The sequence below is a fragment of the Lemur catta genome, chromosome 2, assembly GCF_020740605.2.
Source record: "Lemur catta isolate mLemCat1 chromosome 2, mLemCat1.pri, whole genome shotgun sequence".
Lineage (NCBI taxonomy): Eukaryota > Metazoa > Chordata > Mammalia > Primates > Lemuridae > Lemur > Lemur catta.
Window position 1 is genome coordinate 136,207,085 of NC_059129.1, and position 144,179 is coordinate 136,351,263.

The following is a 144,179-nucleotide window of genomic DNA, read 5'->3' on the forward strand; positions in this document are numbered from 1 at the left end:
ACTAAGGTACAAAGAAAATACTTCTGAAAAGATTTTCTCTGACCACATTTATTGCAAAGCCCCCAAAGCATTCCAAATCCTTACTTAAGTATATTCTATGCTTGAAAGCTAAAAATAAGATCTTTTTGGTAATTCTTGCATGAAATATTTCATTTAAAATGTGTGAAAATTATGTGCACTACATCTCTCATATAATAAAGATAATTAGTTTATATAGACATATTCTCTGTCTACTGGCAATTACCAAGATGAGATGGCCCACTAGAGATTTTTCCAGCTTCAGCCAAGAATACTGCAGAAGCTGACACTATCCCTTCTGAATAGTTCTAGCCAAAGCAACCCAACGTTAGGACACAGTAGCCTCTCACCGAGCCACACCTGCCCTAGCTATGGTTGTGCAATTCTTGAGGTCAGTCGTAACCTAAGAACTGTTGCTGGCAGAAATACAATCCTCTTCAAAGAAATATCCACCAACAGAAAATGAGTTTCTTGAGGACTTCTGACTGTCATTGTAGAAACATAAAGATTCTTGCCAACGTTCTCAGCATAATTCTTTTCTCATGGGCTGTATTGCTTGGGCTTGGGGGAAGAGTGAGAACAACCATGAAACTTCATGAATGCTGGGCCACTGCACCCCTAAACACTGTGTTTTTTTCAGTTTGAGATGGTTCAGGATCCACAGTCATAGGTACCCAGATTGTATCTAAGACCACTCTCATTAGGGTTGAAAGCGAAAGTCAATTAAAATGTCCAACTCTGGGACATTCATCCAGGAGCCAGTTGAATTTAATTAGAAATAATTTGAACTCAGAGTCGTTGTTTTCCATTGTCATAAAAAATATGAAAAGTGCAAGGAATTATGTGTGTTACCAACTGTTCAAGAAGTAAGCAAAACCAAATGCCAACAGCTTCCTGCACTACAGTGCGTAGCAAATGTTCAAGCTCCTATCATGTAATACCATGGCATTTCCTAAAGGAGTAGGCAGATGGGTCAAATTCAATTTAATTTAAATGATATTATTGTGTCCTAGGTACTTGAGTTACAAATGTAAGGACTGTTGACACTGAGATTTCAGGATATGAAAAGAAGGTTGAGGGTGGATTGGAATTGCTTTTGTAACAAGGTACTTTTCAAATAACATTGAATAAATGCTGTGTATGCATTTTAAAGGAATTTTAAGAGCTCAGACATCATTAAAATTAAATATATCAATCTTTGAAAGCACCTCCTGACTCAAATATGTGAAAAGATGATTCTAGATTCTGGGCAGATAGTCAGAGAAAGATCGATTTTCTGGGGGTTCTTCCCATCACACATTTAATACAAATTTAATAATACACTTTTTCAACCTACTTTGCATTTTCTATAAGCTTGAACTAAATGAGAACATCATTAAAATCTGAACTCAAAATTGCACTTAAACTTTACAAAATTACAGAGGAAATTGGGAAAGTTACTTCTTCCTCTGCACTTTGAGGAAAGTTTGCATTTCACAGCCAACTCACCTGGAAAGTAATGTTTAGAACTCTAATATTCCAAGTTCCAGAGCCCATACCTAGGAAAAACAGTCTTATGATATCCTGCGGCACAAGGGTGAGCTTCTCCTTTTTCTCTCAACTTTCAGAGACTTAGTAAGTCTCTGATCCATTTGCATGCAAACGAACTTCATATACTTTCAACTAAAATAAAACTATTGCAATTGATTAAGATGCTCCTCAAATATACCACTAGGTCTGAGACGATGCAGAAGGTTGATTATTTATTTGGGGAAAACAAGTTAAGAGCCAGGTAGAACCAATAAAAGGGAAGGAAAGAAGGCAAGAGCTTACTCATTTTGATCATCCTATCATTGGAATTATTTGGCAACATACCTCACTGCCATTCAGAGAAAAGTAGTTTGCCTTACTACTCTTTACCCAAAGAAATTATCTCTAAAAGGTACTTAGACACTTCGTAGAGTAGATAGCAATCTATTCAAAGTTGTAAAGATTCTATAGAATCTATCAAATCAGAAACAGAACCTACCAAAGGCCACAGCTGAGCACAAGCAGCTACACTAGATAGTTTTAGAGCTCTGGGTTTCAGGAAAACTTCTGTCCTTATGGGAACAGCACAAAACTATACCAGTTCTTTGTTAGCGTAAAAATTGCCCAACATTAATCAGAACATCCCCATGTTTCAAGGTAAGCACAGATTTATTCATATTTTTCAAATGCTATGTCTTCATTTTTGGTGCTGAAAGAATGGTAATATTAGTTGTTTCTCATGTACGAGGATACTCAACTTTTGTAGTAACTGAATTCGCCTCTATCTGTACCTCTCAATGATTTATTGTTACTCAAAGCTATTTCATGAATCAAATAGTTTGCTTCTCACCCTAAGCCATATGCATGAAATCTAAACCTGTGCAATTGAAAAAGTTTTATTGCTTAAATCCCAATGAATAACATTCCTAGCATAAGCATATTCAAAGACAAAAATAAGTATTTGTTTTAGGCTTTAGAGAAATAGCCCAGTGGGGAAAATTCACCTTGATATTGTCTCATGTACCATATAGGAATGTTCAACAACAAAACACTTTCCAGAAAAAGGTTGTTTTAAATATTGCCGAGAACTTCCTTCTCCTTACCTTGCAGTTCAATTTTTGAAAGAACCCAAATCTTGAAAACAGGCTATCTCATTCCTTCACTTTCAAATCTCTTAAAAGAAACTTCTGCTATTTTGCCTCAGATGCATAAATGTTGTATTTAATTTGCACTACCCACTAAGGTTAGAAAATTTTCAATATTTATTACACAGAGTTACAAAATACCAAGTGGAAATTAGAGAAGCGGTATAAACTGAGGAAGATATAGGAAAAGAGAAAATGAGATGAAACAATCATTTTCCTATAAGTCTGGGTAAAATTGAACATAGCCCTATACACTGCACAACATGAGTGAGCTTCGTTACTTTAACCTTAGTAAAACTGCTTTAATTAACTAATATCAGGGAGAAGGGAGAGGAGATTACATTTTCATGACCTAGTGGCTGTGATTTCATTGTCCAGGAGGACAAAAAAGAACCTCTGAGAAGGAGAATAGCAATCATTTTCCCCCATTTCCAGGAGGGCAGAAGTGCCCCAACACTACCTGACATTGGCAAAATTTGGGTGCTTCAGAGGCTGTCCTTCTCCTGGCTCCCCTGGGAGCTGGGCTTCTGGGTTGCAGAGATGCTTTCCATATTCCGTATCACGTCACGGTGGCAAGGCCACCACCCTGCCCTGCTGTGACACCAAAACAACCAAGCCTGGAAATCAGCTGGTGCCTTGCGTAGATTTAGCTTCCACAGTTCCTCACAGCTCTGAGTCAGGAAGACTTAGATACAGGTGTACGGCGTTCAGCAAGCCCTCGAAGGATCCCTAGGCAGAGGTGAACCTGTGGATCCTGCTGAGTTTTGAGGGACATATTAGAGTTCTGACTTTCCCCAAATAAAAAAGTGCCATGTGCATGAAGTGTCCTTTATTCAGCAGGTCCTTGAGATGCAGTATTAAATTCTATACTTTTCCTGCTGTAGTGACATGTGTGGCTTTTCTTTTGCTGTGGTCCAAGACATCCTGCTTTGAGATCAGCAGACATTATTGTATAAGAACTCTGACTGCCAGAGACTTTCAAAAGAGAAGAGGTCCCATTTACAAAGTGACTTTGGATAAAGTGTCCCCCTAGGTGTTTCTGAATGCTATTCTTCATTTGTCTACACTTTGACAGTTTGGGGTTTAGGGTGTTTTTGGTTTTGTTTTTGTTTTTTTTAGGTTTTTTGGTTTGGCTTTTTTATTGTTTTTTGTTTATTTGTTCTTTTGTTCAAGATTTTTTACTTCTCCCTGAAATGTCTGTCATCACACAGAGGCATTCTCCTCAGAATAAGAACGACCAGACCAGTGTAGGAGGTCAGCAAGGCCAACTGAGACACATTTGTACTCATGGCTTGACATCGGGTGGGCCACCTACATGCCCCGTTTCACCAAATAACAGCTCTCTTCTCTCCATCATCTTGACTTAGACCCAGTCAGAACTCAATCTCCAATATCCTGACTAGCTGAGGAAACCCAGGGCTGATTCTCTGCAGGTGGTAAACCCGATTCCTAATGCCTGTTCCTGCCTCTGCAGGGGTCCATTCAGAAAACAGGAAAATGACAAAGCTTTCTGTTACTCTCTTACTCTCTTTGGCTGGTAGACAACTTGTTCCCATCTGCCCCCAGGCTCACCCAGTGCTCTGACTCGGTAGGGAGTTGTTACTGATCGCTGCTGTATTAACTTAAAACTCATTTGCTTTGTGGAAATTCACGGCCCTTATTTCTCAAAGGAATAGAGAAAACCAATACGCCTCCTACCCAGCTGGGTACTTTCCATGCATGCTACTGCATCTGTATAAATTAGGTTCAAAAAACAGATTATTTTTAGGATTTATAAACTCAGTATTGCAAGTAGTAATCTGATAGATGTTCTCAGGATCCCCTTGCTACCTGGGAATCAGTCACGTAACTTCTACATGGGTTGCAGAAAAATACCAAGAAGAAAAACTTGTGTTTACCTGGCAAACTGCCCAGTGATTTGTTTTGTTAACGAACTTCATCCATTTATTGGAGGAACAAAATGAAGGTGGAGTTCATCCTGATTACATGATTCCTTTTCTCTTTCATGATTAACTGCTTCCTTCTAACTAAATCTTATCATAACTTAAGCCATGAACCAAATATAATACAATTCCTAAAAATGGTTGATGGTCCATTTATTTTAAGCAATATTCACTACAACAAAATCCCAATGAACTCTAAAAATTGGGATATTGCTTGGCTCATGAACATGGATATGCATGTATCATAAAAATATGGGAATCTCTTTTAAAGTCTCATCTTTCTCATAAAAAGGCTGAAATATCCAGTAGGAAATTAGGAGATCAGTTTGGTTACTGTTTTCTTACTGATCCTGAGGATAGTTGAAGCGATCATGCTGATCGTTCTCTAGCTGATTTCTCACTTAGAGACAGCTGGAAACCGAGTGAATAAAGACAACAGGAGGAAAAAGGCTACCTTATACCTCACTCAGCGATGAGGGAGAGGAGAGGGGAATCCGTAAATGGTAATTGACAGGTAATAGCTATGCTATTTCTGACATAAATTTAAAATCTAGAAGTGTTTCTTCTAGCTCTGTTTTTGCATAGTGCACACAGACCTTTGTGAAAAACAGGAAATAAATGTTAGGTTAGATCTATAAACACAAGTCAATTTGACTCTATTATGTCCAAAGAGATTAGGAATTTTGACCATTATCTGTATTTTATAGTATTTTGAAATATAAGAACTTCATGTCAATGTTACATAATATTGAAGACTTCCACATACAAATATAATTTGAGTTTTAGTGCTCACTGTTAGAAAAAAATCTATAATGTAAAAACTAAAATGTCAATAATACTTTTGGATGTGTATTTTATTTCTCATAAGAACATCTACATTCACTCAGAAAATAGTTCTGTATATATTCTTGAAACACGTCTATTTAGTTCGAGGTCTGATAAACATATGAATTCCCAGGCTGTTGGGAATAGCTCTGCAGCCTCTCAAGATTCAGAAGACCTTGCCACATCCCAGCCATGATTTGAGATGGGCCCTTTCCTGGCCTACAACGCTCACCTCACCCGTTAAATTTCCTGAAAAAAAAAAAAAAAGATTCAGAAGACCCCTGCAATTTTTTTAAATGCCTGGTTAGGTTGAATTTTCTCTTCTCAGTCAGGTGCTTTGAATTTTAAGCATACTTCAAAAGAACCACCACTGGCCCCCAAAACACACACACACACACACACACACACACACACACACACACACACGCACACCCCATAATGAAATGGACCCTTGGGAATTATCTGGAACTGTGATCAAAATAGGAGGCAATCAATAAAATAAAATTTACCAAAGGCTTACCTCCTTAATCACAAGTACAGAATCAATAAATTATTTGCATTTGTACTCTAGAAGTAAACTTAAAATAAAAACTAGAATATACTTTCAACTATACCTTCTCTATTACATTAAAATCACTACATTATCATTACATTATCTCTGCTCAAACCATCAATTTTACTGTAAAGTTTGAATTGTCATAAATCCTAAATCAATAAAATTCAATACTACCATTTGTAATTTAATACTTATACCATAATAATTTCGCTACATGAATATTGGAATAGAAATTTTCATTAATTTAATGGGAATTAAGTTAAACATTTGTGTATATGTATATATTCCCCTTATATGCCAATTAAATATCTATATAATAAAATTAATATCATGATATGAAAATAGATATGCCATTATGTAGAAATATTTCTACTAGTATAAATGGAATATATAAAGGGAATTTATATTGACCTATAAAGTCCCATTAGTTTAATGGGAATTAAAGAAGACATGCCAGGCTCCACTAAGTCATCCTTCCCTTGGCAATATATTCCTGAACTTTTCACCTACTTAAATTAAAATTCCGAAAACTTAAAACAATGAGTGATCTTACTGTTTTCATTTTGTTATATGAAAAAAATGAAACCATTTGCAAGGGGAGCTTTATAAAAAGAAATTTAAAAATCTACTCTATCAAATGTAGCAAATAGACAAGTTTAAAAAAAAGTGTCTAAACATTAGGTGCTCTGTCACTTGTCATTAAATTTTTTGTAACATTAATGACACATTTTTGCTATCCAAAGATAATTTCCACTAGAAAAGAAAAGATGTGCCGCACATTTTAAATTGCATTTGAAATTCGGGTAACTAATAACACTTAGTTTTAAAAGATATTTATAATGTTTCTGTGGGGGAAAAATCAAAATATTGTAAAGAATCTGTTTGATTAAATGAGATTATTTTATGGTTGATTAAGTTCAAATATTTTAAAACTCATTCCTGCCCACAAACTACTTTTCTCCCCCACAATAGGAATGGCAGCTGAATTGTTTCTTCTTTATTCTACAGCTTCAAGTCAAACCTAACATAAGCAATCCGCACTTCCACCTGGTGGTCTCTTTCTAGTGGCTTGTACTGCTTGGTCTGAGAGGAGCAGAATTGATCCGTTTCCTTGGAAGTGTTGGGTGTGAAATAAAAGCTAGAGTCCTGCTTCTGTTCACATGCATTCAGCTTCTATGACAGAGTAACATTTTAATTTACATAGTCTAAGTTGCTAAAGAGCACAGAGAAATGCCAACTGGTAGCATTAAAACACACACACACACACACACACACACACACACACACATCTAGAATAGTTCCTGTTTTACAGATTTTGTATCCAAGTGAATGAAAACTAGTATATTTCATAACATATTATGAAATCTATAGATTTAACAATGTGCACAACATGCTTCCTGAGTGTGTTTTTAAGATCTTTCTCCACATCTGCCTTTCAAAAATATTTGCCTGGGAATCTGTATTTCACCTCTGTGCCCCTGCCATCAGAAAAATAGAGACAAATTCAAGTATTGTTTGCTGTGGTGATGCACAAAAGGGAAGGTTTGAAAATACACAACATTGTTTTCATTTTGATGGTCTGGGAGTTTTCTTGTGTATCACGTGCAGATCAAAATGTTGACTTGTGCAGCAAACAGCATATCACTAAATTATTTTTACATTATTACTGTTTGACTGTTTAATACAGTTGTATGTAAAAATTACAAACTTTTGCATTGTATTACTCTTGATGTGCCGGAATACATAAACATCTTGGGCTGTATTGTGATTTTCTTGCATGTAATACATGATTATATATATGACGAATAAAAAAAACTCTAATAGTGATACAAATCCAGATTTTTCTGTTGTCTTTCTCATTCCCACATAATAAATGACATATTTTAAAAGAGTATTCTCCAAGTAAATATTGCAATGTAGGAAAATACCCTAAAAATTAGACTAACAGATGAGTTTGATACTGAATAAACACTTAAAAATGAGTAAAAGAAGTGGGCTTTTTTTCTTCATGAATTATTTCTATTTTTAGAACCAAAGTGTCTCTAAACCCTTAACAACCGTGACTACTTAAGCTAGAATTCCAACCAATCCATACAGAGGGAAAAAAAACCACTGTAGATTACACAGTTGAAAATATAGGTAGCTAAATTCACTGCTAGTCTACTTTTTAGTAATAAAATGTGCTATTGCTATTTCAAGCAGTGAAATTCGTTGCAAGAAACAAAGAGTTCAATAAGGCAAAATTTAGAACATACTCATAAGTTGTTAGGTATGATTTTTTTGAATGTGGAAACAGTTTCAACATGAAAACACTTTAAGGAAAAACTATTTCATAATAACATTGGATACCTTTAGATTGCCTATTAAAAAGAGAGCTATTAACATGGATCTTTTGAAAAGAAAAACCTATGTCCCAATATGTAAAAATCTACTCTCTGCATAGCATTACCAGATGCAGTTTCCTGATACACAGTTTTGATCTTCTTCTTCTGCTCAAATGGACAATTAAGGTCCAATCCCTTCCCATGCCATCCAAGGGCCTTTATACTTTGTGGGAACACACCACAATTTATTAACTTATTCTGCTATTAATAAACAAAAACCTGGTTGTTTCCAGTCTTAGGTAATCATAAATGATGCCACTATGTACACACACCTTCTGGTGCACATATACTTAGGAATAGAATTGGGTATATACTTAGGAATAGAATTGTTTGCAAATAATACCAAATGGTTTTCTAAATTGACTTTACCAGTTTACCCTCCCTCCGGCAGTATGTGAGAAAGTTCTAGTACTATTCTCCAGGTCAATATTTGATACTGTCAGTTTTTAACAGTTTTAGGCATCTTGGTTGTATGTAGTGATATCTAATTATGGGTATAATTGGCATTTTTCTGGTAGTAATTATGCTGAGTGTTTTATCATATACTAATTAACATTTAGGAATTCTCTTTTATAAAGTGTTTGTATAGACTTTTTACCTATTTGTTATTGAGTTGTATGTTATATTCTATTGACTGTAGTTCTTCATATTTTCTGAATAGATGTACTTCATTGGATATACAATCATGTGGCACTTAACAATGGATATGTTCTGAGAAATGTGTCCTTATGCGATTTTGTGTGAACATCATAGAATGTACTCACACAAACCTAGCCCTAGAGCCTACTCTATACCTAGGCTATATGGTATAGCTTATTGCTCCCAGGCTACAAATCTGTCCAGCGTGGTACTATACTGAAGGCAACACCATGGTAAGTATTTCTGTATCTGAACATATCTCAACATAGAAAAGGTACACTAAAAATACGGTATTATAATTTTATATGACCACTGTCCTATATATGGTCCGTCATTGACGGAAATGTTGTGTGGTGCATGATTGTGTATATTGGAAGTATCTTTTCCCACTCTATCACTTGTTTTTACTCTTTTAAAGGTGTATTTGGATTAATGAATGTTATGGGTTTTCATATAGTCTAATTTTCAATGACAGTGTTTTTTATGTCCTGTTCAACAGACATCTTTGCCTACTACAAAGAAAGATATTCTTCTGTTTTCTTCTAGAAGCTTTTACCTTTCACAGTCTATAATCCCTGTGAAAATTGTTCCCACATATGATATGAAGTAGGCACAATGTTCACTGTAATTTCCATATGGACGTTCAATTGACCTAGTACCTTTTTCACTTCATTGTCATGGAGCTATACTATAATTCAGGTAACCCTATGTGTGTGGGTCTGTTCTGTTTAATCTGTTTCATTGATCTATCAATTCTGTCTTAGATAATGTAACTTTACAATGAGTCTTAACTATCCAATAGCACAATTCCTCTAGGTTCTTTGTCCTCAAGGTTGACTTTGCTATTCTCAACCCTTTAGATTTTCATACAAATTTTAGAATTAGCTTGTTACTTTCTACAGAAATGGCCAAAGGGATTTTGATTAAGATTAAAGTACTGCCTGCTAGGAATGGCCTATAGTTTGGTTAACTGAGGCACAGGGTTTGAAAGCTGCACCATGGAAGAAGCTTTAAGTTTGGCTGAAGCCAAATTTTAAAGAACTTTGAATGTCACCCAAGGAGTATGTGTTTTATTCAGCGTACAATGGGGAGCCATGCGTGAGCTTAAAGCAGGGAAGCCAGATGATCAGATCTGTGTTTCTGCAAGATCACCAGGGGGCAGCATCCCTGCCCTACTCCAGCCTCCTAAATTCCCATCCACCTTCCCTAAATTTAGAGTTATGTTCATACCTAGGTGCTGGGAAATGAGTTATTCCTCCTGGAACCCCAAAGCAGAGGAGGAGTATTTTCATACCTAGTGTTGAGGGGAGAGACCTCCCCGTGTGACACAGTAAATATAGCCAACAAGGTACTTCTTTCTGATGCACCAATGTTGAATGCAAGCCTTGGTTTGAGAGGCAGGAGAGTGCTACCCTCTCTGAATTGGTTTTTGTCCACAGGGAAGACATGATTCTTTGGGATGTAACAGCAGATACAACGGCTGTGGGGCTGTGCCTGAATCACCCACCCTGCACCCCACATCACCCCTCCCCTCTTCTCCAGTCCCCAGGCTGAGACAGGGAACACACTTGGCACTGAAAGTGCTGGAGACATAATACACCCAGAAGCCACACTGTGTACAATAAAACACACACAAAACAACAACTTGTTAAAAGATATTCAATCATGACTCAGACTCCTTGCCCTCAAACTTCTGACCCAGATAGCAGGAGCGATCAGGCCAACCTGCAAAAGTACGGAGAGTTCTCTGTCAGAAACTGGCTAGCTGAGCAGCTTAGTTTAAAATTTGTATGCATTTTTAGGACAAGATTCAAAGAAAACCAGTATTTGTGAAGGGAAAATGAGAATAGTAGTTAACTCAATTATCAAAAAATAGGTGACAAGAACTATCTATTTAAATCAGATTTCATGTTGGGAAGAGAAGATCTCAGAGTCCTTCTTTAATTCCCACCCAGCTCTTATGGGTCGTAGGACTCCCAGGGGCAGCCTTGTGGCCAACTGAGACTTGGACCATTTCTCTAGGTCAAGCCTATAGTCCATACCCTGACAAAGCTTTTTTTTTTTCTTCTATATGTATCCTGGAGTTCATTGGAGATGTGTTTTGCAAAAGCAAAATAGGTCAGAATAACTAGAAGCATTGAGAACAGATATCTTGCCTCTTTCCCTTTTAAGTCTATATACCCATCCGAAAGAATACTGATGGGCTTAACCTCTGTCTAGATCTGGGGGAAACAGTTCTTTGTTTAATTTTGCCTTTTTCCTAGTGACAGGATCCATGGCCAGCTTGAAAAGGCTGTAAAAGGCTTGGACCAGCCACAGTGTCTGACTCCGCTGAGCTTTATACCCAGGTGTACAGAATCTCTCAGCTTTGGCAGGAGGACGCAGAGGCCCCCAGGGGATGGGGGCAGTAGATGTGAGGTCCATCCAACGCTTTCCTAGCATAGCCTGGTACTTGCAGCACCAGTTGCCTGTTGAAACTAGACATGTGTTTTCTGGAAGTAAAACCAAAGCAAGTACACTAAAAACATCAAGACAGGGAGAGAAAGTTGAAAGCATTTGATATTTAATATTCCCTAAACAAACGTCATTAAAAAACTCAAAACTTCACTGGGATTGTCCTTTTTTGTGCTGTGCATTTTCACTACTTTGATTTACACATAGAAGGGTAGGAAAGGGCAGGGGGTCGTTATCTTTTGACTGTTTAGGATCCACAGAGACAGTTCAGCTCTGCTCATCTGGAAAGCCAGAGATGTCACATCCCAGAGAGGTCTGCTTGGTCATGTGGAAACAAACGGCTGAATGAACGTGTTGGGTGCTGGCTGTCCCAGAGGTGTGAGAAGCCACAGCTCACAGATCACACGCGAGCCTCTGCCTGTGCCACAGCCTGTCCCTAGAGCTGCTTTCCTGGGCCACCGCGTCTCCATCTCTCCATCACCGTTCTGCCCCTCCCCTTCCTGACTGCACCAGCTTCACTCTGAGGCCAAATGTTTAATATGAAGAACACTCTGCTGAGACAGAAGGAGAGAAAGAGAAATAAGAGAAACCTCTATGGGAATTTGTGATATTGGGCTATCCTTGACTTTTGTAGTAAAATGATGGTATCAAATTTCCACTGAATAATCTAGACAAAGATGTCAGATATAGCCAAGTGATTCTGCAAGCTGAGCTCATCTGAATCTCTCCTATCCACCTTATACTCCCTCTCTAGGATGGCCAGGGGACCTCATGTCCCACCTTGTTCCTCAGCCCCTCAGCCCTGTCCCTGAGCCCTCTTTCCCCAGTGGCCCAGCATCCCCACACACAGTGCCTGAGACATTCTAAAACTCGGGCACAGCAGGAGTGTACAGCTCCTTAATTCACATCCACAGGGAGCACGGCGGAAGCTGGCAGCTGCTCTCTGTGGTGCACCCATAGGATGCGGATGGAGCCTAGAAGGGATTCCAATCTGTGACTTACAGTGGAGGGGTGAAACAGTGAGGCAAGCAGAGTAGTAGGCAGCTGCTCAGAAAAGTGCCCTGTACTACTTGGGGATAGAAAGTGCCTTTGAAGGGCACTCACTTTTTAATACTTTTAATGACCATAAAACTATTTATAATGATATTATGAATATTTGTCAAGTACAAACACATTCTTTCCACCAACTTCTTCATAATTAATTATTATCTCATTTAATCTTCTCCACAACCTTATCAGGAAGTACTACCAGTAGTATCCCATTTTACAGATGAGGAAACCAAGACTGAGATGGTATATGGATAATGAGCTGTCCACAGTAACCCAGCGAATGTATCAAAACTATGGTCTTAACCTCCACGTTATACTACTGCCTTCAGATATTGTTCCCCAAGCATATAGGTGACATGCTGATGAAATATAAATAAAAGTCCATGATTAGAAAAATAAAGCTAGAGGTGGGCTTGTCAGAATATTACAGCTATCCACAATGATAAAGAGAAAGGATAAGATAGCGATATATTTACTATTTTAAAACATATTTGTTACCTCCAAATATGCTTGCTTTCTGTGGAATGCATTGTATGAGATTAACAAATTATTTTATGGTTATATAAAGAGATAAACATTTATGTACTCAGCTATAAATATTTTTCTATCATTTAGACAGAATAAACCAGAATCAATTAGCAAGTACTCCATACCAGCAGCCACATTGGGGGCTCTCAGAAATTTAAAACAGAAGATTCTGGAGATATTTACAATCTTACTCCAATTATCCTACAGGACAAAATGAAAGTGTATGGTCTTTATACGTAGAACAAGGGAATGGTACAGATTCAGTCATAAGTCAAATACTGTAAGTTCTATGTGCCATGAGAGCTCAGAAGGAAAAACCATTTCAGCCACAATTAGCCTGGAAAAATTAACAGTCAAGATAAAAGAGGTAAGTATGAAATGAGGATCAGGAGATAAGATAAGAAGGGCACTAGAGGAACAGGGACGCCATGAGCCAGACACGGGAGAATGAATGACTGTGAAGACCTGGAACTCAGGGCTGAGACACATCTCTCCCTTGTAGGGTCCTCACATTCCTGAAGAATATTCAGTATTCATTCATTTCCAGCTGCCATCAGACATAATGCTAAGCACTAAAAATAGGCAAAAAGACTTAGTCTTCTCCTTGACAGAGTTCTGAGCCCAGCAGAAAACAAAGACAATTAATCTAGCAGTAATTAAAATTCTGAGCTTTGTGCGTCACACTGACCAGGTGTAACCCCTCACCTAGTCTACTTGCCAACAAGCTACTTCCTGAGCCTATTTCTGCTACTACAAAATCACTAATAATTGATATGAGGATTAAATTAGACAGCATATAGAAAGATTTTAGGAAAACAGCAGTTATAAGTTTTTTGATAATGCTAGTATTGTGTAATGCCTTCACAGAGAAGTGATTCTCATCCCAGCTATTCATTAGAATCACCTGATTGCTTTAAATAAAAAATGCAATGCCTGGGCCCTGCTCCAGATGAACTATATCGGCTAAGTGTCTGGAGGTGGGGTCTAGTCATCGGGACATTTTAAAAATTCCCCAGGTGAGTGTCAATTGCATGCTGTCTGGGTTGCGTGTGTGGAAGGAACGAGGAGGGCTGCCTGTGTGTTTGGAGGGAGGGAGGCAGTCAAGTGGGTCCTCCTGGAATTGATGACTCCTGACTGATGTGGCTGGTTTGAGACTCCGGCAGGAAAGATGGGAAGGGGATGAGATGTGTACCAAGCACTGGAGAGACTGGAGCGAGCGGTCAGCAGCAGGGTTATAGTCCTCCCTTTTGCGATTTATAAATGGTTCCCCTTTATGGTGCATCTCAAACCCTTTGACTTCTCCCCTTAGAACCTCTTGCCTTTAAAATTTCTTTGAACAGAGAGCACATTACAAACCAGAAAATACACTAAGACGAACAGCTACAGTGCCCCAAAGATGGAGCAATCAATAGTAGTGGCGCTTTGGGGGTCCCATGTCACTGGCATGTCAGAAAGGGCCCCCTGACCTGTGGGCTCTGGGAGCAACACTCCTCTTAGTTTACAACCATCCTTAAGGACAGAAAGGGTGTGACTGCCGCTGCAGCTGAGTCTAACACACAGCCGTGACTTGGTGGCTGGCTAATAATACTTCCAGAGAAGCAATCAGAGTGAAAGACACTCACAGCCCAAGCAAGTATGGGCAGCCACCTAAATCAACCCTTAATATCTAGCTTGCTGGAAATTTGATCAAATGCTTTTCGTCTTCTCCACGGCATATGAAAAGGAAGACATGATCTGCAGACCAAAATGCCCAGAAAACAAGGGCCATTAATCCCACTGCCCACAGTTTAAATTTCCCAGTGATGTTTATCTCTTGGCAAAAATCAAGCTTGGATCCCTCTAACCCGAAAACCATTGAGGAAGCAACTGGGCTGACTCCAATAACGTGTTCCCTGCCCTCAAAGTAAAACTAGCACGGAGGGCCTGAAACATTGACATGCAAGTCACTCTCAGACCGTGAGTCAGTTCTCTTCTCAAGGCAATTAGCAATTACCAGCATTTATGCTGTGAGCGAGTCAGGCAAACAGACAGACCCTGACAGTCTGTCATTATCACAACAAAAGAACCACAGGTTTTATCCTCCCCAGAGGAAGTAAGACTTCAAGAACTCTTCAACTTCCAAGCTTGCATACTTCCCAGGCCCAGGGTGTATTTCATCATCAACCTTAAAAATAATATAAGATTTAGCCATTTATTTTTGAGAAGCTGCTTGCGGATGGGGCTCTCAGGAATCCCGTGCAGCCCCAGAAAGCCCCAGGGAGGCCACCGAGCAGGCATGCACCAGGTTGGCCCACAGGGGGCGCCACGTCCACACGCACCGCCGCGCTGACCACCTTCCAGGAGAGGGCGCCCTTTCCCCGGACGTCCTGCAGACTGCGACCCTGTGCCACACCCTAACTACTCGGATCCTGCTTGTATATAGTCAAATTAACTCAATAATTACTTGTCACATGGCAATTTAGGGCCAGTGCTAGATGCTGCAGAAGCCAGAATGAACAAATGACCTACGCGTGGTCCCCGCTCTTGCTAGACTTACAGTTTGGTGGGAGCCTCAGTGACAGAGCCAAAGCCAGACTGGACGCACACCCCCTGGGGATCCATTCATAGCTAAGGTGTGGCGCTCTCAAACTGGAATCCCATCCACCCCTAATTCTAACTGGATGCGCGATTCGAGGCACGGCATGTAACTACTCTGAGCCTTAATTTAGTTTTCTCATTTATCAGAAGGGGGAAGCCTACCTCACATGAAAGAGATGAGGTATATAAAGCACACTCCCTCACACGCAGTACATGGGCAACAAGCATTAACGCTGTAAATCCCCTTCTTAGCCTAGTCTTTACCTGCTGGTAAGTAAAAATGTTCTATTGGTTAGTCCTATTCCTAAGTGTCAGTGATATATCCCCCAGATCTGTCATGTCCAAAAGTCCAGATCTTTCTGTTAATTCCTTCTCCAATTATTCCCTTTTGGAGGCCTCTATTGGAGGGTGGGGGGCGGAATTCTCAGCATCCTTGTGGTCTGAAGTTTGAAGGCTTACAAAGCTTTCCCAGCCCACGAGCCTCAGTTGCTGCCTCATCTTGTGTCTCTCATGACCAAGATTTATACAAGGATTCCTGTGTAGACCTGTGGCACCTGGAACACTCTAGATTTCTCCTTCCCAGGGTGCTCAGGAACATGAAATGCGGAAAAGAAGCAAATAGCCCAACTCTCGCTCTGGAGCTGTGATCTGTCCCTTCCAACCTGTGGCCCTGTCTGCAGGACTTGGACTGCCACCTTTACTGTCCATGGGCTCTGCTACTCCTCACTCTTGAGTCCAGCCTCATGTGAGCTTCCCCCAATTTCATCAAATAGCTGTGACCTATCTGAACCCCAAGTGTGCCAGTTCTATCTCACAGTTCTCCTAGGTTCTGTACCAATCAGGGATTGTGTTGAGCTTCCTGAACATTCTCTGCCCAAAGTAGAGGAATTCCAGCCAAACTAATAGAGTCTCATTGCTAACATATCAAAAAGACATGGTCTCTCATATAGACATACATGTATGCACATAAATGCACAGGTATAATACAGGTTCAATAAAAGGTGGTTAATATTATTTTTGAGCACTTTTCTGCAAGAAGCAAAACTGCTTATGTTTCTGTCAATACACTTTGTATTTTTCTGAGTTCACACCTCTGTCCCATTGTATCCCAGACTGGCATACCTTATCCCTCTCTCACACTTGCTCCATCTATATCAATACCTCAAAATCCAGTTCAAAACACACCTCCTCCATGAAGCCCTCCTTGACCACTCCAACACACAGTCCTCCCTTCTTCATCTGCATTTATTAAAATTATTATCCATAACAAAATTTGATAATAAATATATCCTTTTTCAGGACAGGAGAGATAGATAGGAAGTAAAGATTAACAAGACCATAAAGTGAATGTAACAATATAAATTGCCTTCTCTTGTACAAACTATTGGGAAGAGGAGTTTGGAGACAAATAGATAGCTGCTATGGATTGAATGTCCCCTCCAAAAATCGTGTTACAATTTAGTTGCTATCGTAATAGTGTTAAGAGGTGGGACTTTGAAGAGGTGATTGGGCCATGAAGGCTCCACCCTCAAGGGCAGGATTAATGCTGTTTTAAAAGGATGAGTTTAGACCTCCTCTGTCTCATGGCCCTTCTGCCTTCTGCCCTAGGATGACGCAGCAAGAAGGCCCTCAGCAGGCCTGTTGGCCTTCCTAGCCTCCAGAGCTGAGAGCCAATAAATCTCTGTTCATCATAAAGTACCCAGTCTGTGGTATTCTCTTATAGCAGCACAAAACAGACTAAGACAATGGGATTTTCTTTTAAGAGGTAAATGAATTGCAGTTGAGTCTGGGAGGGCCTGATAACCCACTAGTCAGCACCCATCAGCTGTTACTTTTCCTAGCAGAAGCAAAGCACTGATAGAATCTGGGTGTCTGGAAAAGATAAAGTTAAGTCTTTCCCACAAAAATAAGCATGTCACATCAATGCTTGTGTCAGTTAGCTATTTCCACAATAACGCTGTATAACAAACACCACGAAAATTTCAATACTATGCATGTACTCACAAATCTGCACATAGACTGGGATTCTGTCCACCCAGTTTGGGCTGGGTTGGGCAGCTCTGTTTCTTGCTGTAGGTGACTCAGCTGCAGCAGCTCTGCTTCATGGTCTCTGATCCTACTTGGAGCTGCAGGGTAGCCAGTAAGAGGAAGGAAGTACATGAGTTCAAGCCTAAGCTCTGAACTAGCATAGTCTCACTGTCATAGGTCAAAGCAAGTCACTTGACCAAGCCCAAAATCAAGGTGCTGAGAATTACACTCCACTTATAGTGCGGCCATACAACAGGGTGGATGCAAGAAAGGGGAAAGAATTGGGACTTACGATTCAGTCCACCACATGTAAAGAAGGCACATGCCATGAGAGTAGAGAACAGTGTAATGTGGGGACAAGTAAAAGTTGGGCATCCAGGGTTTTACTAAGCTCTGCCACAGTCTGACTTTGGGGGAGTCATTTCAATACGTATCTCTAAAATAAAGGTGTTGGACTGAATAAACCCTATGGTGCCTTTCAATTCTCACAACTAATATTTAATCTCAGATATGTCTTATTTATCTAATATTCCTACTTGAATAGCCCATGGGCCATTCAAAATAATCATGCTAATAGCAATTATTTATTAAGCACTTACTATGTCTATGTGTATGTGATTATTTACTTTTTTTCAGCAATCCAATAGGCATCTTGATGAAGAAAAATCTTAGGCACAGAGAGGTTAAGTGATTTCTCAAGATCACACAGCATTAAAGTGGTAGAGCCAGGATTTGAAGTTAGGCAGGCTGACTTCACAGCCTGTTACCCTAATAATGACATGTGCTACGTCTCTAGTGAACAGCAAGATGCCCTAAACCAAACTTTTTACTTTCCTGAAAATTTTCTTTTTCTCCTCTGTTTACTGTCTCAATGAATCAGGTGACTCCACTTCCCCTGTGTATAGACCAGAATACTAGCAGTGATCTTGACTTCTCGTTCTTTCCACATCCTAACTGCCCCAGGTTTTATGGCTTTCTTGTCTTTGAGGTCTTTTAAATCTGTTCTCTTCTGTCCACCACACTGCCTCTGCTATATGTCAGGTCACCATCATCTCTATGAGATGACTGCAAAGACCTCATAACTACATTCTCTGCCTCTGGCCTTGTGCCCATCCGATCTGTTCATTCAGCAGCCAAATCTTTTTAACATGTTAATGTGAAGATGCCAGCTCCTCGCTTCAAACCTTTCAGTGGCTCCCTGGATGAATCCAAACTCCTTCACATGCTCGATCACAGTTTTTGTAATTTGGTCCCTGATTAATGTCACAATCTCATCCCTTATTATCCCACCCAAATACAACACACTTATCCAGCGACAGACTGGGGAGGATGAGCTCAGCCTCCTTGCCCAGGTGGCTCTCCTTTAGCTGAGGGCAATTTTCTGGCAAAGGGACTATTAACTGTGAAAACTCACAGCAACTGGGGAATGAAAGCTCCGGCCAGGAGAAGGGATGTGAGCAGGGCATCGACGGTATCTGCAACGGTAACTTTTGGCACCAGGGTAATAACTTGCTATATGTCCAGGCACCCTGTTTGCCTGGGAATTTTGTCCATTCCCTACACCCCTGACTCTGGATAGAACTGCCGAGACAGGCTCAGAGGAGACTCCAGGCGTGGCCCAGTGTTTCTGACTTCCCAAATGCATGACTGGCAAAACTAGCAGCCTAGCTTCAAGGAATTACCTACAAACACAAGTTTGTTTGTGTTTACACAGGTCAGGACCTATGGAAATTCTGTACTTAACAGTACATTTCAACATCAACACTCAGAAAAGCCCCCTCCACTTTCACGGGGAAGGAAGCTGCGGTCTTGGCCAAGTCCATCTGTGAGCCTGACACGGCCCCAAGCCTACGATTCTGAGGCCTACGTTACCCTGTGCTTTATGATGCTTGATTCTCAAAAGTGACATTTTAATGCTTTGTCTTTAAATGCAAGCATTGTGAAAACTTGCTCCAGTTACTAAAATACTGTCCCTGTTGCACCTGTGTACACATGGTTTTTTAAAAGCCAGGAATGGCATGTTTTTCTCCTCATAAAGACGGAATGATCTTTCCTATGGCGAGCATCAAATTCAAGTCACATAGTATGAAAAAGGATTTTCATGCTTGTAGTTATACTTGGAAATCCTGGAATTTCTAGGAGATATCGATGGTTCATGGGAAATGAGCCGGATATTTAAAATGAAGATTTGTGGCAAGCAGGATGATGCCCACGTCTTAATCACTGGAACCTGTGTATAGGTGCCAAGGGGCATTAAGGCTGCAAGTCAGCTGCCCTGACAGTGGCGAGATGACGCTGGATTGTCCAGGTGGGCCCACTATAATCACAACGGTTCTTAAAGGAGTCAGCCCAGGGGACTTCCACCAGAGAAGGAAGACACTGCTGACTGGGAGATGGAGGGAGGGCCCGAAGGCAAGCAGAGTGCGTGAGCTCTTGAAGCCGGAGGGAGAAGAGAAACGGATGTTCCTCCACAGTAATGCGTTCTTCCAGAACTGTAAGACAAATTGTTTTAAGATGCTAAATTCGTGGCAATTTGTTACAGGAGCAACAGGAAATTAATACAAGATTGTTCTAGAAATCAGGAACACCCTGGACCTATGCTTTTTGCTAATCCCTTTGGTCTAAAATAATTTTTACCACGTTCACGTGGGAGCCTAGAAATATTTGGTGGTGGCAAGAGGGAGAACACAGAGGGTGGGGCTCAGCATGAGAAGTGAGAACCGGGAGAAGACGGGAAAGAAATGAAAACTGTGTGTGTACAACAATCAGGCAGGTGTGAGTCAAGTTCGAACCCAGGCTAACTCCTCTGATCAGTGCATTCAGAAGCAAGGCGATTTATTAGGGTATTTCAGTATATTCTTTGTTCATTTTCACATAAATATTTTATGTATTTTGAGGAACTTGTGTGTCACAGGTTGTAACTCTTATAATCTGCAATTTTTTAAATTTCTCTGAACCAAATATGGGTGCCTCGTAATGGTAAGACAGGTCAAATTTTGTGGTCCAATGGCAATTTCCGAAAACTCTAAATATCATTGTAGCAGTAAGCCTGTAAACTGTGAACCGCTTGGAGAAGGCCACGTCAGTTATTGCTGAAATACGTTCCCCAACATAGTTAGATTTTTTATTTAAAAATAAAAACGGGTCTAGTCGTGACTGCCACCAGAGGGCACTGTAACCTTTGCTGAAGATCAAAAAGCAGCCATTAAACACTTTCCCAGGCAGAGGTTTTTTTTTTTTCTTTGAGGAAGCAACACTGCAAGGCAGAAAATGAACACCGGTAGTATATTTCAATTTTTTTCCATGTCATTTTACTAGATATATTTTTTATTTTTATTTTTATCTTATAAGTCAACCTCAAAAACACAAAGCAGGAGGGATGAGCCATGCCTCTTTTTTCAGTTTAGCCTAAGGGGTAGTTGACAAAGAACGAAAGCACAGCAAAAGTTAAAGTACCATTTCCACATTGACATCTTGCCCCAGAACACCATGCAGCGCGAAACGTCACAGCCCCGTCATGCAAGAACATTAAAATATACGGTGATTGGAAATCCCGTGTTTATTACAGGGTGTTTAATGTCTCTATGGGGCATGCTTCCCCTTTGGACTAAAAGTAAAGAAATACGAACGCAGAGCAGTTAAGTCTCCTCACAGCAAGAGAAATGTGCAAACATTGTTTTACTTAGAATCCATTTTTAATGTTTTCTGTGGGGTACCAAGGTCGAATGGGAAAGAGTAAAGATGTGCAGAAAAAGGCAGGGAGATTGCTTCCTGTCTCAGACGACCACGTGGCTACCCCTCATCTCAGACGGCAGCTCCCCGTGAGGGGTGGAGTTACCCCCCCCCCAGTCCATTTCAAGCAGGCTGCAAAAATCTAGTTTCAGGGCCTTTTATTGTTAATTATGTATTATAAAAGCCCAGGCAGTGCAGTCACACCTCCCGGTTCTAGGACTTGGTTTCTCTTGTGAGATAAATGTGCTAAAAATTGGAAGACCTCAGTGGAACATCATAGTCTATTAGACTGAAGGAGAAATGTCCTAAAACTTCACTTGGATATGGCAGATTTCAACATAAACTGACTTTTGGATAGGCATCTTCTATACCTAAATTACTCATCGAATCGTCTGTGAGGCTATATCAAAATATTGGTATAGCGTCTTTCTTACGAAGAGATATGTGCCCGTGAATTTAAATATGGCTTGAAGTTGTATAGCACCTCTCCTCAAAAGACTTAAAAAATATGTTTTCTTTGCATCTATTTCATCTCTGTGACATGGTTTGTGATTTGAAGGCTACCTGATAAAGTTATCATAATTACATGGGAAGAAATTGGGGGAATAAAGTCAAGGGACTAACCCTAATCACTAAGTTGGGTCTTTGACATCTGACATCACACACCTTAAAAGGAAAACAAAATAAACACTCTCCATTTCTTTACATATACCTCTTTCATCCAAGGGGCTCACAACACCTAACAAATAGTATAATTTACGGAACGAAATAGAGGAAGCACGGAGCGATTAGGTTAAACTCCAATTCACAGACAGCCCACCGGCAGGTCGCTGCGGGACCTTTAGTAAGAGAATGTTCTCAAAGAATAGAGGCCCCCTCAGCGCTCAGATGGATGACGTAGCAAAAAAGCCACCAGGGCCAGCTGTGTGCTGAGGCCTGTGCCCTGGGGCACACACTCCAAGTCAACCTGCGTGTTTCCCTAACAGGCTCCGCTCTGACAGGAACATCCCAAGGTAGCAGGCGAGGCTGGGGCTGAGTCCGGAGACTCAGGCTTCAGTTCAAGCTTCACCACTCGGAGTTCTGGGCCAGGCACTTCACTGTACTGAAAATCCACCATCGCCCCAGGAAGACCACGGGGCAGCAGGAGGGGCAGAGGGGGAGCCCTGAAATGCAACAACTTGCAAACTACAAAGTGCTGTGTAAAATATAAGGCATGGGTTTCACATGGAAATCTGACTCCAAACACAATCTCTTTCTTAGGCTTTCTGGAGACTTTGCAATCCTAGACTTTGGAATTCTTTCTAGGCCTTTGCTCCTACTCTGAGATTTGAGCTGCTGTGGAAAAACTAAGGATTCTTAAAAGCAACAGATGCCCTTCAAATGCAGAACTGACCATCAGCCTCGGTGTGTATTTGCAACATATCAACTGGTGAGGGTCTCGTAGCAGGCTTCAGTTTGGGTCTGCAGGCTAAGGACAGAGAGAAAAGGTCCTCTCCACAGCCCCAAAAAGGAATCTTCTCTAGACCCTAATCCTTAACAGGTTCCACAGCTTTGGACCTACTTATGCTCAGAGATTCTCCACTTCCTTCCTGAGTAGCTACGGTTCTGTGTCATTGCACAGACCCTAGGGCTATACAACTGGGTAGAGGAGTCTTCCCTTAGACCCCTTGAAACTATCCTAAATCCGCTTCAGAGATGAGTAGCAAGCAATAAACTGGAAGTAACTCAGTTCTCCCAACATCCTTTAGACCAGAAAAGTAACTTGAGGTCAAGAGAGGCCAGCCCATGCCCTCCTCCACTGGTGTCACTCTTCCTCTCTCTCCTCTCTGTTCCCCTTCCCTCCTCTTATGGCCACGGCTGAGGTCGAGAACTCCCAGATGCAGCCCCCTACTTCCTAGCCCAGCCTGGTCTGGAGCAGAGGCATTTACGAGGGGAAAACCCAAATGAGCAAGCAGCTTGGGTCCAGAAGGGCAGGGTGCAAAACTGTGCAGTTTAACATTCATTTTGGGAGACTGCAAAGTAACCTTTAACAATCAAAGCAGGAACTTCTAGACTAGCTTTCTTGAAGTATCTTTGAAAAATAACTTAAAGGCTTGGGTAAGCAGTCTCATGGTTCTTTTTTTGCCTTTAAGTTTGAAGGGTACTAAAGGAGTTTATGCCAAAAGGTCCGTTAAAATAGGTATTCATGAAAAGCCAAAGGAAAGCAGTCAAACGTATTCACATGCCCGGGTCAAAAGTTTTTGGAGCTCTTCAGTGCAGGAAAAACTGTTTGGAAGTCTACAGGTTGATGTCGCAAACCAAAGAAAAATGGGTGGAAGAGCACTCTGTGTCATACTGTTATTTCTACTGTTACCATTTCTCCTTCCCTCAGCACTGTTGCACACTGTGAATCCTAAACGACCAACCTTCTCATAGTGGCTAATCACGGAAAGGAGCAACGATAATCTCCAGAGTAAGGAGGTTGAAGCACTGTCCTCTCAAATCAAAGCATCAGGGACCAATCTGCAGACGGGAACGTGACTATCTCAGGTGCTTCCAAGCTTCCCTTGGTGTAGTCCCTAAGTGTCTGCTGGGCCAAACAGACTGATACGGCCTTTTATCTTAGAGAAGCTTCTAGTACTACAACTTGCTTCCTGGTTTTTTTTTTTTTTTTTGCTTTCATAATTCTAAGGTTGTTTTTTGTTTACAGAGTAGTAAGACTTCTTAGTAAAGCTTGGGGAAATATTCAACAACTATTTCCACTTAGTTTGCAGATACAATTCAGCAGTTATTTCCATTTGAATGTCAAGCCACACTTTGAAGCTATAAAACAAAATGTGTCACATCAACGATTTGCTGGGGGCAGGTAGGGTCAAAACAGGTTCTTAGTGGGCTGTGGTTATTCTCATGGTGAGAAATATTCATGGTGATTAAGTGAAACTTTCATATCTTTCCACTATAGGCTTTCTTTAACAACACCCCCAAATTGCTATTAGTCTTTAGTCAAAGATGACATTAGTTATATTTCATTTGGTCTAAGGTTTATAGGCATAAATGGCATAAAGCTTAGTTTATTTAACAGAAGGTACAACCTAAGATAAAATTCCTTTTCTGGTTAAGAGAGTAACTTACCAATGATAGAGAAATCTAAGAACTCTGGGAGAGTTGGGTGTGGGTGAGATGGAAGAAGAAAATGAAAAATTATAAATACATGCCCCAATATTTTCCCCACAAGATTTCCTGAGCATTCTTCATACATTATAGTGCAACATAAGAGCTCCAGTGAACCAACGGTATTTCTATTTTTCTCAAGCAAAAAGTATATACTTCAAGTATATACTGAGCAAAACATATAATAGTATATCATCTTTTAAAAGACTAGTAATTTGAACATCTATAAATATATTTAAATAACAAACATTATAGATAGCTATTTACATAGCACACAAAGTGACACATAAACATACAAAAATAAAACAATCATGTTTTAACTCTTTTGTTGTTTTTGTTTTTTAAGGTTTTTGTTTTGTGGTTTTGGGGTTTGTTTATTTTTCAGTAAAGATATTAAAACAACTCGGATGCCAAAATCATCTTGTCAATATTGATCCCAGGGAAGCCTGGATGTAAATTGTGCTGTAATTAGGCACCACACTCAAGGACAGAAGCAGCAAACATTCCTTGACGGACTTACTATCTCCTATAGCTGTGTAGGGAAGCTAGGAGGGAGCAGAGGTCTCCACCTGTGAGAAACAACAGCTAGTTTCTGTAGCTGTTGTGAGGAAAAAAAAAACTTTAATCAGATCTCCCAGCCTGGGTAAAGTGTGAAAATACCAAGCTGTCCTCTGAGTAAGTGGAATATAGAACACGCTTCCTCCTTCGGCTCCCAAGCACCACTGTCTATGAAGTATTTCTCCACAAGTGGAAATGGCACCACCCTTCTGTACCAAAGGCAAGAAATATTTGTTCCACGATACCACATTGTCCTGCTCCAGTTGCTGCCACAGAAAACATTCCTCCACTCAAAAAATGATTTGGGGTGCTCAGCTACCCAACCAGGTCGAATATGTACATTCTTCTTTCGGGAAAACAGAATGTTTCTGCAAATAATTATTCCTGGTAAAATTTGCTTTTTGTCCACAGATGATTGTAATTCTCATGAGAGCGAGGAACAGGAGATATATTTCTCACATCCCACCTAGAGCCCAGCTTCACTATGCGCTCCCAGTAGGAACACAGAAAATGTCTGTTTAATTAAACTCAATCATTCCAATGTCAACAGATGTGTTACAATTGGAATGGGGAGTCCTGCTGTATTTGGTGATTGTCTTCATCTAAGTTTCATCTTTAGAGGTGGAGTTGATGCTCGAGGGACTGGGTTTCAGTTTTCCTTTTAAGGAAAAAATGTAAGTTCTTGCAATATCCTGAAGAGCTGCTTGTGGTAAAATGTAAGAGGAGAGAATCCTGGATTTTTCTCAAATAGAATGTTCAACACAGGCTGAAGACGGTGGTTTCTTGAGTTCCTGGGGGGTGTCTTCGGGGGCAGGCGTAGCCCGCTGCTGCTGATAGATGTCCTGGATCAGCAGGGTGTTCATGACCTTCCACTCTCTGTACTTCCTGGCTGTCAGCTTCGGATCATCCAGCAACTGGTTAATCATGGCCAGATCATGTTCTTTACACTGTCCAAGGAGAAAAAGATGAGGGGAAGGGGGACGTTGTGAGTATCTTAATTTCAATAAACCCTCTTCAACCACCATTTTATGAATACACATACACATTGATCATAAAATTATCAAAGTGTTTTTGCACATTAATATTCTAATCCCTATACCAAGCCTAACAGATATGGCAGGACGTCCATTTATATATACTAGCCACCAAAATGTTTCATATCCTACCCGAGAGTTAGTGGAAGAACTAAGCACATAGCTAGGGTCTTGTACATTGCTCTTCTGTGATCAATCCATTATTCCAGCATTCTTCCTCTTACAGCTTATAATTTTATATATAAGCATTTCTTTAACCATCAAAAATTCACTGAGTAAAATTGGGACATAATGCTTTACCTAAGACATAAAACAACATGAAGTATATATTTTTACTTATTAAATTATCTTTATGTTTTAATAAATCAAATTTATGCAACACATGTATAGAGAATAAATATACACGCTATCTCTTTATTCAAAGAAGAGACTTCTAAACTTCCATCAAAACAGTACGCATTCCAATAATGTTAACAGAGTAAACAATCTATTTCACCCTGCCTCCCCTGTAACCAATGACACATATTTACAATGTTGACTGTTCCACCTTCTTGAATACTTCCATCATGCTGCCTCTGTGACATATTCTCCTGACAGTTCTCATCCCACAAGGGCCACTTATTCTCAGTCTCTTTTGCTGGTCCCTTCCCATCATTCCACCTCTTCATGTTGGCGTGTCCCAGAGCTCCAGTCTTTATCCTTGTCTCTACTCTATCTATATTCATGCTCTTGGTAATCTCATGTAATCTTTCCTATTCTCCCTACATGCTGATGGTCCCAAATTTATATCTCCCCTTACCTGTCCCCTGGCCCCCATGCTTGTTTATCTAAACTTCCTCTTTAGCAGCTCCATATGGACACTTAATGAGCATCTCAAATATAACATGTCCAAAACTAAGTTCCTCTTATTCTCTGCACTTCCCTTTCACTCCCAATACCCACCAAACCCTGCTCCAACCACAATCTTCAACAAAGCACCTAATGACAACTCCATCTTTCCAGTTGCTCAAGACAGACATTGGAATCATCCTTGACTCTTTCTCTCACACTCAATCCACCCGCAAATCCTGATGGTTTTACGTTCAAAACATGTCAAACCATGCCACACCTCTGTTCAGAACTTTCAAAAGTTCCCTATCTCATTGCAAGTAAAGCCAATGTTTACAACGGCAACAAGGCCCTATATAACATGACCCCTAGATGCTCCTCTGGCCCAGTGATGCTCTCACCGCCTCCATCCCCTCTACACCCCAGCCACATTGACCTCATTGTTCTTCCTTAAACACGTTAGGCACATTCCCACCCCAAGGTGCTTGCATTTTTGTTCCTTTTGCTTGAAATATTCTGCCTTAGATGACCTCAAGACTCATTTCTAGTTGGGTACAGTGGCTCAGGCCTGTAACCCTAGCACTGTGGGAGGATCACTTGAGGCCAGCCAGAAGTTCAAGACCAGTCTGAGCAACATAGTGAGACCTTGTCTCTCCAAAAAAAAAAAAAAAAAGATGGGTGTGGAGGCATGCACCTGTAGTCCCAGTTACTCAGGAGGCTGAGTCAGGAGGATCACTTGAGACCAGGAGTTTGAGGTTGCAGTGAGCTATGATGATGCCACTGCACTCTAGCCTGGGCAATAGAGCAAGACTCTGTCTCAAGAGAAGAGGAAAGTACTCATTCCTTTACCTTTTTCAGATTTTACACAAATTCTATCTTTCAAAGAGGACTTTAATCTCTTTCCTAATTAAAAATCAATCCCTTAATATTCCCCATCCCACCTCTTTTCCATTCTCTGTCATCCATCTATCTACCTATCTATATTTATCATCTATAAATCTACCAACCCTTATCATACTATAAAATTTAATAATTAATTATGTTTGTTTATTCCCCTACTGAAGTATAAGCTTCATGAGGGCCATCCTTTTTGTTTGGTATGCCCACAATAGCCTGAAAGAATGACTGATGCATAGGAGACATTCACTAAATACCTGTTGACAAAATGAATATATGAAATAAGGAATGAGCGAATGAACTGATTACCCATTTGATTTTTAATCTCTTTTGCATTATGAACCCGATTTAGAGTCTGAGGAAGGCCCCTCTATAAACAAACGAAAACTATATAGACATAGAAAGATAAGAGAGGTAGATAGAAAGATAGAGAGGTAGAGAAATGGATGACAGATAAAGATAGGAGGACTTCCTTCCAGGCAGGAGAAAAAAATAGCACAGTAAGAAAGGAACTAAAGAGGGCTAACAAGCAGCTGGGCTAGGACCCAGAAGCAGAGGACAGGAAGGTTAAGTGGGTGAGGATAGAGATTATTTATAGCCAGGCAGGGCCAAATTTCTTTTCTCTGAGTTCTCAGTATCTGTGCTTCAAAAAAAAAAAAATCTTATCCCAAAAGTAAGCTTCCATCCTTTAATATCACCATAGTGCTATTAATATGAAGTTATTTAAGGAGTTTTATTTGGTTCTAAAGAAATCTAGACATCTGCTTCCGAGGGAGATCCTAATATTTTATTGAAAAAACTAAGATCTTTGAAGATTAACAAAAATTTGTGAAATAGATTTTAAAAGGTAAAAATGAATTAACCACTTCTTTAAATATAATAAAAGTTTTTAGAAAAGGGTCTCTTCAACTTTGAGCATTAGGCTAACACTTCTCTTATGGTTTTTGGCTCTAAACAATTCAAATTTCTTACCATTTGGCTCAAACCTGTGTTAGTTCTTTTATGGATATAAGTTAAAAAAAAAAAAAAAAAAACCATAGACAAGAATACAGAGGAAGGACATGAAATAAACAACAGAACCTTCCAAGCTCCTTCCTAGACCAGACACCCTGGGTCTCAGAGCCTCACACAGTAGCTCTGCTGCTCCTGGATGTCACAGGAGGCTTGTGGAAGGATTTGAACTACTTCCATGGCACCCGCCTTGCTTTCTGGCAGGCAAGCAAGGTTTGGCAGAGGTTCCAAAAATATTGTGAAAGAGAGAATGCTGTACTTTCCATTTTTACTCCAAATATTCAGTACATGGCTTGACTCAAGACCTAAGCATTGGATACATGTTCTACCAGAGCAGTTTACAGAAGAGGAGAGTTCATTCCTCTTTTGACTTAGGCCAGAGTAACTCTGAGTTTCTGCCAGACCCATTAATCATTTATTTTTAAATAAAAACAGGCTTAGCGAAAAGTTAGTGAATGCTGAGCTATCAGAAATTCCTAAAGATCTACATTTAGAATATGAGATAATAGTTTGCTTGACTTCCTAGAAGAATTTCCCTGAAGAGCATTCGTTCTAGCACAATCCCAGCATGGGCATTTTTCTTCATTTATGGAACACGGCTGTTGCTAATGTAAACATTATTGTTAAAACAGTTTCCTTGTTTCTGCATGAAACTCTGTTATCTCTGCTTGCCCACACTCAAGCTTTGAAGTTGTTTTTAAATAAATGTTTTTATTACAATATAATATACATAGAGAAAAGTACACTAGTAGAAAATTGCGTGCTTGAAGAATTATCGCAATTTGAATACATCCATGTAACCACCACTGAGGTCAAAAAAGAACCCACACCCAGGACTCAGAAGCTCCACTTGTGCCCCCTCCCTGTCACAATCTCTCCTCTTCCTCAAAGGCAACTACTCTCTTGACTGCTCTGAATTTTAAAAACAGTTTAAAATAATTATTATAGCCTTTCAACATGAATAAACATACATGTACCAAATTATCTGTTTCTATTAAATAGGTCAATGTGCTTTGTCTTTGTTTTGTTTCTTCAACAAAGCCAATTCCCCCACCAACATGTCCTCCTACCTCCTAAGGTTAATAGGACCACATGGCAGGGGTCCTGTTACATTTCATCAACCCCCACTACACCTGTGTGGGCCTAAGGTATCTACAGAAAGTGCTGCTTCCCACAAATGTCCAAAGAGAGCCGCTCTTCAGCTGGGAGTAGTAGGCAGTCCTGAGCTGACTCCCAACCTTCTCTGCTTGCTGGTATTCAAGCCCTTGTATGGTACCCTCCCTGAAAATAGGCTGACCTAACAACTTGCTCCTACTGAATAGAATATTGAAAAAGTAATGTGATGTCACTACTGAAACGGGTTGTCACCCACTTTGCTCACTCACTCCCAGTCTCACCTACTCAGAGGGGAGCCAGCTTCCAAGTTGTGAACCACCCTATGATGAAACCCATGAGTCCAGGAACTCAGGGTGGCCTCCAGCCAGCCGCAGAGAGCAACTGAGACCCTCAGTCCAACAACCTGCAAGGAACTGAATCCTGCCAAAAACACGTGCAAGAGTGTACATACAGATCCCCCTCAGTGGAGGAATGAATGCAGCCCCAGCTGATGCCTTGGCCACAGCCTTGTGAGAGACCTGGAGGCAGAAGCATTTCATGGAGCCATTCCCAGATTCCTGACCCACAAAAACTCTGAAATAATAAATGCTTCTTGTTTGAAGTTGCTAAGCTTCTGGGTCATTTGTTACCTAGCACTAGATAACTAATACACACTGGAAGAAGAGCAAAAGCTTCTGGATTCATCAAGTACATGGCCACAGTGCATGCAGGGCAAGAGGTCACAGAAAACCACATGGGATGGCAAAATCTTAGATTCTTTTCACAAACATGGGCTCCCTGGGGCCAGGTCAGGGTATGGTCCAGTGAAGGTCTAGCATCCTGAGTCTGTCACTCTGCAGAAAGCCTGAGGCCACAGTCTTTCTCCTACAAATGCTCCGAACTGCTCAGGCTCTCTTTGGTCTCTAACTTTCCGTTTCTTCCAACATGGATGGCAACATGTCATCCACTGATATCACCCACTGATATCATCCAACATAGTCCAATCCCTTGAATGTTATTCCCTTCCTAATAGTTGTCATCTCTTTCTTACTCATGGGCTCCATGACATTATCCCTAATGCCCCCAATCAGCCACTTCCCTCCTCTGGGCCACCAAAGCACCCTATACATGTATCACCTATAGTACTCATTGCATTGCATTTTAACCACATTTTTGTTTTCTGCTTCCCAGTGGAATCAATTCAGTGATCCTAGTGACCTAGAATAGTGCTTGGTACATAGTAAGATTCAAGAAATATTTACTCAGTGAAAACTTTAGTCACTCATATCAGCTATCACAGACAGATAAAGACAGTAAAATCCCAACACACCATGATGTATTACACTGAATGACCAAACATATTTATCAATTCTATACATACTATGGAATGAGGGCTAGGAATAGCTTTCATCATTAAATATGAGGGAATTTCTCTGCATTTGTATTTTCTTTGTATAATCAAAATACACTTTTCCTTTTTCTTTTTCTTTCCAGACTCATTTTTGCAGCCTTTTAGGGTGCTTGGGTCTTCCACTGACTAACTGGGATGTCTGAGTAAGAGCTTTTGACTGCTGACGCTTGTTTCTGGAAAGGGACTCAAATTCTTAATGTAAAAGTCCATGCACAGAATAGAATTAAATTGCAGGATCTACCAAGGCTTTTCAAAATCTATGAATCTTCTGCTAATTCAGGACTGTTTTACAAAGTATCCTGGCCTCCTGCTGTTCATGCTGTGATCTAAATGTGAAAGCAGGACGCTACTGTTATGAAGAACCATTTCAGTTATGGGAGGCCCTGAAAATAGCTTCAGTACGTCCCGTACACTGTCCCTATTCCCATTGTGAAAACATCTGCTGGTCTTTTACTGCAAAGTATATACTTCTTCCCCCTGCCAGGCTCTCATGGCATTCCTTAGCTGCAGGGCCTACAGCTGACAATAAGTAAGTCTTTGCTGTATCTGAAATTTAAAAATTTTCTTTTGGATGTAGTACAGAAGAATGGCACACTTGAATGAATCAGAAAAAAAAACAACCAAGATCTTATTTCTACTACTGTTTATTCTCACCAGTTGATGCTCTCTGTCTCTAATATTTATTGAGCCACGTCCTACACTAGGTACAAGGATTACAAAAACAAATTATACATAACCCTTGCCATCTAAGAGCTTAAAATTTGAAATTTTATGTCAGAGTGATTGTAAAAATCAAGGCCCATTGTAGAAAACTGCCTCCGGTACTACTGCATGAATGTCCTAGTGCTTTAAGAATGCCAAAGTTGGCTGGGCGAAGTGCCTCACACCTGTAATCCTAGCACTCTGGGAAGCCAAGGCTGGAGGATCGCTTGAGCTCAGGAGTTCCAGACCAGCCTGAGCAAGAGCAAGACCCTGTCTCTACTGAAAATATAAAAATTAGCCAGCTGTCATGGTGTGCACCTACAGTACCAGCTACTTGAGAGGCTGAGGTAGGAGAATCACTCCAGCCCAGGAGTTTGAGGTTGCAGTAAGCTATGAATGACGCATGCCACTGTACTCTACCCAGGGTAAAAGAGTAAGACTCTGTCTCAAAAAAAAAAAAACAAAAAAAAAAACGCCAAGGTCATCTCACTTATAAGATCTTTATAAGATTTTACTTACTTTACCCACACAAACATGCTGCGATTAGCATGTCCCTCTCTGCAAAACCCACCATTTTTTTTTTTAACCCACATCTACAGAGTTCATCTGATCTGAAATTTTGTTACCTTTAATGTGCTATTCAACGTTCGGATTTTGTGGAGTTTCTCATTTATGGATGGATTTTTGCATCGTTTAACAAAGGACTTTCTCAACTCCTTTTTGGTTGAAGGTCGTCGGTCCCCAAGAGGAGATAGACTAGCTTGCTCTAAGGATTTGTAGAGCTTCTCCATTTCATCATCTTCAGGTGCTTTTGTTTCTTCTATTAAAAAAAAATTAATAACAATAAACCTGGTTAAAATCAAGAAAAGAACATTCAATACTGTGGTCCTAAAGCATGACCCTGTGGACACCTTCAAGACTTCTAGGCTCCAGAACTGTGAGAAGTAAATTTTTGTTGTCTAAGCCATTCAATTTGTGGCACTTTGTTACTGCAGAGCCATGCTCCCTTTGAAGTCCCTAGGAAAGGAACTGTTCCAGACCTCTCTCCTAGTTTCTGGTGGCTCCTTGGTTTGTGGCTGCATAACTCCAATATTTGCACGGAGTTTTCCCTGTGTGCATGTCCCTGTATCCAAACTTCCCCTTTCTATAAGGACACTAGTCATATTGGAGTAGAGGCCCGGCATATCTTAGTTAAATCTGTAACAACTCCCTATCCCAATAAGGTCACATTATGAAGTATATGACCTCAACGTACGAATTTTGGAGAGACATAATTCAACCCGTAACAGTCCACTCTCTGGCCCCCCCAAATTTCAAGTGCAAAATACATTCACACCATTCTAACATCTGCAAAAGTCTTAACTCATTCCAACATCAGCTCTAAGACCACAATCTCATCCAGATATCATATATATCAGGTATTGGTGAGCCCGAGGCGAGACTCAGGGGATGATTCCTTCCAGGGCAAAATTCCTCTCCATCTTTTAACCTGTGAAACTAGACAAATATCTGCTTCTAAAATACAATGGTGGGACAGGCAAGCCGTAGTAAACTCATACACACCCTAAAGTTTGAGAACCATTGCCTTGGATGACTTCTTAATGTTCTTCCCAGAACTACCCTTTGAGAGGAGAAATCTGCCTGTGATCTCTCAGCTAATTTTTCTATTTTTAGTAGAGACGGGATCTCACTCTTGCTCAGGGTGGTCTTGAACTCCTGAGCTCAAGAAATCCTTCTGCCTTGGCTTCCCAAAGTGCTAAGATGACAGACATGAGCCACCACACCCAGGCCTCTCTTTTTCTCTTAAACTGAATGTTGTGATGATGTGAGCTGCTGGAAACTTCCAGGAATCATCCCAAGAATAATAATGATGGAGCCAATCAATCCTGAGACACAGATCTTGATGACACCAATGGACTCCTCTCAGCCTATGGGAGCCAGTCTGTCACCTTTGTTAAGTTACTGAGTTGTGGTGTTCAATCATAAGCCCCTGCAAGGGTCTCGGATGACACAAAGAGGGTACCCAAAGAAAACCTTGATCTCTTGATGTTGCTTTAATTTCTCACTAAGAACTTTAGTCCTTCATTCCTTCAAACCCTGAAAATAATCTTGGGAAAGATATACAAGGAAATTTCTTTTACCACCAGGTACTCCTTAATGTTTATATGTTTTGCTTCCTGTCCTGAAAGCAAGCTTCAGAAAGAACCCTATAAAAAGTATAGCATTAAAAGGAACTAAAAAAAAATTAGCTTCTCCAAAGGGGAGAGAAAAGCATACAATGGCTATCTAGGAGCACCAAAATCAAGCAAACTTCAATGACTTTATAGTTTACTCTTCTAAGATTAGAAATCTTTAAGTAAGAATTAGTTTTCCCCAATCGACCCCAGAAAGTCACCATAAGTATTCCCAATACTCTTTCATAAAATGGAAAGCAGAGATGTGGAACTAACTTTGTAACTGATTTAAACACTTATCAGTACAACCTCTTTTTTCTCTACCAAACAGTCTCAAAAAAAGGGAAAAAATATTCAAAACTGTATCTGAAGAAAATTAGTCTTTTTGTTTCAAGCTGTGCACAGACATCAAAAGTGGGCTTTCATCAATAATCACATGAAAAGATGTTCATCATCATTACTCATTAGGGAAATACAAGCCAAAACCACAAGAGATACCACTTCACACCCACCAGGGTGGCCAAAATTAAAAAGACAGATAGTAGTAAGTGTGAGTGAGGATGTGGAAAAATTGGAACTCTCAGACATTGCTGGTGGGAATGTAAAATGGAACCACTAATTTAGGAAATTAGTCTGGCAGTTCCTCAAAATGCTAAACATAGAGTTACCATGTGACCCAGCAATTCTACTCCTAGATATATACCCAAGAGAACTGAAAACATATGTTCACACAGGAGATAGGATCAAGATGGCCAACTAGACACAGGAAGTATGTGCCTCCTCCACAGAGAAGAACCAGAATAGTAAGCAGATTCTCCATTTCAAACAGATTGTCTAGGCCAGAACTCTAGGATTCACCAAGGAAGCAAAGGGAAGCACAAAAAGTGGGTAAAGAGAGGGTTCAGGGCAACTTGCCCAACTAGGGACTGGCTAAGAGCTAGGAGAAGCTCTTGGACATAGGAAAACAGTAAGAGAGAAGCCCCCAAGGCACATACTCCAAGATAAGCTTTTACCATCTCAGCTACAAGAGAACACCCGCCAGCCACCCACCCATGCAGGTCTTGGGCCTAACATAGGAAGCAGCCTAGAGATTGCACAGAGATGTTGCTCTCCAGAAAGGGAACCCACATGAAATCCCACAGGCATCTGAGCCTAGAGCAGCCCGAGCTAGATGTCATTTTGAGAGCCTACTTACCAGGGAACTGTGGCTGCACCTGAAGTCACTGTGCAGCTCTGAGCGTGGATAGAGGAGCAGGGACAGAGGAGCCCAGGTGCTCCCACATACCCCTGAGAAGGTCCCCACCACCATGCTGCAGGCCTTTATTTAGACTAAGATGTGAGCAGATGGCATTTTCCACAGTTTCTTGCCCATACTTCTTGCTTAGGTGGGGCCCAAGCCTCACTGGTCCCATGCCCAAGGCACCATTTTAAGAGTTTAACACTGGGCTACACCTTGCTCTTGAACCAAGTTCAAGCTGATATGGCTATAGTCCTTCCTACCCAAGGAGAGACACGGGAGCCAAATCTCTCCTACTTACACCTGGGACAATTCCCACTGCCCTTTCAGGAGCTGCTGTAAGACTGAGATATAAGTGAACCACACTCTCCACAGTTTGTTGCCTTCTGAGAGGGAAAAGATATCAAAAAGTTTAGAAAATCTGCTCAAGGAAATAATCAATGAATACTTCTCAGGACTAACAAGACAGTTAAACATTCAGATACAGGAGACCCAAAAATCCCCAGGCAAATACATTGAAAAAAGGACTTCACCATGGCATATTATAATCAGAATGACTAACATCAAAATGAGAGAAAGAATTTTAAGATGAGCAAGAGACAAGTATCTAGTCATCTATAAAGGAAACCTGATGAGACTACCAGAGGATTTCTCAACAGAAACCTTACAAGCCAAAAGAAAATAGGATAGCATTTTCAAAGTGCTGAAAGAAAAAAAAAATACTGTCAGCCATGACCTTATATCCTGCCACAACGAGCTTCATAAATGAAGGAGAAATAAAGTCTTTCCAGATAAACAAATGCTTAGAGAATTTGTCACTACTAGATCTACCCTACAGGAAATGCTCAAAGGGGTCTTAAACATGGAAACAAAAGGTCAATATTCACCATCACAAAAACACATGAAATTATAAAACTCAAAGGTCTAATAAGACAATCACACAAAAAGAGAAACAGAAAAGAGTTAAATGGCATCATGACAGGAGTTCAGCAAACCACAAAGACAAAAAGACAGAGAAAAAGAAACAAAGAATTTATAAAACAAATAGAAAATAATTAACAATATGATAAGAAAAAGGCCTCAAATATCAATAATAACCTTAAACATAAATGGATTAAATGTTCCATTTAAAAGCTATAGATTGGCAGAATGGGTCAAAAAAAAAAAAAAAACAAAAAACAAGACCCAACTATATCCTTCTTATAAGAAACTCACCTTCCCCATAATGATACATACAGACTGAAAGTAAAGGGATAGAAAAAGATATTCCACACAAACAAAAACCAAAAGTGAGGAGAAGTAGCTATACTTACATGAGATAAAACAGACTTTAATCAAAAACCATTAAAAAAAAGACACAGGCCATTATATAATGATAAAGGGATCAATTCAGCAAGAGCATACAACAATTCTAAATATATATGCACCCAACATCAGAACACCCATATTTACAAATATTACTAGATATTACTAGAACTAAAGAAACAGATAGACAGCAAAATAATAATAGTGAGTGACTTCACCACCCCGCTCACAGTACTAGACAGATCATCAAGACAGAAAATTAACAAAGAAATATTGGACTTAAATTGCACTTTAGACCAAATGGACTTAACAGGCATTTACAGAACATTCCACCCAATATAACTACAGAATATATATTCATTTCATTAGCAACTGGAACATTCACCAAGATAGACCACATTTTAGCCCACAAAATGAGTCTTAACAAATTTTAAAAGATCAAAGTCATTTTCACTAGATCATATCAAGAATCTTCTTAGACCACAGTAGAATAAAGCTAGAAATCAATACAAAGAGGAACTTCAGAAACTGCACAAACACATAGAAATTAAGCGACATGTTCCTGAATGATCACTGGGTCAATGAAAAAATAAAGGAGGAAATTTAAAAAATTTTTGAAACAAATGAAAATGAAAACACAATATACCAAAACCTGTGAGATACAGCAAAAACAGTGCTCAGAGGAAAGTTTATGGCATTAAATGCCTACATTAAAAAAGTAGAAAGATCACAAATTAACAATCTAACATTGTACCTCAAGGAAATGGAAAAACAAGAACAAACCAAACCCAAAGTTAGCAGAAGAAAAGAAATAACAGAGATCAAAGCAAAGTTAAACAAAATAGAAATAAAAAATGCAAAGAATCAACAAAACAAAAAGTTGGTCCTTCAAAAAGATAAACAAAATTGATAAACCACTAGCTAGACTAACCAAGGAAAGAAGAGACATCTAAATAAACATAATCAGAAATGAAAAAGGAGACATTACGACAATACCACAGAAATACAAAGGATCTCCAGAGACTATTATAAACAACCATACACTCACAAACTAGAAAATCTAGAGGAAATGGATAATTCCTGAAAGCATACAACCTCCCAAGATTGAACCAGGAAGAAACAGAACTCCTGAATACACCAATAATTAGTAGTGAGATAGCAAGATTGAATCAGTAATAAGAAAATCTCTCAACAAAAAAATTTGAGGACCAGATTGATTCACAGCCAAATTCTACCTAACATTTAAAGATGAGTTGCTGCCAATACCACAGAAACTGTTTCAAAAGATCAAGAAGGAGTGAATCCTCCCTAACTCATTCCATGAAGCCAATATCACCCTGATACCAAAGACAAGAAAGGTTGGAAAAAAAAAGAAAACTAAAGACCAACATCTCTGAAAAAAATCAGACACAAAAATTCTCAAGAAAATGCTAGCAAACTGAATCTAACATCAAATCAAAAAAATTCACTACAATCAACTGGGTTTTATTCTAGAGATGCAAGCATGGTTCAACATAACAAATCAATAAATGTGATTGACCACATAAACAGAATTTTTGAAAAAATATGATCACCTCAATAGACGTGGAAAAAGAATTCAATAAATCCCAGCATCCCTTCATGTCAAAAGTCCTTTAAAAATATCAGCATAGAAGAAACACAGTTCAAAATAATAAAAGCCATATACGATAAACCCACAGCCAATATCATCCTGAATGAGGAAAAGTTAAAAGAATTCCCCCAAGAACTGGAACAAGACAAGGATGCCCACTTTTACCACTTCTATTCAACATAGTACTAGAAGTCCTAGCCAGAACAATCAGGCAAGAGAAAGACATAAAGGGCATCTGAATTGAAAAGAGGAAGTCAAATTATGTTTGTTTGCTGATGATATGATCTTATACCTAGAAAACCCTAAAAACTTCTCTAAGAAACTCCTCGATTTGGTAAATAAATTCAGCAAAATCTCAGGTTATAAACTCAACATACAAAAATCAATAGTGTTTCTATACACTAGTAATGACCAAGCTGAGAACCAAGAACTCAATCCCATTAACAATAGCTACAAAAAAAAACAAACAAACAAAAAAAAAAACCTAGGAATAAATTTAACCAAAAGTGTGAAAGATCTCCGAGAACTACAAATCATTGATGAAAGAAATCACAGACAACACAAAAAAATGGGAACCTTCCACACACATGGATCTGAAGGATCAACATCATTAAAATGTCCATACTGCCCAAAGCAATCTACAGATTCAATGTAATTCCTATCAAAATACCAACATCATTTTTCACAGAATTAGAGAAAATAATTCTAAAATTCCTGTGGAACCAAAAAAAGAGCCAGAAAAGCCAAAGCAATCTTAAGCAAAAAGAACAAAACTAGAGGCATTACATTACCTGACTTCAAATTATACTACTAGTGTATAATAACCAAAACAGTATGATATTGGCATAAAAGTAGACACCTAGATCAATGGAACAGAATAGAGAACCTAGAAATAACACCATATACCTACAACCAACTGATCTTCAACAAAGTGGACAAAAACATACACTGGGGAATGGATACACTATTCAATAAATGGTGCTGGGAAAATTAAATAGCCACATGTAGAGGAAAGAAATTGGATCCCTATCTCTCAGCATACACAAAAATTAACTCAACGTGGATTAAAGACTTAAATGTAAGACCTGAATTCATAAAAACCCTAAATGAAAACCTAGGAAAAACTCTTCTGGACAGTGGCCTAGGCAAAAAATTTATGACTAAGACCCAAAAGCAAATGCAACAAAGCCAAAAATAGACAAATGAGACTTAATTAACTAAAAAGCTTCTTCACAGCAAAAGACATAATCAAAAGAGTAAATAGATAACCTACAGAATGGTAGAAAATATTTGCAAACTATACATCTGGCAAAGAACTAATTTCCAGATCCAGAATCTACAAGGAACTGAAAACAAGAAAAAAACCAAATGACCCCAGTAAGATGTGGGCAAATGATAGGACAGACATTTTTCAAAAGAAGATATGCAAATGGCCAACATATGAAAAAAAATGCTCAACATCACTAATCATCAGAGAAATGCAAATAAAAACCATAAAAAGATATCACCTTGCTTCAATTGGAATGGCTACTATTAAAAAGTCAAAAATAATAGATAATGGCACAGATGTAGTGAAAAGGGAACACCTATTCACTGTTGCTGGGAACGGAAATCAGTACAACCTCCATGGAGATCAGTATGGAGATTTTTCAAAGAAATAAAAGTAGGTCTTTGATCTTGCAATCCCACTACTGAGTATCTACCCAAATGAAAATAAATCTTTATATCAAAAAGATACAGCACTCATATGTTTATCACAGTACAATTCATAGTTGCAAAGATATGGAATCAACCTATGTGCCTATTAACTGATGAGTAGAAAGAAAATACACACACACACACACACCCCACGGATTACCACTCAACCATAGAAAGAATGAAATAATGTCTTTTGTAGCAACATGGATGGAACTGGAGGCCATTATCCTAAGAGAAGTAACTCAGGAACAGAAAAATACATGCCACATGTTCTTACTTATAAGTGGGAGCTAAACTATGGCTCCACAAGGACACACAGAGTGGTATAATGGGCATGGGATACTCAAAAGGGGGAGGCTGGGAGGAGGTGAGGGATGAAAAATTACCGATGGGGCACAACGTACATTTTTCAGGTGATGGGTATAAAAATCCAGACTTTACCACTGTATAATATATACATGTAATGGAATTCAATTTGCACCCGCTAATTCTATCAAATTTTTTTAAAAAGAAGAAAAAATTTAATTTAAACATATATTCACACAGAAATTGTACATGAATGTTCATAGCAGCATTATTCACAACAGACAAAAAAAGGTGGGAAGAGCCTCGATGTACATCAGCAGATGGATGGAATAAACAAAATGTGGCATATGCATACAAGGGAATATTATTCGGTAATGAAAAGAAATGAAATACTAAATTACCCACAATGCTACAATATGGATGAACTTTGAAAACATTCTGCTAAGTAAAAGGAGCCAGTTGCATGATTGATTCCATTTTCATAAAATGTCCAGATTAGGCAAATCCACAGAGACACAAAGTAGAATAATGATTGTCTGTGGTTGGGGAGGTGGGGGGACAAGTAGGAATGGGGAATGACAGCTAATGTGTAAGGGTTTCGTTTTGGGTGCCAAAAATGTTCTTGAATTGGACAATGGTGACAGTTGCATAACTCTGTGAATATACTAAAAACCATGAATTGTATATTTTTATGTGTGAATTTTATGGTATATAAAATATGTCTCAATAAAGTGGCCATTTATGAGATTGTCATAAAAGCTAATGATATACACCAGAGATACTAAGCATGGCAACAGTTCTGGAGTCAAGCTGGAGCCATCAGAAAGTTTTAAGAAAATAAAGTAGAAAGACAGTGACTCTTAGAGGACATGTTAGGACTGCAGACTCTGGGAGTTTCCAGACACACAAGGACACTAATGTCACATGTCCTTTTTTCTTTCTTTCTTTCTTTTTTTTTGACAGCTAGCCAGGTAGGCCTTACTTCAAATAAAGCCTAAATATGTATCTTTCAATACCACAATCATTTAAAATTAAGTAATACGTATTTAATAAACTTTAAGAAGCAAACCAGTGTCTAGCGAAGATAAATAGAATGATTTCTTTATATTTCTTTGTGTTCACCAACCAGCTCATTTGTGCTAGATGGAGATTGTGATAGAAAATAAAATTAGTTTTTATCAATGCCTTTAGTTTGTAGTTATGTCAGGATAAAAATTATTATAGTAATATCACATATCTGATGTAATAGTATGAAATCGGTGAAGATAGAAATAATTTTAGAATCTTGGAATAACATGGCATAGAGTGTATTTCCTAAATGAAAAATAAATAGGATTCCCCTTTTGGGTAATTTTATTATTATTTAATATATTTCTATGAAAATATATTCTCTTTATGTTAAAAAAATAAGAGAGGCTACCTTCCTCCCCCGCCCCATTTTCTTTCCCTAACTTAAACTTTGGGGGGTGTGAGTATGTGTGTATATAACTTGATCATCCACAAAATAATTAAACTGTAAAACTCTGTGGACTGTTGGACAAGGGAGACATGGATGGGCGGGCGGGGGGAGGGGAGCGGATGATGGGTGGGTACAATGTGTGTCGCCCCAGTGACGGAGGCTCTAAGGCCCTGACTTCACCACAATGCAATGTATCAATGGAGCAAAACAGCACTTATACCCCATAAATACATACAAATAAAAGATTTTTAAAAAATAACTAAAATTAACATACAGGTAAAGTGAACCTGTTGTGGTCACTGACAGTGAATCCAGGATTCACCTAAAAGTCACATATAATGTTCAAAAGACGAACATTTTCTATTTGAACTCACGCAGAAACAAGATAATAGTACGGAACCAGTATGTTCAGATAAGATTAAAGCTATTGGGAAAATGAGGGAGAAGAGAAAGGCACATCCCCACAGAGGTTCTTGCCTCTCACCGTCCACCTCTCCTCAGAGAAAACCTGAAACTGAAAGACTCTCTCTCTGACCTCTAATAACCTGATTCCAGAATCACCCACAAATATAAGGACAACAAAATAACAAATGGTGATGTTAGGAGTCAAAAAATACCCTCACTGGCTTTTTTTATGTGTCATAATCTGAGAAACATACAACATATTACTAATATTCCAGGGACATACCACAACCTAGGCAGGGACATCATATTGTTTTTACTGTGGCGAATGTCTGGTGTTTAGGTCTTCATAGGGCCATAAATGAACATCCAATAATAATAGAAGCAGGTAATAAATAGGATCATAGGACAAAAAAGGACCCACAGGGCACAAGGGCGTAACAAAACACAGCTTGTGCCTGACCCCAGAGCAAATGTGTGCATGTCCTTACCATTTGCTGTACTAAGACTAGCAAGGGCTTGTTAATGCCTTCTGTCCACCCTTGAGCCTCCAAGAAGCTTTTCAGTAAAGTGATATTTTTTAAATTTCCCTTTCATTCATTTATGTAAATATTTTTCTAAATTATGATTTCATATTAGAAACACTAGATTATTTCTCTCACCAGATCATAAACAGCAAGAAAAAAAAAAAGGTTGGCAGAAAAGACCACTCATCCCTCTCCCATTGGCAACGGAAGCCAAGTTAATTATTTCCACCTCTCTTGTTTTCTGAAGCAAAATAAATGAATTTTGTCTGACAGTCAAGTGTTTCCAATGCAATTTTTATCCTTCATCTCAGGTGTAGAGTTTAGTCTTCCTACATAAAATGGCAGGACTTTGATTCCCATGGCCACATAGGGTACTTTATAGTCTATCTCATCTCGCCTCACAAGTGCCTTGTCAAAGAAGATGAAAACTACTTTTATTTTATGAATGAGAAAATGTAAGATTTTTAAAATTAGTAATGTTTTAAAATGCAAATCAGTGATGGAGTTAAGAACAAAAGTTCAATTCCACATTGTGCAGGCCTATGTGCTTCCAGACCAGTCCTCTCAAACTTTAATGGGCAAACAATGACCTACAGATTCAGTTAAAATGCAGATTCTGCCTCAGTCCATCTGGGATGGTGCTGGGATTTTAAATTTTTAACAAGCTCCTAGGCGATGCCAGAACTGCTGGTCCATGGACTATACTTTGAGTAGCAAACTAGATTATCTGTTAGCACTTTTTCATGCAACACCAGCCTCAACTCATTGGAAGAGAAAAAGACTAGAGTTACTACTAGCAAGTTGAGATTTGTCCATAAAGCAGCATTTATTTTCTCTGTGCCATGTCCTAATTTATTTTTTAAAAAAAGGAAGAAAATCTAGCTTTCCGGCTTTGCTCAAAGGAGTATGTCCAGAATTCCTGATCTAAAGCATCAGTACCTTGTATGTTGAGTTGGTAGGAATTTGGGGTAAATGTCGGTGATCCTTCACATTTGTTAGACTAGCTCAGAATGTCTCAAGGGGTCAGACTAGGAAACTTTCTCCAAACTTAGGTCAATTATGTGACTAGTTAGACTCAGAAAACTATATATATATATGCTCATTCTTGGTGATAATAGCAAATAAGAAAAAAACATTTTTAACTAACAGAAATTCACTCCTTTCCAAGATCATGCCAAATGAATGTGCTACTCCCTTCTCCTCCTCCTACATACCCCATGCTATTGTCTGCTCCTGACAAGACACGCAGCTCTAGTAGGCCCGGAATTTGGCTGTCAAGAGCACTGCATGCAGATTATCTCTTTAAATGCTATATTTTCAACTTTACCTCCCCCACTATCTTATTTTTGGTCTTTCCTTCTGCTTTCTAGAATGCAGTTATCTATTTTCTATTTAGACCATGGAAGGTACTTGTCACAAAGAGAAGAAAAAACCATATAGTCATTTGGCAATTAGACATACCCTCTAAGACTCTACAAGTGTTATTTAATATAGTACCTGATGCCAACAGATCAAAAGAATTTTACAGGCTTTCTCTAATTAGTAAATTTGACAACTCTACAATATAGTATAGTAAAAGACTTGAAATCATAATGACAGAAAGAGTTAAATTATTAAACGACAAAAAAATGTAGACAGCTCACTTTAGCCTTAAGGAGACTACTGACCAACAACAGTAGCATAGTGTAATGTTGAGAGAGAAATCTCCTACTTTTGCTGTGGCTGGTAGAGAGAGCTATCATACACTGAGTTTGTACTATGTGACAGGCACTGAGTTAATTAACTGTTACACCAACATTATCTCATTATCTTCTAACAACTCTATGAAAAAAGTATTATTAACACTGATATAAAGGAGAGGATATCAAGACACAGAATAAAAATCTTTCACCAAAGTCACAAAGAGACAAACCTAGGTTATGAACCCAAAGCTCATTTTCTTAAATACTAAGCTATAGTGTAAATATATCTGATGTAGTTTCTTTTGAACAAATCTCAATGAAGACTACATATTTCAAATCATATTTCAGTGTACAGCCAGATGGCAGCTGGCTGGACTGGACAGACCACGGCTCAGATCCCTGCTTGCACTATGCTGTCTCCAACGGGAACGATGCCCACTGAGAGCCTCTGCTGCCGTGGTGCCCAGATTTTGTACCTCGAACTCTGTTCCCACAAGGCCACAAGGCACCAGACCCCAGGACAGGATACTCATAAGCTGGCCAGCAATCTAGGACACAGACCAGACAATCAGCTTCTCTGCTTGGGCATTTGAACTGGACCCTCAGGGATAATGAACCAGTTTGAATCAGGAACAAAAGACAAGAGTCATACGACTGTGGCCATGTATACAACAAAGGTATGAGTGCTTAGAAAATGGAAATGCAAAGTTTAGAGAACTCTGGTTGGGAAAGAGGTGATCTTTTAAAATGACAGGTAAAAGAAATTCTATGAGAGAACAATCAGATGAAGATGAAAAACAGAGAGAGCACCCAGGTATAGAGCTAGTATTTTCACCTGTGCTCTTGTGATTTCGAGAGATGAGTAGTTTCAGTTTGATTTCCCTTATTTTTCTCTTTCTGTTTTACCTTCTCTGCCAGAGTCATGTACCTATTCTCTCTTGTCTGTTTGATGTTTCTGTTAATTAAGACAACTCAATACTCTTCTACTGTATTATTGCTTTTATTGATAAGAACAAACTTAGTTTATTGGGTGATCTTTAATATAGTTCCTCTGTTTTGTTATTATTGCATCTTGTGGCAGTGATTTTCTGAAATAATCTTAGGTTCAATCCATTGCTCAACCATCTGATAAGTAGCTTTACACTGTTGAAACAAATATTCCATTTGTTTTAACAATTTATTCTTCCAAATATTTGAGCACCCAGGATTAAGTGAAATATTTAAAGTAGACATAAAGTTTCTGTATCTGCTCACATCCTAAGAAAACAGAAAACACTGGCACGCACACACAAAAAGACATTTGGTCAGGTTTTTTAAATATATTTATGAGGTAGAATTTATGAGATTGAATGGGAAAGAAATGGGGGAGGGAGCTGGAAAATCACCTAAACTCAGGGACACAAATCCAATGCATTGTAGATAAGTATGTCAACTGTCACCCCATAACCTGCTGGAACCATCCACCATGTAGATCTATGATAGGGACAAGTGAACACAAAAGACAGAAATGGAAGATTCAGAAATAGGAAAGAGATGGTGTTATGGGGGGAGTACTTCAGGACAAGAGCAGAGAGGCAAGAGGAAGGAAGAAGTTACCTCATTAGGTTTCACTAGGCAGAAAATGAAGGTTTGGAGCGAATACATGCTCTTACCTTTTTAAGATGGAGCCTTTTTTGCCTTATCTCTATGATTATTATCTAGTGTCATCTATGTACTCACATAACATGACCTCCATAGGAGATATACCATGTTCACAGATGAAATGACTTGATGCTTTAAAGATAGTACTTCTCACCAAATTAATTCTACACATTCGAGAAAATTTTGATCAAAATTCAAATGTGATGTTCTAAATGAAACTTAAAAATCAAATTCAGAAGATTACCTGGAAGATAGTGTCAAGGAGAATTGTGCTCTACAGAATATCAAAGCATGCTATAAAGGTAGACTCTGACACAGTAATAAAAAAAATCAATAAAAAATATAAAAGCTGGAAAAACAAGCCCACATACATATAGGACTTTTGATAGTGTAAAGATGATACAAATCAGTGGGAAAAGAAGCTGTTAAATGGCATTGGGCAATTGAATATTCACTTAAAAATAAGTTAGCTACAATCATAAATAAAAGCTATATTTTTAATACTAAAATGTGTAAATAGAAAAATATTTGTGAATATTATCATAAATTGAAGTAAGAACATCCCTCCTGAGGAAGACACAAAACCCAAAAGCCAAAAGGAAAATAATGACAAAGTTGACTACATAAAAATTTAAAATTTCTGTATGAAGGCACTATCAACAAAATTTTCAGAACAAGAAATAAACAGGGAGAAATATTTATAATAGCCATAATAAAGTGTGACTATTCATAATAAATTAACCCTAAAAGTCAATAAGAAATCAATTAAAAATGCACAAATGAATGAACTGTATACATATATAAGCAATGGCCAAAACATCGAGAAAGAAGTTCAATCACACTGGCCATCAAGACACTGCAAAATAAAACAAAGATATATAATATATGTTTATAATATATATGTGAGTATGTGTATGTTATATATATACATACACATGTGACACACACACATACAGATGTATGTTTTGTTTTTTCATTCTGTCAATTAGGTCGGGAAAAGCTGAAAAAAATACTTAGCTATAGATATATAATACTCTTCTACTTACATGATTCTTTTATACTGTAATAAACAATCCCCATGAAACAGGAGAAATGCGGACGCATATAAGTATGAAAAGAATCATGAAATGAACTTGGAAACCAAGAATTTAATCAAACACAAGAAGTTATAAGAAAGAGAGAAAAATGGAAGACCTTTCTGGTAACTTTCTAAACCATCTACACCACTAGACCACATGATAAGCACAAGAACTTCTGCCTCGCAGCCCAACCGACAAGGGGAGACACCCGCAGCAGGTCACTTTGTGTCAAAGTTACATTAATTAGAAACAACCCTACCATCAAATATGAAAATACCCCATATTTTTTCTTTCAGTGCTGTTTCCATACCCTATACAAACAAAAAGTGCTCAAAAAACTGTTGATAAAACACAATTCAGGTAGCATAGCATTAAAAGGGATGTCCAACATGACAGACTTCAAAGCCTTACTTTTGTCATGACAGATGCAGTTTCCTTCTGGAACAAACGTGGTATTCTGGGCAGGAATTCTGTGGCCATGCACAGTGGTATTCCCAGTGTACTTGATACTCAGAGCAGATCATTTTTAATACCCTCTCCTCAACCCTTAAAACCATTTTACATCTAAAATCTTCACCTCTAAATTTATGTCTTTCCAAGTACAAGATTCCTTTTTTAACTTATTCATGTTCTCTGTCTTTTGAACCTCTATGTCTTTCATCTTCAGTTGTGTCCTCCAACTCCCTAACCCCTCCTCCTTCTTTCAAACTGTCATTGCCACTCTAAGCTTACATGCCTCCAAAGTCCAGATTACACTTGTCACCATCTTCAAAACCCTTGCCCCAGTGACTTCCCACCACCTCCCACTGCTAATTCCTGGCCTCAGGAAAAGTTATAGGAAGGAAGAAGAAAAAGATGAGATAGAAAGTTTGAGTTCTACAAAGGACCTAGCCATATTTCACAAATGTGCAGGTAACACAATCAGCATAACTTTATGAAAATGTAGAGGGCTCGTTGGCCACTTGACAGAGGAGCGGTCAGAGCAGGTGATCAGTATCCACACCTGACTTCAATGCCATGGAGGATCAACAATCACATATGCAAGGTTTTCCCAATATTAAATATGTATTCCCATTTCGGATCACTTCTCAAATTACAACTCAAAAAAATAGGATTACCAGGAAATATTCTTGGGACTACATTAAGTACTAAGGATACTAAGACAAGATCCGTCCTCACCCTGACATGCACGCTACGGAATCCTTCTTTCCTTTCCTTCCTGTTTCCACGGCCACCTCAGCTATTACAGAAGCTCCCTAAATCTTCTTATTTCCTGTCTCCCCTTGTTCTATGCTACCCTACATTCTAAAGCTAAAATAATTTTTCTAAAGCATCATTCCAACTATGTGATTATCCTGATTGGAAATAGTCATCCATTATCTATTGAAATTAACTAACGCTTAGCCCGGTATTCAATGTCAGCCAAATTTCCTTTCCATCCCTTTTCCCACCGCTCCACTTTCCACGCACAGATCCTCCCACTTAGATGTGATCTTGTCTTTAATTCCTGCTCTCTTTTAAATCCCTGGAGTACTCTGTTTACGTCTCTTGTGGCACCTGTTTTATTCCACTTTCTTTTGTTAAATGTGTCTAACTAATTCTTCCCACCTGCCTCATTAAGTGTTGAGGTTTTTTAGTCCACAGATTGTATCTTGCTCATCTTTGTATTCACTTTAGCACAATGCACACGTTAGGTACTCCACGAGTCCACTTTCTTATTCTCTGCTTGCTTCCTGAGGAGGCACGCCACACAGTTCCTACAGCAACAAAGTAGCTAGCTAAAATAATGTAGCATCTGTACTGTTCACACTCAGATTGTGTACAATTTTTGCTAATATTTGTTAAATCCTAAAATCTGGCTCATTTATGTCACTTTTCTGAAAAATCATGTATGCTCTAGCTTGTCTCCTCATTGTTTTTTATTCAGCTTTTTATCTATGTGGCTCCCAAATACACTGTTGCTATACTTGTACTTGCCAATTTATTTACATAAAGTAGGTATCAGTCTTAGTAGCTGACATGCAGCTTTTCAGCATCCGGGGTATGGTTACTCCATTCGTCGAGTGAGCAGAAGTGACATTGTGTCCACATTGTCAGCAGGCAGTGCGTGTTGTCCATATGTATGTAGAGACATACCCTATGACTTGTTACCCCATGGGCATAAGTCAGGGGCCAAAAATCCTTTCACAAAAGGAAGAGCACAGAGTACAACTGAGCTGAGATGAACATTCCATTAACCACATCACCTCTTTCCCCACCATGCTTTGTGGAAGACCCAGTGAAGAATCCCTAGAGCTCTGCGCTTCCCGGGGTAGAGAGGCAACAGGATGCAATTAACACCCTGCTTTTACTTTTTAATAGCTCACACTACAGGAAGAAATGACTAAAAGGATATTTAAATTCAGCATAAAATTCTAGCAACCACAATTTTAATTGCATACCAACTGCAAAAATATTTCTTTCATTGTCTATATATATAAAAGGAAGGCTATAATATATGTGCTGCCTGCTTGTTTCAGAACTCAGTTATTAACCTTGAAGAATCTTGTCTAGGATAAAAGCCTCTTTCCTCAGCACATGCATCCTGAGACTGAGACTTCATCTTCTAAAATCCTAACTCCTATTTTGGATCATGTTGAGACTTCAATCCTTGACATAAAAACACCCTGAACAATATTTCAGACACAGGAATTTCTGGAATTTTTTTGATTGATAACTCAAAAACAATTTTTAGAAGTCACAAAAAGAAAAAGCTACCTCTTCTCCAACACATAAACACACATGTAAAAAAAATGCACAATACGCAATTTGATTACTCCACAGCAAATCATCACAAATGCAAGCAAAGATTGGGTTGCTGTTTCCATAGAGATGACTTTATGTGGTTCAGTTCTTCTGGGAATTTAACCAAATCCCCAGCAGCAGGAGAAAATCATCAGCAAAAATTCTCTAACATATGGCAACTGCCAACAAATCAGTAAGGAAAAAAATACTTTCATTTTATTTTCCTTTTTACTAAGAGGAATGTCTTCACATCAAGCTGTTTGAAGAAGCACACAGATTTTGTTGGTCAGTCTGCATGTAACTCAAAACTCAATAATACCAGGTTTCTTTGTTCTTACATTAAAAGAGCTGTTGGTACCCTGCTAGGCTCCACAACACACGTGTTCCCAGAATGGCATCTAGACATGGGCAAGAACTGTGTAAATCTTCCCATGACTCTCAGTTTTGGTCCTAGGGAAAAACTCTCAATCTGCAGGGTTATCTCTCAGGAAAGAATGCAAATGGAAGGTTATTCTCTATTATGCTTTTGAAGCTATGCTCATCCTGGAGTGTGTGGGGGGGGTGTGTACGTGTGCATGAAACTTTTTTAATTCTACTTATGACCCAATGATTAAAGTAAGTTTGTAGCAGAAAGATAATAGATTTAGTACTTTTTATTATTTTCCTTAGTTGCATCAAGCCTATACCTGGAAGGCTCCTCTAAGCATAAAGTTAGAGGTCATCTAGTTCAAGATACTTAAATTCTCTCTTCAGTATATATTTGGAAAAACAAAAAATTGTGATTAATATACAATGTGTGATTAATATCTGATGAAAATGGTTGCCACAGAATGAGTAAACACCTCCAACGATAAGGAATGCATTACTTTCCAAGGAGCCCATTCGATTCTGAACAATTTACAATGTCAAACAGAAGTTTCTTATGCTGAACCTAAATCTACTTCCTTTCTACTTGCACCATTGACTTCAGTTTTGTACTTCCGAGGAGATACATTTAAGCCCAATACTTTGTCTACATGACAGCACCTTACAAACCTGAGGCCAGCTCTAGTCTCCTCTTCCCATTCCTCACAGTCCAATCTTCATGCCCCTATAATTCCTCCATGGCACTGTTTATTTCTCTCCCTACCTCCTCATTCACCTACAGAAGTAGTTTAGATTGCCAACGGCTTCATTCACTCCAGTTTTTCTACTGTAACATAGAGAGTTGGCCTACATGGGGGGTATCAAGCAAAAACACCATCCGAGTCCAGGCAGGCAACTCAACTGTGTAAAGCATCTTCAGGTAAAGCCTCAGAGAGGGTGACAACTGTGACGAATTAGAGAATTAGTACCAGCCTGAGTATTCAAATTTGCATATTTTCAAATACCACACACACACACCCCACAACTTGGTCTGCAGTTGTGATCCTTGGCCAAATTACTCCAATACCAAAAGTTAGATTAATAGAATACATCTGAAAATTTGAGAACTTAAAGAAAAATTCCTTGCTTAGGCTGGAAAAGAGGGGAGAGAAGTCATCTACATCAGTAGGCAACTCCAGCCAGTTATGGGAATTTAGCATGTCAACTTTCAATGGTATCCCAAAAAATACAAACGGAGCTCATTATTCTCTCACTGTTCAGTATCTTTTATCAGGTGAGCCTTCTCTACAGCAGAATGAATAAAGCACAATCAGAAAAGACACATCACAATTGAATAGTAATAAAAAGAAGTTAGCTCTGAATAAAAGATAAGGACCAATTATCACAGAGTATTAAAAAAACTTACATTATTAATTTCTAGCCACCATCAACTTTTTCCTTTGTTAAGACTTAAAATGTTTTTCAAAAGCATAAGCTGTGTTCTCCTTTATATTTAAAGGTTCTAGCACTGTGCTCCAAAGTGCGTGCAAATTGTCCATCTTCCCTGTAAACCACACAAGCACATTCAGGAGCTGACCGGCTAGGAAGCAGGCATTGTGGGCATGTCCCAGGGAATAAGGCTGCTCTAAGCTCATGTTGAACCATCAAGGTGATGTTATAAATACCAGGCTACAAAATCCTGATTTAACTACCACAAGCTCCAGAGCATAGGGCAGGGCTGGGGAACCTGCAGTTTTAAGGCCACATGTGGCCTTCTAGATCCTTAAGTGCGGCCTTTTGACTGAATCCAAATTTTACAGAACAAATCCTTGCTTCAAGAAGCAAGCTTTTTTCTCATCTTGGTGGGAAAGTATCATTAGTTTATGATCACGTGTCACAGTTCTAAAGCATTTGGTTAGAAACATAGCAAGTAATGAGTGGCCTGGTAGCTGGAGCTGTCCACATGCAAACTGCCCTACAAAAGCAGCCCCTTAGCTTATGCCCCCCTGACCGCTTAATTACTGAATCACCATTCCTAAGTTTAACCATTCTTGTTACAAATTAACAATAGAGTTCCATATGCATGCAAGTATTCATTCTCTAAAGAATAAACAATTTCTCAGTTTACCTCTATCCATCGTCTTTGATGCAGTTGGTTTATCTGGGACAGTTAGATGGTCTTGGTTGCTACTCAAGGAAGAAGTGTCATCACTAGATAAAGAGTTCAAAAATCCACTTTCTGATGTGACAACACTGTTTTCCAGGGCCTTGAGACTGCTTGCCTCTGAGGGTGCAGGTGAATGAACCTGCATAGCAAATGTTATAGATTGTCCCAAATCTTCAGCAGCAGATGAACTGTTAACTATGTCGAGCCAGGACTGTCTTTCTTTACATGAGGAGGAAGAACTGCTGGGTGTCTTTGTTGTGTTTTCCAGGGAAGACAAAGAACACGATGTTTCACTCAATTTGGGTGAGGATGAAGATGCCTGCTGTGCAGCCTATTTTTCACAAATAGAACCAAAAAAGAATAAAAGAAATCATGATGTAACCATCATTTCTACTTTTCATTTTCAATAGAGGTGCCCCAGGGTTCTTTCAGAAAGTGACCAATGATAAAAGAGTCAAAAAGTAAATGTATGATATTTATTTCTGTTTGACAGCCACTAGGATGCCATTCTCCAAAACTGACTTGTACAATATTGAATTCACTGTTCTAGGACCTGAAAAGTCTCCGTATCATGATTTACCATGTTCTTCAATGCTCTCCAGAAACTTAAAAGGCCTCCTTGGGGAATCCGTTAGAATATTGAAATATACCTTTAACAAAAAATAATTTGTAATCTATCGCTGAATTCACACTTATGGAGCAAAAACTTTTGAGAAAGGTGATTGGGAGAAAGAAAGACAAAGGGCCAGACAGGAAGCAAAATCATGTTACCTGAGTGGATTTCAGTGATGTGGGCAAAGTGTAGGTATGTAAGCCCTTGAATATTGCTCACATATTCTTCAGCACGTAACAGCATCAGCTTATAACTACACAGGTTAGGTGAATGTTAACTCATTCACTCTTCAATAATTTAAAAACTTTAATAAAGTTTCACCAAAGAAGACAAGAATACATTTCCAGCCTCCTAATTTATTAAAGAGAAACCAAAAGCTGCACCACAAATGATGAGAAGCGGGTTGAGGACACAGAATCTTCTGATAGCAGTTCCTAACAGGCACTCCAAGGGCGCCTGGCATCCTTGGCAACATTCTCACCAGGACACAGAGAAAACATCATGGTAACATCACCAGCAAGAACACTCTCTCGGAAAGGACTACATTTGTTCTGAAATTTTTATCTTTGTTACATTTTGATGTTGAAAGAAACTTCTATCCTTGTTATATTTTGATGCTGAAATATACACTTTCTTTTGAAAAATAGTGATAGCATATAAAAGCTGTCTTTATGGAGTTCTCTTTAATGTCCTCCATAGCAAACTAAAGATTCAACAACTCTATGTTGTTCTTCCATTTTTAATTTTGTTGGTCAATAAAATCCAAATATCTAGACTCTAGTGCTCTATGAGTCACCCTGTATCTCCAAAGGCAGGTAAGATGGACATGGCATTGTATGGTTTGGTTTCATTACATCATCCTACAGCTGCGGTTCCCAACCCCCTGGCCATGGACCAGTACTGGTCGGTGGCCTGTTAGGAACAGGGCTGCACAGCAGGAAGAGAGTGGCAGGCAAGCGAGTGAAGCTTTATCTGTATTTACAACTGCTCCCATCGCATGCCATCCCCTCATCCCCACCCCAGTCCGTGGAAAAACTGCATTCCATGAAACTGGTCCCTGGTGCCAAAAAGGTTGGGGCCTGCTGTCCTATGGGACATTCCTGTCAATTTCAAGCATTCAAATCTCCAAGGAAGTGCCAGGAAGGATATTGTTAAAGGAAGTCAAAACAGCAAACTAGGATCCTCTCCAAAACCCTCAGAATCATTGAAACTAACTCAGAATGTTGACTTTGTTCCAAATGTATATGGCTTCAAGAATTTTGCAGGTGCTAAGCTCTGAGTTTTGATGGGAAAAGCCAATATTTACCCAAGGTGTGCCCAATTGGCTTGCATACTAGAATAGACTGTCAAATAATCAATAACTCTATTTTTAAGTAACATGACATTAAAATGTCTAGTTAAGATACTAGGTGATCACATATGTCATCCCAGTAATAACATATTGGCACAGACATGAAAATTTGCCATTGAGGAACATGTCAAGTAGCCTGGAAACTGGTTACCTTAAATCAGACCATTTAACAACCAAGAAATCAAAGTTCTGCAATTCACTAAATGAAAAGTTTAGTTATCTAGACAAGGGAATGCACAACCTCCAAAATACCCAAATAAACACCAGGAATCGTTTACTCATTAGCAGGATCTACAAAATAAATATTAACAAAAATATCTATTCTGGCCCAGTCCAGACACGTTCCCCTATTGTGAGCTATTTTAGTAAAACTCAGCTTCCATGTGATCAGCTTCCTTTTTTGAAAAGAGACCAAGCATGAGCTTTTCCTGTAGCTCCTGCTGCTACTACTTTAATTTGATTATAGCAAACTGGGCTGTTTGAGCAAGAGACTACATACACAGTTGCTGCAACACTTTCTGCAAGGTTTTAAGAATCTCAAAACTCTGCTTCAAGGACTGAGGAAAGACCTGGTAAATCAGCATCAGCAACATCTGTGAGGTGTATTCCTGTTTGTGGTACGACTCAAACACAGTGCTCTCAATTTCTCTAGGCATCGTGTAACACTTAAACATTTGATTTTACAATGGAGAAGAGTGAGCAAAACTAAAAAAGAGAAAGAAAGAATGAGAAGAACTGGAGAAGAGGAAAAATGAAATGAGAAAAACACTACGTATATTATTAGGTTAGGAGGAGTTTTCATTGAAAGAAAGATTGACAAAATGCAAATTGAAGTGAACCTGGAGTTCCGTTTGAGGGGATTCAGTATGGGAACATGCTTTGTAGAGAGTGCAGTGCCAAGGCATGCTCTGTTATGTCTAACAGTCTGTAGCTCCTAGTAGCCAGTGTCAGGCAGAGAACTCTAAGCTGAGTGCCTCTGTGAACCATTCGTGCAACATACTCATAAAACTACCCAAAGCAAATCAAACGAAGGTAGAAAGGAGTGACAGTTTCTCCTCTCCTCCCCACCTCTGCTTGGCTAAGATTAGCCTGTCATTCATGTGTCAGCTCAAACACCAGCTGCTCCAGCGAGCCTTCTCTGATAGCCTCAGGGCCAGTTAGGAACCTTTGCCTGGTGCTCCTGGGCTTGCTTCTAGCATACCAAGTGGAATGTCATTTTATTTTATTTGTCTACTTCTATGGTAATTATAGATTGGTTTAATTTTTTTTTGGTGTGCTACTTAAGAACAGGCTGTTTTTAATCATTTTTGCATCTCCATTTTTTTGCATCTGCACCTGAAACATAGATGCTAACAAATTAATGCCAACAAAGAATGGTCTAGAGATCCAGCTATGTTAAGAAAAGCACCCTGAGTAGTTCAGCCTCTTACTGAGGAGTTCCCTGCAATTCTCCATAAAGTTGGTGTGGATGAGTTATCCTAATCCCAGGAGCTAGGGTTACTGGTACCAATTACAATGCAAATAGTCCCACAAAATGTTCTCACAATCTCAAATAAGATTATTATCTTAATAATTTAATTAGATATTAATAATTGTATGTGGTTTCATTCATTTCAGAACATTTGGGTTTTAAATATTTTATTTTTAATGAGAAAATTAAATATATTTTAAAGATCTTAGTTTTAATTAAGGGACTAAGATATGATTAAATTAAAAATTAATATTGATTTTTCCCATTTTCTAAATAGTATTTTTTATTGAGGATGATTAATTCAAATGTTAGTTAGCTCTAAAAATCCTTTTTTAAAAAACTCTTTTCAAAACACAAGTTTGACATGGTGAAAAAGTTTAAAATGGCCACCAAAAGCCTATAATTAGGAAGAAGTGAGTCAGCAGAGAAATCTGAAGTACCATTACTGAAAGTGTATGGAAACAAAAAAGAAAATACAGGCATAACTTAAGACTAAACAAAATAAAACCAAATGATAAAAAAGGAAGTAAAGTACACAGTTTCTTTCCTTTAATTGGCCATATTAATAAAAACAAACCAGTCAAGTGTTGTTAAGCTCTAGGAAGTATTATGTTTACATGACTCTAAAAACCAGGAGACCTTGTATCATATACTCCCTCCTCTGTCAATGACCTTTCTGCATGACCTTGGGCAATGAATCCACTCATCACTCTGATCTTTAGTATCCAGGGACCTTGGAGAAGTGATTTTACCTCGAAGTCCTATTTTACTGGTTTCTTGCCTCCACCATTACCTCCTTCTCTGCCCCAGTTCATCCTCCAAACAACATATAGAGTATTTCTAAAACATAAAACAGATTACAATATGCCTCTGCTGAAAAACCTCTAATAACTATCTATCACAAGTAGAGAAGTATCGATAGTCTTCATTAGAGCTGAGAAGGCCCAATGGACCCCTAATGACCACTCCAGTTGCATCTCCTCCCCACTCATCCACTTCCTGCCGGCCACACTGGCCTTGTTTCCGTCCCTTCAGCACATCTCCAAGTCCTCCTGCCTCAGAGGCCCTCCCTGCACATGCTTTTGGTTGGCTACTTTCTCCCCATCACTTGGACCTCAACTGAAATGTCATTCCTCAGCAGGGTCTTCCCTGACAGGGGTAGACAGAGGAACATCCTCTCCATCCCCATCCCCTAGCACATTGCCCTATTTTATATTCTTCATAGCACTGATCAGTACTTGGGACAATTTGTTTGAATTAAAATTTATTGTCCCTCTTCCTCAACCTGGAACTTAAGATGCTCAAGGCAGGAGACACAGTCTGGTTCAGCTCAGCATCCCCGTATCTGCCATAGTCCCTGGCACATGGCAGACACACAAAAATATCAGCAGCCTGATGCACTCAGATTTACCAAGAGATGTAAATGATATAACATGAAAGAATAGTCTTAATAAAACATAAATAGCTCGTAAGTGCTACTTACGATAGTTACATTTATTTCTCTGGAACTGGGCTTCCTCATTTGTAAAACTAATACAAGATTTTTTTGTGAGAGTCAAATGAAATCATCCTTCTCAAAGCCATGCAAAAGCACTAGACAAGTAGTATTTTTCTCATTCACATAGGGAAATATATGCAGAGCAATAAATTTGTGGGGGTTGCGCAGGAAATCCCAATAATCACCCACTCGCCCATCCATCTGTCCATTAAATGTTTATTTAGTTTCAAATATGTACTAGGCACAATCAAAAGTGTTGTGGGTAAACAGAAAGATATTGGACACTGCCTCTGACATTAAGAAATTACTAATTAGAGAAATAAACCAGATAACACAAAATCTATAATCCAAGGCAGATTATGATAACAATGTGAAAAAAGCATCAAAAAACAAAGCTCTACAGAAATATAGAAAGTTCAGAAGAGGGCAAAATTATTCTGACATAGAAGACTAGAGAAGCTGTCGTGAAGGAAGACACATGTAAAGCAGTCTGGAAAAATATTGAAAAGGTGAAATTGGGGTTGGGGTGAGAGGCAACAGGTTTTGCAAGTGAAGAAACTTTATAATTAATTACAGGTGCAAGAGCAGGAAAGTCTGGAAAGCTTTTGGGAAATAGGCAGTTTCTCCAGCTGATGGCAAAGGAGAAATCAGCCACAAGATTTAATAGTAGTCTGAAGAAAGTCAAGGGCCTTAAATACCAAGCCAAAGAGTCAGGAATTAATCAGATAAGCATTGAGTATTCAATGGAAGGTTTTATGCTGGTGAATCAATATTACCAGAACTTCACTTTAGGAAGACTAATTTGGAGATGGTTTTTTAAAGGAGGGAGAGAGGGGGGGACTAGAGACAGGGAAAGAAAAGTAATACTATTTCAATAATTCAGGCAAAGGCTAATGAGGGCCTCAACTAGGGAGAGAGAGTGGAAGGCAGGAGAGGGGTTGCAGAACAGCTGATTACTGAGATTTCCTCCACAACCTCCACAAATTTCTTGCTCTGCATGAAATGCTCTGTCAAAAAGCTCCCCATTTGCAACTTTTTTTTTTTTTTTTTTTGAGACAGGTCTCACTCTGTCACTCTGGCTAGAGTGCAGTGGCATCATCATAGCTCACTGTAAGCTCGGACTCCTGGGCTCATGTGATCCTCCTGCCACAGCCTCCCCAGTAGCTGGGACTACAGGCACATACCATGATGCCTGGCTAATTTTTCTATTTTTTTGTAGAGATGGGGTCTTGCTCTTGCTCAGGCTGGTCTTGAACTCCTGAGCTCAAGCCATCCTCCCGCCTCAGCCTCCCAAAGTGCTAAGATTTATAGGCGTGAGCCACCATGCCCAGCCATTTCTAACTTCTTTAAGAATAGATGGATGTCCTTCCCACTATCAGTCTATCAATATCGTGAGGCCTTCCAAAGAAGAAAGAGTAAAAAAAAAAAAAAGTTGTTCACTCAGGGCAGATCCTGATGTGTTTTTTCTTATCTTGTGGAATGTGGTTCAGCCCATTAGAAGCAGACTGCAAACTGGTCTGGTGCTGAAGTTCCACTGCTTACCTTTACTCCATAGCAATTGGAGCAATTGGACATTGAATTAATTTTTTTCAAGATTTTAAAATTTTTGTGATAGTTTTCCGGAATACTATTTTTACATACTGTTGAGTTCATCATCATAAAATGAAAGTTCATTATCCAAAATATTTTTTTTAAGGCAAGAACTTGGGAAAAAAATTATTTTTACCCACAGGCTCATGTATCTAAGTCATGGCTAGCCTATACCATCTTGAGCCAAAAAATAACATAATTCATGTTCAAGATAAAAGTTACCATGATTTTTTTAAATTTTCATTTGGTTAGATAAAAAGCCTAAATATTTTAACCAAGTGCCTTGCATGTCTGTTTTTCAGAAACAAGAGAAAACAAAAACAAAATCTGCCTGGGGAATATGTGAGCAGGAGGAACATATCCTGTTGCTAAGGGAAAAAAAAAACTCTAGCTGTTCAACATTTATCTTACTATTTCCAATATATTTCTTTAGAAAATGCTACATTAGTGGCTTGCCAAAAGATGCTCAACTTAGAACTTTTAAGAAATAGCATTTGACTGATGATTCAGAAAACGTAAAGATTCTTCTGAGTTCAGTGACCTAACTCGCGGGTCTCATAAGCATTCTTTCATTTATTGCTTTAAAACAAGCATTCCCTGGGCTTCTGCCGTGCGTCAGGTTAGACTGTCACAGTCACTGCAACTGAGCCGTGAACCTTCATCCAAGAAGACAATTTGGTTGCTTTTACTTTCACCAAGTAGAGTTCTAGATGCCTGACAATGCCCTTAGCAATCTGTGATCCTAGTTTGCCACTATAAAACTGAAAATCCCAATATCTACAACTAAAATAAATCACAAAACAGTTACATTGGTGGGCACCGTGGGAGGGAGAAGGAATTTGAGGAAGAGATGGAGGCAGAACCAACCAAATATTTGTGTATTACAAGTTAAATTAGGAGAGAGAGACACAGAAAGAGACAAAGAGAAGCTAAACAAAAATATATGATTCTTTATTAAATCAACAACAAAGGAACATATACTGAAGATCTAGTCAGTACAGTTGATGACTTTTTTAAGAGCAATAAAGGGTAATTCAACAAGAAAGTTGTTAAAACCTGGGAGACACTTTAAGTCTAGAGATAGGATTAATTTTGAGTGATATAAAGAAAATAAACGCTTTTTATAAATTCAGAAACTTATTTTCAAAGAGGAGAAAGATCACGTTAGGAAAAAGTTATGTATATATTAAACAGGAATATATCGTAAGTTCAAATATTGGTCTAAATTTTACCATATTCAAAGTTTAATTTTGTTTATATCTAGCTTAATTTAGGCTAATCATATTCAATAGAGATTTTAATAACATATTCATTCAACAAATAATTATTTCTTATCTTGGCTGCTAGTCAAATAAATTAGAAATGTACCAGAATTCTCCACTGAAAGTGTGAAAAAATGGTAGAGGTCATTATTTAAATGATCAATTTGATACTTTAAAAGGAAACTGACAAAACATGAAGATGAAAACATTATCAAACAGAATAGAAATTCTGGCAGAAGAGGTCTGGGATGTGAATGAGTTACTGTAACCTGTCAGAACCTGTCTGCATTTGGGTCTATGGATGGACAAGTGTCATGGCCCAGTGGAAAGAACATGTCCTGTAAGGCTGGACAAACTGGGATTCCCAACTCAGGCACTGTGTTCACCGAGTGTTTAGCTATGCCATTCCACATCTCTGAACCTCAGTTTCCTCAACCATAAAAGGAAGACAGTTATATCTACTTCCTCTTGATCTGGGAATAGAAAACAACTTTTTAAACCAGGAAAAAAGGCACTAACTGCAATGGAAGTGATGGATAAATATGACACATTAAAATCAAGAACATCTGTTCAGAAAGAGAAATCACGAAACAGAGTTTAAAAAAAAATGAAAAAGGAGATTAGCTCACTTTTAGCTGACAAAGGACTAATACATAGAATAATAAATTAAGAAAGTATATAAATCAAGACAAAGAAGAAGAGGAGGAGGGGAAGAGAGAGCTAAGAATGTACGAAAGAGTTAACAGACACTTTGCAAAAAAGAAATCCAAATGGCTAATAAAAACGAAAAGATGTTTGGTCTCATTAGCAGTCAATAAAATGCAAATTAAACAATACTATTTTTCAGGGCTATCTGGAGGATTAAATGATTATATATATAAAGCACCTACATTAAGTCCTGGTTAATGGGAGGTGTAAAACCATAAATCAACTTCCCCAGTGATCCTTGTTTGACCCTTTCTAGGGGCCATCACTGTAACACTAAGTCCATCCAAATATGAAGCGACCCCCATGGTCTCAACATCCATTAATAATATGAACTTACATTAGGTGCTTCCAAAGCTTAGAACCAAATTTGGACTCCTCTCTAGTGAATATAGAAATCATTCGATATATGATTTTAATGCACTGACCTCATTCCTGGCTTCCTGCTATCTTTCTCACTCTACTTTTCTCTTCATACTGGGTTTTTTTTTCATCTTCTTTAAATTTACTTTGTGTTATTATAGTACACTCATCTAGGCAAGGCACTTAAATTCTTTCAGAGAACAAGTAGGGCATAAACATTATAAAATAAACCTTTTCAAGCATTGGCCTATCACTTAGAAGCCCTTTGCACTCCCATGAATCCTCTGAGCATATGTCTGTGGGTCACACAGGAACAGACTGAGATTGTCACACTAGTGGGTTGCTATAGAGAAGGCTCAAAATCAGCCCCCTGAAAACTGCACTTGCTCTTTGGCAGGTACCTTAATTTAGCCTATTCTAAAAATGTATTGGTCAAGGTAGTTTCTTCCCAGTTGGAAGGAATGACGTCCACACATTGGATCAATAACCAGCAGACTACTTACCTCGGCACATAGCGAAGGAGACTGAGTCTGGGATGAGTAAGGAGGGGGTGGTGTCTCTGCAGCTATTTCAGGATCTTCCTGTTCACTTTCACTGTAACATTCTATAACAAAAGTGAAAATGCTTAATGTTTCAATGCTGCCATCACTTGTTCCATAATGCATGAGCAGAGGTTTTTCTCCGTCTAGCTACTGCAATTGCGAGCCACTTCAGAAAGTCCATATCCAGTGAACTACCTGGTGCAAGGGAATTACATAAGCGGGAAAATAAATGGCCACCCCAGGGCTTCTGCTATCCAACAGCATTCAATACGCAGAAAGAGGACCAACTGTAGCTCAGGGAAAATAAAATAATTCCTCAAAAGAGATGTGAATCATATACTAAGAGAACATAAAATCAGTAGTGATTAATTTTAATCATAGGAATCCTAATGAGCTGAAACTGGCAGGAAAACTCAACCATCAATGGTGCATGGAGAGTGAAGGGAGGACCAGGGTGAGTGAGGAGGCCGAGCCAAGTGTGTGGAGAGCCCTATGGGATGGATACAGAACGCAAAGCTGAAGGGTCACTGAGGCCATGTGATGGAAGGCTTTAAATGCCAGGACAAGGAGAAGTCCTGTGTGTAATTGTTCACCCCCTCACAACTATTGCATATAACTATCAATATGCAATAGTTGCTTATTTTATGGACAAGAGGACCAAGAAGATGGTTAGGACACTGATTTCATGGTATTGTATTGTATTCCTTTAATGTTTTAAGTCAAGTTGCCACTTTTTCATTTTTAAATCTAAGACTTTATTATTTTGTTATCCCAAGATATAACTACCCACTTCCAGTTCCTGAGTCTTATGTGGCCTCAGCATTTCAGACATACTATCAGCTCTGTGGCCCTGGGACCCAAAGCCCTCCCTCTTCTCCACACTAAGGAGTAACTGCATCATTATGGAGAATTAGACTCTACGAGCTTTTGGACCCTGAAAGCTACAGACTGAGCTAAAAATAAGGCCTGTGTTCCAATCTGACCTTCAGGTTCCTAGCACAGTCTTAAACTCAACACACACCTGGCGGAAATATTAAAATCTCAGGAAATGGTGGGATGAAAGTCATCTGACCAGATCACGACGAGACGGTGTCTATGAGTAAGAATTCAGCAACTGGGGCAATCAAACATTTGCATTGGCGACAGAGATGTCAGTGAAGCCCACAGCTGCACAAGTGTGGGTGAAGTGTGAAAAGCATTCATAGCCAGCATGGGAAGCTCTGTTCCATGTTGGTGAATCTGTGTGAATATGTCTGTCTCCACATATTCTCACATCATTCTAAATACCAAAGTATGCTTCATCAGGATCAGACTATACATAGAACCTGACATTGTCTTTTTCATCCTATTTCAACTTATTCTAATATTCTTGCTGAATTTTCAAAAATTTAAAATAGAACATACCTTCATCCTTTGTAGTGGATTCATGATGGATTACAGCTAATCCAAGTTTATTTAACCACCTAAAATTCAAATAGAAAGTAAGTGTTTGACCAAAGACGTTGGTTCACTACCCATTCACCTTCCCCCTAGACCTTGAAGTAGGATATTGTGCCAGACTTTTTTATGAAAGTAAGTCACAATTCTACTGCCAGCATCAACATTTCCAGAAACAGCATAAGTTTTTGGCATTGAAATTTAAGGCCTTTGGTTTCATAATACTTTACTTACAGAGGTATCCCTTACAAGACAAGAAATGAGGTGGCCCATAAGCCTGTTGATTAATGTGGGCAGCTAAATTAGATATTCTAAATATACAAACACATATATCTTCTTCTGTAATTGTGCATTTGAAATCTTCAGCAACCATCAAATCTTTTATCATTGTGTTTTGTAACTTGGCCATTAAAGTTATTGGCTGTTATCTGTGTAATTCTTAATAATGTCTGTTTATTTTAGGAAAAAATAATAGGAATATTTTTACTCGATCAGTAAAATATCTGGTGAGAATTTGACAGATATTCCTAAACTGAAGGAAATTTTAATGCCTTGAAGAATTTTATGTAAGGTAAAAGTCGACAATGTCCTATGTACCATTTTATTGACAATGAATTCCAGTTAAACATCAACAACAAAAGTAGAACTAGACATACCTTAAGAAACTCAAACTTGGCTTATGATTTCAGATTACTATAGTTCCTTCTCAAGGGTTTAGTTAGGAACATATTTTAAAACTCAAATTTTTAAAAGATAGGACACAAAGTATGTCTATTTCATATATTCCTAACTATATAATTTTATAGTTACACAGAAAACATTATTTTGAGACAGTGAAAATCTAGATGATTTATTTCCCACTTCTTTCCAGTTTTCTATATTCTTTAAAATACTCCGTATTATATTATATTCTTTTTTTTTTTTTTTTTGAGAAACTAGAGCATTCAACAGCGGCCTAAGTCAGCCAATACTGACAAAATTACAATAACAATGCTATGCATTTATCAGTTCATTTATACTTTTGATTTCTCCTAGTCCTGCAATACCTCATGAACAATGCAGTATGCCACATTTACACCAGGACATAAATATTGCACATTCCCATGTCTACAATTACCACCTGATTAGGAATCCTTACCCAATCCTCAATCTGCCATGGTCTTGCCATATCCCTTATTTTTTAACAGGAAATTTATAATAAATTTTATTTTTAAAAATAAACAAAATAGGAGTTTCTAAAGAAGGAAGATGAGCTCTAGCCCCCTTTAAGGAGTTCCCTTCAGCACCACCATAAACATGGGCTATCTAGTGGCCACTTAAAATTGGACCAATAAAGAGCCCAGATTACGCCATAGGAACCCAAAGATGTTTATCAAGTCTCAGTAGAATAATAGACAAAATAAAGGGACAAAAAATTACAAGAAGAATCCAAATGGCTAAACAATATATGAAAATAATTCTCAGTCTTGATAGTACTTTAGGGAATATATATGCAAACACAGAAAAATATTTTCAACACTGGATAGAAAAAAATTAAAAATATTGATTTCTAGCATTTAGGAGAAAATGGAAAAATGAACATTCTCATCCTTTGTTGAATTGACCATGAAAATTGACACAGCTGATTTTGAGCAGGCAATATGATGATATTATTCAAAATTTAAATATCCATTTCCTTCACCCAACAATTCCAATTATAAATATTGATCCTACACAAACACACTTTAGTGCAAATAAATATGGAAGAATGTTAATTGCCAAGAAGGCTTGTAAGGGCAAAAAAAAAAAATCCATTGAGACAATATAATTGTCCATTAATAGGAAAATGGATAAATAACTTATGACATTGATTTTATCAATACTATGTTCCAACAAAGCTAATAAAAAGGCTAAAATGGGGAGGAGGGTTCTGTAATAACCTGGAAAAATCCTAACATACTGTTAATTGAAAAGAGCAAGTACAGAACAATATGTTTAGTCTGATCTAATAATGTACTTTAAAAACCATTAATATATACTTGTGTATGTGCATAAATTGGTATACAGAGAAAATTATTACATATCTAATTGTTAAAAGTGGTTAACCCTAGAAAGAGTAGTTGAATTGGAAAGTCAAGGCAGGGGTATGAGAAATTTTTCACTTTTTCTACCTCTGTATTGATATTTTTTATAAGAATATGTTTTATGTATTACTTAACTAAAATAAACATTTAAAAGTAGGAAAAACATAATAAATTTATTGGTTCGCTTTTTCAAATATCATAATTTTTAGCTTAAATCTGATTTCATAATTGTATAAGCTGATCCTCCCCCTAAAAAAGCATCTAAAAGTGAAATCAGAAAAAAATTTTTAAAAAGATAAAGACAAAAAATAGTTTAGAATTGAGAGTATCTGAAACAAGAAAGGGCATTTCTAAGCTTCATTTCAGAACCTGGAAATATAGTAAAATGGAAGAGTATTGACAATAAAGAAAAGATTCCTCTCAGCCCTTACCCAAAACTCCTGTCCTTCCCTTGCAACCGTTAGTTACTTGTGAAAACCTGGTGATTGTTTAGAATCTTGTTTGATATTTTCTTTCTAGGACACACTGACACCGGCTCAGAGTACCTTCTTTACTAAGAACATTTTTTAAACATTATGGCAATAGGAAAACTTCTATTTGTGGCTAAATAGATGGATGCACAAAAGGACTTATATTTACATAAAAGAAGATGACAGATGTTTCCTGGGAGTTTGTTGTATTTTAACATGATGTGAATATTGTGTGTGTTTTGGAGGAGAACAAGTGTTAAGAAATCAATGTACAAAACAAGAATGTTTTTCCCACAAACACTGAAAAAGGTAACTACTGTCTCTGCTTAGAAACCAACTCTTTCATTACGTTAATTACTTATCCCTGTACTTTTAAATTGAGAATCACTGCAGAACATGTGGAGTTTCTATTAAACTTAATTACCTTTCCCTTCATCGTCCCTGAGAGGACTATCACCATCCAGAAACGCAGTTACCCAAGGAGGGGAACTTCTAAAACAGGACTCATCACTGCAAATGCCAACCCTCACTCTCCTACACCCCTGCATCTCACTGAGTAATACCCAGGACTGGCTCAAACACGCTGCATCAGTAAGAAATGAAGCTCTTCAGGTGTTATCCAAAATAAATCTCTAAATATCATCTGCATTATCTTGTGGGATGAGGGAGAAATTTCACTGTTGACTATTAGAAAAAGTCATCTTTGGAATAATAAAACTCCATAATGATATTATAAATATAATAAGTTATGATATATTTCAGGCACAGATAAAATGAACCATTTGCCTATGAGTGGCCAGATGGGCATTTTTCAAGTATAAAGGTCACTGAGAGATTCAAAAACATGGGATTAAAATACCTCAAGTTCAAATTTCAATTTATATCTTGTTTGTAAGCTGGAAAGATAACCACTAACAGAATTTCAAGTAAAATTAACTGGTCTTCACAGCATAGAGAGGCAGTAAGATCTTGGTTTCGATAACTGTAAAAGGCTTTGATTAACCACCGACAGGATTAGAGTATTATATGTATCACATCTATGCTAATCCTCACGCCACTCTACCATGCGACCTCTGTCATTCGATAGGCGTCTGTGGCAGGAAAACACAGAGCCGAAGCTAAATGGACCAGAAATGTAGACAAACACCGAGGAGGTGAGGAAGGGAAGTCGGCAGGTGAACAAACTCTGCCGTGTGATTTAGAGAGAAAATCTGCCTGAAATACAACAGATTCAGATGACCAGGGGAGGGGGGGGTCTCACAGTTTTATTAATTTAAAAATGTATTTTATATTATAGGAGAAATTCACTAGGTAACAAAATGCTCAGAAACAATTGTTTTTCTGGTAAACAGTCTCACTCACCTCTTGCTGGAGAGAGGACTACTTTGAGAGAATCAGCCACAGGATGAGTGGAAGCATGTGGCCGGGGAAGAAAGCCGGAGATGCAAGGCACTTACAGAGAGAAAAAGCCAGGGATGGCAGGAGACGCTGGGGAAGGGGCGGGCAGCACTGTTTCACCACCATTAAAGACTAGAACAGACTAGTCGGGACTAACTGCTCGGCGTCACAGGGCTCCAAGGACCAGAGGACAAGACCTTGTTCCTCCCACATGCCGCTTACACAGCAGGGTCTTGCTACTCAGGATTTAGCTACCAATGCAGGTTAAAAAGATAAGTAAAGAGCTTGAACAGTGAAGATTTTAAAATCCTCTCCTCTTGTGTACCTGCTCTTATCTTTCTAAGATGCTTAAGAAAGCCACAGGGGAAAAAGCTAAAATCAGAAAAAGAGTAGAAACAATCTCTCTCTTTGTCCAATCAAATCAGTGACTTGTTTGGAAGACTCAATTAATTCCTTGCCTTGTCATTTCTAACACAGGGCTTCCCAAATTTCTGGTACAAAGCCATTCTGCCCTCATCTGAAGGGCTGTGGTGGGGACATGAGTGCAGGGGGCAGATGACAATGCTTCTAGCTGGACAGGGCTGCTGACCGGATGTCCTGTAGGAAGTGTATGCGTGTGTGTCTGCACATTTGCTGAAAGGCAGTTATATTTTGTTTCTAGGGCAAAAGGGTAGCTGCTTTAATTTTCTAGAGCAAGAGGGTAAAGAAAAATTATACAGGGCATATAGGTAAGAAAATCATTATGAATAAATAAAATAAACTAAGCATAAACTGTATGAATAGAGGGATTAAATGTAGTTTTTTAATTGCTATTGCCCAGCATCTGCTGCATAGTAGGTGTTCCATAAACATATTTTCAATTGGTGACGGGAAAGTAATAAGAGACACTAAGAATTGTGAGAATAGGGCTAACTTGAATAGAATGCCTTCTGATGCCTCAGCTCAGCACCTTAAATTCAGCTTGATTCAAGTAACAGCCGTTTCATCACATCTGAATCTAGAGCAGTAGGGGACCGTGTAGGGCTGGTAGTATTCCACGCATACAGCCCACTTAATTAAGCAAAGCAAACCAGAAATGGAGCTAAGCATCTAAAACGTTAAGTTAGACATACTCTGAGCACGGACAGTTTGCAAAATGTTCAGGAGGATCCCCTGAGAGGAGATAAACACAAGAATCATCACGATAATCACACAGCACATGTTAAATGCTGTGGGGAGATTTTGCATGTAGAAAGCTGAGAAATCAGTTACATAATCCTTTCAAATCTTTCTCCTTGTGCTGGAGAGTCTCATCTTCACATTTTCTTATGTCTTCTGTCTATTTCTTTCTCAACTCAGGGGTTCGCTCAGAAGAATCATACAACCTCTTCCTAAAATAGCCATTTTGATATGCATAGTTCTCCAAAATGCTTCCAAATAGTAGAGAAGAAAGCAAGAAGACCTTACAACTTCTAAAGAAATTAATTCTTAAACAGAAATAAATAAAACAGTAATTGATATGAACACATGCTTAAAATTCTAATACCTGACCAAAGTAATATACTCCCATGAGGGTTGGATTTACTGATTTCCTCTACTTACACATTCATTTCCTGCATGTTCTCAGCTGCAAAATAAAAGGTCTTGATCTGTGGGTGGCTGATCTTAAAAGCACTAAAAGGGGGAAAGGCATAAACATATGAGAAATTAGTGTTTGTAGTCATCAATGAACCTAAAAGCAAATCAGTCAAATATAAGCTTTATAAGCTCGTCTGCTCTGTAAATTTATAAAAAAAAATGATTTAGTCATATTAAATACCTATTGTCTAGTCCCTATTTCACATAGTGAGCTGAGGGTCAATTTATTATGTCAGGACATCTATAACAGGACTCTTAGCTGCTCCATAGTGTCCCCTGAAAACACAGAGGCATATCCTTTCCTTCTCACTTGCTAACTGGTTTGCTATAAAGACACAATAAATTAAAATTTAGAGTGATAAAGGTATCACTTCAAAATACTCAGATCAACTCCATCAAGCAAAGTATTTATTCAAATTCAATCACATACACAGAAGAATTTTATTTATAGGAGAATAATCAGGTAGGGAACTTCCACACTGTGACAACACATCAGAAACCTTATCCAAGGAGGCTTTTATTAATAAAGGAAAAATACCGGGTTGGTTTCAGTTGAAAAGTATAAAACATTACAGATAACAAGCAATAAAGTGTGTCCATTTCACCATTTAGACCGGAAGTCCTGTAGCACAGGTCAGGGTTTTTATAAGTAACCAGTCAAAAACCACAACAATGAACACTGCCCGTGTGTCACTGGAGATGTGCAACTGCAGAGAGGCAAAGACTTAAAGCTAACACCAGTTTATTCATTTTCTTAGAAGAAAACAACTAATCAATTGCTGCAACTAGTAACATAGGACAATAAGGAAATGCCCGTTTCTGAGAAGACTGGAAAAGATGTCAAAGTTAGAAGAAAATAATAAGAAAAAGGTGAACGAGGACACATATGCAAAAGACAGCAGGATGCTATCATGGGAAAAGTGCTTGGCTAGGAGTGTGGTTACTTGGGTTTAAAGCCAGCTTCCCCGTGAACTCTAGGCAGGCCACAGACTCACTGGGCTGTCTCTTTCTCAGACAAACAAGGACCATGACCTGACAGCTTCTTTGGTCCCTGTCAGTTCTCAAACCTTTTGGATGGACTTAAATTATATCAAGGTGTAATCCCCAAGCTTAAGACATCTCAGAGAATTCAATTCCATGGGTGCTTTGACAGCTCCATGAACTGAAAAAGAGAAACTGTTCCTGCTATCATAGCCACAACTCTGGTGAGTCTTATTTAACTATTTGTTCTTCTCTTTACAAGGACAAAAACTTGACATCTGACCTCCCTGCCAGTCCTGGATGCAAGCTTGTTTTTATTCCATCTCAGACACAGTCATAAACAACATTCCATGCCAAGGCTTCATGGGGGTTTTAAATCCCATCTGCTTCACGAAATGAAATTCCAGAAAATGAGAGGTTAAATGTTTCCATTACTATTTAGGGTGCCAAGCCATAATGCTCAAAACTCTCAGACATTTGAGTGTTTCCTTCACTCGCTTCTAAATCACCACATCACTTGATGAACATTATGAAGAGATATTATCGTAGCTCAGAGTTTTGTGGAGGATGAGAGACAACTTACTGTTTTTTCTTGCATTCAGATGCTCTTTCAACAGTGAAATCAGGCAGGTTGACAAATCCATCAGCTTTCTCTGCCTGAAACAAATACATACCACAAATAGAAATAAATGCATCAATCCTAGAGTTTAGTCGATTAGATGACACACATGGAACAGAGATGGTAAAAGTGAAATGAGGGAGAATCAAAAGATACCTCCCTCAATCAGTATGAATTAACCATGGACTTGTCCCAGATATGCAGCTTATGAGATAAATTAAAATTCTCCTGATAAGGCACCCAAATCTTTCCATGAGAAGTAACACGATAGAGCTTAGGGAAGGACAACAATGGCAAGCATAGGACCTGCTCCCGCCCCCTTCCCATCTGTGGAAAACACAGATAACCCATCAGAGTCCTCAGCATCCTGCTCCGATAAACCAGCACAGAAGATGAAACCCAATTAGCATTCTTGATGTGGTGGTCACAGCCCTGACTTTGGAGGTAGCCAAACCACATTCCTATCATGGATCTACCACTTACTGGCTGTTATGACTTAAATGAGGTCAGATAAATAAAACACTTAACAGACACTCAGCAAACATTATTTCCTCTCCCAAGTCTGTAGACAGTGCCTTGGGGATTCAGCCACAGAGCCATGGTTTGCAGAATCTCAGTCCCATAACCCATTCCTAGGAGTTCTCTCTACAAAGGAAAGACGGCAGAAGAAAATGATGCTTTTGAGGACATAGCATAAATGTCAATTTAAATCGTCAAAAATATTATAGGAAATGTAATCATTGTCTCACCTCTCTAAGAATTTGTTAATCTATATTTTATAAATAAAGTTTAACTGAGCCACAGGGAAGCTAGATTGTTTGTCACAGATAGAGCTCAAATTTCCTTTCATCTACTCTGGTGTCTGTGAGTAGAGAAATACAATCCACAAGATTAAACATAAATGAGTCAGTGGTTATCAGAAGATAAGTAGAAATTGATTTTGAAAATACAATCTTAATTTTAAAAGTTGACTAGCTATTAAATTAATTCCATGGTGCTTTTAGTTCACTTCATCATTCTGTTCCTTCTCTTATTGCCAACTAGAGTGCAACTTGCATTATTTTCTTCAGAAAAAAATAAACCATGAGACATTCAACCCTATGCCCATCTTCTATCACCTACATGATTTGATCTAACCAAATTCTTCACCTGAAATGCTTTCTTTTTATATGACTCAAAACTCAATTCTAGTGGGTACTTCCTTCTTTAAAAATTATATATGCCTATCTGTATACACCAAGTAAATATATAAGTTGATATATATATATATATATATTCAACTTATCTTTTGATGGGCTGCTTAATTACTGGATGGTAGTTTCACCAATTCTATCTCAAAGAGAATATAAAGTATATAAAAACACAGACTGTGTAAATCAACTTTTTGTACCCCAGCACTTTGGGAGGCTGAAGCAGGGGGATTGCTTGAGTCCAGGAGTTTGAGACCAGCCTGGGCAACATGCCAAGAACCCTGTCTCCAAAAAAAGTTTAAAAAATAGCCAGCACAGTATTTTACGTCTGTAGTCCCAGTTACTCAGAAGGCTGAGGCAGGAACATTGCTTAAGCCGAGGAGTTCAATGCTGCAGTCAGTTATGATCGTGCCACAACAGAGTGAGACCCTGTCTCAAAACAAGAACAACAAAAAAATGCTTCCTGTGGATTCTCAATTAGCATTACAGGAAAGTATAGTTTTGAAAAACTACGTTAGGTTCATCAACTCCACTTCTAACTATAAAAGTTGAGTATCCCTTATCTGAAATGCTTGGGACTAGAAGTGTATTGGACTTTGGATTTTTTCAGATTTTAGAATATTTGCATATATGCACTGATTGAGCTTCCCAAATCCAAATATCCAATATCCAAAATGCTCCAATGAGCATTTACTTTGAGCATCATGTTGGTGTCCAAAAAGTTTCAGATTTTGGAACATCTGAGATTTCTGATTTTCAGATTAAGGATGATCAACCTATATACCCAAAGAAATTGAAAAAAGGTACTGAAACATATACATGCATATTCACAAAGCACTACTCACAACAGCCAAAAAAGGTAGAAATAGCCCAAATGCCCATCAACAGATGAATGGATAAACAATTTATCACACAGAGCTACAATGAAATATCATTCAACCATGAAAATGAAGTACTGGAACATGCTACATGGATGAACCTTGAAAACATTATGTTAAGTGAAAGAAACCAGACACAAAAGATCACATAGTATATAATTCAATTTATATAAAATATCCAGAAGAAGAAATCCATAGAACACAGACTGGTAGTTGCCACGGGCTAGAGGGAGCAGAGAGAGGGGAGCCACTGTTTAATGGGTATGGAGTTTCTTTTCAATGCCATGAAAATGTTCTGGAACTAGACAGAGGAGGTGGTTGCACAACATTGTGAATGTTCGAAACACCATGAATTGTTCACTTTAAAATAGTTAACCTTATGTTATACGACTTTCATCTCAATTTAAAAAAATGTTAGGCTAAGGTGTTTTTACGTATTATATAAATTCCCATAATTGATTTAGAAAAAAAATCACTTATACTCACCATTTGTTCTACTTTCTCCTCCCATTCACGTCTATACTCACTGCTCCACGAACTCCATTGACTTCCGTGCTGCTAAATCCCATCTGCCCTGTTTAGTCCTCACTTAATTGAACTCTACCAGCTGACACCATAGCCCACTCCCTCCCTCCTGAGATGCTCACCTGTTTTGGCTTGTTTGACAGCACATGAGTGCTGCTCCCTTTTTCCTCCAGCTACTCATTGCTTTCTTGCAGGGGTCTCTTCTCCTGCCTGTTTCTTAAATGTCAGGGTTCTCCAGAATTCTGTCCACCACAGACTATTCTCTTCTCATTCTATTAATAATACTCTTTACGGCTGATCACGCACACTCCCATGGTTTCATGTATCATCATTGTACAGACAAATCCAAAATCCATTCCTCAAACTGGGATTCAACCCTGGAACTCCTGTCCCAGATTTCCAACCGCCTCATGTACCTGCTCACGTGGGTATTCCGTGGCTCCCCCAGAGTGACAAACCCAAGACCAAACTCACCATCTTACTCCATAAAATGCCTGCTCCTCTTTTTCCTTGTGTTCCCTACTTCAACGGGCAATATTGGTTTCTATCTAGTTGCCAAAACAGGAAATCTGGGAGACATTCCTGACTCTTCCATTCCCTTGCCAGCAGCCACGTGGATAAACTCAAAGTCGCTTCCTTGCTGCACTGCCACAGGTCTTCAATCCACCCGTTACCTCTCACCTCCTTCCACTTACCACTAACTGTTTCTTCAATTACTGCAAAAGTCTCCTGAATTGTTCTCCTTCTCTCTAATTCTGTTCCTTCATCCAATTTAGTGTCCCAATCATAGCAAATCTTTGCATCATGAACGATGAATGTTCTTCGTAACACTTGTCTAATGAAAACCCTGCATGGTTCCCATTTGCGCTTGGGTAAGGTCCAGGTGCCTTAGCAGAGGACGAAAGGCCCTTAATGATAAAGCCATGATTAATTCCATAATTTCATGTTTTCCAACACCCTGCCCCCTACTCAACCAAAACAAACAGAAAAATTAAAACAACGTAAAAACAATACTTCCATGAAGATGAATTAGAATTGGCTCCCAACTTAGGTCGTAATTAGTCTCTAGACAATTTATTTTCAGTACAAGAAGCCCATCTCAAGTGATGACAATAACAAAATCAGTCAACAAAAGTGAAACACATATATACATATGTTTTCCTAATGCATCAATGTAAAAGATAAATTGTAAATCTTCACGGGGACACATTCCTTTTCAGCATAGCTAAAATAGCTGAGATCCCTTCAAGTTGGAACCCAAATAAATTTTAGTGAGGACACCTTAATGTTTCCCCATTAAATCTTTTCTTTATAAGCAGAGCCTTTTTTAAATTGTTCTAAAGACATTTGAGCTAGATTCAAAATCACAGACAACTGTGTCAAAAGTGGTCCTTGCTTATTTGACTTGCAAAACATGCCTCAAAAATGACAATCACAGAGGGCAAATCCTGAAGGAATGACAATTTTCTTCTCTTCCTCCTCCCACCCCTCTCAGATCTCTTGTTGCCTGTTACATTAACTAAAATAACTCTCTTGAATGATAACCTTCCTCTTCAATGGTTCCTAACTTTCTAAAAAGTTTCCTGAAAGCTCTGTATTGATACTTGCAAACTTCCCTCTGCATCATGATGTAATGAAAACCTTATTCTCTTCCCAGAGGTCTCAAACTATACTTTGGCCACTGTGCAAATTTGTCTTACCAAATCTAGTCTTAAATTTGGAAGCAACACACCACATTTGACTTTTTCATATGACAAGTACTTTGCAAAATAGGAAAAATGACTGGTTTTTTTGGGGGGGGAGGTTTTGAAAAATGACTTCTTAAGACCTGGAGAAATGATAAGTGACATATATTCCAGGGGCTAAGTAGGCCAAAGAAAACCAAACCATAAACGAATGAACAGTAACATATGAATTATTATGTATTTCAAGATAAAAAAATAAGAAGTACAATTATCTCTCTATTTTCAATGAAACCATATTTCCTTGACTTTAAAAAACTGATTGTTTTACACTTCAATAATTCTAAAACCAAAAGGCACTTTAGAATCTATGTATATTTTCATTGTAACATATTCCCCCTAAAGCCTGTTATTAAACAAATTATAGGTCTTAAAATAAATACAATCTTAAGTGTGAAAGAATAGTTTAAAAAAATAAAGGTTTCTTTGTAATATACTTTTGTGTTTATAAGTGAATATGGATTTGAAATTCTTGAAATTACTTTAAGTAAATTTAAGAGAGGTTACCCAATGAGTATCAGAATCAAGAGAAGATGCAAAACTCTCCATACCTCAAAATATATCTGTTGTTTTCTCAGTTCTGCCCTGAAATCCCTGGCACATTGAAAACATAAATTCTAAACAGAGCCGAGTTGCCCATTGTCATACCACCTTGGAACAGCGGTCACTAAATTCTCACGGTACACACAGATTTGTGACCGCTAGAGAAATCTGAATTATATTCTCTAAAATACAAGCTAAAAATAAACTGAGATTGAAAAAAACGTAAGATAAAATTACTTGTTAAAGTTCTAGTTCCACAGAGAAATAGTCATTCTTACACACTGCTGGTGGTAATGCAAAATGGAACCCAATGGAAGGAAACTGGGCAGTAACTAGCAAAAATGCATTTACCCTTTTGACCCAGAAATTCCACATCTGGGATCTGTCCTAAATATACCTTGGAGAATATGAGTAATTACATGTGCATTGCGGCACTATTTGTATTTTCCAAGGATTGTAAAGAATGTGAATGTCTATCTATCATCAGGGGAGAGTTGAATAAACTATGGTATCCACACACAATGAATAACTTTGAAAAATGACACACATATAGAGTAATCTCTAGGATAGGAGTGGGGAAACTGTGGCCTTTTGATTGAATCCAAATTTTACAGAACAAATCCTTTTATTTTTATTAAAATATTTTTGTCTTTTATATTTTTGTTTTATTTTTAAAATGAATGTATTTAAAATACCAAAGAATAAAATAAGTTTCAGTAAAATAATCCTCCCAGATTGACCAGCACAATTAGAACATTAGTAAGCCATAAGGGCTAAATTGACAGCTGCTGTGCTCATGATCTAGTTCTAACTTCCCCCGCCTGACTGGCGCTACAACCACCTGAGGCTGGTCGGCAAGAGTTCATCAGGTCAAGTACATCAGTCTGTTATCAGCTTTTGACATTGGTGCACTGTGGTTCTGTCTGAAGTGGAATTTGTGCATAGTTGCACAGCTCAATGATATTTTTAATTCTGTCCACTTAACAGCCCATCATGTCAAAGAAGACTAATAGAACACTGAAGGACGAAAACAGATTTTTTAATGAGGATTGGGAATTACAATATTATCTTGTTTCTGCTAAAGATAAAATGATTTGCTTGCTCTGATACTGCAATATCAACATTAAAGAAATTCAATGCTCATCAGCATTAAAACACTCATAATGACTACAAATATTTTAAATTAGAGGGAGAGGCATAAAAGTTTGTATTGCAGAAATTTAAAAATGAAAAGCAAAAGCAAAGACAATTCTTTCAAGCAGCAATAAGACCTAGAAATAATGCCACAGGAGCAAGTTATAAAGTAGCTTATATGCTAGGGGGAAAAAAGGGAAGCCATTCAGTGATGTAGAAATTGTGAAAGAATGCATTGTCGAAGTTGTAGGATGCTTAGACACTGATAATATTTCAAAGTACAAACAACTGCCTCTTTCAAGGAGAACCATAACTGATCAGCAGCATGAATTAGCCTTCAACTTAACAGAACAACTTCATGCAATACTTCAAAAGGAAAATTTATATTATTCCATCATTTTGGATGAATCAACTGATACTACTGACTCGCTGCAGGTTTTATATTTCATTTAGGTCATAATAGAAGATTTTCTTTGCTGCAAAGAGTTACTCACATTGGGCACTCTTGCAAACAGAACATGGGGAATAAATATCTTCAAAAACTTTCAAGATAAATTTCATGAAGTTGGACTGAATTTGGTAAATTTAGTGAGTGTATGTACAGACAGTCCACCTTCCATGACAGGAAAACATGAAGTGTTTGTTGCACAGATAAAATTATTAACAGATCCAGACGCTCTCATTTCTTTTCATTGTACTAATATCTTGCACCAAAATCTCTATGCTGAAGCTACTATTTTAAGTGACACTTTTCAACAAGTTATAAGAACTGTTAACTATTTTCATGCAAATGCAACATGACATCGTCAATTTCATAACATGCTAAAGTTGAACAATGAGGTATTCAGTGTGGATTTGCCATATCATTCTAAAGTGTGTTGGCTACTACCGGGACAGGTGTTAGCCAAAATTTCATCTCTGCAAGAACAGAGAGTTAAATTTTGTGAAGAACAGAATCAGCAATGTGAATTATTGAATGAAGATTTCTATAGGAATGCAGCATTTATGTGTGATAACACGTCAGATCAAAATGACTTGAATATTTCTTTGCAAGCTAAAACTAAGTCTATATATATGTGGCAAAAAATCCAAGCATTTGAAAAAAAGCTATCTTTTCCAAAACATTTCTTCTTCAAAAAGAAATTTCTCGGATTAACATTTTCCCCAGTTGGCAAAGGGCATTGAGCACAATGATATATGCGAATCATTTGAAGAATATGCAGCTGTTATAGACCTCTTAATTGGAGAATACAATGACAGGTTCACTGACTTTGAGAATCATGACATCACACCCAAATTAGAATTTCAGCCTCACCTAGTTGATATCACCAAGGCACCTAAAGAACTACTGAGGGAATTAATTGAGCTCTTAGTAGATGACATTTCAAAGTCATGGTTTGATGCTAAGAAAGAGCCAATTGAAATTTGGAAAAATGTAGTAGAATATTCATGCCTTCAGCAACATGTCTGAAAAATGCTTTCTTGCTTTTCAACCACTTATTGCTGCAAATCCACATTATCCTACCTAACCCAAATCAAGACACACTTACGGTCACAAATGACTGACACCCATTTAGAGGATCAACTGCAACTGTGGACCTCCATGCTGCAACCAACTATTCAAATGCTTTCCAACAAAAAGCAGACACAACAAAGTCATTTAAAGGTTAGTTAACTTCAAAATTAACAAATAGTTTTCATTTTTTGAAATTATTAAGTACATAGTAGTTAGATTTTTACAAAATAATGTACATGTTTAAGTATATATAATTGAAGTTTCTTGAATGTGGCCTTATTTGGTTACAGCTAAATTAACTTGGCCTTCCAACACGAAACGGTTCCCCACCCCTGCTCTAGGACATAGTGGGAAAAGAAGCGAGGTGCAGTGCAACATACATAGTATGCTAATTTTGTGGGATATGACTCAATATACACATTTGCCTGTATTTGTAAAAAGAAACAATGGAAAAATAAACTGAACAAAATAAAACAGGAGAAGGTGGGAAGAGGATAGAGAACAGAGACACAAGTGAGACTTACCTGGTCATAACTTGTTACATGGCTTTGACTTTGGAATTGGGTATATGATTGATATTAAAAAAAAAATCAAAAACAAAAAAGGCAACAGCCAAAATTAAAAGCAAATAGAAACAAATGAACCTCATTGAATGTAAACATGATGATATAACCCCGCACAAATAATAATTACCCTAAGAGACTTCAGAGTACAGGATTTTCATTATAGTCTGTGCCATACAGTCTAAGGACTTTTAGTAGTGACATTGTTATTATCAAGTTTAGATAGTTTGGGTAGTTTTTCTCCACTCCTCCCCACAAACTTCCACAGAATCTAAAGCTTCCCTCCTTTTCTCCATACAGTAGAACCCACGACACTGCAACTCATCTCCCTCTTCCTCTCAGAAAAGGCAACATGACGATTAGCACCCCAGGCAATCTACCTCCTGCAAGTGTTACAGAGCCACCCTTATCAGCATCAGCCCTGACAAGTACTGCTCTGAAAGCAAAAAAAAAAGATCAGGTTTTTTTTTTTTTTTTTCCTTTCTTTCTTTTTTTTTTTTTTTTTTTTTTTTTTTTTTGTAGATACAAGAAGCATGTCTGGCAATGAGAATGGTTGAAATTCTTTAAAGAAATAGAATTATCGGCCGGGCGCGGTGGCTCACGCCTGTAATCCTAGCTCTGGGAGGCCGAGGCGGGTGGATCGCTCGAGGTCAGGAGTTCGAGACCAGCCTGAGCAAGAGTGAGACCCCGTCTCTACTAAAAATAGAAAGAAATTATCTGGCCAACTAAAAATATATATACAAAAAAAAAATTAGCCGGGCATGGTGGCTCATGCCTGTAGTCCCAGCTACTAGGGAGGCTGAGGCAGGAGGATCACTTAAGCCCAGGAGTCTGAGGTTGCTGTGAGCTAGGCTGATGCCACGGCACTCACTCTAGCCCGGGCAACAAAGTGACACTCTGTCTCAAAAAAAAAAAAAAAAATAGAATTATCTCGAGTACCATCTAATATGAGCTAACATTTATCGAACATTTATGCCAGTGAGGTAGTACTATTATATAGCCTTTAGAGGAAAATTAATCCCATTCTGAATGCTGGAATTTATGAAACTGATCAGTTCTTTACCTAGAACACCAAAGTAGATTGGTATTATAATGCGGGAACTCCATGTGGGATTAATGAAGCCACAGAACTCAGGCCAAGACTCAGCAATCAGCTAAGCAATTCGAATCATGAGGCTGAGAACTTCCGCACAGCTGAAATAAGCCCAGGAGCTGACATAGGAGGCAAAGAGAGTCTGTGATGCACCACACAGAAGACAAACCCTGGATCTGGAATCAGAATAGCTTGACGCAAGCCTCTTCACTGTGTTATCTTAGGCAGAGCGCTTAACCTCTCTGAATCAGTGCCTTCACAGTGAAAAAGCAGATATAACCAGCTTCTCGAGGCTAAATGGAATCAACATAGATGTATGTAACACTGTAAAATTGTTAAAGCCATAAAAAATTTAAGATTTTATTATTGCTAATGCCTTTAGGAAATCAGAAAAAGGAACAAAAAGAAAACAAAAGGAATAACCCAGAAAGAAACATTGATGTAAAATAAAGCTTTTTGACCAGTCCTTGTGAGCGGAGTCCTCTGAATAGAGAGGGCTATTTCTGTGTCTCAACTCTCCCTGGTTTTCTTTGCATCAGATTAGTGGTTGGAAAAAAATTTTTTTTTTCATTTCTTTGGAGATCAATAATATTAGCAAGCTTGCTATATTCGTCACACATTATTTGGGGTATATATTTTTTAAAATATTGTTGCATTTGAGTTTATCTACTATTACCCTATGAATACAATTAGACTTTGACCCAGAGAGACTCTCTTCTTACAAAAGCCTAGAAATAGATATTCTACGTAGACAACATTTGGTAAATGTTTGGGGTAACAGATGGAAAGGCCGAATTTCCTACAGAACCCAGATATTCTTGGCATTAATTATAAAACTAGGCACAAGTGTTATCATGCTAATTGTGATGGTTCTGAGGATACCGAGGCTCCCACAGCGGGAGAGGAAAGGGGCTCTGAAGTAAGGAGATCACGGGTGGTGGGCACTCCTGGTGACGCCGCCCCAGGCCCCGGTCCTGACCACCCAGGGCACACCGGCCAGACTTCCCACTGCCAGCACCTGCATCTTTGCAGGAAGCCTCCTCCGGCTGCCCTATTCCACTCTGCCACCTGTGCAGAGGCGCTCAGGGATCACTGCCCCCAGGATGAGCTCTCAACCAACAACTGATGGGACTCGGGGTGGAAGCACCCAGCTCCCTTGCCCCTTGGCATGAAAACTCAAGGGTACGTGTTTTTCACAGGTTCTCACAGAGTCCCCAGCAGGATTAAGCTTTGGTCACCCAGAGTCACACCTTCCTTGCTAAGGAGAGCTTTACTAGCTAACTTCCCACCCTCTCTCACTTCCCTACCTACTCCCTTCCCAGGTATTTCCTGGATCACTTCCCAAATAAGCTACTGACACCCAAATCCTCTTCTCGGGATCCGCTTCTCAGAAACCTAAACCAACATGCCATTGTCCTGCAGAAAACATTCCTGTGCGTGGTCCCCAGGAACAGCCCAACTGCTCAGCACATAGTCCCTATTTATTATTTCCTCCTAAAAGTCACCCAAGGATATGCCCACCTCACTAGCACATTCGGTCCTGCTTAGGTGGTGACCAAGAGAGGCTGGCATTCTAGCTGGTCATCTTACCTACGTTCTTCTGTTCTCTCCCTAAGGAATTATATTTTATGAAAAATGAAATTACTAATGAACTTTCAGGTAGTTGGAAATACAAAGATAGTCATTACCTTCTGAAATGTCATTTTCAAAAACAATTAAGTGGAAACCTCACAATTTAGAGGAACTCTGTGTTATTCTCTGTGGTGTAAACTCCTCAGCACAGCACACCAGCCTTCACACATGAGGTCGTTCACGGTCTGCCCCATCCAGCCTCAGCTCTGCCCTGCTCTTTCAGAAGCCTTAAAACCCCCAGAGGTGCTATGGTTTTCACGTAGATGGGCTGGTCTCTTCGGCAGCATAGCAAAAAAAGGAAGAAAGTAATAAATAGGAAGGAAAGGTTTTAAATGGATTGGAAGAAATTTGACTAAATCTCACTATTACAGAATAAATATATCTCTTGCTATCCATGGTTATTGCAGGAGTCTGGGAAGAATAAATAAAGGTACAACATCTAAGAAAATTTAAAATCAGGTGGCTTCTCTTTCCATACTAGAGATTTAGGAGTCATAAAAATAAGGTTAATTCTTTTAAAATCACAGTCAGTATAACACATAATCTTGCTTTCACACACTGTATATCAAGCCTTTAAATATTTCAGGAACTTTCAAATCTCTTCAAGCTGTTTCCCTGAGTTTCATGAATATTTTTAAGATACTACTTAACAACAACAACAACAAATCCAGTTCAAAATTGGACAAAAGACAGTTCTCCCAAGAAGATACACAAATGGCCAATAAGCACACAGAAAGACACTCAAGGTCAGTCACTAGTCATTAGGGAAAGGCAAATCAAAGCCACAATGAGGTAGCGCCTCACACCCATTAGGATGGCTATAACAGAAACAAAAACAAAACAGAAAATAACAAACATCGGTGAGGATGTGGGGAAACCAGAACCCTTGTGTACTGTTGGTGGGAATGTCAAATAGTGCAGCCAGCCACTATGGAAAACAGTTTGGTTCTCAAAACATTTAAAATAGAATTACTGTGTGATCCAGCAATCCCACCTCTGGGTATAAACCCAAAGGAATTGAAAGCAGAGTCTCAAAGAGCTACCTTTATGCCCATGTTCATAGCAGCATTACTCACAACAGCCAAAAGGTGGAAGCATTCCAAGTGCCCATCAGCAGATATGAATGCTTCAACAAAACACGGTATCCACATATAATGGAATGTTATTCAGTCTTAAAAAGGAAGGAAATTCTAACACTTGCTACAACATGGATGAACCTTGAAGATACTATGCTAAGTGAAATAAGCCAGTCACAAAAGGACAAATACTGTATGATCCTACTTATATGATAGACCTAGGTAGTCAAATTTACAGAGACAGAAAGTGGAATGGAGGTTGCCAGGGACTGAGGGGGAAGGAATGGAGGGTTATTGTTTGAAGGGTACAGAGTCTCAGTTTTGCAAGGTGAAAAGAGCTCTGGAGATGCACGGTGGTGATGGTTGCACAACGTGAATGTACTTAATGCCACTGAGCCATGCGCTTAAAACTGGTTAACATGGTAAACTTTATGTTATGTTTATTTCGTCACAACTAAACTTTTAAAACTACTCTGAAATTATTATCTGTCAGTAAACGATGAACATGCATTTGCTACAGTAAGTTTTATAAGATTCAAAGTGTGAAACTATCAGTGGTTAACGTTCTGCTAATGAACACCATCTCTTTCACAGGTAACAGCCATCTCTTCACTTTTGTATAACATGTAAGGGACAGGAGGCCTCGAGAGGACCTGTGGTTGCCTTAGGCTGTCATGTGGCTGCAGCATCAGGGTAGAATCTGTCCTCCTGGTTCTGAACCCAGGGATCTATCTCTTCTACTACAGCATGCAATGTCCTTGTGTCTTTTTTTAAGACATTGTTTCAAACATGTCTCCCTAAATTCTGGCTCCTTAAAAAAAATTCATTTTTTAAAAAAATTTCCACTACATGGCTTCCTTTTAAAATGTTCTTGAAGCAAGCTTTATGGAAGATTAAACACAGCAGCACGGTGACAGATGAGTTTTATCAGTTAGCTTGTCTACAGAGGCAGCTAGGCCCTCTCTCTTAAAAGAGCTTGCTCCAGAGGGATGGTAAGTCTTCAAATAAAGACTTCTCAGGAAAATCCTCAAGTCTAACCAAAAGTTCAGCTTATCCCACAGGTCACTTCTCATTCTATTGCTTGGGAAAAGTGCACACACGCTTACCACTAACTGACGTGTTACCTGAACTCTTCCTCCGAGGTAGAAATGACAGTATTAACGAATACCAGTGTCTTTTAGTCCATTCTCTTGTCTTGTGGCTTGAAATCATCCTTTATACAAGGTCAGTAGGTATATTTTTAGAACCTCCAGCACAGGATAAGCCACAGTCACCAACGGAAACCATCTCTGGTGTCTGAAAATCCACAGCACAATTCTTCTACATCCTAAACTCACAACTTATGCACATTTCTTCTAAAGCACACATAAAATTGCTTTTATTTGTGTGTATGCTTTTGACTTTTTAAGATTGCTTTTAGCTGCATTTTATCTTCTCAAAGTAGCTTCGAATTATGTAGAGATAGTGTCTTAGTTGAAGTTTACTTGTAGAAAAATGGATGCATAGAGAGTTATATCACTGACTTATAGGTTCACAGCTTTATAATAAGGTACAGGACGAGAATCCACGTGCCATTTGTCCCTCATAGCATGCTGGCAAAATTCAATTCCCTACCTGCTTCCTTAAAAGAATGACTACATTATATACATACATGCATACATACATATATTTATACACATACATGTCAATATATTTGTACATATATATTAGTATTGATATACACATACATTTGTGCACATATAAATTAAAAATATATGATTTTATATTTAAGTTAGCATGTGTGCTTATGTATTCTACCTCCTCCTAGCTATTTTAAAGGATTTTAGAATAAAAGGCATTTCTGATTTTAAATTCTATGGATTGAAAAACTATGGTATATCCATATATAGTTCTTGCAGTCATTAGAAATGATGTTTTGGAAATATATGTATTGACATGGAAATATATTTATAATGTGTTGCGTAGTGAGAAAATCAAGTAACATCATGCATAGCATCATTTTATTTTTGGAAAACACACAAACAAATGTGTGGAAACATATAAACCAAGATGGTTACAGTGATCATGCCATGGTGGTAGAATCACATACGATCTTAACTCCTGTATTTCTTTCTGCCTGTTCATTGTCCTTCTTTTTAATTTAGCTTCTTATGTTTTCTAATGTTTGCAATAATGAGCATATGCTATTGTATAATCTTCTAAAGTATTTTTTTAGTTACTTTAAATTTCTAAGAAGCACGACAATGTATTCTATAAAAATAAATAATTAATTAATTGAAATGGACAGAAGTAGTGGAAACACAAACAAAAGTACTCTGCACTGTCCACCAGAGAAAAGAGAATAGGGCTGCCTCTCCCAAGTGGGTATTTCACTGATGTGAGCTAAGAGGACTATCCTCTAATACACCCCACCTATGTCACTAACTTTGGTATCCTCTTCCAAATCAACAATGCCCAAGCATATCACTATGTCCTGGGAACAAGACAAAAGAAACCAAGCATTCTCTAGCTCTTGGTGTTTCACAATTAATTTTGAAAAGTTTGGAAAGAATTGAAAAGAAAACAATATTGGTAACATAAGCAATTGTTCCCACATTACATGGAGTTAGCAACAAGAAGTTATTGTTAACTACAGATGACCTGACCATAAAGCTATGGCATGGAAACCATTATTTTAGAAATACACTCAGGAATCTAGCAGGGTGTGCTGGCACACGCCTGTAGTCCCAGTGACTTGGGAGGCTGAGTCAGAAGGATCGCTTGAGCCCAGGAGTTTGAGGCTGCAGTGAGCTACGATCATGCCACTGCACTCCAGCCTGGGCAAAAAAAAAAAAAAAATGCATTCAGGAATCTAAAAGGAAAATAAATATTAAGATACAATGATAGTAACATAGTCAATAAATAAATTAAACCAAGCATCCATTTTAAAAATCTTTTCCACATATGTGAAATTATATTGTCAGAAGTAACAGAATTCAAAAAAGTCATCAATCATTCCTATGTTCAGGTTTTCAAGTGGTAGTTAAATATTTTTTCCCCTTTGATCCATAAGTTATCATCTTGAGGTAAACTAGCCACTTGCAGCTGCTAAAACATCATATTTTTCTGTTTAGACATAAATATTTCACTTCATTCTCCTTTCTAACACAAATGCTAGAAATACATGTTGGCAAAAAGTTCATCAGTTTCAGAAATTAGTTTGAATTGTCTTCACTGAAGAAACATTTTAAAACATTGATATTTTGTTTGGGACACACTGAGAGGTTGGTTGTTGGGTCTGAGTGCATCCCAAAGACAATGTGGAGTGCAAATAAATCAGAAGACCATAATTCTCATTTTGGTGGAACTCTGGGAACATACCAGGTGCTCAACAATGCTTTCTAATTGATAATTAAGTAATATAATGATTAATCCCCTCAAAGAATACTGGTGCCTATTCTGTACCTACTACTTCTAGGATCCAGAGACACAGTTTAAATTAGACAAGTAAAGAATATGTGCTAAGGTGCTTACGTGGTAGTGGGAAAAAGAAAAATATATATATTAAGCTAGGATTAAAGTATCATAAATTCTTACGAAATTTTTTCCAATCTATGGTAAACTTATTCAGACATTTTTCCAAAACATAGGCTATTAGATGTTTTCTGATGAAAGGTATAGAAGAGTTAATGTCTCTTTCCTAAGGAGAATTAACCCATTCTTTATCTTTCTTAAACCGAGTTAAAGGCACTCTGTATTTACTGAAACTTTCAGAACAGTCATCTCATGAAAAGAGAAGTGAAAAGTCGTCTCATGATTTTCAAGTAACATTTTCTACCAGGATAAATTCTGCTCAATCTAAAAACTGCTTGATCTTTGCTATAGAGAGTCTCATAAAACTGATTTCAAGAAAAATATCTTCCAAATCTAAGCTCTTATAAAAATTTACATGAAGTGCACATGCAGCTAAAGACAGAAAACATGATGTAGATAACATGAATCCTCAGACACGTGGAACCATTCAGTCAAGGAAAACTGCAATCACATTTGCACAAGCAGATCAGATTTGCAAAGAACTGAAAAGTCTGCATAGTAAGTATGTAACCCAATACTAACCTACGAACCTCATCAGTTTGCCTAAAGTTTTTATGAAATATTTGGGTGACTCACTTTTTCTAGAGGACTCCCCAGAGCTTCCTTGAACTGTGGATGCTACAGCATCAGCACAAATGGTACAATAAATGGGAACTAAAACACACAAGTTTCTAGTAAATGTATCCAAAGAAATAGTGCACAAAACTAAAATAAACCAAAAAAGTAAATGACAATGAATCAAAATGAAATTCCATATTTGTCTGTCATAGATTCTTGGTCCCTCAATTTTCATGGTATTTTCCCAGTCTCCAAAATCATTCTTATTTTAGCCTCAAATTTTTTGTGTCCTGTTTCCAAGCACTCTTCGTACCTTGCCGTTTCTTATTATATTAGTGTAGTGTGTCCAAAATTCTCACTGTTAGTACTCTAGGCCAGGAGTTCATGTCTGAACGCCTGCATTTTCCCACCATCTCCTAACTGGCTTTCTGAAAGATCTCCCATCCTCCAAAACATCCTATTTATTGCTGCTAGGTTAATGTTTTTCACATGCCAATTTCACTAGATCATCTTCCGGCTGAAGAACATGCAGTGGCTCCCTACTGCCTGCTGGATCAAATCCACATTCCTGTGCTGTGTCTGAGGCCCTCATTTGTTGGCCCTGGGTCACTTCTAGATGGAGAAGCCAGGCAGCCTAGGGGGAGAAGCTTGATTTTCGTGTTGGAGAATCTTGCTTTTAAATCCCAGCTCTGCCATTTACTCTTTATGAGACTTTGCACGTGTTACTTAAATTCCCTGAGCTTCAGTAAACTCGCTTGAAAAATGAGAATAATAAAATCTATCTTGCTCGGTTATTATGAAAATTCAATATAATGTCTAGCACAGGTTGGCACAGCTCACGTATACTTTCATCCCTTTGTTCACATGAGTCCCCAGACTAGAACGCCCGCCCCCCACCCTCTACTCCTCAAAAGTCCTAATAACATGTTAGCAAAATGGGAGCAGCTGTGCGGGATGTATTTGGGATCATGGGGCCTTTCTAACAAACCTCAAATTGCTCTTTCTCCCGTATCTGTTTTTAAGAATAGAGGTGGAAATCTTTTACTGGAAAGTTATTTTCTGTCAAAACCAGTCCTTATTCATGACCCCGTGTCTCAAAATTCCCATGGGCAATGTAAGTGCTGATGACTCCTAATTCTCATTTATTCATGAAACCACCAACTATTAATTGAGTGCCTATCCAATGTCAGACACTGAGTAAGGTGCCGAAGACACACGTGTGGTCTTGCCCTACAGAGATTATTATCAATGATGGAAAACAGCAAATCTGACAAACAGGTACCAAAAAAGAGGCCAAGTATGATAATGAGAAAAGTGTAGTCTGCTCAGGAAGCAGAGGTGGCCAAATTTAGGTCCGAGGATCAGGCAAGGCCACCTCAAAGAAGGCTATTGAAACTAAAATTTGACCTATGAGGAGGAATCAGATTGATGAGATTGGTTGGGAGAAAGACCTCAGGGCGTGGAGACAGAGTTTTCTGAGCACAGAAACAGCATATGCAAAGGCTCAGGGAGAGCCAGCCCCGATGATGACAGGAATTAGAAGAAGTTCCATCCCTGAAGCTCGGGTTGGGGTGGGGAGTGTGGGCAAGTACGAAAGGTACCTCTTAAGGAGATTCCCTTGAGCCAGGAAATGAACGTGCACTTTCTCATAAGAGCAAGAGAAAACAAGATAGTAGATTTGAAATCCAGAATTTTATACAGCCTGGGTTTTTATGGCTGTTAAACTTGCATATGGTTCCGTGGGACTTGGCATGCAATCGACTGTGATGCGTCACGTTCTAAGCTCATAAAATGTGGTGTGAAAAATGGCAGATGAGTCCCTGGACTTGACCTTTCTCAACGGATATTGGGTAGGACTGTTTGAAGCAGCAACGTGTGGTAAAAAAGAAGGTACACCATGAATTACTGGATAACAACAACAACAACAAAACCAGGAGAGAGGTGAGGTTGGTGTGTCTTCCTCAGGCAGGGTCAGGGAGCAATAGAAACAAGCACAGAGATGCAAGGAGATCACTTGTGATTTCAAAGGAGAATTGCCCTAGATTTTATTTCTAGAGCCATTCTCTCAGAACCCTGTTGAAGGCAGACCACAGGGTGGTCTCAATTGTATCATGTACCCTGGTCCCCAGATGGAGTAGGGGGGGCATGTTGCAACTCTTGTGGGCTCAGGAGTCACAGGCGCTGGAACGTGAATCTGTTTTCTTCCACTTACTACCTGCATGACTTGGGAAAATTTACACAATCTCTCAGAATCTCAATCTTCCCGACTTTCAAAACACGGAGACAATTACTATCTCTGAGGGTGTTTTTGAGGAGTAAATAGGAGCAGGTGCGAAAGGTACCTGGAATCATCTGTCCCTTGGCATAGAGTAGACACTCAGTAAGAGGCGGCTTTTACTAAGATGCTGTTGGCTCTGTTGCCTCTCATGTCAGGCTATGGAAGAAAGTGTCAATGACAGGGCTTGTCCTTGCTCAAGATTAAGGAATATGGAAGGTAGAATAAGAAGTCTGCTCATTAGGCTTAGGTGCTTTGGGAGCATCTTTTTTGAATCTGAATTCTCTGAGTGGCAGAAAGTAAATAAATCATCTTGGCTTGAGGGTATGTGCTTGGCCCTTATTTCACAGTTGATATTCACACAGATAGCAGCAACATGCTAATTAAGTGTTCAGTGAGTAGCCTTTTTTCTGTCACAACAAACATATAATTAAGATATCAGGTTATATGTGTGTGTGTGTGTGTGTGTGTGTGTGTGTGTGTGTGTGTGTGTGTATGAGAGAGAGAGACAGAGAGAGAGAGAATGAATTTCTCTATGGAAGGGTCCTTCTGTTACATACCATTAACTTAATCCTATAGTCCCCTGAGATAACAGCAAGTTTATTCTCCACTGGATGTTGCTAATCTAACTGTGTTCAAGTGCATGACTTGCACCCTGAGTCCTGCTTTCTGTGTTGGCATGGAAGCAAGTCAGGACAGGAGTGCTCAAGTGTGTCTGGAGGCTCTATCCTTTTCCTCTCTAGTCTAGTCTTCTACCTGTGGAGGCATGAGGTCCCTAACACCTAAAACAGGTAACTCATTGCTCCTCTAAGAGATGCATAAGCCAAATGAGCTGATGGAACCCAATATGTAAGCATGTGTGGTTCAGAAGGACTTGCTTTAAATTCTGTGAAGACAGAGACAGCACCCAGAACATATCATTAGCCACAACTAGCCAAAAGCAAGGGCCTAAAATAATATGAAACAAGAAAGAAAAATTTATATTAACCTTAATTCCTCTTAAGAAGGAAGCTGTATTTGTTTAGGAAAACTCCCTTATAATAGAAGGCGAGACCACAGCCCAGGTTGCCTTAATTTGGGTAAAAGTGTTCACTCTAGGCGAGATGAAGAATGAACATACCCAGGTGGGGAGAAGAAAAGAGAGAAAAAAGAAGAGAGTGGGCAACTGCACACTTTGCCTCGTGACTTTCTTGGGAATCCCCGAAAACTTTGATAAAGTTGTTAAAACTCACCAAATTCTTGAAAAAAAAAACATATTTTTATGGAACTCGATGAGGAGCTTTGTGCCATGTTTTGAACAGTGTGAAGCTAAAGCAATAAGCTTGGGAACAGGGGGAGCGAGTGTGCTTGCTCCTGGGCACTGAAATTGGATTCCAAGGCAGTTTAAGCAAGTCTTTAACAGACAGGTGCCAGTGCCCAGGGGCATGTGGGGAACACAGATTTTTGATGAGCGGCCAGTGAATGTAAATTTATCAACTAAAACTTTGGTCCACAATGTGCAGCACTCACTTTGCATTTATAAAGCTGCAGGCATTACAGCTCTGTTACTTGAGTGGTGGGCATGCACAAGTCCTTTCAAAAGACTGGTGTCACAGAAAAAGAATTTTTCTGGCTTATAGACAATTCCTAAGTACTTTTCCCTTAATTGATTAAAGGATCTCCATTGCTGATCTTCACTATACCGCAAAGAAACTCAAGTTGTCTTGAGATCAACAGTCAATTCCACTGGGGTTAGTGGTGAGAGTTCCTCCTTGGAAAAGTCTTTATCTATTCACCATTCAACATCTTGGCTTTCAATATGTTTCAGGCTATGAAAGACCAGTGCACCTTCTAACAATAACTTCATTTCCAGCTGTTTTCCACAGGAAACTAGCCTGTGAAGCAGACTACACCAGAGTACTGCCTATTACAGGGCAAACTAGGCAACTATCTTATCAAGCATTGACCGAGTACGAGTAGTGTAACGCCATCCCTGAACACACCATAGAACAAAGAGACAACAATCTCCAATACAAAGCTGGCACCCAGGTTAGCGATTCCAAACCAACCCACCTAATAAACAGAGTCAGAGGAAAGGACGGAGAAGACAGTAAAGGAGGAGGAATGGAAATAGTTTCACTGAAATGAACCAACTGACATCCTCGATAAGTTGTAAAGCTGATTCCCGTTTTAGTAGAGAAGTCTTAACAATGTAAAGTTCCCATATTAAGTGATGTCCACATAAGTCCTGAAACTACTAGAATCTCTCGGAACAGTAACATTAACAGAACCTGAAAGCCTCTTTCAGCAAGGAGATCAGTTTTGACACCTCCTTCCTCCCCAGCTAAAGAGTAGTTGAGCAGGATGGTCTTCTACCCCATAAAATACAATAGAATAACCTACATATCTACTGGACCAGAACTGGTGTCTATAACTTATGTGTTTATTAGCTCTGTTCTAAGTCCCAGAAATCAAAATTAACTTTCCCATGGGATCACCCGATCTGTGATCTTTAATGCACCTTTCGTTAAAGAGGCTGGGAACAGGAGGAAGAAAGCTACTCACCATTTGATTGCTATACCAGTACAGGGACGACCCCTTCAGCACCACCCAGAACTTTTTCCATTTGTTGCTTAGGAAACTTCCCTTTTCCTTTTTCTTATACAGCCAGCCTTGGCAGTCAGCATGTCCCAGATCTTTACATGATATCCTCCTCCGACTCATGGTGAAAAGACCTGCAACAATTACACGAAGAGGTAGTTAAAGTATTACCCTGATTTATGTGACACAGTGAAAGGCAACTTTTAATTGTTTACCTCCTGGGAGTTGGGTTTTCCACTAAGATTTATGCAAAGTTAATGCAAAAAAGGGGGGAGCATGTGTCTGTTTTATTTTTAAAAATTCATCTGATGCTTAGAAGGTTTAAGATATGGCCAAAGAAACAGGGAGACTAATATGCAAGTATTAGTCTAAGAATATCATTCCCCAAGAATAAGTTGAACAAATTAAAATCCTGAGGCTGGCAGGCACATCATCGCAGTTACCCAGCTCCTTTCAACAATAATAGCAGTAGTTACGCGAGAGACGTTGAAGGGTTAATGCCCACCTAAAAAACACAGCTACTTCCCGACTCCCAGCCAGCTTTTCTAAGCTCTATTGACATACCACGAGGGATTAATCCAAATGAACAGCATGTCGTCATTTCTTCAAATCGATTCAAAAATAACCCAAATTAATCTGCCCTCCACCTCCTCATATCAGCGGTAAAACAGACCAAAATCTGATCCCAAGGAAGGCATCCACGAGAAAATCCACACTCACGAGCAAGGGGATAAAGAAACAAAAGAGATCTAATTACCTTGAGTTTTCTTCCTCGGCTTCTGACGCAAGGGAACCTGCTGAAAATGCAGGAAGGAAAGAAAAGAGGAAATTTCTGATTGTGTTGTAACATTTGTAAAGAGAGAAGGAGGGAGGAGGTGGCAGTGTTTATGAGCAGGATGGAATCTAAAAAAAACTCTCCAGGCAGAGCTAACGGGGAGCTTAGAGCTGAGGCACAAAATGTGCTAATTAGAATCAATATACATTGAGCTGAACCTGAAAAAAAAAAAGTCACAGAGCATTTATCACTAATGTTTCCTGTTCCCACCCACAGGCTGCTCTCTGACTACCACTTTGGTTATGATAGTGCGGTGTTCACGGAAGTTTTTAAAAAATCATAAAATAGTTCCCCTTTTATATTTTGGTGAGAGGAGGAAAAATACATCCTGCTTCTATTCTTGCAATTTCTAAATAACACCGATTATTTAAATAAACCTAAAAGATAAGTGTTACCATCTCAAAATATTACAGGTTCATTTGGGACTATTAAATTCATGGCCCTGCCACCACATAGGGTTACACCTAAACCACATGAATTAAATATCCCAGAAGAAGAAATTCCACAACCTCTTTTAGTGAGATCTCTACCACTGTGGATCCTCCTCAATTCTTATTTATAGCCAAATTTAAATTTTATTCTCTTTTTAAGTATCTCTGAATATTTCTTACATGTTTTATGGAAGATAAATTAGTTACCACCTACTATTTTGTACTAGCTTTTCAAATATTCAAGTCAGACAGACATAAGATAATATATCTGAAATACACATTTGATTCACCATACATTTTAAACAAGTGTAAAAGAGCAGATTATCAACAAAAATAGGAAACAAAAAAAATGCTTTCAAATGGCTGTGTGTGTGGGGGGGTGTACAGAGAGAGAGAGAATTTTGGCTTAAAGAAGTTTTCTTTTTCCTCTACAATACCTAAGCTGAATTTATTCATGTTTAAATGACAATCTTTTATGTTAACATGTAGAGAATTCAGAAAAAAATAATATACAATTGAAAAGCAGTTCTAAAAGTTGGTGTGTAATCTTATAATAGCATCTTATAAGTTATTCTAGATGTGCCTGGCTTGTATTCTACATATCTAATTATTGATCTAATAGCTATTGTATATGGTTCTATTATATGTTTGAAGAGGGAATATGATATGGTGGATTAGGATAGGATTTTTAAATCTAGAGGCCCAGAATCAATTCATGGCTGTCATAATCAGTAGCTGTGTTACCCAAGAAGTCAATCTCTGAATCTGCTTCCTAATTTGTAAAATGAAAACATTTATAATAATTCTAATTCTATAGGTCTCATAAAGATTTGGTAAGATTTATTTGTGAAAATGCTCTGAGAACTAAACAATATTACCTTACATGATATATAATATATCATTGATATAAACAAGCACTTCATATCTAATAAACAAAAGAATTCATAATCATTTTTTATGATAAGCATGACTTGTATTTTCTTCAGCAGTGATAATGAAGCTAAAGTGCTTAAATTATGTTTCCTGCAGAATATATATCCTGGAAAATACCGCTCTGACTTTTTATTTTATGAATGTTAGAATAAAATTTTATCCACAAAGAAATTAATCATCCATAAAGACAAAAGCAATAATTGCTCTAAGTTTTAAGCAAAGCTAGACATGTTATGACCATGGCATGTTACTTAAATCCAAACATGTTATCATGGAAACGTCCTCGTCTCTGCTCCACTTCACAAATATCTCCACACTGACCTGCCTCTTGGTTTAAAATCGCTACCATTCTCGCAAATCGTTTTCTGAGGTCTTTCCGATGTGCCAATATCTGAAATCAATAAAATCCAACTAGTACACATTGGCAACGTATTTTTGCCCAAATACATATGATATTTGAGTAGCTATAACTTAGCTGAGTGAGAACCAGGACTAAAGGCAAAGAAGAGAGTAAGTGACGTTAGACAGCGGGTAAAACTTGGGAAACCTGCAGTCCAGGGGTCCCCAGAGAGTACTTAACACAAACGAAGAGCCAGGGGAGTAGGGAGAAAAGGGAATTGTAGACAGTCATTCCTAGAGTGCTCGGGCCCCATATGAGCAGATGAAATTACATTAGTTCAAACAAAAAAGTCAGCTTTTAAAAGAACAAGTGAGAGTAAAGTCCCTAGAGGACAGCTTCAAGCTCTGCAAAGGCAGCAGGAGGCGGCATTCATACCAATGCTCAGATTGGGTACCGCAAGTCTGTCTCCTCCACCCAATCCCTGTGAGCTCCCAGTGGGCCAGGGGACTGTCCAGCTGCACCACCAACCCCCGCGGCTGCTTCCAGGGAAAGCCCCAAATCAGAATGTGAGCTTTGTCTCAATTTCACCTGAGACCAGCCCTTGGTATACTCTGGGTTCTTGTGCCTAGGATGGGATGAGAAGGACAATACCTCAAGCAAAGTGAGCACCTGACTCAAAGAAAGGTCTTTTTTTATTTTCTTAAGGAGGGAGAGGAGCTTAGTCATTGTGTTAACCCTGCTTTGATAGTACTTCTCCTAAAACAAATTATTAACTGTTAAAACTGTCCCCCTGGCCAGAAACAGACTGCATATTACAGAAATAACAAATTCAGGGAGTCTCAGCTTCATTTGATATGCACTTGCATGTGAAACCTAAATTGGTTTATATGAGAGAATGAAAACACTTCGAGAACTTCATTGTGTCTGAGATACATTTTACTCCTCACAACAGGAAGTGGAACTGGAGAACTAGTCAGTTTCAAAAAGATCTTACATGTGGTTTTTTAGCTAGGTAAATGAAAAAAAAAAGCAAGCAACCAGTTGAGCATTTTATGAGACAGTTTTTCAATAGGGAAATTATAACTCGTTATCATCATAAATATTCAGAGCCTAATAAGATATTTTCTCATACTATTTTCTTCCAGTTTGGATGTTGTAGGTAAAATTGAAGAATTATTCTAAAAATCTGCACTTGCCCTAACTTGGTTCTAAAATTGGGGAGAAATTTTTCTTTGAAAATATGTATTTCCTCTTTGTTGAAGAAGTATATTTTTCTTTTACTGTTTTTAAGATGGTTCCAAAACTTCATTTGGCCAGCAATCACCCAAAAACATACAGAAATACAAAGGAACCTCCTCTGATGTTGAGTGATGGGACTAACACCCAGATTACAGGTAACTATTATATTGATTTATAATCCATAAAGTAGTTGTTAAATCTTGCAGACACCGTTTACCCCTTGATGTATTAAAATTCACAGGAAGACAGTTTGTTATTACATCAAACTTCATAGTGATCGTGACCTTTAGCAAAGATTATATAGTAATATGCTGGTACATGGTCTCTCTGGTTGCAATAGCCCTGATTTGTATTAATAGCATTTGCCAGTTTGCAAATTTTCACATCATTGACAATGTCAAGCTACCTAATCCTCACATCATTGACAATTTTGAGCTACCAATACTTTAACCACCAAGCCACAGAAACTCCTGACTATTTTAGAGCCAGGCCAAATCGGCATAGCACTGACAGAACTGTTAGGGCTGCTTCTCCACAAACACCTGATATCTCCACAAACATCTTTCCTCCTTCCTGGAAAACTAAGCTCAATTTTTAAAGGGAATTGTAAAGCTTTTAGTTAATAAAATTTTACCTGTGAAAATACATGAAAAATTTGCTTAATTTTTTCGGAAGATTAATCACCTTAAATATTACTTAATCAATTAATATGAAATGAAAATCTGTAGTAGTGAATAATGGAGACAGATAATAGAGAATCTAGTAATAACAGATGCCGTAACAAAAGCCATGACAGCTAAGAAATCTGCATAAAGCTTATAGTCACATCATGTTGACCATGTGCCAGGTGCAGCTCTGAGTCTTTTCACAGACACTGTATTGATTCTCGCAACCACCCTTCTGGCTTAAGTACTATTATTATACCCATTTTAAAGAAGTGGAAACCAAAGCAAATGGAGCTTCAGTATTTTGCCCAAAGTCACGAAACCAAAATGCAAATAGGTATTTCAAGAACAAAACCCACAGAGTAGTATACTGTTAAGGTATTTGCTCTTGCTGTTGCTGTTTTGTAAAGGAGTAGCGCAGGCAGACAAGGACTAGCGTGGAAGGGGAGTTGGACACCATGGCACTTTCTGCCTAGAAAAGAAACAGAAGAAGAAATTTAAAAAGGATAACTAGGTAGAAGTGAAGGAAGGAAAAGAAAGGAGAAAAGGAGCTGAAGGAAAGGTGCAAGAGAAGAGGGAACAAGGAGGAGGAATACAGAATGTAGGAAATGGGTAACAGCAAAGTGCCAGGGAAAATCCCAGCATTTCTAGCTTAAACAACTGAATAAATGACAGCAATATAGAGAACACAGTTGGAAATATATTTATGTGGGCTCAGTAATAAATATATTTACACCGATAGACATGTGAGGCATCTAAGTGGAAATAGTTGTCATATTGTAGTATTTAAGGGTTTAGGGATTTGGAGAAAAAGCTAGAATAAAGATACAACAATGTTCCTCATTAATGTATAAATAGTAGAAGTCTGGAGTTTGAACAAGATCATCTGCAGAATGAATAGAATAACAAAGACTCAACATCAGAATTGAAAGAAAGAACAATGTATCACAGAGAAGCAACAGAAACCTAGCGAGGAGACTGTGCAGTTACAGCCAATGAAAAAATAAAGAAACCCAGGAGAGGGAGAGACCCAAGAGAAAGGTGGGTCCAAACCTTTCAACACAGTGTGACAGAAAAAGGAAAGAGTGATTAGAGATTTGGGAAAAACAAGTTTCATTACTGTGTGGGGCTAGAAGACCATTCCAGTGTGTGGAGGGGAATGAATGGGAACAGAAGAGATAAAGACAGCACTGCAGACTACTCACTCTTTCAAGAATTCTTCCTGAAAAGAGGAGTCATGAGAGCGACAAGAGGGCATGTGCCAAAGGACAGAGATCACCACCTGCCTCCTTCAAAACCAAGCTTCTGTGCTTAAACTCTCCATTGCAGTAAAATACAGATGCATACTTAGAAAGCAGTTCAACAATACCGAATCAAAAACCTCAACTGCATTCGTATTCTGACTCATTGATTATACATTTCTTTCTTCCTCTTTTTTCTTTTTGACATTGTTTTTGAGGGAATAAAATATACAGTTGTGTGTCTGTGTGCCCTTCCTTTTTCCATTTCCCTCTCATTCTCCCCAGGTTACCTGAATGTAATGTTCATCATTCCCTTGCATTTTTACTCTCTGTAAACAATATTTCAACAAAACTATAAAGAATAGCATTAATCTAGACATTTCAGGTTTTTTGATAGGTTAAATTAAGTTTTATTTATTTTCTTTCATTTTACAATAATCTCTCATAACTGTCTTTTACAAAAGAGCATATACAAGGCATGTATGATACAAAATTATTAGTTGTGTTTTCTACACAAGTTGGAAATTATCAATGTATCATATGAGAGTTCTCCTAATAGAGAACCAATTTCAATGTATCATATGAGAATTCTCCCAATAGGGAACCAAATTTTTTTTAAAAGTCATTCTAAGTTTACTAAGCAGAGAAATTCTGCAGTAATGGTTCACCTCTACCTTCACACTCTAGGTATTTTCTTGTGGTCAACAAACTGGCTCAAATGATTTAAGTTATCCCACCATTTAAAGAGAAAAGTCTCTACAATAATTTTAAACCAAAGTGTCTTCTTAATTTCACCACTGGTAGCTTTTTTCAGAGGTTCTTCTAGTTCTTCCTTTGACACATAACAATAGCTTTTAACCTCATTGGGAGGCGGATTCCACATCACATTTTTCCTCACAAACAGAATGTAATCAATTTCATGTTCACCCCAGACACTGTCAGACTGGGCCTTCTAGTGAATTTGTGTCAAATAATTAATTTCTTCTGGGGGAAGCTCTTCCAGGGGAATTTTAGACCTCTGTGCTGCTCCCCATACTCCAAGGGCATCGTTTTCCTCAAGCTCGCCTGGATTACGTAACCAGTGGCTGCAACATGTATTGGTAAAACAATCTGGAAAGCTAATCTTAGCATCTGACCTCTGCTGTAGCAGGAGCTTATTTTCGGTGTTGAATAAGAAGACACTAAAAGCCAGATGCAATAACCCTTTCTTAATGTTTTCATTCAAGTGACAATTCTTCTTGGTCTCAGCCCCAATTTTATTTTCATTTTCATCAGTAAGGATATACATCTCTGCCAAGATTCGAACCTGTTGCTTACTGAGTTGGTTGGTATTTATCTCAGGCCACTGTTACAAAATGTCTGATCTGACCTAGAACACTGAGCAGCCTCTGGGCCCAGACACCAGCCCCGTTTTGGCGCACTGACATTTAGGTTTTGATATTGTGCTTTTGTAATTTTTTCCCATGTTGATACATGTTGCTGTAGTTCATTTTCAAAGCTATATAGTACTGCAGTGAGTAAAAATGCCAAAATTTCTCTCTTCATCTATTGATGTATATTTAAGTTCTTTACAACTTACACTATCACAACAACATTGCAGTTAATGATTTTATATAACTTCCATTGTGCATATATATAGGTAGCTGTCAGGGCTAAGTATTTATCTGGAAGTGGAATTGCATGGTCATAGGATACGTGCATCTTTAACTTTAAATATTCCCAAATTTCTTTATAGGACAGTTCGTCCCCCCCTGCAATATATAAAATTTTTAGTCCTCTGCAACCAGGAATGCATTTTGGTTTCCTATCTCAGAATTTCAGAAATCTTTCCCTATATCTCTTTCTACTTATTTCTTTCTTTATTTTTTCTCTTTCATTAATTTTGGCTCTTAATTCATTATCCTTTTTTCTTTAAATTTCTTTGATTTTACTGTTATTTTTTTTCTAAAATTCATAGAAGTGGTGTTTACCTCATTCATTTATATTTGCTTTTAATCACCATTAAAAAGTGGGCAAAAGGCATGGACAGATATTTTTCAAAAGAAGAGAAACAAATGGCCAACAAGCATATGAAAATGCTCAACATCACTAGTCATCAGGGAAATGCAAACTAAAACCACAATGAGATACCACCTTCCCCCTGTCAGAATGGCCATTATTAAAAAGTCAAAAAACAATAGATGCTGGAGTGATGCCGTGAAAAGGGAACACTTATATATTGTTGGGGGGTGGGTAAATTAGTACAACCTCTGTGGAAAACTGTATGGAGATTTCTCAAAGAACTAAAAGTAGATCTATCATCTGACCCAGCAATTATGCTACTGAGAATCCACCCAAAGGAAAAGAAATCATTTTATAAAAAAAGACACCTGAACCCGAATGTTTATTGCAGCACAATTTATAATTGCAAAGATTATTACATAATCAAATTTTGCAAACATTCTATGTAAGACTAAATCAAAATTATTCATTTTGTTTTCTAAATATTTTATATCACTCTTTCATTTTTATTACTGGAGTTAAAACTTTGTTAGTATTTTCAACCTTTTTGTGTGGTTGGTTGGTTGATTTGTTTTTTTACCATTCTTCCATGTCATTTCTCTGATGTTTAATTTAGTATTTTCAAATTCATCATGCATATAACATACAACATATAACTCAGGACATTTTAACTCCTGCTTAAATTCCTACTCTCTTATTATTGCAGTCTAGATGTTTATTTTCCATCAAAAAAGGTTAAGATCATTATATTCATCAATTATAAATTTATTATGATTAAACTGTTATTTATCAATCAGAAATCATAAGTTTATCAATTTCTGTGCTTCCCTTTGTTTCATTTATCACATATCATCCCATAAGAAGTACTTTTATGTTTAGTAGAGTACCTCTTTGAATAATCCTTTTAATGAAAAGTCTGTAGGTAGTAAATTCTCAGTCTCTATGTATATGGTTGTAATGCTTTTATTTTGCCCTCAAAATTGAACGATACTTGAGGGATAAAAGTATTTTCACCTGGCACTTTGAATATTTTGATCATTTGTCTTCTAGCAACTATTGTTATGGATGAGATTTCTGCTATGAGTGTGTCATTCATTGTATATGTTTTTTCTTTTTACTCTTTTAAGACATTCTCATCATCCTTGATTTTCTGTGATTTTTACCACAGTATGGCTAGTTATGGATTTATTTTTATTTATACTGCTCAATCCTCAGAGTGAATGTTTGATTTGATACCTTACAACTTTTTTCAAGCATGGAAAATTAACAGAGATCTTCCAATAGTGCTTTTCTGCCATTTTCTCATTGTCTTCTTTGGGGACTATTGTTAGATATATATTAGAGATGAGTGATTTTTCTTCCATGTCTTAGCTCCTTTTTCTTAATTTTTAATCTCTTTACGTTTCTATGCCATTTGTGTCTTGTATAAATTTTTTGGATCTGCTTCCAAGTTACTAATACTTTTTTGAAAGTGCCCAAAGTAGAGTTTATGTCATCTATTGAGCTTCCTGTTTCAAGGAATATATTCTCATGTCTAATATTTCTACCTCTCTTTTCAAAACTCACTTATACTTTATTACTTGTTCCTAATTTTCTTCCAAAAAATTGTTAAAAGATTCTCTGAACCTCATGCTTAAATTTTTAGTCAGGATTTTAAAAATTTATTTAATTTAAAATGAAGTTTATCTTCTAATTTTTAATTCTATAGCCTGTCTTTCTCAGCATTATTGTTTTGAATGTGTTTTTGGTATTTTTCTTAGTCAATTTGGTCTACTATAACAGAATACCATAGACTGGGTGGCTTTAACAACAAATATTTATTTTGCACAGTTCTGGAGGCTGGAGTACAAAATCAAGATATGGGCAAGTCTGGTGTCTGATGAGAGTGCTCTTCCTGGTCTATAAAAGGCAATTTTCTCATCATATCCTCAGATGGCAGAGGAGAAAATCATATCTCTGTGGTCTCTTCGTATGAGGGCACAAATCCCATTCATGAGGGCTTCACCCTCATCACCTTATTACCTCCCAAAGGCCCCACCTTCGAATATCATCACTTCAGGGATTAGGGCTTCAACATATGAATGGGGGGGGGGGTACACAAACATTCAGTTCATAACAGAATTTAAATTTGCAGAATTGCTAATAGAAAGGTTTTATGTCTTTGCCTCTCTCTCTCTCTCTTTCTCTGTGTGGGAAGGTGTTTCCGTCACTCTGTCTCTCTCTTTCCCTCTGTGTTTATGGCTCCCTCTGTTGTGATTTGGAGATTACCACCACCTAATGTAGAATTAGTCCAACAATCATGTTATTTAATTGTACAGCTCTGTATAGGCAGTCCCAGACTTACGATGGTTCAACATACAACAATTTTACAATAGTGCAAAAGCCATATGCATCCAGTAGAAACCATAGTTTGAATTTTGAATTTTGATATTTTCCTGGGCTAGCAATATGCAGTGTGATACTCTTACATGAGATATTCAACACTTTATTCTAAAATAGGATTTGTGTTAGATGATTTTGTCCTACTGTAGGCTAATGTAAGTGTTCTGAGCATATTTAAGGTAGGCTAGGCTAAGCTATGATATTCAGTAGGTTAGATGTATTAAGCGCATTTTTGACTTACAATATTTTCAACTTATGACAGGTTTATCAGGACATAACCCCGTTGTAAGTCAAGGAGCATCTGTATATCCAGTCACTGGTCCAGCTGGTGACTGCTTTAGCTCCTGGTTTGGAGCCTGTGTCTGTATTTCTTTCTTCCTAGGCCCACAGCTTGTCCAGTGTGTAACCTCAGGCAGTGGTTTGGCAACTGTCTAATTTTAACCTTAGCCCTTTTCACAACTGGGGAAGCCCCATTAACCACTGTCATCAAGGAGTAGCTCTCCCCACATTTAGTGGAGAATTTTTTACCCCTAACCCCTTAACCTGCAGCAGGAGTCAACCTACTCCCTGTTTCCAGATCAGGTGCCATTGGGCCCTTGGCTTCAGTCATGCTATTGCTGCTCATTTCTGATCCACAGAGATGATTACCATGTTTCTGAGACTATCCCTTTTTGGTTTTCTGTTTCTCTTTGTCTATCACTACTATATGTTTGAAGAAGAATGGACTATCAAAGTGTGAACTCACAGGACCATCCTTGAACAGAAGTCAATCATTTCATCTATAAGATTCCATCTAAAACTCACAACACAAATGATAAGCTAGCCCCTTCCTATATTGGCCTCAATATACCACCAAAACTTATCTATTTCCTATCTCCTTAAACTTTTCTCTATTCTGCAGAAAGATCAGGCACTTTAACATCTCCATACTTTTGAATACTTTATTTTCCCTCCCCCATTCTTCACCTGGTGAATGCTTACTCATCCCTTGAGACCCGGGTCAAATGCCACCTCCCCCTTAAGCCTTCTCTGACTTTAGAAGGCAATTGGTTCTTGTAATGATCTCATATACACCCAGTGTTTTTCATGTATAGTCACTATAATAACTGATTTATGTTGTCTCTACAGATCTTCATGGTAGGTACTATTTTTGTCCTCCTTTTCACAGATGAGGAACGTCAGTGTGGTATGGTTAAGTAACTCCTCCACAGATCATACATAACTAAGCAGCAGAGCTGGAATGGGATCCAGGCCAGCCAGACTTCTAATCCTACTGTTTAATTACATGTTCCTCTGATGTTCAGTCCTCTATATTCCCACCATGCTTTGCTGGTGTCTCTGAAACAGTTATTATCATCTGTTTACCTGTATGAATACTGTGGCGCATACATTGTGGTAACACCATCCACCCAGTTGCCAAACCCAGAACCTGTGAGTAAGCTCAGACTGGCCCTTCCCTTCTCATACACATTGATTTAATCACCATACCTGTCTGGGTTGCTTTCCAATGTCTATCAAATGTCTCTTCCCTCTCCCTCTCCACTATTGCTGCCTTAGATCTGTATCCGTTCTCTCTTAAACAATAACCAGCTCATTGCTGGTCTCCCCATCTACAGTCTAGACCCTCAAAACCCCATTCAACACACCACTGAACAATTATAACACTGCTGAAAACACTTCAGTGACTTCAACTTAGAATCAGTGCTCTGGAACATGTCATGCCCTAGAAATGCAGCACCTAGCCCAACGACTGACACATGGTAAGCACTCAAAATATATTTAACAAAAAGACTATCTCAAATCAATGTTTGTTCCTTATGATGCCCTTGGTAAGGATGATACCTTATCATGTGCCTGGCACAGAGTGGAGATTTGACAAATATCTAGAAAGCCATCTACTGCTTGATTACTCAGAGCTGCAAAATGCCTCTTCCAGTAAATAACATCAGCAAAGTTACGCAACACAAAAGTTGTTCTAATACTTTTCTCACCCCCAAAGTGCCACATTCATACAGAAAGCCCCATAGGATGGACTGACCTTAAACTTGAACCCACACAGAGAGTTGATTCTTTGTGTTTGCTTGAAGGTAAAATGGACCTTTGATGGGCAAATCTCTATTTATCTAAAATACTATTTCCTTAAGAACATGGTACTTTTCTCTAGCTTCCTGTTTCAACTGATACTCCAAATACTGAGAATCTAGAACCCAAGAAATATAGAATACACAGGGGTGAGGGCATGGGGATGGAAGTGAATGAGCCCCTCCCACCCTACCCAGTAATCTATTTCCCAGATGGCTTTTGTGTCCGTCCCTCCTGAAGTCCTGCGACAGCAAATGTGTTCAATAGTCTCCTGAGTTTGACCTGTGTGCAGAGCAATTTGGGCACCATTATCTCAGCATATATATAGTCTAAAAACAAACTACCAAAGTTTTAGCTCTTTTTAGTTGATCAGAAATGTGAAAAACAAACTCCTCATTCCATCCCCGAATATCACCACATCCCTGAGACTCACACCACAAGCACAGAAGGCAGGTCTCATGTAGGCAGAAATTATGCCTGGGCTGTACACTAAACATACTCACATGAAGACTAGGCAATATATGTTTTGTGAGTAATGAACGTAGAGCTTTCTTGTAAAGCAAGCATAGCAAGTGCCAGTTTGCTGTTAACAAACAGGTGAAAGCCCAGGCAACAGCAAATAACCAACCATAGTGCCAGACGTAAACATTCATTCACATTCACTAAACTTTTCCACATCAGCATGAAAACAGAGCAAAGTAACCATGATTTATATGCATAAGCTTTTGTTTTGGGAAAAAAATTTTAGGAGCTTTGGGGAAAAGAACTATGTATAAGAGTCAAAGAGATGATCTGTCTTATTCCCTCTGAGCTTTGTCACCCTTAAATCAAAGCTGTTTTCCATTCTTAGCTAAAACATTCTTACTAAAATCTATCTAAGACCAAAGAACTTTCTAATCGAGCCTTAAAGATTTGCACATGCTAATATTTATTATTTATTTATTAATATTTATTTTAATGAGAAACTAATCATAAAAGAAAACTAAACAATAGTGATTTGGTGCATAATACTTTGTTAGCAACATAGTGTGATGCATGGAAAACCTTACCATTATCAAGGACTACATAAACAAATTCTTAGACATGTTTGGGGATTGTACTGAATCTAATAATTATATGGAAGATTTCCCAACGCACTATTATACAGACCCTAAAGGTGGTTATCTTAATTCTTTCAGGCTACAATTTTTAAATTAAATCTTTAGTTTATTCAACAACCAATTGGGGTACAATTCCTCCATGCCAAGAACCAGAGGTTTAATGGCAACCAAGCCCCACACCATTTCCAAACGTGGAAGATAGACAATTCAACATGGGTAATGAAGTCTACATATGAGTGTTAAAATGGAGTACAAAAGAAACACCGGGTGAGGCAAGTCTCCCAGAACTGGGAGTCAGAGGAGGCAGCCCATTAGTCAATAAAACCAAAGACTTGAATAAATGTTCCTTTCTCTCCACACCAGCATCTATTGTTTCTGACTTTTTAATAATGGCCATTCTGAGAAGGTAAGGTGGCATCTCATTGTGGTTTAATTTGCATTTCCCTAATGATTGGTAACGTTGAGCATTTCTTCATATGTTTGTTGGCCATTTGTATGTCTTCTTTTGATAAACCTCTCCTCATGTCTTTTAATAGGGTCGTTTGGTTTTTTCTTACTGATTTGTTTGAATTCTTTGTAGATTCTGGATATTAGCCCCTTATTGGATGCATAGTTTGCAAATATTTTCTCCCATTCTGTAGGTTATCTATTTACTCTGTTGATTATTTCCTAGCTGTGCAGAAGTTTTGGAAAACAGTATGAGATTCCTCAGGGGAATAAATGTAGACTTACCATTCAACTCAGCAATCTTACTACTGGGTTTCTACCCAAAGAAAAGGAGGAATTTTATTAAAAAAACACCTGCATCCAAATGTTTAGTGCAGCATAATTCACAATCACAAAGATGTCAAATCAACCTATGTGCCCATCAATTCATGAGTAGATTAAGAAAATACAGTATATATATATACATATATGTATACACACACACACACACATATACACACACACATACCATGGAGTACTAGTCAGCCATAAAAAAGAACAAAATAATATTTTCTGCAGCAACTTGGATGGAAGTGGAGACCATTGTCCTAAGCAAAGTGTCTTTGGAATGGAAAGAAAAACAAGCACCACGTGTACTCTCTAATAATTAGGAGCTAATCAATGGGCACATACAGGTATAAAAAGAACTAAAGGTCACTGGAAATCAAGCAGGGGCAAAGGGGGAAAGGGGGAGGAGAGGAGGGGTAAAAACCTACCTATTGGGTACAATGAACGCTGTTCAGGTGATGGGTACAATGAATGCTGTTCAGGTGATGGGTACACTAAAAGCCCCAACTTAATCATTGTATTATAAAAGGTATCCATGTAACAAAAACATTTGTATTCCCTTAATATTTTGAAATTTTAAAAATCAAAGACTTGAAAGATAAAGACCTGAGCATAACAGGATCTGACACAGCGATGCAGATATGGTCCAGTCTGCATCGACAATGACTAAAACAGTGACAAAGTCATGTCACACAGGGCCTTGTAAATTGTGTTTTAAGCTCTGAAGTTTGCCTGAAGGACAATGGGACATTGAACCGATATAAGCAGGCAAGTGGCATAATCAGACCTGTGTCTGAGAAAATTTGCTCTGGTGGCTGTGTAGCAAGTAGACTGCAGGGGACCCGGGCAGAGGCAAGAGCCCAGCAAGGAGCAAGAGAGGTGAGTGCTGTGGCTGTGAAGATGGGGAAATTGTTAAGAGACAGAACCTGTGGAGCTCAGTGCCTTAATACTTTTGGTTCTACAGGACACTCTAGCTTTGAAAATTCTGTTGTTTCATTGAGAAAGAGAAAAGAGTACTGTCAGGTAACAAACAACTTGGCTTAGCAAAAAAGATCAATGCTGTTCTAGTACACACATAATAAAATTTTGAATAGTTCTTAGAATTTAGATTTAAATTCCAAGCGATTTTCTTAGCACCATTTCCCATACCAACCTTAATGATAACTATCAGACTAACATCAACAAAAGTGCCTTAAATGTATATTCCTTCCCCCACGGAATGGTAAGCTCTTTACTTCCTACCCCAGCACCAAGCAGAGTGCTCAGCCCAGATAACTCAATAAACATTAGTTTAGTGGAAATGAAGTGTAATACAGGATGTGATTAGGTCAAATGTGTCAAACCTACTGAAACTACCTAGCATAAAAATAGGTCTCCTGTGCTACATTTTATTTAGAGAACAAATGACAGCAGAAAATTGAACTAATTTTCTGAATGGAAAGATAAAGTAGGGTAACTGCTGAAAAGCAAGTGGAAGAAATGCTTAAGAGAAATGTTCAGCAGTACTGCCCAGGCACTGAGGGCTGTGAGACAAAAATAACAGGCACACAGACACAAAAGGAGGGCTGGCTGATTGAGCCTGGGATGGAGATGGCTCATGAAATGAGAAAGATCCATAAATAGCCAGAGTTCCTACTAAGAACGATAGAAGTCATTTGTGCTCTGGACCAAGGGGGACCAGGTTGCTCACCACACTGGTAATGGCTCTAGATTGGAATTATACAAATGATATGACAGTCCTTTGGTAATCACATCTGTGATATTACTCCAATACCCAGGGTTATATATATTTATATCTTTTTTTTTTTTTTTTTTTTTTTTTTCAGAGACTGGGTCTTACTCTATCACCCAGGCTGGACACAGTGGCACAACCAGATCGCTATAGCCTTGAACTCCTGGGCTCAAGCAATCTGCCCACCTCAGCCTCCAGAGTAGCTGGGACTATAGGTGTGTGCCACCACACTTGGCTTATACTTTTTTTATTTAAAGACAGAGATTTTAACTTGTCTAAAGTCAATTAAATCTCCAGTTCCTACCTGGTACAGTGCCTGATACGTGATAGAATAAGGATAAGTAATGGATGAATATTAAATGAATTCTTCAAAGAATGAATGACTTTGTTAATTTAAAGTGTTTCAATGTTCTCTTATTACCTTAATTTCCATTTTTTCTTAAACATATAAGATGAAATTCTTCCAGTTAGAAGGCTACACTCTTTCAGTGGGAAGGGTGAAACAATGTAAGAATTAAACACAGCATTACCTTTCCGAAGGATCAGACAATCCTAATTCTTTTTATTTCTTTGTTCCATATAACACAAACACACATGCTTATAATCATATGCATTTTTTTCTTTTTAAAAAATTTCATGAACTTTGGTTACTCTGAACTTTAGTCTTCCTGACTCTATTCTTACATATCTCTGATATTCATTTGCTTTTACTGTTGACCATAGGACACTCTTATAACAGCCAGTACATATGCCTTCACATCTGCTTTTAGCAAAAGTCTTTAACTGCAACCACATTTACAGAAGGGGCACTGACCCCCTGTGTAGTCAAATATCTGGGAGTAACTTTTAACTATCCAAAAACTTAACTACTAATAGTCTGCTGTTGACCGGAAGCCTTATAGATAACACAAACAGTCAATTAACATATATTCTGTGTTATATGTATTATAAACTGTATTCTTACAATAAAGTAAGCTAGAGAAAAGGAAATCATAAGGAAGAGAAAATGCATTCACTATTCATTAGTTGGAAGTGGATCGTCATGAAGGTCTTCATCCTCATCTTCCCACTGAGTAGGCTGAGGAAGAGGAGGAAGAGGAGGGGTTAGTCTTGCTGTCTCGGGGGGTAGAGATGGAAGAAGTGGACGAGGTGGCAGGGGAGGCAGGAGAGGCAGGCATATCATTGTAACTTTATGAAAATACATAATAATTTCTCACTTTTTTGCTTTTCCAATTTTCTAAAAATGTTTCCATACTGAGATACCAATCCTTCTTCCACCATTTGCTTTAGTTTCAGTGCCCATATCATAGAAAGGTCTATGTTGTACAAGAAGTCAAAATCAATCTTGAATAATCAGAACCCTTCTGTCAGACTGTCATTATTTTTTCTAGGACTGCTTCTCCTGCATCTCCTTCCTCATCGTCTGGCACTGGTTCGGAAGCACTCATCTCCACCAAGTCATCTTCTGTTAATCCCTCTGGTGTGCTGTCTGTTAGCTTTTGAATTTCTCCAAGATCCTTATCTTGAAACTCTTCACCCCCCACACACACACTTTTTTGTCACATCCACAATCTTGCATGATTTCCTTGATTGACTTTGTCATAAATCCTGTGATTCATGCACAACATCTGGACACAGTTTTCTCCAACAGAAATTAATTGTTTCAGGCTTGAGGGCTTTCACAGCTTTTTCTGTAACAGCAATGGCATCTTCAATGGTGTAATCCTTCCAGAGTGTCATAACATTCCCTCTGTCGGGGTTATCTTCCATAGCGTTGACAACCCTTTCCATAGAGTGCTGTGTGTAATGAGCCTTAAAGGTCCTTATGACACCCTGATCCAGAGGCTGAGTTAGAGACATCATGTTTGGGGACAAGCAGACACTTTGACACCTCTGGTGTTGAATTCATGGGGTTCTGGATGGCCAGGGGCACTGTCCGATATCAAAAGAACTTTACAAGGCAGTCCCGTATTGCCAAGGTACTTCCTGACCTCAGGGATAAAGCATTGATGAAACCAATCCAGAAAAAAGGTTCTTGTTTTCCAGGCCTTCTTGTTGTACAACCAAAAGACTGGCAGCTGGTGTTTATTTTTTCCCTTCAAGGCTGAGGGGGTTAGGGGGTGGGAAACCTTAGAGATAAGTAAGGGTAGTCCTGGTCATAAACCTGACTGCTTTTGCACAAAATAGTAGAGTTAGCCTATCCCTTCCTGCCTTAAATCCTGGTGCTCCCTTCTCTTCCTTACTAATAAGTGTCCTTTGTGGCATTTCTTTTCCAGAATAGGGCACCTTCGTCTGCATTAAAAACCTGATCAGGCATTTCTTAATGGCATCTGGGAACTCATTTGTTGCCTTTTAATCACATTAAAGTTTACAGGTATGCCTTTCTTATAGCAATCCTGCACCCAACTAAAAACTGCAAGTATTTTGCAAAAAGGGCAAGGTTTTTGCACCTGCTGACATAGCTGCAGCAGCAACTTCATGAATGTCCTTTTCTTTTTTCTCAGTGGGCCTTATGCTGGATTCACTGCTCTTATAATGGTGGACAACCACAGCTTCAGACTTCAGCCTACAGTACGTATCAAGCAATTCAACTGTTTCCTGTCATATCATGACTTTTCTCTGCTTGTTGGCAGCACTTTTAGCAGAACTTCACATGGATCCTATAGTGTTATTCAAGGTTTACAATAGTGCATTAACACAGTGAAAAATACACAAAAACTGTGAGAAAGAGATCACTTTTTACTCCAATATGCAATTTAATGGAGAGACACTGACTGTGGGAAATGATTGGTGTCATGTGGCGTTTTAAGAGGATATGGATACTCGCATACTCTCAACACCTGAGCTCATCGAAATGACAACAGGAGATGGCTAAAAAAGTATTACAGAAATACAGTATTTACTATAGTTAATTTTATGCAGTTGTGATTTAACACTGCATCTTTACATTTGTTTACATTTCTCTCAACTACAAATGTCACCATGTACAGTCTGTGTATGCAAAATCTTTGATAAATTTTAACTTTTTACAATATATTTGTGTCTACTTTATGGTAGTAAATGATAAAACAGATTAGTATCTACATGTATTTTATGGATTCACGACATACCAAACTTTTTCTTAATTTTTTAGAGGGTATGTGGTTAATCTCTGAGTTTTTTCAAATAGTCACAAATCTCAAAAACATTTTCCAGTGCATTTATTCTGTGTACAAATGGACCAGTGCAGTTCAAACTCATGTTGTTCAGGGGTCAAGTGTATTCTCTTAGTTGTTCCTCTTATTTATCTTCATTGTAATTATTCACATTTTTATTATCAAAAAATACCCACCATTCATGTCCAAGGGATCACACCTTGCTTTACTCCAAGTTTTAGATGGCAAATTTCCTACCATACATGACTGACTATAATTTGTGTTTTTATTTTTGATTCCTGCAGTCCTGGCTCTCAAAATTTCCACCATTTTTCATCACTAACACACTTTTCCTCCTTACTTATAAATACCAAAATTAAAGTGCTTTCACTGCCTTCTATACTTCTGGGATATGAAACTGTTAGCAAGACAAGCAGAGAATTTATCCGCTGACCTCCAGGCCGCTGCTGTCTGGTTAACTTACTTTCTACCTCACTATTACCACAGCCTGCCTTGACATCCCTCTTCTAATTTGCATCAGGAAACCATTGTCCACATTCTCGATTTGGCAGGAAGTGTGCACTATATTCTACCAAAAAACCACTTCTGATTCTCCTTTTGGCTCCTCTCCAAAAACGCTGTCCTATGCATCCGCTGTGAGGTCATTAGATTTGCCAAAAGATGCACACCATACAATCTCACATGATTCCACAGCCCCTTCTGTTGGATACATCATGTTACTGATATAAACTTCCTAATTTTCCCCCTCATAAGTTTCCTCATCTAATAGAGATAATATACTCACTCAATTTACTTACCTATCTTAGGCAAAACTTATGGCCATACATTTTTTTCAAATCCACAATTTCAGCATAATTAAGAGAATTTTTGCTATAGAGGTTGTATGAGAGACTACATTAGTATCATAGCATCTTCTTAAAACAGACATAATTTATGTACAGGGCATTAAAATCATGGTTATGTTTCTTTATCTTTAAAAGTAAATAGCCAGAGGCCTTAAATGCTTGATGACCATAAGACCCTTGAAACCTAACAACAAGGTCATTTGATTCCATCGTTGCCAATGAAATGGGGAACAATAAATAGTGAGCCAAACCTAAACTTAACTTGTCTATTATGTTGCTCATTCATCAAGCTGACAACATCTACAGCCTGAGGTGTTCCAAAGGGTACTTACAAGAGTGTTGCCATCGGTAGCCATGTATGACATCAGATTGGTAGAAACAAAAGCTGGAAAAGAAGAAATTTTCAGTTAAATATGGGATTAAAGTGTTCATAAAAGCACAGATCTCTTTGGGTGGGGGGAGAAGGTATTCCTGTTAGGACGGATGAATTTCACAATGAAAGCAATTCATTAAATGGCTTTTTATTACAGAAATTAATAAGCCAATGGTTTAAAATTCAGTTCATAAAATAAGCCAGAATTTCATCTGCACATTTGTCAGTATTCTTACACATTTAATATTGAATTATATATATTTTTTGAGAAGTGAAAATATTTTCCTCTTCATGATGAACAATGCAATGTAAGATGTGGAAACATTTGAGGCAATTTCAAAAATGTAACCAACCCCCCACCTCAGAAGTCCCAGCTTTAATACCGAGATGAGCCCCTTTTGATGTAGCACACTTTGTAGTGGATTACCTGAAAAACAAGACACTCTGTGGTTTCAAGAAAAGCAAATGAAAACAAAAGGAAAAAAACCTTCATATTTTCAGATTTTGACAAGTAAGAACTTGTTAAAGATCCAGAAGCCACTGAAACTCTCCCTAAAGCAGAAAGCTTTTCAACTTTTTCCCAGTGACACCACAAGCACAGATGTGTGCCCAGATTGACTCCATTTCTCACACCAGTGGTCCCCAAATTATGAAGAATGGATACGCCTATTTAATGTCAAAAATGCCAAAATTATATTACAATGGTATGAATAAGACATTTATTTGTAAAATGCAAAAGAACAAACCATAATAAAAAGATTGATAAATTTAATTACTTAATTTTAACTTATTTATTAATAGTTTTTAAAAACACTAAAATCTTGATAAAAAATCAAATCACAAGCTGGTGAAAATATCTGAAATATACATTTCATATAGAAGAACCATAATATAGAGAGCATTCTTACATGTCAGTAAGAAAATAAATTGCAAAGTAATAGAAGAATGAAAGAAGGAAAATTCAGATAAAAATACAAATAACTAATGCATAACCTCATTAGTAATAAAATAAATGCAAAATAAAACCTCATGATTCCATTTTTAATCTTCAAGATTTGCAAAAAGGAAAAAAATTAAGCAATAGAAGCCAAGTTTGGTGGAGGTGGAGATGTACTGAAAAGAATACTCTCACATGTTGTTGGGACGTCAAATTATTACAGACTTGATGGAGGGCAATTTGTCAATGATAACGATGACAGTCACAGTGGCAGCTGACATTCGCTGAGCCTTTACTATGGGCCATTAACTGTGCTAAGCTCTACCTTACCAAGCATGAAAAGAGTTTCACAATGTATTATTAATTTAAAAGTAAGTTAAAAAATGTGGCTGGACACGGTGGCTCATGCCTGTAATCCCAGCACTTTAGGAGGCCGAGTTGGGAGGATCTCTTGGAGCCAGGAATTCAAGACCAGCCAGGGCAACATAGCAGTACCCCTGTCTCTACGAAAAAATAAAAGAATTAGCTGGGCATGGTGGCACGCACCTGCAGCACTAGCTACTTGGGAGGCTGAGACAGGAAGATTGCTTGAGCCCAGGAGTTCGAGGCTGCAGTGAGCTATGATTGCACCAACGCATTCCAGCCTGTGTGACAGAGTGAGACCCTATTCTCTTAAAAAAAAAAAAAATTGTACAGAGTGATCCCATTAATTTTTTGTCATAAAAAGATACATTTATACACATCCATACTCACATATCAATGCACTGGCAGGGGGGAAGTCTGAATATATTTCCAGAGAAATGTGTATAGTAATTATGGAACTTGGAATAACCCTATATATTTATTTTCTACAGTAAGCATTTATTTGTAAAATTAATATGTTCGGATAAAATACTATAAATATTTTATTGACTTCTTATAGCAAGTATTTTTAGTATGCATTGATTAAGAGAAGACATAATAAGCAAAAGCTAGTTTGAATTCAGCAGCACTTTTGAGTAAAGAAGGAAATACAGTGTAGATGTGGAGAGTACCAGCTTTGGATTGGACTAGACTGGATTTAAATCCCAATTTGGCACTTTACTAATTGTGTAAAACATGGGACAAATAACTGATGTGCTGAGGCCTCAGAACTCTCATCTGTGAACTGGGAATAATAATAGTATTTCTTCCTTAGGGTTGCATGAGAATTAAATGAAGAAACATCTTTATAATGCTCACAGAAGGGTCTAACATGTAATAAATTTTCAATAAATTATTTTATTACCATAAAACATACTCATTCCTTAAGTAAGCATTTATTAAAGGTCAACTATGCATACCTTTTAAATAATATATAAAGCATCACTGTGAAACCTTTCCTGACTCCACCCAGATAGCTAATCAGCCCCTTCCCTGTAATAATATAATAGCTGAATTTATTGTATTTATTAAGCAGTTGCTATGTGCTAGGCCCACTGATGATTTTCATGCATGATGCCAGATAATTGTCAGAGTCGCTTTATGAATAATTTACTATAATTAGCCCCATTTCTTAGAAGAGGAAATTTTAGTCACCTTAGATGAGAAAGTTAGCATGTGAATGTGTCAGAATTCCAACCCAGACTGCGGAGCCTATTCTCTTAACCATCCCAGTACTATCCTGGCTCTCCTGCAAGACATTGCTCATAAATGACTCCACAGTGGCCATGGTAGTGTGACCAGATTCTGTGGGCATTTCTGCCTCCCCAGTTGGACAACGAGTACATTAAATGTAGTGGCTGAGACCCAGTCTTCTTTATGGCCTGGTGCCTAGCCCAGTGAAGGGCACAGACTACAGCACAGATTAGGTGAAAGTTGTTGAAATAATTTTTAAACTAATAGACCACACCCTCAGATGACTTTATTTCAATAGAGTTCTGAATCCTTTCACTCAGCCAGATTTCTAGAAATAAAACAAGCACAGCATTGGCAGGAGATGATAGGAAGCAAAGAGAAAACATTCACCTCTAATTCTTCTTCTAAGCATTGAGATTTGTTAAAACTGCACTACTCTAGCCACTAACATTAGGCCTTCCTTGGATCTTGGAGAATCTTTCTTTTGTGCACATTCTACCTCCTTACATCCTAACTATCCCTTAGGGGTGTCTACTCCATCCGCACCCATTGCTACCCTCCTAGTGCAGGGCACCAGCACCTCTCTCTCAGAGCACTGCAAGAGCATCCTAGCTGATGTCCTATCTTTCTCTCTGGCCCAGAATGGTGAGGTTTTTTCCAATGCACATCTGACTATTCATCTCTGTCCTTAAATCCCCTATAATGGCCATTGGTCTTGAGATAAAGATCAAAGTCATGAAAATCTCCTATAAGGGAGATTTTATACCAGCCGGACTCTGCCTCCTCCCCAGCCCTTTCTTGGATCATCCCATGTCTCTTTCTCTCCATCTCCCTGTCTCACTGGCTTTTTGAAATTCCTTAAATGCAATTTCCCCCAATCTCAGAACCTTTGCCTATGCTTTTCCTCAACAGTCTTCACCCAAGATGGCTTATACTGTCTAATTCTTTAACCCTCTGACAGAACGTCACTTAGTCAAGAACACCTTCCCTGATCCTTGTGAGAAATCAATCCCCTTTCATATGCTCTCATATCACCTTATCTTATCCATAGACATTGTCATCATTGTAGTGAATGATTAATTTTGCAGTTGTTGGTTCTTTCATATCTAACTCCTCACTATAATATAACCTATCTGGGGGCAGGTGCTGTGTCTGGATTTGTTCACTTGTTTACTGCTTTATTCCCTGTCTTTGTACACAGGGTGATTCAGTAGATATTTGTTGAGTAAATTAAATATACAAACAATAAAACCAATAAACTATAGATGAATTTCCATAAAGAACATCTATAAATTCCAAATTTTTGTTTTGTGGAATATTGCCGTCATGAACATCCCATGAGAAATCTCCTTCCCAATCTGCAGGATATGGAAATGAAACCATGCTGAGGTCAGACTTCCTTCAGTCAAAGAGTAAATGGGTAAATATAATATGCAGTCAGTGGCATGGTGGGTGGAGGTGTGATGGGAGAAAGCTAGGAAGGAGGCACCTTTGTGGAGGTTATCTGTGAGTGTTTAGTTAATAATTTTGGAGTTTGGGGACTTCTCTCCTTGAAGTAGTCAACATATATGAAATCTAAAATTTTACCAAAATGATCCAAAGTTAATTTGGGGCAGAAGGACCATCAAAATAATCTAAGCTCAACTCTTGTTTCTCCTTTTCCATACAAAGCACATAGCCATGGCCAGGAAAAATTTGGAAGTGAAATGGTAGTTATGGAGACACATGCAAATACATTTGATTATTGTTTGGACAATGAGAACTGGTTCAGCTAACCAGGTTAACCAAGGCACATGGTATCCTTATGTTGATAAGCTAAATAGGTAGCTCCAAGGTTTTGATGAAAATATATATAAAGCACACAATAAATGTAATTTGTGAAAAAAAAAATAATAATAACAATGCTGGTAAAGGTGTTTTGAAAGTAACAGTTTTTTGGTATTCCCAACCATTTCTGAGAATATCAGTTTAAGTAAAGTGTCCATAAGTAAAAAAGTTGAAGGATAGCTATTTGATATGCCTTGATAAAGAATTTTGGTATTACCAGAAATTTTTAAATGTATGAGAGCCTACTGACAGGAAAACAAAACACTTTTGTAAATCAAGAGGTTTCCAGTTCTTTGCTTTCAACAAAATTTAAAAAAAAATCCTATTTGAATTGTCTGTTGATCTTTAAAAGTAATTGTTGTGATAGATTATCATGTGATATTTGGCATAAATTTGAAAGGAATTCAAAAAGTGCTCAATTCTCACCTATTTACTTATGTGAAAAATATTTCTAAGTGCTTACACACATAAAAATCAATAATAGGATTAGAATTAGTTCTGAACTCTTCCTCATTCTAGCAATAAATAATACTCATCTATGAGTATGTTACATAATTAGGGGGGAAGTGTCATCTGTCTCATTAAGTAATGCATATTTAATAAAAATTTTATCTCTTTTATTTAAACATTATTGGTCAAAATGTGCAACATATTCATGTTGCCTGTTAAATTATGTACCAATAATAATTGTAATAATAACTCACTCTAAAGTAAATCTTTTTTGGCTTAGATAATTATATCACCAAAAAGTTTTTTTTAATTAATTGCAATGGCCTAAATCTATGATAGAATTATCAATAAGAGAGTTTCAAATATAAAAATATAACATAATAGGATAGAAATCCATGGGATAGTGGAATGAAAATATGAGTTCCAGGAGAAAAGAAAACAATGTAAAATTTGTAAGTCCTAATAATTACTTCTTTGAAAAAATAATGAGATATATCAACTCTGTGGTATTTATATTGCATAGGTTATGTTTAAAGAGAAATATAATCTTTGTTACCATAAATATTTGCAATATGTCAGAAACCAATTCTTTTTCAAATACATATGCAATTAAAACTTTAGGTGGCAATTTAAAGCATAAGGGGGCGTATAGGGGTTCCACATTATTTTATGGGTACACAACCCAAACAATGTGTTTTAAAACTATTGCACTAAAGCATGTGGATTAGAGTCAGATTTAAATTTGAGGCCCAACTCTGCCATTTATTAAAAATGTGGAAATTTATGGAAATTACTTAATTTCTCTGACTAGCAGATGCCCTATCTGTTAATAATAACAACAAACTCACAGGGTTTTGTGAAAATTAGATGAAATATCTTATGAGAAACACTTAGGCATAGTACATGCTCAATAAGTGGTAGCAATTACCTAGAATTGGAGCAATTACCTAGAAATTGCTTTTGTTATACAAAACTATTCTTACTAATGGAATTAGAACACAACTAGAGGGTTTGAGCAAGTGTGATACCAGGTTTCATCAAATAAAATAGCTCTTTCACACTTCAAGGTTCATTAAACTCCCTCGCAGGCTCTCCCAGCAACATTTTTGGTATCTTGCTCCAGAATTTAAGGGAATAGTTATCTTTATCATATTCAAGACAGTTAACATCTTTAAAGAACAATTTCTTAACACACCACAACATGAGCACTAATATTTTTTAAGTTTGAGAAATGAAATAAAATGCATTCTTGATAAACTCTGTAACTAAAAAGTAGAAAACATGTGTCTTTATCAAATGAATAATAAAATTAATTTCAAAGAAGAGATTTTCCTTCATACATACAAATGAAGAATCATTTCATTTTGTTTCTTAAACCAAATGTATTCTAGGAATTTTAGAAATTGTTTGGTAAGTTAGTTAAGGCAGAAATATGGACTCTAGTTCTATATCATTTAAAAACCTGAAAATAAACCAAGAACATCAATATGCAACAAATGCTCTATTGATAAAGGAGGCTAGTATAATTGGTATTTTTTTAAGAGCCAAGAAAAAATTTTACTAAAGGGATTTAAAGGTTCAATTGATCCAAAAGTAACTGTCTTGGTTATTCCCCAATAGACATTTTAATATTTGAAATGATGTGGCAAAATAAGCACCAAGCCTAATGTTTTAAACATTTTTTAAGAGAAGACAATTTATTATAATTTAGAGATGATTTTCCATTTGAAAGAAGACATGGGTTAGGTTGACTCTTCTTTTTCACAAAGGCTTAAATGAAAACAAAACAATTCTGAACTAAAATTTTTAAAACCCACAGACTACTTCATAACTTCCTTATCCTTTAAAAGTAGAATGGTAGCATTTCACAAGACATTATCAGAGCAGCACATGGACTTATAGAAAGTCCACAAACACAGGCAAACAATGTGGATTATTCTTATACAGAAAGAGCTAAAGAGGAAACAAAATGTCAGTCATTCTTGAGGCAGAAGTCTCGATCGTCAATAAGCATGGAATGAACACATGTGGCAGCAAAAGTCCGCACAGCTGGCAAACGCACTGCATGTAAGCAAGCGTCTTCTGTCACAGCAATGCCATGGAAAGCGGAAAAGAATATGCATCTTTGCTCATATATAAAAGCAAAGGACAGGAAATAATCCTTTCATTTTGCCAATTAGCAGGAGATACTCTTGTCAAGGCAGAGCGGGAGAGGAGGAAGCAAATGCAACACGACCATTAGCGAGTGCAAAGTGATGTACGGGGTGGCAGTCTGGGGTTATTACTTTGTCCAGGAAATTTATGCAGTGGGAAACGGCTTTATCCAAATTATTTCAAGCTTTTTCCTTTTTAATTTAAGCTCAAACTATCTTTCTGATTCCAATTCGTTTTCTACTCGGTTTAGAAATTTCTCATTTTTTCTTTCTCTTTCATTTATTTTTCTCTTTTTACTGTTGTCTTTTCTAGTCATTGCATTTCTTTTCTGCCTTGTCTCCACTTTGACGATAAATTGCCAGATGGTTTTAAGAACCACAGCTTTTTTTTTAAACAGAGAAACTATGATGCCTAAAATTACTTTATTTTCAGCAGCACTAAAATACTGCAATACATCATCTAAAGAGATTGGCAGGCCTCTTCCCAACTTTCCCTTCATGCTTTCCCACATAAGCTGTCAGCCCTGACAATCAAGGCTCAGACACACAAAATCCATAAATCTAAGGGAGACAAAAACCTTCTTTCAAGGCTGGGCGAGGTGGCTCACACCTGTAATCCTAGCACTCTGGGAGGCCGAGGCTGGAGGATCACTTGAGTTTGAGACCTGAGCAAGAGCAAGACCCCATCTCTACTAAAAACAGAAAAAAATAGCTGGGTGTAGTGTCATGTGCCTGTAGTCCCAGCTACTTGGGAGGCTGAGGTGGAGGATCACTTGAGCCCAGGAGTTCAAGGCTGCAGTGAGCTACGATGACAATGATGAGATGAGGCGATGGAGCAAAACTCTGTCTCAAAAACAAACAAACAAACAAACAAAAGAACCTCTTTCAGCCAATAATGTCAATCTCTGCTTCCAGCGGACCTTTTTACCATGATAATAACCAGGTGGCAAACAGCAAGCTCCCTTGAGTCACTAAACTACAGCGTCTCTTGCCCTTCTATGGCCTCCAGAACTAAAAATGTCTAAGATATGGTCTGCACCCTCAGCAAGCCCGCAGGCCCGGGCAAGTGGAGACCAGCTGTGGGCCACCCGCCAGCTGATTCTCCTCCGAGCACCCAGAGTCCAGCACTAGCCCACGTGCACCCTGTGTTGGTCTCCCCAGCCAAGGCACTCTCCCTTCACCAGCCCGTGGGTTCGACCAGATGCCCCAGAGAGCACCAGGACCTGTTTGTACATTGCTGACTTTGTCCCATGGTTGTCTTAAGTTCCATGTCTGCCTGGAGAACAACTGTTCCCACTAGCCCTTCAAAATAGGGCTGCACACTGATTTTCAGCTATTTGAATTTATTTATATAGGCAGAGGCCCTGCAAAAGCACATCTGCACACACACATACACCCAAACACACACACATATACACACCCTCGTGGCAGCCCATGTTCAGTTTTACCAATGCAGACAAAATGTACCTCTACATCTGCCTCCTCCTACGCCAGCTCCAGATCCAAGGAACTTCTAAGATCCAGTCATTCTAAGATCCAAATAGCTGTATGCTTAGGTGGGATTTTAAGGGACTGTGATAGAAACTCCAGGAGCCATCTCAAAGGTTTGTACTGGCCGCAAGGTGCCACATCATGCAGAAAAGGGACACCAAGCCCATAACGAGGCCACAGGCAGCATCAGTAGCCCCTGGGTAAGGTATCAGACATTAGTTCCTCTCCAGTCTGTCCCGTGAGCACACCCTGGTTCCTACCAGGTCCCTACTGTGGTGGCCCCTAAGTAACACACCTGATTCCCAGCTCACTCCCCCCCAGCCTGCGGGTGCGGGAGCAGACCCTGTGCTCTATGGTGGGCCAGACACAAATGGCCACTGATGGCCCTTACCTTTCTGCAACTTGCATCCCTCAATTTCTCCACATGAACAATAATCATATTTTCTGTCTTTGGGAAACAGTATGTTTTTGTGCTTGGTGAAGTTCAGCCAGTGTGTACACTGCTCTTCAGGCAGCCAATCAGTTTACTTCAGCTTTGCCAAACAAAAGTTCCACTCAACACTCTACACCAAAGGGAAGGGGGACGCCCCATGCAGCAGGGGCCCACCTATTCCCACGACGGGAGCATCCCTGGCTGTGAGGCAGCCAAAGAAGAGAAAACAATCATAAAAGCTGCCAGCCACCTGCACATATTGCTCTGGACTTTCAGCCAAAATTCCTCTTCTGTCTGGCTAGCCCTTTCATTAGGAAATATCACTTTAATGGGCCCTATGGTTTTGCAAAGGTAGTGCCCACAGCCTCGCCAGACAGGAGAGGCAGGGACCACAGGAGCCAAACTGCTGGGCTGAATAGCGGGAAAGGTTTACCAAGAATACGGCGACTTCCCTGGGAGGCTCTTATAACGATATTTGGCCAAATATCATTATCCAAGTCTTCACAGCAACTCTGTAAAGCAATATTACTTACATTTTTACTGATGAAGAAACTTACCTAAAGAGCAGGTGGACTAAGCAGTGTACAGAACCAGCAAGTTCTAAAGACAGAATGTGAATTCAGATCTTCAGACTCCAAGTCCAGAGCCCTTTGGTCATCAGCAGCTGTCCCAAAGTGATCTTTGCCTTTTCAACATCTCCTGAGCAGCACGCATAACTTGTTTGCAAACAGTAGAGCTCTCATTACGTTCTTACAGAATGAATGTATCTAATAATTCTTACAGAAACTCTGGGCCACACACACAGTAGGCATCTACTATCTGTTGACTTATATGACCCTGCAACAACTTAAGGACAAATTAGAGGGGGTAAGCTATTTACCAAATGTGGACAATTCAGAAGAGACCTAACGTGACTCACAGTTATAATGTGGCTGCCCAAATGGATACACGTGGGATCACAGATCTGTTGCCACTGCGTGGTTTGGAAGGATCTGATCAGCAAGGCGTGTATTGCTCTTAGAAAGACACGTTGGAGAGCCAAACACAGCTTGGTTTGGAATTTCTCATCCTAGAAGAGGCTTCATTCAGAAATACTGTGGGGCTGCCTTCCTGGTCAGAATCCTAAATGGGCAGACTTCTGTCCCCATCATCCTGCTGGCAATGCAGGCACAGGGACCTGAACTTTGCATCTGCTAACAATTCTGGCTTAGCGTCTCCAAAATTTTTCTAAAGCAAGAGTAATAGATGTAGCTAAAATACACCTATTTATTCTTTAGGAAGAACTGTTAAATTAAGGTCATTTTTCAATAACCCCCAAAATTGAGATATTTGTTGACAAAATCCACACAAGCTAATGCCTTCAGGAATAGATTAGCTGTCTCTGGAATCATAACATGTGTACAAGGAGACACCTAGTGGAAAAACACGTAACTACACTATTTAGCTTGAGACTAAAAATAAAAACATCGTTCTGACTCCCTAATCTGACATTCTTTTGATTTCAATAGAGAATTTTTGAACATACTAGAATCATAAACACAGAAGTCTAAGTTTTCTAAAAGAAAATTTTGTGCTTATTTCTCCAGGAAGTGTTTTCTCTTTTGTTGTTGTTTTTTTTTTTTAGACTATCTTACCGTATAAAGTTCTGAGAAGTGACACAAACATCACAGAGCTGATTGCAATTGGCCAGCCACTTTACTTCACCTTTCCCTGAACACATTTGTGCTTATTTTTTGTTTCCATCCCTTTATAGACTTTCCGTCTGAGATTTTCCATTTGTCTTTGGGTTGTTTTGTTCTTGCTTTTAATTAACGAAAGTCAAAGACTTCTCTTTTTTTCCAGCCAGCTTCCTGTGGTCCCCCCAGCTTCCTGTGGTCTACCCACTCTCATCATTACATCCTCACTTTCTCACTCGCATGTCACCTACACACCGTGCTCCACCCACATGCTCACCTTCCACTTACACACGCACCTGCCACTCTCACTCCTGCCCTAGATCTCACCTCAAAAGGAAAAGTCAGACAGCACAAAATATAAGGAATCATCTATTTTTTCCTTACTCTGTAGTACTAACATGGTTATGTCAAAAGTTTAGATTAGAAATTGATTTTTAATTAAATATAATAGATAAATTTAATTGCAATTTATATAACCCCATGGGCTCAAACTCATAGGATTTTAGATCTGGAAGGGAAATGTGGTCCAGCAGCCAGATTGACATTTACATAGTCCAGCTCCTCTGAGAGTGCTGTGCTGTAGAGAATGGTGTGGAGAGACCCAGGAGAATGAGAAGCCAAGCGACACCAAGGCTCCAATAGTGTGGATGAAGAAGTGATCTTGAAAAGATCCTCAAGTCCTGCCCACCCCGGCTAAAGCCACACAAATGAAAGATGAACTGCCAAACCAACTCCTCCCCAAATTCCTGTCATGAGCAAAACAAAGAGGTCCTTACCCTGCCACTTTCAGTAAGTAAGGAGGTCCTTACTTCCTCCACTATATATTTGATAGCAACATGTTAAAACCTTTTCCTTTGATATTAATAATAAACCAAATATGATCTTCATCATTTAACAACATTGTATCAGAAGTACTGGGGAAAATCTAGTAAAATTTAGACTGATTAAAAAGTAAGAAATTAAGACTGTCAGTGTTTTCATATTATATTATTTTACATATGGAAAGAATCTACACATGAATTATTAAAAGTAAAAGGTGCACATAGGAAAGTTGCTAGATACAAAGTCAATATATTAAGTCAATAACATTTCTACAAACCAGCAACAGTTTGAAAATTAAATTTCTAAGATTTTGTGATAGCAGCATCACAAAATTTCAAGTACATTAGAATGAATCTAATAAAAGAGTAAAAGAGTTCTATGAAGAAATCTATAAAACACTGTTGAAAGAAACTAAGGAAGATCCAAGTAAGTGGAAGGATACATCATGTTCATTAACTGGAAGACTCAATATTGTAAAGATGACTGTGGTTAGCGATTTTCTTTTGCTGTTATTTTTATTATTCTATGGTTATAAGGTTGTTATCCCACCTTTTATTCTAGAAATTGTATTGCCTTGCCTTCTGTATTAGATCTACAATATACTTGCAATTGATTTTTTATTATGGTCCCAAATAAGGGTCAAGTTTCATTTTTTAAGTTAATAACCAATTGTCTCAGTATCATTTATTGAAAATAATATCACTTCCCCACTAGCTCTAACCATAAAGGAAAAAGTATAAATTGTCTTATTCACCAAAAGACAACCTCAGGAATTAAAAAAACAAGCAAATTGAATGAGAAGCGATACGTGCAAAACATACAACCTACACAAGGCTATATATCCAGAATATATAAAGAACTCCTACAAATCAATAAGGAACAGGCAAAAAACCAAAGAAAAAAAATGAGCAAAGACTTAATAGGTATTTCACAAAGGAGGATAATCAGTTAGCCAATATACATTTGAAGGTCCTTAACCTCATTACCAGTCAGGGAAATTCAAGGCAAAACTGCAATGAAACAACATTAAACACCCAACAAGATAGTGACATTTTAAAAGATTGACACTCCCAAGTGCATCAAAATTGTAAAGCCAATGAACTCAAACACTGCCGGTGGGAAACCATTTTGGAAAACTGGCAATATCTGCTACAGTTGATCACATGCACAGTCTATGCCCATACACCTTACTCTTAGGAGTCCATGCCTCAGATATGCGTGCACATGTCCACTGAAAACGTGTAAGAATATTTCTATCCACTTTATTAATAGCTAGAATGTTAAAAACAGCCCAAATGTCCATCAACAGGAAAACAAATAAACAAATTGTGATATAGTCATACAATGGACTACCTTGCAATAAAAAAGCAAAGACTACTTCCATCCACAGTGACATAACATTGAGAGAAAGAAGCCAGACACAAAAGAGTATAGACAATATGATTCCATTTATATAAAATAATAACACAGGCAAAACTAGATCATAGTGTTTAGGAAAGTGTACTTGGGTCACAGAATTATAAAGGAACACAGGACATAATGACAGAAAATGGCAGGAGAGCAGTTATCTTTGGAAGGTAGGATTATGTATTGGATTTGGAAGGATTACGTATTGGAAGGGGCACAAGAGGGGATTCTGGGGTCCCAGCAGTATTCTATTTCTTGACTCAAGTAGTAGCTGCAAGAGTTTATGCTTTATGATAAGTTATCCAGCTATTTAAATTTGTTTTATGTACTCCACTGAATATATATTTCAGAATAAAAGTTATTTTAAAAAGCGAGAACTAGCAATGAGTTATCTAAAAGAGGAAACACAAAACAATGTTACAGAAGGTTAAAAATAAAAAGATAGAAACAGATACCCAGGCAAACGTACACCAAAGGGAAGCTGTGGTAACAATTTTTAATATCTGAAATATAAAATTCATGGCAAAAAAATGTATATACAAGAGAAATATCTTATAGCTTGTTTAAGAAAGGCAGAAAATGCAGGCTTCATAAACATACAAATATATTGCCTTAAAATATATGGAGCAACCATGACTCATAGAACTAGAAAGAAATAAAGCAATAAATAAAAAGAAATAAATAACAGCAATTACAGTTGAAGATTATAGCACACATCTCCCAGGAAACAATAGCTCAAGCAGACAATAAGTAAAGGGAGATGCGGATGACACAAATGACACAAATTAGTAAATTCAGCTTACTGGATACATAGAACTTTATACTTGAAAAACAAAGAATATGCCCTCCTTTCCAACACACATTATCTATTGTCAAAAAATGACAAAGTGCTGTATTACAAAGGAAGCCTTGATAAATTTCACAGACTCAATTTAATACAGATCATGTTCTCTGGATATAAAGCTTTAACTATAGAAATTAATAATGAAAGCATAGCTTTAAAAAGTCTATATGTATATAAACTAAATTTCTCACTCCTAAAAAAATTGGGTGTTAAAAAGGAAATGAAATGTGAAATTTTTCATATTTCTATATATAAATAAATAGAATTCATCACCAATGAAAACATATGTCAGAATTTTTAGGGACGTGACTAAAGCATTTTTAGAGAAAAATTTATACCTCAAATACATTTATCAAAAGACAAGAAAGAATGAAAACAAATAAGCTAAGAGCTTAACACACAAAATGAGAAAAATAACCAAAGAAGAAAATAATAAAAATAAAGGCACAAATCAATGAAATAGAAAAATATAGAGAAGATTATTAAAACCAAAAGCTAGTGCTCTGGGGAAAAAATTTATAAGACAGAATTCCAGAAGGACAATGAGGGGGAAAAATTAGATACGAATAAAATCCTCCAAGTTACAGCTCTTAATCTGCCTTCTATTTAGCCTGTAATTGCTAACTTCAAAAATTTCATTTAGATGTAAGTAAATAGTTAAGAAGAAATCTAACACTATAGAGAGATTGCCTGATAATCCATCCTGCAATCCTACTTTCTTGAAAAAAAATGAAATATTATTTATTTAAGTCTCATTTTTTTTCATATATGGGCCATTGTAAGTAAAATATCTAATTGAAATTAAAAACAAATTATTCAGGAAATCAGAGAAAATTATCTGCCCCATAATTTTTCCAGGCACCATCATCTAACATTTGAAGACTGTTACGACACATACAGACAATTACATACACTTGAAATTCCAAATCAAAGAAATAGGAAAATGCCTGTAAGATTTCAGAGTCTACTGTTTTCTTCTACATATTAGTCCCGTCCCCTTTGAGCACAAGCTCCCATTTCTCAATGGGAGGGTCTTTTATTGGGGCATTTATTCATTTGTGTCTGGCCAGCTCCTTTTATTTCAAGGAGCTGCCTGTTCTCTTTGTGGCACTCAGTCATGGGCCCCACCTCCCCAACACAGGTGTAAGCATGGGACGTAAGTGGGCCAATCATTCATTCATTCATCAAATAATGTGTTGGCTGCCTACTTGCCAGGCACAGTTTTAGACCTGAAGATTCAACAGTCGACACAATAGATAAAACTTCCTGCCTCATAGGATTTATATTTCATGTAGGTAGATAATTAACAACGTAATTATATAAAATACATGGTATATTAGAAGGAGACAAATGAAGAAAAATAAAATACAGATTATTTTAAATAGGTGGACAGGAATAATCTCACTAAATAGCTGACATGTGAGTAACGACTTGCAGGAGGTCGGGGAAACGGCGTAGAGATATGCAAGGGTGGAGCAGTGTCTCAAGAACAGCCACAGCAAAGGCCCGAGTGGGGACTGGAGCATGTGTGGCCTGTGTGAGACGCAGCAAGGTGGCCAGCGTGGGTGAGGCTGCCAGCACAGTGGGAGAAGAGTGGGAGGAGATGAGGTCAGGAGTCAGGGGAGGCCAGATCACGCAGATCATGGGTGGTCTTTTAAGCCATTGTCGAAGAGTTTAGCTTTCCTTGAAGCGAAACAGGCAAGCTTTGCAGGGTTCTGATCTGACAAACACATTAACAGCTCTGGCTCCGGCATTGAGAACAGACTGAAGGGGCGAGAAGACATAAACAGAGAAACCAGATAAGATGCTACTGGAATGAGTGATCCGGAAGAGATGATAATGTCTTGGACCAGAGTGCCAGTGGTGTAAGAGGTAAGAAGTAGATGGAGCAAAGTACTTATCCCCTTTGCCACAACGACTAATTCGGAAAAGAGAACATGAACCAACTCTAGCTAATCAGGAAGTTCTGCCTTAAGTATTGGGAAAGAGACTTGTCCTTTTTTCCTGGGGTGTTAGCCATGAATGCCTTGCAAATCTGGTGTTAGCAGTGGCTATTTTGGTCACCTGGTGGAGAGAATAGATGGAGAATGAAGCCAAAACAGGAAGAAGCAAAATCCAGAGAGAGAGTAGGAAAATCTTCTATGGCACAACATGCTCCATCAGGCATATTTAAAAAGATATACACCTCAGTATGTCTTGTGAATTTTCAGAATTCTAAAGATACACAGAAAATTCTAAAGGTTTACAGACAGGATAAACAGGTACCATCTACAAGGAAACAAGAACAAGAGTGGCATCCGATGTCTCATAGGCAACATGGGATGCTGAAGGACGTTGGGGAAATGCCTTTGAAGTTTTGAGTGAAAATAAATTTGTACACAAAGTTCTAAATCCAGTCAAACACAATCAAGTATGAGAGCAAAATAAACATATTTTTAGACATGTTTGTTTATTCCTTATGTATCCTGTGTGAAAACATTGCTTGATAAAATACTTTAATAAACTGACAAAGAAATTTAAAGAGAAAAACATGAGATACAAGATGGAAAAGAATGTGAGATTAAGATTCAGAGAAAGCTAAGCATATAATAAAAAAAAAAGGAAGGTACAGATAAAGTACAGGCAATCTATTGAAACTATTCAAGCATAGTTTTATATTCCTAGTTTGATATACCTTGAATTGATTTTTGCAATCAATCCTCACTGTATTTGGAGTGACACTTAATTTCAAGTTATGGTTTTATTGAAAAGAAAAAAATAAAGTACTATGTATAACAGAAATAAAATCCATAGACATATAAGGGCTAAAATATTACTAGACATTTTTCCATTGTTGATTATAGCTATACCTTCACTAATTCTTTCTCAGTAATCCTTGTTTTATTTATTTCTATGTAATGTCTCTAAGTAAAAAATGTGAAGTTGACTTAAAAATATTAAAACAACTTGCCTACCTAGTAAAACATAGGAATTATAAGTGTGACTGATTTAGGAAGGAAAGTTGTTGTCTATAGATGCCAAATAAGAGAATTTTACAGCAAATTTCATCAAAGAAGAAATTATTAGCTCTCTATCTATTTCTCCTCCCCATCCTAGGCCTCAGGAAGACCTCCCAGCCCCATGCAGTTAGGAGAGGCCATCTGAGTAGTTCTAGCCCATGAGGTCTGGGCAAAGGTGATGCCTGTCACTTCCCACTTCCGGGCTGGAGAAGAGTATGAGTGTCCCACACCCCTTTCCCCTGTCACAGCAAACCCTGAATCCACCTATTGATGTGGTGGTGCCACAGGATGGTGAAGCTTCCATCAGCTGGCACCCCGGAGTGGCTATGTGGAGCAGAGGAGCCTGGCCCTCCTCATCAACCAGCACCGAACATGCAGTATGAAAAAGACATAAAAGTTTGCTGTGTTAAGCCACTGAGACTTCAGGATTAATTTCTGCATAGCCTAGCTTAGCCTAACGAGAGCTCCTTGTTTCTCATCAACTATTAACAAAAGTCTTTCCTAAATGCCTTTAAGTTTTGTTTACATTTTTTTCTGTGTAAACTGACATATACCCAAGGTAGTTAGTTGCCCTTTTTAACACTTTGGCTGGAAGGTGATTTTATCAGGAAAGACGATGATATCTCTACTGAGGATAATAAACTAAGGGAAAATGAAAATGCCCAGCAACAAGAAACCATTTCCTCCCTGAGTAAGCTTGTTCCTCTCCTCCCCTTTTTCCTCACTGTCTACAAACAATAAATGCAGAAAATTTTCTGGGAAAATGTCCTATTAATTTGTGGAAATAACCTCAGAATATTTTTGATTTTCAGCTAACACCTCGTTATTCTTGGAATTGGACTCTGTCCCTTAGGAAGCTATACTCATGGTTTTGAACTAAAATTTTTAAAAAGCACCAATATTATTAATGGTAGGAAAATAGTAGCTCAAATGTTAACCTTCTCTCTAGATAATCTGAAAAGCTTGCACATTCTGTTTTCAAAGAATAATCTCCACGTCAGTATTCTTTCAGCTAGCCAATTCTGCCTTTGTAATCCAGTTGTCATCGTTCCTGTTCACATTGTTATATTTTGTACAAAAAAACTACAAGCCTTCAAGAGGAAAACATATGTGGTCATTTATTTCTTCATTGCCAACACACAATATTTTAACATAGAGTTTATTTTAAAATAAGCCAAGAAATCCTTGGAGTCCAAGTTGTTTCTCAGTTAGAGGTAGGAGGCTTGGCCCCACACATTTCTGTTCTGGAAAAAGTCCATTGACACCTTGAATCACTTAGTGACATAAATCAAAATTAAGTAGGTCTTAAAACATAACTTTCATAGGCACAGCAAGTAAAAAATAATAGGAAAAATATAACCTTATGTTCAAAATACATTCACATAAATCTTTATGATATTTACTGCCCAGCAAGAATATGTCAAAATAATTAGACAACTATTCTGTACTTAAAAATTCTGTGTAGAACTCGAAATAATCAGAGGGACAGCAATTGAGGCACATGTGAATGAGAACGAAATATGAACTATTTGTTCCCACTATACACACGTGGACTAAGAACTATGCCTTCAATATATCAGAGCGACTGGTAAGCCAGATTCCTTCGGTATTGCTTAAGGATGGTAGTAAAGATGAAAATTGTTAATTTTTCATTGTTAATGCTTTTATGTCAAGGTGGAGGACATTTTATCATCTTAGTAACTAGTTCAGGACTTTCTCTTAAGTAAACATTTGGCTTTGCTAGAAAAATATCATACCAAGCCCCTTTGCCGTAAAATCTGAGATCCAGAAGTGTTTGAATGGGTGCAGAAAGGCCTGCGTGAGGTGATGAGAGGAAGATGGGAGGAGGAAACTGTAACATAAAAAAAGCGACACCACAGTGTGATCAAAGAAGTGACACCACAATGTCAGTTTAAGTAGAAAGCAGTAAAGAATCCAAGATTCGCCTTCATGTTGGCTTCAGGCGGAACCACGGCAGTATGTAAGGATACCTGAAGAGCTAAGTGGTTGGGAGTTCATAAGATTCATTGCAAAATGCACTCTACTCTTAAAGGATTAGTGCCAAATGTATAACAATCTCCAGGAGACACAGATGCCCCAGGCTGATGACAATACAATTCACCGCCACCATAACTAACATTTATTCAGTGCTTAATGATGTACCAGATGTTGTTCTAAGCGCTATATTCATATTAACACATTAAGTCCTTGCACCAGCTTTAGGAGGTACTATTCCTGTCTCCATTTAACAGGTGCAGAAAGGGAAGCACATAAAGGTTGAGTAACATGCCCAAGGTCACACAAATAGTAAGCTGTGTCAGAGGCAAGATTCAAACCCGAACCATCTGAGTTCAGAGCCTGCCTTTTGCACCGTTATGCTGTATCTCTCATATGATCCAGGACAAGAATTTCTATAATGCTTACCAAGATTAAATTATACAATTTGGTCATTAGTGATATAGCTGGGTATCATCCAAGTATAAAGTTTTATATTATAAGAGACTATAGAGTTCATCTAACGCAGCCTTCCAATCAATGCAGAGTTCCCTCACAACAACCTTTTTCTGATAACAAGCCTCTCACCAGATACCTTCCATGACAGGGAGGCCCCTCATCTGAGAGTCAGAAAAAGTACTTGACAAATTTTGAAGACATTAAACACATCCATTTTTGTCAATTCCTTAGGGTAACCAATTTTGTAAACCATCAATTGAAAGTATGAATATGAAAAGCATCACTTAAAATTCCTCAACAAAACATCAACTTTGATGGTAAATAAAGCATTCTTGACCACAGACGGCAATGCAGGAGTCCCCTGGACTGTCTCATCAGCAAACACACATCTTTTGTACACATGTTGAAATAATAGGAATTTATACATCTGAAGACATCTAAACAGCTAAGGTATACACCAAAACTAATTTGTATGTCAGTAAGTTGTACAACCAGGACAATGAGTTTTAATAAGTACAGAAGGAAAAGAGAAGGGCAGTAGTCACCAAAAAGCACCACAGCAACTAATGGGTTATGAGTAACAATGTTTCAAAGACAGTTGCAACATAATTGGAAATGGTAGAAAGTACACACTGGGGAGAATAATGACTATCGTCTGGATCATAGACAAATAATAGCATTTAAACTAATGTACTAATACTTTCAGGAAAATAAGCAGAATTTCAGTTATATCCATAGAGTCACAAAAAGATGTGTCTTTTCCAGGTAAAGAATGTTTCCCTTGACTTCCCCAGGAGGTTTAGCATTATGTTTCACCTTAAAAAAATAAATAAATAAAACCAAAGAAGAGATAGATGTCCCAGTGAGGAGCTAAGACATGTAATTCTTTTTAAATCATTTTATAAACAGAAAATCAAAAAAATAATGAGAAGAATTACATACGTATTCACAGAACTCCAGACTTGCTTAGATCATTAGGGATAAACTTTAGAGGTGGGAACATCTTAAGATTATCTTACTTTTCTACTATAATTATTAAATATAAATATTTTATTATAATTACTAATAAGTTGAGATCAATAAGTGCTCCATTTCTAGAGCATTCAATTTACACTTGGGCATGAGCACGCACAGTTACTTGTAAAATAGATTCTTCACATCCTTATAGTTCTATGGTACTTTGATAGTTATAGTATGTCCCTTACCCTAGGAGGGACAAAATAAATTAATTAAGTAAATTAATAAATAACTTTAGTAAACCACCCTCTCCCCTGAAAAGTAATCTCCAGAGGACCAAATATAGTTGGTATTTTATAAATACTATTAACTTCCTTCTGCATAAATCCTAGCCTAGGGATACACATATCTAGGCTCTACTAATTTCGTTTACAAATTAAAATAACAAAGTGGAGTTTAGGCCTTTCAGGCCATAAATATCACTAAGAGAAAGAATTTGGTTCAAAGAGTTTTCAGTTACATACCAAAAAGTTAGGAACTTCCTTGGTCCAGTTCTGTTGCCTCTGACTTTTATAAAAGAGAAGAAAGAAGAAAGGAAGAAAGAAGAAGAAGAAGAGGAAGAGGTAGAAGAAGAAGAAGAAGAAGAAGAAGAAAGCATGTCATGAGATTCTACCTGGACTCAATCTCCTAGCAGGAAATCAGAATCCTACCACATGGAATCCAAGAGGAGGCAATAAGATAGTAAGCTGGTCATCACGTTAACTCCCCAGTGTCTCTCCCAGAGAACGAGATAGGAAGTTCTATCTCTTAGGAAAGAAGACCTGGGTAGTAAGGTATTGGGAAATCGTTAAACTGAGATCCCTGAAATTGAATGTTTTCTAAAAGATAAAGTGAAAGTAATGTTCTAACCCTTTGAAAATCCCCCAAGATACATTTTTCTTCACTTTTAAATGCCATGAACGATGTGCACATGGATTGAGAACTTCCATCTGTTTTCCTGGAATTTTGCCAGTGGGAAAATGCTTCAAATTAGTAATAAGAATCCCATTTATTGCCTAAAAGCATAAATTTATAAAAATGCAGATTCTTCTTTTTTTAATGTGTATATTTGTATATGACAGTAAAATAGGATGGTAGGAAAACGTGATTTGTAAAGGACATATTTTAAGGTCTGTTTTTTAATAACTCAACTAATTTAAGTATTTGGATTTCTAACTTTTTAAATTTTTCTCCAACTTTTTATTTTCAAAATGTGCCAAACTATAGAAAAGTTGTATAAATAATTAACAATGAGTACTTTGATTCCCAAATTATTAATATTTTTCCACGTTTGCTCTGTCTATATGTATAAATATTTTGCTGAACCATTTGAGAATTTCTTGCAGACAGAAAGATTGTTCCCTCCTAAATATATCAGCATGTACCTCCTAAGAGCAATTATCCTACCACAGTTACATAATAATGAGCACACTCAGGAAATTTTAAGTTGGTATAATACAATTATCTAATATACAGTCCAAATTTCCCAATTAATTGTCTCAATAATGCCCTTTTCAATGTGGAGGATTTATTTTATTTTAAATCCAGGATCCAGTCAAGGATCATTGTGGCATCTACTGTCACACTTCTGTAGTCTCCTTTTGTCTTTCATGACTGACATTTTTGCAGAGTCCAGGCCAGCTGCTTTGCATAATGTCCCTCAATTTTGATTTGTCCAATTGGACCTTCACAACCAGACTCAGTTTAAACATTTTTGGCAGAGGTACTCACAGAGGTTGGAATGCTTTTCTTCTTTTTACACATTAGAAAAAGCACATAATAGGTTGGGTTAATATTTTCTTTCAATTGCTTAATAACACTTAGTGATTGCCTGCTAAAAACTAAATTTAGTGTCATAGTTAGCAATTTGCAAAATGCTTTTGATATGGATTTATTCAATTTGTACTATAATTCCATGGGGTAGGGTTTTTTTGTTGTTGTTGTTGTTGTCATCTTTTCTCTTTTGAATAGAAATTTATCCAAGTTCATATAACCAGTAAGATTACTTCTGTGGCCAAAATGTAAGTATAGAAATACTGTAAAGTTCACCCTAGAGTAAGAAACCCTCTATGTTTATGTTAAATAAATCTAGACTTTTTTCTCTTTTGCAACCTGTAATCTTCATTGTCCAAACTCTGAACTACACCATTCTTATTTTGTTGTGTTATATTATAAGGTAATGGAATGTTATGCCTTATCTAAACATTTACAACTATAATAATTTGAAATTATAAATAGTTAAACCAGAAACAATGTAAAAGTAAATGGGTGTTCATTTAAACGTGAGTGATAATGTTAAAGTTGCATTGGTGCAGCTAAACTAATAATGCACCAGCTCTTTCCTTCTCCCCACAACAAGATTTTAGATCACTTCCTTCCACTTCTCAAAGCAGTGAAAACAGCATTTCATGATGTAATAATCAGCATGTTTACAAGAACTTCTTAGCACATTAAATTAGGTAGTTTTTCTTATCTTCTTTTGCCCTTGGGCCTCACAACCCCAGTGTTGTTTAGTTTGGGGACAAGTCAAGTTAAGTTTGGGAATTGGTGTATGTAACTTGAGTCACACCAATAGCATGAATCTCTAAGTAGACATTCTAGCCAGAAAGAGAAACAAACATGTTTCTGCAACCTGTAGGTCATGGGTACTAAGGGGGTAATATTGAAATTTAAAAAGCAACACCACCCAAGTCCAGGTAAGGATGACTGCAGATGCTTATCTGGTGGTATTAGACTGAGATATACCATCTTAATCATTTTGAGTTCAGAAATATCTTGAAGAAAATAGGGTGCTATTTTCCACTTTACCAAGCCTCAAGCTGAGATGACAGATCAAGATCCATTTAATTCTGCATCCATGCACAATTTCCCTAACACTCAGGGATTTGAATATCTCATTTCAAAGTAAAAGAGTAGTTTAAAATGTCTGAATAATGAGTGTAATATTCTTGTCCTTGTCCAGTGTTCACTTTCATAAAGAAGCAGGGACAGAATCCTGAATGATACCCAAAGAAGGAACTGAACTCTTTTCAATTTTCACAGAGTTCTTCAAGTGTAACATTATTTTCTTTTGAATTGGCATATTATGCGCCCTTTTATTTTTTAATTTCCTTTAGCGACGAGGTCTGCTCTGGAGTGCAGAGGCGCCATCATAGCTCACTGCAGCCTGGATCTCCCACCTCAACTGCCTGAGTAGCTGAGACTATATAGGCAAGAGACTGCGCACCTGGCTATGCACCTCCTTTCTAAAAATCTATACTTTAATCCTAGGAAAAGCATTATTCTCATTCTTCATTTGAATTAGCTTTTAGGCCAAATACAGTAAAGGAAGCTGCATTAATGATTATGCCTAGAATATGTAAATCATGGCAAGAAAGAGAGTAGTAAGAAATGTTTCAAGTGTGAAGTCTTTAATAGAACATGTATCATTCTTTTTTTTTCCCCACTAATCCTCAACAGACTCCTATTATCCTCAAATAATAATAAGAGAAGCTGCCTGCAGTTAATTTAATCACTATAATTTCCTAAGAAATAAAGACTGATGTCTATTGAAAATCATTCCAATTATGTCTTTGAACATGAGTTCAAAACTGTTAAAATTACTACTTTCAATAATATATTAACCTCCTAAGTGTTATTAGTTATTCTCACAATCAGCCTAAAGCAAAGAATAACATTAGGGCCCAAGTTTTTTAGTTGGTAAAAATTCAACTTTGAGACACAATTATTTTTAAAATTTTGCTGAAGTTTAACCCTCTTCTGGCTTAATTCAACCCTTTTCTAATACATCTTAAGAAGCAATTTCTCTGCTTAAAAACAAAAACAAGGCCAAGTCCATTTTATTATGTTGCTTAAAATCAAACTACGTAACCACATGAAAATAAGTAGAAGATAGAGAAAAGATAAGTAGGGAGAAAGAACCTCCCAAAAACACCAATGCTAAAAGTAATAATAGCTGACATTAATTAAGCTCTGAGAATCATTTAATTTGTGCAGGTATGTGCTCGATGCTATACGTGCATTAAATATTTAATTTTCATAACAACCCTGTGCAGTTGGTAATGTCTTTACAGACAGACTACTGCCCTGGCATCGGCTGCTCCGGCTGCTGTCCACTGCTCATGGGCTGCTGCTGGGCTGTCCCCAGCCTCCTCTAGACACCCCACACCCCACCCCCCACCACCACCCCCACACACACACGCCCCTCTTTCTGCTCATTACTTGGATGAGGACTTTCCACAGTGACACACACTTTCCTTTGAGCATTGCTTGTGGACAGAGCAAAGGAGGGTCTGGGTCCACAATCTCCGCACCAGGAGCTGCCACAGCCTCCCACGCTGCTAGACATCCTCGCCTGTCTTGGCTTTGGCCAGGGGCCCCACGGCTCTCCCTCAAGGCCAGCCCTTTGGGGGCCTTCAATCCGTCAGCTAAGTCTGTACATGTCTAAACCACAACTGCAGAGAAGTTTAGCGCCTCATCCCCAGAGCTCTTGGACCCACGCAGCGCTTCTGGTCATGCCTGTGCCCTGCACTTTCTGAAGCTCTCTGACAGGCAGGAGGCCACCCCCCCACACACTCCTATCAGTTGCTGGCTGCAGCCTAACTGGCAGGTTGTGTTAACAGACTCTCTTCCCTGACAGTGTTCAAGATATTTGGTTCCAAATCATTAGCTACATGAAGGAGCCAAAAGTTACTACTCGAACTTTTCAGTTTTGAGAGTTTTTGAGTCTAAATATGCTGTGAGCACGATGCATATATTTGATGAGGATAAAGCGAAGCACAGGGAGAGAAGAAAGCAAGGGAAGAAGAGGGAAATGAAGGGAAGGGAGCCCTTGGGGCAAGCAGGTTTGACAGTGCCTTACTGTGGGGCTTTGATCAGCCAGAGGCCACCATGGGGACAGGAACACTGCAGGTGGGGGCAGGGCTGCCCTAAGACTAGGGCATAAAGACGACAGGAGAGTGCTAAACACAAAAGCCACTTCTCAGTGCTGCCAGTGCCCTCTCTGCTTCTTCCCTGAGGCCAGTGTCATGTCTTCACCTCTACAGCCCACCCCAGTGCTCCACCACACTCCCAGGAAACTCCCAGAGTTGATTCATTTGTGGCAACTACCAACACCCAGGAAAAACTCCTTCTGTACCTCTTCTTGACCAAAACATGTGTACCACATAAAATACTGCTAACATGAATATCAATGTCAGTAGCTTCAGGTGCAGACAAAAGGAACATTAAAGTGAGAGAAGCCGGCAGGTGCCACCCCAAATGCATGTTACACGACCACGCTACCCCCCTCCCCCGCCCTGCCCGGTGCCCTATTAGTCCAAAGTCATTACATTTCTAGTTGTTCAGTCCTTCTGGCATGAAGCAGGGTCCTGATTCAGCCCCCCTACCATGAGCATATTTTTAATCCCCAAGTTGAGGTGCAGGTGGCAATGCTATGGAGCAAGGTACATTCAGGGCTCACACTCACCACGTCCTCACTCGGAGGGTGGCTCAGCCAATAACTACAGCTTCTATTCTACTTTTTAGAAAATTAAGTAGTTCTGATATTTACAAATACATATTTGCATTATAGTAAACTTAAAAATGCAAAACAGAAGGTTAATACAAAGAAAATCTAAAAGCCACCCATAATCCCCAAATCCAGAGGTACCCATTTATTTCCTGATGTGTATTTCCTGCTCCACTTTCTTCTATTCATTTTGAAAATTTTTAACATTGCAAGGGTTATTCTGTACGTGCAGTTTTGTGTCTACAAGGTCTAATCTTAGAGCTCTGCACGGATGGGGATTATATCTAATATTTGAGCTGCTTGGCAAGTCACACTGAGATCCTTTCATCACAGCAGAGGCCCTGCCGTTCCACTGACCTTATCAGGCATGTATGAAATTTTGGACAGCACCCTAATGAGCTGTACTGATCTGAAGAGCATTCTTTTCTTATCTCAGTTGTTGAGCATGAGGTTCTAGGGTGCAGAATAATGTAAAAGTACACATGTACATTTTCAGTGTTTGAAAACCAGCACATACACCACAGAAGTGCTCCTAAGAGCAAGACCTGGGATACTTTTTGAGGCTCAATGGGTATGGGTATCCCAAATATTTTATTTCATTGTTTAACATTTCTACATTCTTTTAGAAAAAAGCTACATAAATGACATAATGTAAAGATTGTTTGAACTAAAAACTCAGTAAGAAAATGTAGGATTCAGGATCCTCTGGCTCAATTTTAGAGAACTATAAAAACTTTTCTAAGAAAAAATTTTGAGAACGCATTACAAGATATAATGAGCTTTCACATACATAACACATTTCTCAAATGGTCCCCAAAATATGTCTTTTTAGAGTTGGTTTGTAGAAAACTTCTTAATAGCAATTTAAATGAAATTTAAGTTGGCAGTTTCACTTTAACTTTCCAAACATTTCATGAGTTATTATAGTCAATTACATAATTTCAAATTAAGAGGACATTTTTTACTTGTTCACGTAAGAAACGGACTGTGCCCTGCTAATTCAACTGGAAAAATGACTCAAACACAAAGAAAGCAAAGGAAATGGAGTGTAATCTCTCTTTCTAGAATGAAGAACAGTTAAGGGTCTCTTCTTTCAACAATGAGTAACCCCCATTAAGGTCACCAACATCAGCCTTACATACACACACACACACACACACACACACACACACACGTAACCAAAGAAAGAGGAATCCCAGAGTTTCTCTTTATCCCAGTCTATCACCCCAGACAGTACATAGGAAATACTGCTACTGCTTTCACAGAAAGGTTCTGAACCATCAAAGCCTTAAAATGTTATTATCAGTGGTTAGTGTCCTAAAATCTCTAACTACCAGTCCTCCCATGAGCACTGTATTAAATTGGGCCCCTGCCCTATGCCCAGTGATAAGCAGTGCTCTATGCAGGTGGGAAAAGAGACCCGGGGAGGGCTGCTGAGAGCCTGGGCCAGGTGGGTGGCTCCATACTCGTGACTCACTTCGGCTCATGGCATAGTTTTCTTCAAAGAAAGGGGTCTATGACTTTAAAATTAAAAAAAAAAGTTCCTTTCAAAATTATGAATCTATACTCTTCTAATTTATTTTTCGAAAATTTAGGAATTCTGTACCTGAATAATTTATAAAATTCATCAGTTGAATTATTACTTAAAAAATGAAAACCCATTTCTAGAATTGTTATAAATGATTGAAGTGAATGTCAACTTAATACAATGTCACCACTCATTTTCCAACCCCCTGTGCCTGGAGGAGGGCATTTCTCCCACAACTGTTTGTGGTGTTTTGTATTCTCTCCCAGAAGGGACAAACAACTACTTTACACCTTTATTGAAGATAAAATGGGCCAGGTGTGGTGGCTCACACCTGTAATCCCAGAACTTTGAAAGGCCCAGGCAGGAGGGTTGCTTGAGGTCAGGAGTTTGAGACCAATCTAGGCAACATAGCAAGACCCCATCTCTACAAAAAAATTTTAAAAATAGCTGGGTGTGGTGGCACACACCTGTAGTCCCAGCTACTTGGGAGGCTGAGACAGGAGAATCACTTGAGCCCAGTAGTTTGAGGCTGCAATGACCTACGATGATGCCACTGCGCTCTAGCCCAGGCAACAGAGCGAGATCCTGTCCCCAAAAAATAAACAAGATAGAATAGAATAAAATAATGCAGGCTTGACTTCTTTGTGGGTAAAGTTCAAAGCAGAAGAAATTTTAGGCTAAACGTATTCTTTCTCACTCTGATTCTTCGACTTAGCCTCTGAAAATATTTATTTTCAATTTATTAATATTTAAATGTAGGTATTCAGAGACACGGCTTTTTTTTCTTTAACAAACAAGCAAAGTAGACTCCCCCCTACCAAAAAAAAATAATGTCAAACACATAAACACTGCACTTCCCAAACAGACATGTCATGCTTCTTAGCAACTTACTCTTCTCTTGGATGAAATGGACAGATACTCCACTTCTATAAGTAATAAAATAAGTTCTTATATTTGAAACAATGGCTTTTATTGTTAAGAGTTAGGAGTGGCTTTAATAGAGCAGTTGCATTGTTACCTGACTACTGAAAAGAAAAGCTATAGACCCACAACTCTAAACCCAGAGTTACCATCTTTGTTAGACTTAGCTCCACACTTAAATGGCTTGTTATCAATAAATCCATAAAACAAGTTAACTCAGCCACTTACCAAAGAAGATATTTCACAGGCAATTATCTAGACACATACATTAGAAAGTTATATGAATCACAGTTAAAATATTCTGTGTGCTGTATTGAAAAAGTCTTATAGTTGAAACTAACATATGGTTGTTTCTGTTTAGATTTTCTAGGTTAAAATCATTTCTCATCTTACTCTGTGGTTTTGTGTATATAGCCTTAAACACCCTGTCTACTGTGAATGAAAATAGATTTCAAACTGTTCCAAGTGGTGCTTTCTCCTGCTGGTCTTGGACAGGTGTGTTTTATGATATTTGCCCTATCAGATCACCTAATGAGTACCATACCCCTGAAATTGGGAATGGGGTCTTTTCAGAAGAGAATATAATATATATTCCCATTGTCAATAAATTTAGAAAAATTTTACCTCTGAGACATGGTAAGAAGAATTTTTCCTCATTCTATCTAGGCCTTGTTCTCTTGAGCCTGTACTCCAAAAAATCTTACTAGAAGGTTCTATTGCAGTGGTGCAGAGATGGCATGAGCCACATGAAGGCTGCCCTTGGAGCAGGCAGAGAGCGAGGAAAGAAAAGGGAAGATCTCATGAGGGTGAGCTGTGGCCTATGAGTTCTGAGAGCAGGAATATCTAGACATGGGGACACACCTGTTTTGTAATTAATGGAATACACATATGTTGCTTGCAGTCTCTTCCTTGCATAGATACTGCTCACTGTTCAAGTGTAGGAATAACTTCCAATGAAACTCTACTGCTCACTGTGCCAACTCAGTAGGCAAGTGGCCCAGGACCAGAGGTCATAGTACCATATACACAGATTTGTGTCTCCCAACACTGGATATCTATGGATAGCAAAGGAAAAACAAGTCTTGAAACAGAACCAGAAACAAGTTTATAGAAAATCCTTCCAAATTTTAAAGCTCGTAATTGAAAAAAAAAAAAAGTGAGGAATAAATCCTAAGTTTACATGATTAGGAATAAATTATGAAGCCAAAAGTTGTTTTTCCAAACAATCAATAGAAATGAAAATCAATTCTGATCAACTATCCTAGAGAAAAGGCTGTCTTTCTATGTTCTCTAGAGAATATGACATTATAAAATCATTGTCATATGAAGAGGCAATCAAAAAGCCTGCAGCTAAAACTGTAGGGGAAAATTATTTTAGAGGTCTGTCAAACAGTTAGTTTTAAAAATAAGTTATTTTGCTGAATAATGTGCTGTTGATGGTATTTGTCAGCTTTTAAAAATTTGAAATTTACGGTCAGTTCTGTCATGTCTTTTCTTTTTTCTTTCTTTCTTTCTTTTTGTTGTTTTTTTGTTTCATTTTGTTTTGGTTTGCTTTGGTTTGGGTTTTTTTCAGAGATGAGGTTTTTCTCTGTCGGGGCAGTGGTATCATCATAATATATTTATTTATTTATATTTATCTTTTAAATATTAAGTTTCTTACAACTCACTCTTCATAATTTCATATCACTTTTCCTAAAGAGCAGTTCCCTCAAATTGTATAAGCATCAGGTCTCACACACTCTTGGATTCACCCTGGTTATCCCTGGTCCCTCACATTACAGTTTGGACTCAGCTGGGACATGAGGTATAATGGGGGAGGGGCAGTGTGCACATCCGGGGTCATCTCCTAGGGCCATGCACTGGTGGTAGGTGCAGATTTGTGATGTTACCCAGGAGGCAGGAGATTTTAGGGTGCAAGGGTTGAGGCTATCTGATGCAGGCATCTCTCTCAGCCTTGAAATACTAGTGTTGTATTTTGTTAAATGTGTCTGTGGGTTTCCTGCTCTTCAGCCTGTTAAAGCTTTTGTTTAATCGGCAGCGTAGAATAGGCTGCATTCCAGGACTTGCCAGGAGCATTGAAATCTAGCTGGCTGGTTCTCAATTCATGCCAAAGATTCAGTTACAATAAACAACGTTTATATAATATGTTTAAAGGCACATCTATTACTCTCTCTCCCAGAGTTATTTGCTGAGTCCTGGGACTCCAGGAGGTCTGCGATGTATGAAATTGTGTGCAGAATTTAATGTGATGTGTGCATTTATAGCTTTCATCATAATCTCAAATTGGTCCAGGACATATAAAAAAAGTAAAAAGCACTAACCTAAATTTCAAGATTAAGTACCTCCAAGGAGGTGGTATTAATAAATAAAATGAAAATAAATAATGCCTTATACCACCAAAAGGTTAAAAAACTTACACTAGATATTTTAAGATCCATTCCTATATTAAGCTGGGCCAGCAGAAATGTGTATCGTTGATTTGCTCTGAGAAATTATAAGAGATAGACCAATGAAACAGGAAGTTTTTAAAAGTTGGTTTTATTACACAGTGTATCATCGCTATGGACCGAATTATTTCCCCTCAAAATTCCTATGCTGAGGTCCTAACCCCCAGTGCGATGGTATTTGTACGTGGGGTCTTTGGGAGGTGATGCAGTCATGAGGGTGAAGCCCTCGTGATGGGATTAGCGCCCTCCTAAGAAGAGATGTAGGAGAGATCACGCTCTTGCATTCTCTCTTTCTCTATTTGGTATGTGAGGACACACAGCAAGAATATGACCATCTGCAAGCCAGGAGGATGGCCCTCACCAGAACCAAGCATGCTGGCACCCTTATCTCAGACACCTCAGCCTCGCAAACTGTGGGAAGTAAATGTCTGGTCTTCAAGCCACCCAGTCTATGGCATTGGCTATAGCACACCGAGCGGACTAAGACGATCATTATGAGGCAAGGCCTATGGGAGAAATTTCTCTCTGGTCGGTATAGAAAGAGCCAGACATCTCATTTCATTTTACAGAAGACATGATGATTAGTCTATAGCAAATTATTTCTTACCTTTTGCATTGAATGTCATAAAACCGAAAATCCAATTTATTATCAGACTCTAGTAAAAGTATAGAACCTTCCCACTTACACTTTGTTTATTAACTCCACACCAGGAGGCCTCTTACTTTTCATACTCTTCTTTCGTTCCTTTTTCCTCATCCACTTACTTGTAATTTTATTATATTTTGCTGTATACATTTATGCAGGTGGCCTCAATTCCTTTCAGAAACAAGGCACATTAAAAGCAAGAATATACGTGAATAAATGAATGACATTTCCATTTGAGAATCAAACAAATATTCACAACTGCCTTTGAGATTATATGTAATTGTACACTTAAAGAAACTTAATTGATCTCAACCATGCTCATAATTCTGTGAAAGTGATCCTATTCCAGGGGTCCTTAATTTGGGGCTCACGGACATCCTCAAGGTGCCTATGGACAGAATTCAGGGAATCTGTACACTTAGATGGGAAAAAATATATCTTCATTTTTACTAATCTCTTACTGAAATTTAACATTTCCTTTAAAAATATTTGCAACAAACCACAGTAGTCTTAACAGTATCTGTATATTTGTTTCTCATAGAAATCACAGGTGTTTTCATCTCCCATTATGGTGTCGCAGCTATCTTAAAATATCATTTATTCTTGTCCCTGCATTCAAATGTTATTAGACTTGCTGCTATATTATGCTACTGAATATATTAATAAAGAAACACATATATTACTATACCACAAATTTTTTGATATTTTTATAAGTATATTTTTATACATTTGGTTTCCTTGTAATGCTTTGTATTTTGCTTTATGCATTAAAACATGTTATTCTGAAAAGAGGCCCATAGGCTTCCCCGACTGCCAGTGGTTAAGCTTCTGGCAAACACAAATTCTATTTAGGTAGCATCTGTAAAGAGCGTTTGCAAAGATCTTATTGAGATCTATACTACAACTAGGGAATGATGATTTCTCCTAATTAGCTAGCAGTGGGATTCTCTTTTATTTTTTAATTATTTTGTTTTTAGAGGCAGGATCTCACTCTATCACCCAGGCTGAAGTGCAATAGCACAATAACAGCTCGCTATAGCCTAGAACTCCTGGGCACAAGGGATCCTCCCTCCTCAACCTCCTAACTAGCTAGGACTATAGACACATGCCACCACGTACAGCTATTTTTTTTTATTTTTTGTAAAGACGAGGTCTTGTTATGTTGCCCAGGCTGGTCTGAACTCCTGACCTTGGCCTCCCAAAATGCTGGGATTATAGGTCTGAGCCATGGTGCCTGAACTGGAATTCTCTTTTAAATGAAAGTAAATGTTAGAAGCTACATGAGTCTTCCAGTCTCTTTGACAAAGAAGGTCATAACCACCATAGAAGCAATAAAATATCTATTTCTTAAGTTTGCATTTGTGACTTCTGAAAAGGCATCTAACAACTTTCTGCAACTTTGGGTCAACTTTCTACTACTGAAGAGAGAAAAAAATAGATTGACTTAACATTTAAAATGTCTATTAAGAAGCAATACATTTGATTTAATCATCTAAAGACTCATTTTCTATTTTGGAAATGATTTAAGCCCCTTCCTTTTATTTTACCTTCCTCATATGTCAGGC

The 144,179-nt window shown here is 38.1% G+C and overlaps 1 protein-coding gene and 1 pseudogene across 3 annotated transcripts; both read right to left on the reverse strand.

Annotated features, from left to right (window-relative positions):
- Window positions 1-24,422: 24,422 nt before the first annotated feature.
- On the reverse strand, window positions 24,423-120,945 carry IPCEF1 (interaction protein for cytohesin exchange factors 1). Of its 2 annotated transcripts, XM_045544606.1 has the most exons (11): window positions 120,923-120,945; window positions 111,438-111,490; window positions 92,108-92,147; window positions 91,315-91,484; window positions 70,437-70,510; window positions 68,837-68,908; window positions 63,292-63,350; window positions 61,849-61,949; window positions 52,454-52,823; window positions 32,701-32,894; window positions 24,423-26,043 (listed from the first exon to the last, which is right to left on the reverse strand). In XM_045544606.1, exons 2-11 carry the CDS (start codon window positions 111,468-111,470, stop codon window positions 25,840-25,842), a joined length of 1,317 nt encoding a protein of 438 aa, XP_045400562.1. In that variant the 5' UTR covers window positions 111,471-111,490; window positions 120,923-120,945; the 3' UTR covers window positions 24,423-25,839. The 2 variants fall into 2 exon arrangements, with proteins under 2 accessions (XP_045400562.1, XP_045400563.1); XM_045544607.1 differs by lacking the exons at window positions 92,108-92,147; window positions 111,438-111,490; window positions 120,923-120,945 and adding an exon at window positions 91,915-92,067.
- On the reverse strand, window positions 97,636-98,435 carry LOC123633395 (annotated as a pseudogene). The gene has a single exon (XR_006733586.1). The product of XR_006733586.1 is annotated as an isopentenyl-diphosphate Delta-isomerase 1-like (transcript).
- Window positions 120,946-144,179: the final 23,234 nt, after the last annotated feature.

Excerpts from the sequence above, each read along its gene's own strand:
- IPCEF1 (XM_045544606.1), bottom strand. The coding sequence starts at position 111,470 with ATGTCATACATGGCTACCGATGGCAACACTCTT. Across the intron at positions 52,824-61,848 it reads CTCCTTCGCTATGTGCCGAG|GCTGCACAGCAGGCATCTTC; the intron begins GTAAGTAGTCTG and ends TGTGAAAAATAG. Across the intron at positions 26,044-32,700 it reads CGTTGAATAGCACATTAAAG|TGTAAAGAACATGATCTGGC; the intron begins GTAACAAAATTT and ends CTCCTTGGACAG.